At 38.0% G+C, this 144,179-nt stretch overlaps 3 protein-coding genes across 10 annotated transcripts; all 3 read right to left on the bottom strand.

Moving 5' to 3' along the window:
* Positions 1-28,685: 28,685 nt before the first annotated feature.
* Positions 28,686-79,944, bottom strand: SLC26A7 (solute carrier family 26 member 7). Of its 2 annotated transcripts, XM_039353955.1 has the most exons (18): positions 79,459-79,944; positions 73,425-73,535; positions 69,752-69,924; positions 66,244-66,408; positions 60,030-60,182; positions 58,664-58,746; positions 55,630-55,777; positions 55,364-55,477; positions 53,356-53,433; positions 51,549-51,644; positions 49,716-49,822; positions 47,890-47,956; positions 47,126-47,266; positions 43,889-43,937; positions 42,582-42,718; positions 39,649-39,703; positions 39,448-39,551; positions 34,761-35,242 (listed from the first exon to the last, which is right to left on the bottom strand). In XM_039353955.1, the coding sequence occupies exons 1-18, from the start codon at positions 79,649-79,651 to the stop codon at positions 35,207-35,209; spliced, it is 2,010 nt and encodes a 669-aa protein (XP_039209889.1). In that variant the 5' UTR covers positions 79,652-79,944; the 3' UTR covers positions 34,761-35,206. The 2 variants fall into 2 exon arrangements, with proteins under 2 accessions (XP_039209890.1, XP_039209889.1); XM_039353956.1 differs by lacking the exons at positions 34,761-35,242; positions 39,448-39,551; positions 39,649-39,703 and adding an exon at positions 28,686-29,668.
* Positions 79,945-95,873: 15,929 nt separating this feature from the next.
* Positions 95,874-112,856, bottom strand: LRRC69 (leucine rich repeat containing 69). 5 transcript variants are annotated; one of them, XM_039353968.1, is made up of 9 exons: positions 112,341-112,856; positions 110,056-110,182; positions 109,103-109,175; positions 105,716-105,911; positions 103,349-103,420; positions 102,260-102,361; positions 100,894-101,073; positions 98,108-98,230; positions 95,874-97,161 (listed from the first exon to the last, which is right to left on the bottom strand). In XM_039353968.1, the coding sequence occupies exons 2-9, from the start codon at positions 110,096-110,098 to the stop codon at positions 97,048-97,050; spliced, it is 903 nt and encodes a 300-aa protein (XP_039209902.1). In that variant the 5' UTR covers positions 110,099-110,182; positions 112,341-112,856; the 3' UTR covers positions 95,874-97,047. The 5 variants fall into 5 exon arrangements, with proteins under 5 accessions (XP_039209902.1, XP_039209897.1, XP_039209898.1 ...); XM_039353963.1 differs by having other exon boundaries at positions 112,411-112,856; XM_039353964.1 differs by lacking the exon at positions 98,108-98,230 and having other exon boundaries at positions 112,411-112,856.
* Positions 112,857-121,069: 8,213 nt separating this feature from the next.
* OTUD6B (OTU deubiquitinase 6B) lies at positions 121,070-133,747 on the bottom strand. 3 transcript variants are annotated; one of them, XR_005557966.1, is made up of 7 exons: positions 133,576-133,747; positions 130,240-130,394; positions 128,845-128,937; positions 126,203-126,515; positions 124,185-124,246; positions 122,519-122,638; positions 121,070-121,394 (listed from the first exon to the last, which is right to left on the bottom strand). XR_005557966.1 is itself a non-coding variant. In XM_039353953.1 (7 exons), exons 1-7 carry the CDS (start codon positions 133,709-133,711, stop codon positions 121,310-121,312), a joined length of 951 nt encoding a protein of 316 aa, XP_039209887.1. In that variant the 5' UTR covers positions 133,712-133,747; the 3' UTR covers positions 121,070-121,309. The 3 variants fall into 3 exon arrangements, 2 of the variants coding, with proteins under 2 accessions (XP_039209887.1, XP_039209888.1); XM_039353953.1 differs by having other exon boundaries at positions 122,519-122,625; XM_039353954.1 differs by lacking the exon at positions 133,576-133,747 and adding an exon at positions 133,324-133,541 and having other exon boundaries at positions 122,519-122,625.
* Positions 133,748-144,179: the final 10,432 nt, after the last annotated feature.

Below are 144,179 nucleotides of genomic sequence, written 5' to 3'. Positions count from 1 at the left end.
TGAGTTCTAGTCCCACCTTTGACTTGAATGCTAGCTGAGTAATTTTGGGCCATTCACCAGGAGATTCTGAGTTCAAGTCCCTCCTTAGGTATGAACATCTACTGGGTGATTTGGGGCCAGTCACACTCACTTTAGTCCAACTCATCTCATGGGGTTGTTATTTTGAGGAAAATAGGAGAAGGAAGGAGTATTAGGTATGTTCATCACCTTGAAGTATTTATTAAAGTAATAAAGACAGGATTTTTTAAAAAAAAAAACCTGAAATATACTACCCCTATTTACCATCAGAAAATCACAGTTTTCTCTGCTTGTGTGATGAAGTCCTGCCAGTTCTGAATAATCAACCACACACTGTGGCACTTAGACCCAAAACTTGAGCAGCAAAAGGTAGCTCTCTTGCCTTGCTTTTAGTGTTGTTGGGCTGGGTTGGGTTGGCCATATGACAAGATGAACCTCTGATTTTTACTGCTGACAACTAAGAACTACTAAGCAAAATTATCAGTTACTCTTTCCCTGATTCTACCTGTTTTCTTTATTTGTAATGAATCTCATAACTATATCAACTGAGATACAAGGCATGGGTTTACTTTGACATGAGTTCATATAACTTGTTAAAGTACAACAATTAGTTATAACCTGGCTCATAGAACACTCTAAATCACAATCAAGGACACCACATTAGAGTTTAATGAATTATGTGAATCCAATTGTTCTGATGGAACTTAAGTGATAAACTCTTCCGAGAAAGCACCTGGCCTCTCTTATTTTTAAATTTTTAATTGACAAGATTGATATTGTTAGTCCTTCAAGTCTGTCCAGATCATGAAACAGATTCCACAAGTTGGGGACTAAACTTTATTGTAATGGACTATATCAGCAGAATTTTGAAAGTCATATGGAAAGTTATGGGGAAGATGCAGCTGATTTCTTAATTATTGGACTGATGTGACTAAATTCAACACAGAGGCATTGTGGGAAGAGCATAAAAAATGTCACAAAGGTCCCACACAGATGAAATCAAAGGCCTGCCTCCTTTTCCACATGTGCCACAAAGGAGTGGAATTTTGATCACATGGTCCAAGTTCTGTTAAGATTTTTTTCAATTTTACTTTTACTGTCTCAACTTTTTTATGCATCATGATAGTGTACAGTACTGCTATTTTTATCTTGACCCAAGCAGTAATATATCTTAGGTTTGACCTATGTTTATTATGGGCCAAGACTGAAAGATTTCCTGGCTGCTTTTTTTTTTGTACTAGGGCACAGCATAATTCTTAGCAAAAATAATAGGCTGAGATTTAATTGATTGGGAGTATCTAGTGGCATCTTCTTAATACAACTAACATTTTACAGTATGAGCACTATAAATACATATGCAGATTTGGAACTCAGTAGCTTAAAGGAAGGGTTTGATTTATTCTCTCCTCTCCACCACTATCACATAAGAAATAATTTTTGATACTATCATTTCTGCCTTATATTTAGAGTCAAAACTGATTCTTGATATGATTCATATGTAAGAATGAAAACACTCCAAAAAAATTCCTGGCAACCTCACCATCCTAGACTCACCAAATTTCTGTACTGCAGGTCCTCATTAACTGATTTACTACATATGTTACACACTTGCAAGATGGTAATGCTTAGATACAACATTTTTTATATTGGGAATTATGTACACACTTTCATTTATGCTCCATTTCCCCACCCTTGGGCATGACCCAAACATCTGGTGGCCTAGATCAGAAGATCTCTCCTCCTGGAGACCAGTTTCAGGATTTGGAAAGCCAAAAGCTTCTCCAAAAACAAAGGCATGGCTTGAGAAAACAAGAGATTTGGCAACAGAGTGAGTGAGAATATTATAAAAAAAGAAAGTCCAGTTTTTATTCCATTTGTGCTACAGAAAATGACGCTTTCCCCCAAAACACCAGGTAATTGTAACTTCTCTCAGCAAGACAGACAACCTGTTCCTTTGTTCTTTCAGATTTAGGCTTTCTTTGTCTCACAGTGAAGCAAATATCAAACACCTTCACAAAAGTGTATATTGTCTAGTTAAAGATGCTCTGGATAAGAAGAAGCTCCAGCAAATATCCTTTGTGAATGGAATATTTTTGAAGCACTTACACAAACCTAGGTTTAAAGAAACCAGCATCTACATTTCCTGCATTGGATGAGGAAACCACATCTTTCTCCTTCTGTCCTCGCCACTTTTTACAGTGGCACGATTGAGGGCATTTTAACAAACTGCATCACTGTTTGCTTTGGTGGTAGCAGAGCCTCAGATAAAAGGTCCATACAGTGAGTGGTAAGGACAGCTGAGAAGATTATAGGAAACTCACTTCACGTTATGCAGGTTGCTGCTTACAAGAGCTATATGCTTAGAGCTCGAAGCATTGTTAGAGACCCCCCACACCCACTTCATGGTCTGTTTCTGCTGCTCCCTTCTGGGAGGAGGTTTCGAAGTATTTCTAGCAGGACTACTATTTTCCAAAGCGCCTGAAGGCAGGACAAGAAGCAATGGATGGAAACTAATCAAAGAGAGAAGCAACCTAGAACTAAGGAGAAACCTCCTGACAGTTAGAACAATTAACCAGTGGAACAACCTGCCTCCAGAAGCGGTAAATGCTCCAACACTGGAAGTTTTTAAGAAGAGACTGAACAACCATTTGTCTGAAATGGTATAGGGTTTCCTGCCTGAGCAAGGGGTTGGACTAGATGACCTCCAAGGTCATTTCCAACTTTATTATTATTATTATCATTATTATTAATAATAATAATAATAATTTTAATGTATGCTGATTAGCTACATTAAATCATTGGCTAGGCTACATTAAATCATTGGCTAGGATTGACATGTGTAGGATGCAAATTAAATCTAGTCTCTGCAGATCAACATCCTCATCTTCCTAGGGTTATTCCCGTAGACACAGAGTCCGCTTTTCAGATCGTCAAAAACCATCTTGCACAATCAAACAAAGCATCTGGGTCATGTCTGCATTTTAATGGAGTTGGTTGTAGAGCCTTTGGTTGTAACAAAAAAAAAAAAAAAACCCTGACCAACCGGCTTGTTGCCTGGGCCTGTCATCAATTTGGTCTGTCTCAGCTCAGCTTCACCCTGACAGGTGGGCACTATCCAGGCTGCACCACTAGGAGGAGCAGGTCTTACTGCCAAAACTATTATCAACATTTAAAGTTTCAGCATTTAAGGGACAATGGATAAACAGCAAGGAGATAATGATAATATCAAACGTGTAATTTTAGCACTCCTAATATTTATGAACTTGAAGATCATTCATCTGAATTTAGGGGTTCAATACACTTTTTTTTTCTTCATGTCAGTTTTTGACTTCTGGCAACTACGTGGACCACAAGTCTTAAAGTTGTATTAAAATATACCCAAAGAAGTGCTTTTCAATATTAGGATTCTTTGCTAGATTTAACTTATTCTGGGTGTTCTTTTTCCTAATAGCAGCTTTATGCTTCCAGATTAATTTTCTCTACTCTTCCATTGTGACCTAGTTCTCCCCCCATTTCCTTTTTTTCTTTACAAAACTCCACTAAATGTTTCTGTATAACCACATTAGTTTGTGTGTGTCTGTCTGTCTCTCTCTCTCTCTCTCTCTCTCTCTGTGTCTCTCTGTCTCTCTCTCTTCACTGAAATGGTTTACTATTATGTTTTTAATCTCTCTTTTTGGAACTTCCACCCATTTAGGAACTCCTATTTACCATTAGCATCTCCTGCCATTAGAACCTATCTATAACTGCTCAGAGATTATTAAAATACACTACAATGCTTCAATTTCCACAATATATGTTTAACTACACTCAGTCACTTTCTTGTAACATCAATATTTCTAATATTATGTGGGCACTTTTCCCCAGTGCTGCCACTTCCTTATTCTCAGTTGAAGTTTCAGAGATGGGAACAGCAGTAGGTTTTGGTTTATAATTTGGTAGTGGTAGAAGAGAATAGTAGTTGCAGTATTCCTTCTAGAACCCTGTTGTTCCAGAACATTCTGATTAATTCCAGTACAATTGTCATGTGGTAGTCAAACTGTAAATGCATCTATAATAAAAGTGAAAGAAAAGTGCCAGGTCTCTCATTTGCCCATCTTACCCTATCTGAACATTAAGATTGATGGTGATTTTTTTTTTCATCCAACAAATCAGAGTAGGCATGCAGCCACCAATCAATGCCCTTAATGTTCAATCATGTCTGATTATCAGAAACTGCATGAACAAGTCCCTGAATTTTTCTTGGGAAGGTTTTCAGAAGTGGTTTGCCATTGCCTGCTTCCTAGGGCTGAGAGAAAGTGACAGGCCCAAGCACCCCCCCCCAGCTGTCTTTTTGGCTTAGGCAGGACTAGAACTCTAGATTTCCTGATTTCCAGCCTGATGCCTTAACCACTATGCCAGACTGACTGTATGCCCTCAGTTTGCCCCAGATTAACAGTGTAAGGACAGCACCATCCACTAGCTTTGTTACCAAGACAGAATAGAGCTTTTATTCAGCAAATGATGTTGGCATACTTCTATTCTGCTGCACGCCTGGTGGAAAGCTCTTTAAAGCAGCTTTCTGAATGTGCCAAGCTGTTGTGAGCTGTGGAATGTACTGAAAACATCAGAATCAGGGTACAACTGGGACTGCCTTCAATGGCAGATTGTTGTTTGCCACTGACAATATATTCCATGGCTTGACTCACAAATATAAAAAGACAATGATTTTACTTTATGTCTGTGCTTTTAGGTCATCTTAAATGGCACCCCCTCTGCTTCCTTACTAAGAATCCATTTTTGTTTATGAAAGAGAAACAGTGACACCATGTGGGAGACCTGGGTTTTATTTCTTTTTTGGTTTCTTCTATGTGAATACAGTATATTGTATTTGATCCGCAAGAATGATCAGTTTGTGATTATTTAGGAATAGCATCTTGATGAACTTAACAGGTAAATCTAGATGTTTGTTTTCAGTCTTATTATTCCTGATGACTTCCCATCCAATTACTAACCTGCTTAACCATGTAGCATATTTAAACTAAAACTAAAAACCTTAATTTGGCATTTCAGGTATGGTTTATTAGATATGTGCCCATATCATAAGGTGACCAACTTTTTTACAAGGAAAAGGAGGACACAAATAAATTGAAGAAAAAATATCGTAAATAAAAGAAACATTTTATTCATTGCAACAATAATACAGACAACTTGCATGTGCAAAGTTTGCTAGCCGGGTGTTTTGGCGCGCTCAGCAGCAATTCCTATTGGCTTTCGAAAGCTAATAGCAGGAGTAGCACAATTCATGCAAAAGTTGAAAAAAAACCCATCCAAAAAAGGTGCCAGAACGCCGTTCTGAGTGTTCTATGAGGGGGAAAAAAGCCCTGCAGATTAGTTTTCAAATATCAAAAAGGAGGACATGTAGGAGGACACTTTTCGAGGGAGCACAGAACTTACAAAAGGAGGACTGTCCTCCCTAAAGGAGGACAGTTGGTCACCTTACATATCAATCTGAAGAAATTGTTATGAATACAGTTTTAGGCAATCCTGTGAGCTTTAGCTGTGGAAAAAAAAATTATTTTCCCCCACACAAACAGCAGCCTATATAGATAATCCTCAATTTACCACTATAATACATGAATCACTGCAATTGCTAAGTGAATCACACAGTTGTTAAGTGAATCTGGATCCTCCCCTCCCCCCCCCATTGACTTTGCTTGTCAGAAACCATCTGAGAAGGTCACAAATGATGGTCACATGATCCAGGATGGTGCAACTATGATAAATACATGCCGGTTGCCGAGCACCTGAATTTTGGTCACATGATTGTGGAGATGCTGTGATGGCTATAAGTGCAAGAATCAATTGTAAGCCATTTTTTTCAGTGTTGTAATTTTGAACAGTCGATAAAGAAATAGATGTAAGTCGAGCACTACCTGCCATCCCTGTGAATGAATCATGGGTTTTTGTGTTCTTGCTCATTTCTCACATATCCTTCTGGGGGCCTTTGAGTCAGCCCTGTATCTATTCTAATTTAGTCCTTCTCACCACCCTTTTAGTCATTAATGTCCTCTACAAATAATAATTTTACTTCGCATCAGGTCATTTGGGAAGAAACAACAACAAAAAAGGTGATAATTTGAAACAGTGAAAAGAAGCCCAAACACTATGTAACCTGGAGAGAAACTGAACCTGGACCTACAGGGGGGGGGAGACCTCATCCAATGGGAAGACTCATGTGAAAATTACGCAGCCCCTTCCAAGCCATTCTTCATCTTAAAAGGCTCTGAATAAAGGGATAGCAGGGCTCAGTTGCCAACAGTTAAGAAGAATCCACATTTCCCAAGCAATATACACACATTTAATTGTTCATACATAGCTACTGCTTTGAAAGAAAAATCATATGGATGTGGGACATAGCAATTTGTTCTTTCTTGCAACACTTTTAATGTATTCTGCCTTCATTCACTCAAAAAGCCATCATGCTATCTAGCAAGGTCTGCATTATCCCGAAAGAGTATATACAGGAAAATATTCAACAAAGTTATTTGAAGAATTACAAGAGCTTTCTTCTGTAATTCCCACTCCGAGGTGTAATGATTTGCAATACATTCAATGTGCTAGAAGAGGGGTCCCCAACCCCTGGTCCATGGACTGGCACCGGTCTGCGGCATGCCAGCAACCAGGCTGTGCAAATAAGCAAAGACCCATTCGCAGGATGCAGGCAGCACACGAAACCACAGCCCTCCAGTTCATGAAAAATCTCTCTCCACGGAACCAGTCCCTAGTGCCCAAAAGGTTGGGGGCTGCTGTGCTAGAAGAATGCAAACAGTGCTGAAGTTATGCATCTGATAGAATTTTTATCTTTGCTGCTAAAAGTATGGACCTGGGACTCAATTAGGCATAAAGTGTAAACATGAGAGTTGCCCATAGAAGCAGAAACAGCTTTTGGATGCAAAAAAATAGGAAAAACTCTTTCCGTACTTGCAAAATCGCCTCCCAAATTATGAAATTAATACTGCTTTTCTTAAAATGCAAATAGCAGCTCTGAAAAGGCAGCCTTAATAAGAAGCAAAACATGTGTTTCCTCTTCCCCTTGCAGCTACTTATTGTATGTAGCAAGAAGTCGACAAGATATGAATTCTAAATACATTTATGCATTTAAGATCAATTTGCATTTGGTCCTTAAGACCAGATTGTTGTATCGTTGTAAGAGAAGCAAAGTTGGAAAAGCCACATTTAAAAGTAAAATAGATTACTTCCATACTTCAGACAAAGACTCACTGTTTAACTTCTGGTATTTTCAGGAGAAAAAAAATTGCTCTAAGATTTTCTTGTCTTTCTTCCTTTATATATGATAGTGGTGGCGAACCTATGGCACGGATGCCAGAGGTAGCACTCGGAGAGCGTCTTTGTGAGCACACATGCCATTGCCCCAGCCTTGCCTCCCCCGTGACCCCCTCCTCACCAGCAGCCTCCCTGGAGGAGAGTTGCTCCCGAGCGTGGCACACGCGGAGCAGTGCAGCCAAGGACATGGCAGCCAGAAAGAGTAGACAAGACTCTGCCCTCATGCCCCATCTTGCACAGTTGATGCTGCGGGGCGTGGGCAGAGGGCGTGGCCACCATGGCACTGCTGGGCGATCTGCAGCGGGCTCTGGAGGCAGTGAGTGGTCCTGCGGGCAGGCGGAGCAGGGGCGGGGCAGGGGGTGGAGCTGGGGCAGGGCCAGTTTTTGGGCACTCGGTCTCTAAAAGGTTTGCCATCACTGATATATGACTAGCAAGCAGAACTGTAGTATCAAACTACTAATGGACAAGTGGCAGATTTTATTAGCATTAATAATAATGCTTAGATTTGTTAAACAATGCACAAACTACTAAACTAGGAATAGATGACCTTACTCCATAATTACTGCCAGGAAATCCAAAATATTACATGTATTAAAATCTTCCCATTTTAATGCAGCCCAAAGGTGAACTAAGATTATTTTTTTAAAAAGGTAGTGATAAGAAATCTAAAAGCAGGGATTCCCTATAGGAAATTGATGTGGAAATGGTGCACTGTAAAACCCTAAACCAAGTTGTTGCCAATTAGTTTTGGCCTAGAGGGAACCTGAAAATTCAAATTTTTTATCTCTATTTGCCCCGCTACTTAATCTGTCAGATTTTGAGCTGAGAAACTGAGAGTGAGAAAAAAAAAATCAAGACTGTTAAACAACAGCTTTAAAAGAAATTCCCCAAGGTCACCATGCATACTATAAAAGAGAACAAATGTTGGTTCCTGGGCAACAGAACAAACATCTGCATCCCACATCGGGCCAGGTGTTTTAAATCAGGACAAACCAAAGCCAGGCCAAGCATTAATAAAAGAATGAAAGCAGCAGTAGCCAAGCTTGTTTTCCCAGCCGCCCTTTACTATAGCTACAGTAAGGATTTTCCAGGCATCTTTTGGCTGACAGAATCACACCTGGAGTTGCTGATGAGCTGCACTGGCTGCCCAACACCCAAAGATAAATGCCTAGGAAGTATCCAGTGTTTGCATGATTCTCCTTCTGGAGAAGAGGGATCTTGTTCACTGTGTAAGCATCTCAAATGTCACAGAAAATTTGTCTTTTGATGGATGTTATGCTAAAACATCCAATGGAAGGAAATGATCAGATGCCAAAATAAAGGCTTTTGTTTTCTTCACAAGTCCTGTTGAAGACAATGATGTGATAACACTATTTTTTCTAGTGGTACTTGATCTTAAGGAGAGAAAATTGGTACCTGCTTTCTCAAGACTAAAAAAATTAATGCAAACTTCCACAAGAATTCTCAGCCATTCGTTCATGCATCTGGAAGGTATCTAGCTTGGAGAACTTTGATATAAACACATATTATTTCTCTAATTAGAGAAAGGGTCAGCTATACTCTGAAATCACCTCTGCTTTATCTGGGGTTAATTGTTCAGATTAAAAATGCATTCATTTCCTAGCCTATTTTATATCAGATGAGGTTACCATGTCTGAGTTACAAAAATCCAGATAATGACATGAATGGCAGCAAAGCTAATCAGAAAATTAGTTCACTTCTGCCATCTACTGGTTATCAAAAATTTTGCAGCCCAGATTGATTGGTTCAAAATTGGGAAAGGAGTCCGGCAAGGCTGTATACTGTCGCCCTGCCTATTTAACTTATATGCAGAGCACATCATGAGAAAGGCAGGGCTAGATGAATCAAAAGTTGGAATTAAGATTTCTGGGAGAAATATCAACAACCTAAGATATGCAGATGATACCACTCTAAACCCCTTTATGGATTACTGCCTTGTCGTGGCGAAGGGGCTTGCGTAACTCAATGAAGCTATAAGCTATGCCGTGCAGGGCCACCCAAAACGGACAGGTTATAGCAGAGAGTTCTGACAAAATGTGATCCACTGGAGAAGGAAATGGCAAACCACTCCAGTATCTTTGCCATGAAAACCCCATGGACAGTACTAAAAGGCAAAAAGATATGACGCTGGAAGATGAGCCCCTCAGGTCAGAAGGTGTCCAATATGCTACTGGGGAAGAGCAGAGGGCTAGTACTAGTAGCGCCAGAAAGAATGAAGCGACTGGGCCAAAGCCGAAAGGACACTCAGCTGTGGATATATCTGGTGGTGAAAGGAAAGTCCGATGCTGTAAAGATTTTTTCTCCATAGGAACCTGGAATGTAAGATCCATGAATCAAGGCAAGCTAGACGTAGTCAAAAAAGAGATGACAAGACTGAACATCGACATCTTAGGAATCAGCGAACTAAAATGGACAGGAATGGGTGAATTTAACTCAGATGACCATCAGGTATACTACTGTGGGCAAGAATCCCTCAGAAGAAATGGAGTAGCCTTCATAGTCAATAAAAGAATAGGAAAAGCAATACTGGGATACAATCCTCAAAATGACAGAATGATCTCAATTCGAATCCAAGGCAAACCATTCAATATCACAGTAGTCCAAATCTATGCCCCAACCACTGGTGCTGAAGAGGATGAAATTGACCGGTTCTATGAAGCCCTACAGCACCTTATAGAATTAACACCAAAAAATGATGTCCTTATCATCATGGGGGATTGGAATGCTAAGGTAGGAAGCCAAAAGATAACCGGAATAACAGGCAAGTTTGGCCTTGGAGTACAAAATGAAGCAGGGCACAGGCTAATAGAATTTTGTCAAGAGAATACGATGGTCATAACAAACACTCTTTTCCAACAACCCAAGAGACGGCTCTACACATGGACATCACCAGACGGTCAACATAGAAATCAGATTGACTATGTGCTCTGCAGCCAAAGATGGAGAAGCTCTATACAGTCAGTAAAAACAAGACCAGGAGCTGACTGTGGCTCAGATCATGAGCTTCTCGTTGCAAAATTTAGGCTTAAATTGAAAAAAGTAGGGAAAAGCACTAGGCCACTCAGGTATGAACTAAATCATATTCCTGATGAATATACAGTAGAGGTGACAAATAGATTTAAGGAACTGGATCTGATAGACAGAGTGCCTGAAGAACTATGGATGGAAGTTCGCAACATTGTACAAGAGGTAGCAACTAAAACCATCCCAAAGAAAAAGAAATGCAAGAAAGCAAAATGGCTGTCTGAGGAAGCTTTGCAAATAGCTGAGGAAAGAAGGGAAGCGAAAGGCAAAGGAGAAAAGAAAGATACACCCAACTGAATACAGAATTCCAGAGAGTAGGTAGAAGAGATAAGAATGCCTTCTTAAATGAACAGTGCAAAGAAATAGAAGAAAACAACAGAATAGGGAGGACCAGAGATCTCTTCAAGAAAATTGGAGATATGAAGGGAACGTTTCATGCAAAGATGGGCATGATAAAGGACCAAAATGGCAGAGACCTAACAGAGGCAGAAGAGATTAAGAAGAGATGGCAAAACTACACAGAAGAACTATACAAGAATGAGCTTAACATCCCAGATAACCACAATGAGATGGTCACTGACCTCGAACCAGACATCCTAGAATGTGAAGTGAAATGGGCCTTAGAAAATCTGAGCAACAACAAAGCTAGTGGAGGTGACAGTATTCCAGCTGAGCTATTCAAAATCTTAAAAGACGATGCAGTAAAAGTGCTACACTCAATTTGCCAGCAAATTTGGAAAACTCAACAGTGGCCACAGGATTGGAAAAGGTCAGTTTACATTCCAATTCCAAAGAAAGGCAATGCCAAAGAATGTTCAAACTATCGCACCATTGCACTCATTTCACATGCTAGTAAAGTTATGCTTAAAATCCTACAAGCTAGACTCCAGCAGTATGTGGATCGAGAACTACCAGAAGTACAGGCAGGATTTCGAAGAGGCAGAGGAACTAGAGATCAAATTGCCAACATACGCTGGATCATGGAGAAAGCTAGGGAGTTCCAGAAAAACATCTACTTCTGCTTCATTGACTATGCAAAAGCCTTTGATTGTGTGGATCACAACAAATTGTGGCAAGTTCTTAAAGAGATGGGAGTACCAGACCATCTCATTTGTCTCTTGAGAAACCTATATGCGGGTCAAGAAGCAACAGTGAGAACGAACACGGAACCACTGATTGGTTCAAAATTGGAAAAGGAGTCCGGCAAGGCTGTATACTGTCGCCCTGCCTATTTAACTTATATGCAGAGCACATCATGAGAAAGGCAGGGCTAGATGAATCAAAAGTTGGAATTAAAATTGCCGGGAGAAATATCAACAACCTAAGATATGCAGATGATACCACTCTAATGGCAGAAAGTGAAGAGGAACTAAAGAGCCTCTTGATGCGGGTGAAGAAGGAGAGTGCAAAAGTTGGCTTGAAACTCAACATTAAGAAAACCAAAATCATGGCATCCGGCCCTCTCAATTCCTGGCAAATAGATGGGGAAGAAATGGAGGTAGTGACAGATTTTATTTTTCTGGGCTCAAGATCACCTCAGATGGGGACTGCAGCCAAGAAATTAAAAGACGCTTGCTCCTGGGGAGGAAAGCTATGGCAAATCTAGACAGCATACTAAAAAGCAGAGACATCACCCTGCCAACAAAAGTGCGTATAGTCCAGGCCATGGTTTTCCCAGTTGCAATGTATGGCTGTGAAAGTTGGACCATAAGAAAGGCTGAGCGCAAAAGAATTGAGGCCTTTGAACTATGGTGCTGGAGAAGACTCCTGCGAGTCCCTTGGACTGCAAGGCGTTCAAACCGGTCAGTCCTAGAAGAGATCAACCCCGACTGCTCTTTAGAAGGCCAGATCCTGAAGTTGAAACTCAAGTACTTTGGCCACCTAATGAGAAGGAAGGACTCACTGGAGAAGAGCCTAATGCTGGGAAAGATTGAGGGCAATAGAAGAAGGGGACGACAGAGAATGAGATGGCTGGATGGAGTCACTGAAGCAGTAGGTGTGAACTTAAATGGACTCCAGAAGATGGTAGAGGACAGGAAGACCTGGAGGAACGTTGTCCATGGGGTCGCGATGGGTCGGACACGACTTCGCAATTAACAACAACAACAACCACTCTAATGGCAGAAAGTGAAGAGGAACTAAAGAGCCTCTTGATGCGGGTGAAGAAGGAGAGTGCAAAAGTTGGCTTGAAACTCAACATTAAGAAAACCAAAATCATGGCATCCGGCCCTCTCAATTCCTGGCAAATAGATGGGGAAGAAATGGAGGTAGTGACAGATTTTATTTTTCTGGGCTCCAAGATCACCTCAGATGGGGACTGCAGCCAAGAAATTAAAAGACGCTTGCTCCTGGGGAGAAAAGCTATGGCAAATCTAGACAGCATACTAAAAAGCAGAGACATCACCCAGCCAACAAAAGTGCGTATAGTTACAGCCATGGTTTTTCCAGTTGCAATGTATCGATGTAAAAATTAGACCATAAGAAAGGCTGAGCGACAAAGAATTGAGGCCTTTGAACTATGGTGCTGGACAAGACTCCTGCGAGTCCCTTGGACGGCAAGGTGTTCAGTCCTGCTCTTTAGAAGGCCAAATCTTGCAGTTGAAACTCAAATACTTTGGCCACCTAATGAGAAGGAAGGACTCATTGGAGAAGGGCCTAATGCTGGGAAAGATTGAGGGCAACAGAAGAAGGGGACGACAGAGAATGAGGTGGCTGGATGGAGTCACTGAAGCAGTAGGCATGAGCTTAAATTGGACTCCAGAAGATGGTAGAGGACAGGAAGGCCTGGAGGAACGTTGTCCATGGGGTCGCAATGGATCGGATATGATTTTGCAATTAACAACAACAACAAATCTCAATTTGTCAAAATCTATGCAAAAGTTGAACAGCCCTCTCTCAACAGAGGGGGAGGAATACATCATCTATCTCCAATCTACAACGCAATCCTTTCAACAGTTCCAAGAAGACTCCACGCCCATTTGTAGTACTCAAGTGACCCTGACAACCCAGATAAATCTCCAGTGCTTCAACGACTCACTAAAAAAATGCAAATGACCAGCTGTCTGCAAGGAATATAAATCCTGCTTTTCCACACCATCCAGTCAGAGCTGAAGAAGCTTCTTGGATGAGAAATGAAATGCCTTCAAAGAAAAAACAAGAAAGTCCAGTTGCTTTGTGAACAAAGCACCTTTGGGATAATCTCAATTGGATGTTTTTTTATGCTCTCAGAGCTGGACTTTACTATGCTATCTTTACTATATTATCTCAAAGACAGCAAAAATGGAGACACATGGACCAAAGTCTATGCTGGAATTATTAACTCAAGGAGAAAATCAACCTAGAAATAAAGATAAATTTTATGATAGTGAGAACAATCAACCAATGGAACAGATTGCATTCAGAAGTTGTGGAGCTTCATCATTGGAAGCTTTCAAGAAGAGACTGAACTGCCATCTGTCAAAAATGGTGTAGGGTCTCCTGCTTGGGTAGGGGTTGGACTAGATCAGGGCTTTTCAATCCATGGTATGTGTACCACTTATGGTACATTAATGAGTGGCAGGTGGTACGCAGTCCTGCCTAGCCAAGTGTAGTGGGGGAGGGAAAGAGCCAGCGTAGGCAAGGACTTACTGTGAGACAGTCCTCTGGAGCTGCAGAGTGGCTGGGGCGAGGCAAAGGCCCCAGGCTCATTCTGGCTCACCCTGCCCCATGAGAAAGGAGGAGGAGGGGGCGGAGACAGGAGAGGCTATAAAAGGAGACAGTTTGGGCGGGAGAGGGAAAGAGAAAAAAAGAAGCAGCCTTGGGAGGAGGTGGAGTCAGCTCTAGCTGCACCAAAGGAGAAGGAGAAGGAGAAGGAGAAGGAGGAGGGTGGGGGGAGAGGAGAGGAGATCAAGCAGGCCAAGCAGGCCGGCCATGAGCTGATCTACAACTTCTGTGGCAGCAACAAACAGGCAAGAAATGCAGCAGGGGAAGGGTTGCCCTCCACGAGGAATGAAGAAAGGTAGCAGCTGGAGGTGAAACACGGAGGGAGGGAGATGGAGAGTAGAAGGATTCTTATGTGCTTTTGTGACTTTGAAGTTCTGGGATTTGTGCAATGAGGGCTTTGTGTTCCTAAGGAGTATTTGGCAATTTCTAGATGGCTGATGTCTATGGCTGTGTTAGGTTCTATTGCTCTGCTATTGTTAGCTATAAGTTTTGCTGCAAGGAATTTTGAAGTATTTTTCTCCTAAATGGATTTTGCCTGTAGCATTCCTTTACTTATGAATGGAGCCATTTGGGGAGGCTGCCTTAGCCAGCAGCCAGTACTTACTACATTTTTTTTCTTTCTTAAGTACTGGCTGCGCTCTTTAACTTTCCTTTCTAGCCAGTAGCTAACTCTTAAAGGGGAATGTGCCTTTTTAAGCTAGTTCACTCAGCAGCTTGTCTTTTCTGTCTCTGAAGCCTTTTCCTAGTTTGATGAATATATGGAAGAGAGAAAATATGGGAGGTCAAATTCTTCATTCAGAAGGAGGTGGGCATGAGAAAGAGGGAGGCAGGGAAGGAGGGAGGGAGGGAAGTCCTGCCTTAGCACTTGGCCACCAGCAGTCCTGCCATTGACTTTGCTTGTCAAAAGGTTGCAAAAGGGGATCACATGACCCTGGACCACTGTGACTATCATAAATACGAATCAGTTGCCAAGCATCCAAATATAAATCACATGACCTTGGGCATGCTGCAATGGTCATAAGTGTGGAAAATGGTCATAAGTTATTTCAGTGGTACAGTCGGTGAAAAGATTGAAAAGCCCTGCATTAGATGAGCTACAAGATCTCTTCCAACCTTGTTATTCTATTCTAACTGTTTTTGTAGAGCAGATATACTTTCCATCCACCATTCCTAACATGATACCTCCGGATGGATTAGGACTGACAGTCCCAGAATTCCTAGCCAATACTGTGCCCATTAATAGGATTGTCCATGGCTGCCAAAAAGTGCAGCATTCTCTACTTTTAAAGCAGCCCAAACTGCAGTGTCCACAGGAGGCTCTGAACGGAAAGATGTTGGGCACAAATCAACTGAAGCCAAACTATTTATATATGTGCATCATTTGCAGAAATCATCATGCCTTTATTTTTACACACACACACACACACACACACAAGTTGAATCCAACTTAAGTTATTAAGACATTAAAGTTACAGGTAGAGTTTGACTTACAACCATATTTGAGCCAGGAATTAGGGTTGTAAATCATTCCCATAAGCTGAGGCATCATGTGACTGGATTTGAAGTTACAACCAATTTTTACAATGGTTGGTTAGGAGAACCCATTTTCCCCAATGGGTGGAAGGTGTTTTTTACCAACTTTGGAAGTAAACACTGGAAACAAGCAAAAAAAATCATATATCATGGAATACTGCAAACAGCTGTAAAGGTGAGTTGGTTGCCAAGGGTCCAAAATGCAATTACGTGACCATGAGGGGGTGGCTACCATAACCCTGGAAATAGTTTATAAGCAGATCTGGGAAGGTCAATTGTACTTTCAAAAGGTTGTTACTCAATCAGTTGTAAATCAAGAACTACCTGTAATTCAACTCTTAAAGCAGCTGCATCTTTTTTTGTCAGAGCCATATGGAAGGTTGAAAAAAATAAGGCTGCTTTAATGAGTAACAGAGACACCCAAAGCACTTCCAGCTCATTTCTGAAGTGTGCACATCATATTAATTAGAGTATTTGGAAAGACGCATTCCAAACCATCTGGAGTGTTTGCATTTGGTGAAGAATACAGCCACAATAAAAAAGGAACACAGATGGACTACCTAAAGTCTATGGATGTATGAGGCTATGAATTGCTTTTGCAGTACCAGATTTCCTTCCAAATGCATAATTACATTTTGAGGGCACAATTGCCAAAAATGCAAACTGAACAAGTCCTAAAATAGAATGAGCAGCACAGTTAAGTATGCAAAGATTTTTTCTCTCTGCTGAGTAGACAACTCTGCCTTAAAACTACTCATTTCTTTGTCCAGTACATAAACTTGCACCAAGATCCCTCAATGGGTCAGGCTGACTACACACCTTTTTTCTCACTCAACAGTGAATCACAGAAAGATGTTGAATCCTCAGAGGAACATTTTCTCAAGGTACAAAATGATACCCCAATTATACATCTCAAACCAGACCACCCAAGTGATGTTGATGTCTTGTTCCAGTGCCTGGATACTGGGAGGATCTTAATGGGGAGAAACACATTCAAGCTCATTCTTGACAAGGCAAAGGGGCTGAAGCTCTTTGGACCTCCTGACTCTGGAAACTTTCCATCTTGAGCCCTGGGTAGATAGCATTTCTCTACTTGAGACACATGCATAATGTGGGGTTTTTTTTTTCTTGGATTCCCAGATCCTGATAGTTATGGTTAAGAAGGCCTTCATTCTGTATAATGGTTGTGCCTGTTCCTAGTCTTCAAGATCTCTAGATGATCATTTGTGCTCATTACCTCAGAAGTGACTATTACAGTGTGTTTTACATGGGGCTGCCCCTTGAAAGTTACTCAGAAGCTACAGATGGTCCAAATGTGTTGGCATGGGCAGTAATGAGTGTCTGAGCCTGTCCATATCACACTGCAGCTCTGCAAGCTGCAATGATTGCCAGTCAGCTTTTAAGACCAATTTGTGCTGCTAGTTACCAATTATAAAGCCCTTTATGGCATAAAGCCTGAGAAGGGGCCACCTATCTCCAATACTTTTTGCCCAACATTGGTTTTATAGGATTAGAAAGTGTGGGTGTTATCCAGGTCATTTTCATTAAATATTCCTTTAAATATTGTTTTTCTTTGTTTAAAATACATAATTCTTAGGACAAGAGAGACAGTTTGATATAGTGGTTAAGGCATCAGATATAAACTGGGAAACCACAAGTTTTCATGCTGCCCAAGGTGCAAAGCCAGTTAGAGCAGCAGCCCCCAATCTTTTGGGCACCAGAGACCAGTTCCATGGAGAAAGTTTTTTCCACAGACGGAAGGGGCGTGGTTTTGCATGCTGCCTGCATCCCAAGATAGGGCTTCACTTGTTTTCGCAGTCTGGATGCTGGCATGCTGAGGCCTGGTGCCAGTTCACAGACCGGGGGTTGGGAACCCCTGAGTTAGAGGACCTAGGCCCAGTCATCTTCTCTCAGCTCTGGGAAGGAGGCAATGGCAAAATACTTGTGAAATTTTGCCAAGAAAACTGCAGGATTTTTTTCAGGCAGTCCCAGAACTCAAAACTGACCTGAAGGCACCCAAAAAAGAGAAAAGAAATTTCTATGACACATTATAAGAGAGAGAGAATTGTATCTGTAACTTTTCGTTATGGAGTTAGTTAGAATTAAAAATGTCCAGGCATAATTATAAATTGTGCCATATCTTGGACAAAAACATGAATCTATAGCAGTGGTTCTCAACCTTTTTAATGCCGCGACACCCAACCGGTCGTAAGTCAAGGACTGCACTCCCCATAGAACACTGACATCTTTTAATATAAAACATCTTTGGATGTTGACTTACTTCCCCTGTCATAAGTCAAGGATTACTCAACTGGTGCAGCACCGCAGAATGGGACTTTTGGCAGGCTCAGCAGGGCAAAGACAGCCTGGACAATTCCTATTGGCTTTTGAAAGCCAATAGAATTAGACTCTATTCAAGAGAGTCTATTCTATTGGCTTTCAAAAGCCAATAGAATAAAAGGGAGTAGCACAGCTAAGGAAAAGAGGAAAAAAATGGCGGACTGCGTTGTTTTGACGACCCCCGTGAAATGGTCGTTCGACCCCAAATAGGGTCCCGACCTACAGGTTGAGAACCCCTGATCTATAGTTTAAAATCGATTTTACCCTAGAAATATTCAGTGTCCATGAAGTCAGCAGAAGTGCAACTCAATGTAAAGAACATTTTTAATTACTGTCCTCCCATCTTAATTGTATGTCTATCAAGCTTGAAACTCAAGTACTTTGGCCACCTAATGAGAAGGAACGATTCACTGGAGAAGAGCCTAATGTTGGGAAAGATTGAGGGCAATAGAAGAAAGGGACGACAGAGAATGAGATGGCTGGATGGAGTCACTGAAGCAGTAGCTGTGAATTTAAATGGACTCCAGAAGATGGTAGAGGACAGGAAGACCTGGAGGAACATTGTCCATGGGGTCGCGACGGGTCGGACACGACTTCGCAATTAACAACAACAACATCAAGCTATATCATGTCTGCATTAAGTCACATATTCTCTCTTTCTGATGAAAAGCTTGTGTAGTTTTATTACTTTAAATGGCCTGATATTATTTACACTTCCTTTTTCATTTACTTTAAAGTATGTTGGGGAAATCCCAATGTAAATTCAGAATAGCTTAAACATTACAAAATAAAGCTATCAATTTAAAGACAAGCATCAGGGGAAGTAAGTCAACATCAAAAGATGTTTTATATTAAAAGATGTCAGTGTTCTATCACTGAATATTGTGTATTAACATGGGGAGTACAGTACAGACAAAGTAACATCTGAAAATTCTGGCAAAGTATTCTAGTTTCTGGAATTAATTTCAGGAATTTTCTTGATGAAAAGGGAGTTCAGGAAAAATAGCAACAATTTAATGATCGCTCAAGAAGCAGAACCAGGGAATGCTTCACAGGCCCTGTTTGTAGCAAGCACAAGATTAGAGTCTTATCCAAGTTTTAATTTCCTTTTCTTTTGTATGTGTTAAAGCACGAAATCTGAGTGGAAGATCTGCAGTTGGCGTCCCTTTCATTCTATTGGCACAAATTTTATCTTGGAATCCTTGGTGCTCTCTGTGGCTGTTTTCGTGCAGATGTTTCATACCAGACTAGGTAACCACTTCAAAGAACAGTTCTACCCGGAGCTACATGTTTTCTCTCCTATTGGTATAAATTTTTATCTCCCTATTTCTGTGCCACTACCAAGTCCCAGATGCGTCTCCGGGTTGAGGAAGAAATCCACAAGTGAATCAGACAAGCTTCCTGCCAAGGACCAAGCACTCATACCACGCGGGCAAGATCCGCCAGCCTACTCCCATGATCTCTTTTCAGTGCCAGAGATGCAGAGGGGCGGGGAGCCATGGCCACGCCTGGGGAGCGGGGGCGGGTAGAAAGGTGAAGACCATCAGGACCCGTAGGTGGATAAAAGGGCCTTTCAAGCCATATGCTGCCTTGCTAGGAGATCCGTGGCGAGGGACTGCGAGTCTGGAAGAAATACGAGCCTGCTGATCAGGTCGCGGTAACAATCGTGGCAGGAGCGGCGCTGCCAACCATCTGCAGACAGTTTAGCAAAACCGTCTGGAACAAATTAAAGCGGTCGATCTGGGAAGCGACCTGGGGGGAAGCACGCGGCTAAATGGAATGGCGTCCGGCGACTTTCTGGCTTTTCGCAACTTCGCTCTCCTCCCGACTCTCCGGAACTTTGGTTTGAAGTCGCAGCGCAAGGCCGAAGGGGAGGGCTGCGGCGAGGCGCTGTGCCCGCTTGCCTGCTCCTGAGAAGCGGTCAGCTGCTCGCCGCCGCGCTCGTTGGCAAGCTCAGAATGCTGGACGCGCGTGTTATTTCTTCCATACACCTCCAGTCAAGAGCCCAGAGACAGAAAAGAGAAAGAGGTGGAGGTATAAATGCACCTTTGAAATGGGGTGTATGCCTGGTGTGTTTGTCTGCAGCGCAAAAAAGCAATCGCTTGCCTCTTTTTAAGAATCTCATGTTAGTCCTGGGAACCAGGACATGGCATGAGCGTGACCACGCCTGTTTACGCAGCTCGTACAGATGTTGAACTTCCATCAGAAGTGGCAAATGTAGTAACTGCACTGCAAGGTTTCTCAACTTCAGGAGCTTTAAGAGGTGTGAACTTCCACTCCTGACTCACACAGCAGCTCTGGGAGTCGAAGTCCACCCTCTTAAAGTTTCATGCTGAAAATGGATTACATTTTCACAAAAGGGATTTTTTTTAAAAAAAAAAAAAAAATGATGGATGCCCATGATGGTGGAAAACCAAGCCACATATGTTGCTGAATAGAGAAGCAAGGCAGGTCAAGCATTCTCCCAAAGTGGTTATTAAAAACACTTTGTGTATCACAATATCAAATTGCTATTATTTCCACAGCAACATTTACACTGTATGTCAATAGGAATTCCCTTTTTGAAGACCAGCTCAAGAGAGAAAAAAAAAAAGCAGTGCAATGATAAGCAATAGGATGTTTACCATTATATGGTCATATAAGAATGAACTCCACAATAATCTGCAATCCCATCACCAACACAGCACACAGTTACATTTTTTTCCATTAACCTTTCTCTTAACTATATCAAGATTTGATGGAAGATCATTGATATTAAACTGATTGGTCTGTAGTTTCCTGGGTCTGTGTTTTTTTTTTTTCCTTGAAGATGGGAACCACATCAGCTCTTTTTCAATCCTCAGGTACTGTACTTCCCCGGTGCTGCAAATTTTTTGAAAGATGTGCAGTGGTTCTGAGATAACACCTGCCAACTCCTTCAGAACTCTGGGATGTAGTCTGTGGGTCCAGTGATTTATATTCGTCAAGATCAAATAGTTGTTCTCTTACTATTTTCTTGCTTATTTTAATTTTTGTTTCTAGTTTGTCTTTTGCAGTGTTTTTTTTTGGTATGTTGGGCTGTAGTTTCTTTTTGTGTGATGACTGATGCAAAGAATGAGTTAAGCAGCTCTGCTTTCTCCCTGTTGCCTGTTATTTCCTTGCCATCTTCTCTCTTTAGTGGACCTACAGTTTCCTTGACTTTTTTCTTGTTATTATGTTGGAAGAAACTTTTTTATTATCCTTAATTTCTGTTGTAATTCTTTGTTCGTTCTGAGCTTTTGGTTTCCTGACTTCACCTTTGCATGTTCTGGCTGTCTACTGGTAATCGGCCTTAGTTATGTGCCCCTCTTTCCATTTTTTGTATTTGTCCTTTTTGTCTTTCAGTTTGTTAGAAAGATCTTTGTGCAGCCATGCTGGTTTCTTCTTGAATTTCTTGTTTTTCTTTTTCAGTGGTGGTTTGGGCGTTTATGATCACATTTTTCAGAGTTTCCCACACTTCTTGGATAGTTTTCCCCTTTAGGATTTTCATACATGGAATCTTTCCTAGGTTCTCTCTGAGTTTGTTAAAGTCAGCTCTTTTGAAGTTTAAGACACTGGTTAGATTGTTTTCTGTTCCTAGCTGTGAATTAATTGATAATAAAAAAAGAGCAAGCCTCTATTAAATGAAGCCTCTGAATACAGCGCAAAATTTAAGTATGTTAATAGTTGACTTGAATGCTTTGGATGTCCCTTTCATTCAAATTAAGGACAAAACTGCTCTATTGAAGGTATCTGACCGAATGTTTGAAGACTTTGATGAAGAAGAAAATAACTACAAAATGTCCTTTTGTAAATGTGTTTGGGAAAATAAGATATTTTGAGGCACATGAGGCCCACATGGAGCCTGTCGGGATCCTTTCCGGAGAACTGTAGAATGAAGAACGGGGAGAATCTGTAGCCCACTAACGATAACAGAGCTGCCAGACACCAAAGCTAGAAATCCATGTGCCATTGATTATGACTCTTCCCAGCGCGAACAAGAAACATCTGGGACTAAAGTCAGGCCTTACAAAAAGGAAACACAGTAGAAAGATAGGATATAGGGTGGACTTTGCTAAGGATGGGATTTCACTTTCCTTTAAGGGCAATGAGACTTTTCTTTTGTCTCATTACAGAATTGCATTTTATGTTAAAGCTTTTTCTGGCTTTGAAACTTTCAAATATATTGGGGTAAGAACTTTCCAGTTGTTTGTTTTGATATTATTCTAATTCAAAGAATCCAAAAAATGGAAAGAGGACATTCAGGCCATCAAATCATACATGAATTACAGCACCCTGTCAGGTAGTTGTTCTACTTGAATATACAATGTATTCATTATAAACATTCTCCTATGAAATCTGATAAACAGATCATAATATTCTGCCAAGCATGGTCTCCACTGTTAAGTACATGATATATAGTTTCAATAGATATGCTTGTATTATGAAAAAGTGTCATATGAGGTATCAAATATGTAATTGAAGAGTTTCTATTCATATTCATTGGACTCATTAATTATATATGGACAAAGCTGTAGTTTAAGAAAATTCATTGTCACCTTGTTCTAATGCCCCTGCAAAATCATGGATAAATTTATACAGTGCCTCATATTTTTTTTCAACTTCACAAAGATATTTTTGAAAACTAATTTAAAGGATTCATGATGCAATAAGATTTTCAAAAACAAAAACACAAAATATCAGGCCCACAATTCCCTTTTTCTTATCCAGAAATCTGACTCATGATTAGAAGAAGCAAGAGGGATTGTACTAAAATGTTTGAGGAACAGTTTGAAATGAAAAATAGTCCTCAGGTATGATTCATGACATCAGAATAACTAAACTGATTTCATTGGGAATTATGTACAAATACCCAAAGAAAATATTCAGCATTTTGTGATTTAACATACAATAGTAATACATTTTATGGTTTTTTAAAAAAATAAAAAACTACTATGACCAGACAAATCAATTATGTACTGTTGTTGCTAGAGATTTTGGCAAGATATCTAGCTTGCATAATATTTTGGATTTATAAACTACCTAAGTGGGAATATGACTGCTCAAAGCAAACAAAGGTAGGAGGTTGATAAATGGGTTGTACTCCTGTTAAGTCGTTCACGCAAATACAGCATGAACTAGATCAGCGGTTCTCAACCTGTAGGTCGCGACCCTTTTGGGGGTCGAACGACGCTTTCCCAGGGGTCGCCTAAGACCATCGGAAAACACATATATCCGATGGTCTTAGGAACCGAGACACCGCTTTTCTATCCGGCCGCCGCCCTTCTCCTCCACCGGCTCCTCCACCTCCAGGGAGCCCTTCTCCTCCAATAGCGCCTGCTCCTGCTACCATCCCCAGTAGCCCTAAAAAGCACTGTAGAAGAGTGGGGAATGCTGGGAGTTGCACTTCATCACCATCTGGGAAAACATGACTCTCCAAAGATCAATCCTTCCTTCCTTCCTTCCTTCCTTCCTTCCTTCCTTCCTTCCTTCCTTCCTTCCTTCCTTCCATCTCCATCCCTTCCCCTTCAATCTCTCTCTCCTTCCTTCCTTCTTTCCCCTTCAATCTCCTTCCTTCTCCATCTCCTTCCTTTCCCCTTCAATCTTCCTTCCTTCCTTCCTTCCTTCCTTCCTTCCTTCCTTCCTTCCTTCCATCTCCATCTCCATCCTTCCCCTTCAATCTCTCTCTCTCCTTCCTTCCTTCCTTCCTTCCCCCTTCAATCCTTCCTTTCCCCTTCAATCATCCTTCCTTCCTTCCTTCCTTCCTTCCTTCCATCTCCATCCCTTCCCCTTCAATCTCTCTCTCCTTCCTTCCTTCCTTCCTTCCCCCTTCAATCTCCTTCCTTCTCCATTTCCTTCCTTTTCCCTTCAATCTTCCTTCCTTCCATCTCCATCTCCATCCTTTTCCCTTCAATCTCTCTCTCCTTCCTTCCTTCCTTCCCCCTTCAATCTCCTTCCTTCTCCATCTCCTTCATTTTCCCTTCAACCTTCCTTCCTTCCTTCCATCTCCAGCTCCATCCCTTCCCCTTCAATCTCTCTTTCCTTCCTTTCTTCCCCCTTCAATCTCCTTCCTTTCCCCTTCAATCTTCCTTCCTTCCTTCCATTTCCATTTCCATCCCTTCCCCTTTAATCTCTTTCTCCTTCCTTCCTTCCTTTCCCCTTCAATCTCCTTCCTTCTCATCTCCTTCCTTTCCCCTTCAATCTTCTTTCCTTCCATCTCCATCCCTTTCCCTTCCCCTTCAATCTCGTTCTCCTTCCTTCCTTCCTTTCCCCTTCAATCTCCTTCCTTCTCCATCTCCTTCCTTTTCCCTTCAATCTTCCTTCCTTCCATGTCCATCCCTTTCCCTTCAATCTCTCTCCTTCCTTCCTTTCCCCTTCAATCTCCTTCCTTCTCCATCTCCTTCCTTTCCCCTTCAATCTTCCTTCCTTCCTTCCTTCCTTCCTTCCTTCCTTCCATCTCCATCCCTTCCCCTTCAATCTCTCTCTCCTTCCTTCCTTCTTTCCCCCTTCAATCTCCTTCCTTCTCCATCTCCTTCCTTTCCCCTTCAATCTTCCTTCCTTCCATCTCCATCTCCATCCCTTCCCCTTCAATCTCTCTCTCCTTCCTTCCTTCTTTCCCCCTTCAATCTCCTTCCTTCTCCATCTCCATCCCTTCCCCTTCAATCTCTCTCCTTCCTTCCTTCCTTCCTTCCTTCCTTCCTTCCCCCTTCAATCTCCTTCCTTTCCCCTTCAATCTTCCTTCCTTCCTTCCATCTCCATCTCCATTCCTTCCCCTTCAATCTCTCTCTCCTTCCTTCCTTCCCCCTTCAATCCCCTCCATCTCCTTCCTTTCCCCTTCAATCTTCCTTCCTTGCTTGCTTCAATCTCCATCTCCATCCCTTCCCCTTCAATCTCTCTCTCTCCTTCCTTCCTTCCTTCCTTCCTTCCCCCTTCAATCTCCTTCCTTCTTCATCTCCTTTCTTTCCCCTTCAATCTTCCTTCCTTCCATCCATCTCCATCTCCATCCCTTCCCCTTCAATCTCTCTCTCCTTCCTTCCTTCTTTCCCCCTTCAATCTCCTTCCTTCTCCATCTCCTTCCTTTCCCCTTCAATCTCTCTCTCTCTCCTTCCTTCCTTCTTTCCCCCTTCAATCTCCTTCCTTCTCCATCTCCTTCCTTTCCCCTTCAATCTTCCTTCCTTCCATCTCCATCTCCATCCCTTCCCCTTCAATCTCTCTCTCCTTCCTTCCTTCTTTCCCCCTTCAATCTCCTTCCTTCTCCATCTCCATCCCTTCCCCTTCAATCTCTCTCCTTCCTTCCTTCCTTCCTTCCTTCCTTCCCCCTTCAATCTCCTTCCTTTCCCCTTCAATCTTCCTTCCTTCCTTCCATCTCCATCTCCATTCCTTCCCCTTCAATCTCTCTCTCCTTCCTTCCTTCCCCCTTCAATCCCCTCCATCTCCTTCCTTTCCCCTTCAATCTTCCTTCCTTGCTTGCTTCAATCTCCATCTCCATCCCTTCCCCTTCAATCTCTCTCTCTCCTTCCTTCCTTCCTTCCTTCCTTCCTTCCTTCCTTCCTTCCTTCCTTCCTTCCCCCTTCAATCTCCTTCCTTCTTCATCTCCTTTCTTTCCCCTTCAATCTTCCTTCCTTCCATCCATCTCCATCTCCATCCCTTCCCCTTCAATCTCTCTCTCCTTCCTTCCTTCTTTCCCCCTTCAATCTCCTTCCTTCTCCATCTCCTTCCTTTCCCCTTCAATCTTCCTTCCTCCCTTCCTTCCTTCCATCTCCATCCCTTCCCCTTCAATCTCTTTCTCTCCTTCCTTCCCCCTTCAATCTCCTTCCTTTCCCCTTCAATCTTCCTTCCTTGCTTGCTTCAATCTCCATCTCCATCCCTTCCCCTTCAATCTCTCTCTCCTTCCTTCCTTCCTTCCCCCTTCAATCTCCTTCCTTCTCCATCTTCTTCCTTTCCCCTTCAATCTTCCTTCCTTCCTTCCTTCCTTCCTTCCTTCCTTCCTTCCTTCCTTCCTTCCTTCCTTCTACATCTCCATCTCCATCTCTTCCCCTTCAATCTCTCCTTCCTTCCTTCTTTCCCCCTTCAATCTCCTTCCTTCTCCATCTCCTTCCTTTCCCCTTCAATCTTCCTTCCTCCCTTTCTTCCTTCCATCTCCATCCCTTCCCCTTCAATCTCTTTCTCTCCTTCCTTCCCCCTTCAATCTCCTTCCTTTCCCCTTCAATCTTCCTTCCTTCCTTCCATCTCCATCTCCATCCCTTCCCCTTCAATCTCTCTCCTTCCTTCCTTCCCCCTTCAATCTCCTTCCTTCTCCATCTCCTTCCTTTCCCCTTCAATCTTCCTTCCTTCCTTCCTTCCTTCCATCTACATCTCCATCTCCACCCCTTCCCCTTCAATCTCTCTCTCCTTCCTTCCTTCCCCCTTCAATCTCCTTCCTTTTCTATCTCCTTTCTTTCCCCTTCAATCTTCCTTCCTTCCATTTCCATCTCCATCTCCTCCCTTCCCCTTCAATCTCTTTCTCCTTCCTTCCTTCCTTCCTTCCTTTCCCCTTCAATCTCCTTCCTTCTCGATCTCCTTCCTTTCCCCTTCAATCTTCCTTCCTTCCTTCCTCTTCCCTCCCTCCCTCCCATTTTTGAGCAAGGAAGAGTAAGCTTCTCCAGCGAGCATTGCTATATTGTTTTTGTGATTAATCACTATGCTTTAATTATGTTCAATTCGTAACAATGAAAATACACCCTGCATATCAGATATTTACATTACGATTCAAAACAGTAGCAAAATTAAGTTATGAAGTAGCAACGAAAATAATTTTATGGTTGGGAGTCACCACAACATGAGGGACTATATTAAAGGGTCACGGCATTAGGAAGGTTGAGAACCACTGAACTAGATGGATAAAGGCCCTGAAAGGATTGATCATTGATGTCCATCTCAGCTTCAGGTGTGGACATGAAGCTGTTCATCACTGGAAAAATACTCTACCATATTCTGAAATATTCTTTCTCTCTGTGTGTGTTTTATTCTTTAGAATCTTCCTTGATCATCATTCATAATGTTTTGGACATGTTTGTGTTAGCCAGGCATTTCCTTGGCTGCAAGCAACATGGCCCACAGAGACATGAATGGTTATTAGATCCTGATGGTGGGAATTTGTTTTACTTTCAAAGGTTAGACAATATGCACATATCTGGTTGTGTTTATTTTCTTTGATTAAGATCAGATGCCAAGTTAATAGGTACCAAATGCAACAAGAAGTCATATTTACTTCCTGTTTACATGTTTCTTTTTAATATAAATTGCAGACAATAACTTTGAAACATGTTAATGACAGCTATGAGTTTGGCCTCTACAATGTCGGATGCTTTCCCATCTGGTTTTGACATGTCTGTTATATATTAACTGAATCATTGCTACATTTCTTTCAGAACCTGTCCCAAAACTACCCTGATTTTTATATTTGTTTTTCTCAAAACTCCTTCACTGAAAAAGCATTTGAGAATATGTGTTTGGGGCTTTTTGCGTATTATTATTTTATAATTCCTCACACAGTCAGATGCTTAGACTGGAATTGGCATTTTTATCCACATATCAAGTCCCAAAGGCCTGTTGTTGTTTGATGGTATTAAAGGTATCATCCCAAGTAAAACTGCCTTTTGCAATTGGCTGGTGGGGATTTTGTCAATGGCGATGATGTTCAGGTAGTACTCCAGTTGTTTTAGGTTTGCATCCAAAGCACCTATTACTATTGCTTTGCTTTATTTTGCTACAGTCATTCTATTTCTATTTGAGGTCTTTATATTTTCTTATCATCTCCAATTCTTTCTTTCTTTCTGTCCTGCTGCTCCAGATACTGCCAGCTTCATCTAGACGTTTGTGTCTTTCTTATTGACAATTGTTAAATTTGGGGTGTTATGTGGCAGGTGCTTGTCTGTTTGAATTCTAAAGTCCCGGAGCACTTTAGCTTCTTCATTTTCTTTTTACATATATATATGTCTTTGGTTATTCGGGTTTTCTCCCGCATAAAATTGGAAGTGTCTTGGCGACGTTTCGACGAAGTCCCATTCGTCATCTTCAGGCTGGTGGTTTCAGCTTCGTGCTTCGAGGAGCACGAAGTTCGAAGCACAAAGCTGAAAACACCAGCTTGAAGATGACGAACGGGACTTCGTCGAAACGTCGCCAAGACACTTCCAATTTTATGCGGGAGAAAACCCGAATAACCAAAGACCTACATATAAACACCCGCAAAAACCTCAGAAAACAAATATATATATATTTGTATATATATATAATATTTTCCTTCACACTATATTATATAAAAATGGGACACTCATGATTAAGCCTCAAATATACTTATTTATTAAAGTAAGTATAGCTATAGACCAGGCATGTCAAACTCGCAACGTCATGTGACGTCGCACAATGTATTGCAACTTTTTCCCCATTGCCAGCAATGGAGTGGGTACAGTTTTGGCGTGACATATCTGGCCCGTGGACCAACAGTATGACATGTCTGCTATAGGCCCAAAAAAGAAAAACAAAAGGAAAGAAACAAAAACAATGTTAAGTTACAACATATTGAGGGTAAAAAGCCTATTCATAGCAGGAATTAAGCATATCTGTCCAGTATTCAGAGCCAACAGTTTCTGTCTGCCATTATTGTACTAACAAATTCTGTTGGTACAGAATTCTGATGTTACTGTAAACAAATTCTTACCATCTTCTTAGAAAGCCCTAAAAGTGATTTTCCAAAAGGTAATTGGACTTTCTTGGGTTTTTTTTCTTGAAAATGTTTCACTTCTCATTCAAGAAGCTTCTTCAGAGAACTAGAGTCTATCAGAAGGTTATAAAAAAAATCAGCATTCTGCCAGCCAGTTAGCTTTTAAAGATAAAAAGCAAAGAAAAGCAGAAACTTAAAAAAACTGAAGCTAAAATCCAGGCATGCTTAAGAAAATGAATTGCTGAGAAGAAAGATAGATGATGGTGATTTTTTGACCACTCCCACAGGGAACTGCAGTCTTCAAGATTCCTCCTCCCAGATGGGTTCACTGTCATCTGGAAGCCATCTTGGATCATCCAAAAGCTGTCTTGGGCCAAATCAGCTTTGGCAGAAAAATCAGCAGTTCATCAGCTAGACAGAAAAATTCCCTTACCATTCAGCAGCCATCATGGGGAGGAGTCATGTAACCACAGTTTATGACTACTTTGCTAAAACCTGGCAGTAACTGGACAGGCTCCACTAGTTATATGCTAAGGACTATCTGCAACTCTGATGGAATTGAGTGATTATTTGATCTTATGTTTTTATGTATTTGATTGCTGTAAGTTGTTGGGAGTCTTTGCAATTGAGCAGTATATGCATTTACACAAGAACAATTTTCATCAGCTTCCCGCTTAATGTTCTGCACAACCAAATATAAACTTCTGTAAAGAATCATTAACATGTAAACACTATCCTGAATAATCCTTGAAGCAAAGGCAGAAAGCAAGCCTCTGTGATAACCCTCCCCCCAGATGTGTCTCCAGATACCTCTCCAGATATCAGTTCAGAGGAGGATGAACCAGTCCCAGGCACATCAAGATGGGAGTAGATCAGTGACTCCAAGCAGTCAGCTGACAGTCATTTAGCTGAAGCGCAACTGCAGCAGAACAGTCCTCAGGCTTCAGGTGGAGAAAGCACACAGCTACAACTGGTTAGTGATGAGGAGGAACTGCTTCTGCACCTGATCTGAGAACACAAGGCAGAGAAAAGGCAGGAACAATAAAGGTCAGCCAAATAGCTTGCATTTCTCTTGATGGGCTGCACCAAAAACTGGCTATTTAGCATAGCAAACAGATGGAGACAATCTGGAACAATGCATTCATTTCCTAGGTGCGCAGTCCCTGGTCATTGTGATTCCTGCCTTGCTTTGGATTGAAACCATGCCTTGCCTTTGGATCATGCCTTGGGAACTCTGGAGTTTTCTGGCCCTGTGAATCCACTTGTGTTATGGATTTAATTTTGCTTGGTAGATTTGTCTTGATTGGGAAACTTTCAAGTGGACTCACTTGCCATTGCTCTGTGGACTAATGTTGATCTGCTTTGGGTTGGATTTAATTGGGACAGTTCTGGGTTTTTAGTGAAGGGAATTGCTGGGGAACATTAATAAGCCTACCAATTATATGTGTGCATGAGTGAGAGGGATAGCACAGTCTCAAGTTATGGAGAAAAGTTGCTGCTGTTTCCATTTTTTCCTTCTTTTCCTTGAGAAGGAAAGCGTAATTGTAAGGTTTAGACTAATGGAACTTTCAGCCTATGGATCCTGGTGCTGCGGACAATCAGTCACAAGCAATAGCAACATATGCTGCTCTCTGAAATGCCAGAGGAAGAATCTCCAATTAGAATGGCGACCATTTGCACATCAGCTAAACTGCTAACTGGAACACATAAAATAACTAAGCTCATTGTGTAGGCAGAAATCAGTACAATGCAAATATGGGAAGGGATCTTTCTGAGTCTCAGGGAAAGAAGAAATAAAAATATTTATATTTCCTCCTTTTAATGAGCAAATAGTCTTTTCTTCTCATGTTAATATGGTATTTCTGTCATCTGCCTCAAACTTACTTTGCTTAGAGAACTGACAAAGACATTTGGCCTCTGGAAGGCTGTCTGAAAATCTCTGTGTCCTGAGGAGAAAAGTAGCTCTTTTGAGAAACTATAAAGTAACATCGTGGAGACAAATTGTTGGAATGGCTGAGTTAAATTTTATGGAGCAGATGTTGTGTCCTAGGGATTCATAGCAACATTTAGTTTATTCAGTATCAGCCCCTTTGTTAAGTCGGTATTCTTAATAAATGTAACTGATCATTTGCACTTAAAAATCTACATTAGAATAATGTTAAAGTATTGTTTGTTTCAGTGTGCCAAAGCAACATTCTTCTGACACTTGTTTGCAAAAGCATTAAAATTCAAGGCTGTTATTTATTTTGGGGTAAGGGATTGATAAATCGTATCAGTTTAGTTATTCAATTATTCAATATTATAACAATAAAAGTAAGCTGCAGATAGACAACATTCTCTCGATTTGCAGGCAGTGAAGCTGGCTAGACAAGTGTTCTGAATTACTATAGGAGAAGGAAAAATTCATCAGTAATTTTCTCAAGGGGATAATTTTTTCTTTGTAATGATACCAGGACTGCTAGTGGGTCTTCTTTCATAAACTCTTTCCTTAGGATGGGCCTAGAAGTGTGGAAAACATAAAACTGCCAACCTGAAAAAATGAAATGCAAGACAAGCTTCTTATATCACTTAATTGTTTCATAACTAAAAAGTACAATAACACAATATTCCATCCATAATAAATGCAATAAGCAAATCCACTTCTCCAATTCTCAAGTCTTTCACACATTACTTAATAATCCTTTGGGTTCAACTGCACTGTAGAACAAGTATCCTTCACTAGAAAGTTATCTGTATTGAATGTCTATCTGTTTCATTTCCCTGTTGGCTTTGATAATCAATAATTCCACTTAACAAATGGAAGAGATATTATCAATTATTTAAACCAGTCTTTTAGTATAGAATGCCAGACCAGACTGGGGAGACCTTGATTCACATCAGTTTAGTGGGTAATCTAGGACCCATTCTGTATCTAATTTACTTCCCAAGGTTTTTTTGTGAGGATAAAGGAGTTGCAACTATATATTTTGCCTTTAATGTTTCATAAAATGAATGAGATGGGACTTAAATACATGTTTCATCTTTTAAAACTTAGAGATAAGGAAAGAAATTGCCCATAATTTTTGTTTATCTCCCTGGCATTTTTTACAGTGCAAAAAACAGTGCAAAAATATTTGGCAGGTTATGGCTGAGCATACTCTGTCAACAGAAGTGTCAGCAAGAAGCTGCTACTTTTGTCAAAATGAAATTGTGCCACACTTTGGCTATGTGTGCTACATTACAGCATACCTAGAAAAGGAGCAGGCCTACTCTCACAATGCTATAGTGCTCCTTAGTCAAGTTAACCTTCTCCTTCCTCAATCTAACTCTCTTGCTTCCTCCAGAAGATATATATTTACACACACACACATACATATACATACACGCACACCATATATATGTATACATAAACAAACCCCATGATTTTATGTCCATTGTCACTTTTTGTGAAATATTGATTGTATCTGTGGGCTTAGTCCATAAATAGCATTCCAGCTAAAACTCAGTAACATAATGTCCTAAGACAAGCTATAGATTGTTTTTCAGTTTCTAGTTTGTCCATATGTTACCATTGTGGTTTATTAGGATAATTGTTGTGTAATCTCTCCAACTCTGGTTTACTCAATGACCCATGTTAAAATGAAGAATGGCAGAATACACACTACAAATCAGCCAGTAATCTGTTACTGCATGTCCAAATAACATTTAATATATTTTAGGTACAAAAGACTATCATTATGTCAGAGATGATAGCTAAATATTACTTTGCTCTCTTTAAAAATGATCTCTCCTCATTTCTATTCTAATTAGACTTGTTCTACCTCTATGAATTAAAACAAAAGAAGCAGTTAAAAGACTTAGATCCTATGGGAGGGGAGGGGAAGGTTTCTGGTTGTTATTGTTTGAATTTATACCCACCTGTAATTTAACTGACCCTTCAAGAATGCCAGTTTAGAAAATGAACCCTATTTTCTGCAGACATCATCAATGTAAACAACTGACATAATCAAACACAATATGAGGCAATTTAAGTGTGACTGCCTGGAGCTCTCTACATTCTTGGCACATTGACTGATCATAACCATAATAAGGGCTAGCAGAGGGAAAATGTTGAACTGCCCATAGTTGAATTTTCAGTTAACTTGCCTATATATTGAACAAATGTTTGTGGGGTTCTAGCTATAATTTCTTCAGCAAGTTGGCATTTTTGTTTTTGCTAACCCTTCCCATTATGCCTGCAGAACTCTGGATGGTTTTCAAAAATATGGGATACTGTTGGAAGAATTACAATTGGAGAATTGGCAGAAATTGGACACATCACCTTATGCACTTTTTATTAGTAACATCTGTTACTGATTATAGCTCCATAATGAAAAATGATGTGAAAACCTCCCAATTCTTGAATCAGCTTCAGAAGAATAACAAAGTGTCTGATATGGACAATAGTTCAGATTATTCCGTGTCCAGTTTGGATTATGTTACAGCTCTAATTATATCTAATTATATCTGTACTGGAGTTTAATTCTTTCCTTGAAAGATGCCTTCCTCTGCTATGGGAAATGTAACAAGACAAACTGAAGGTTTAGAAAGAAGAAGCATAGTGGGTAGTGTGGCTTTAGTTTCTGAACCCTTCCTTATCTACATACCTTAGTGCAGTGTTTCTCACCATCAGCAATTTTAAAATGTGTGGACTTCAACTTCCGGAATACTGGATGGGCAATTTTGGGAGTTGGAATCCACATATCTTAAAGCTGATGAGGTTGAGAAACACTGCCTTAATGGAACCCAGATTGGATTATGACATAAAAATAACAATGCACAATGCCTTGTCCTCTTACCCTTCTCTTTTGTATTTTGCTGGTCTTTTTCAGAATGCAGAAGAGCAGAAAAGCCACGGCCTGGGGATAATGTGGACTTTCGAGACAGGAAGAAAATTGAATGGGCTAGTCCTCCACACCCAATATAGAAATATATTTTCCATTGACTGGATTTTAATCAACATTATACCACTAGTTTTACAAGTCACACAAACTATTTTCAAAACAACAAACAGAAATCTTTGAGTTCATTGCTGCTGGACCCTTTGTTATGGACTGTCTTTAACTGAACTTCATCTTTGTTAGCTTCAGCCTAAAAAAATCCAGTCTAAAAGATTTAATTGTTGAACACCTGCAGGCTCTTTGGAACCACTGCCCCCCCCCCTTGCTGATGAGAAGTAATACAGCCCAATGGGAGATCAGACAATAACATTTAACTAAATGAAGACATACTAAATGAGGCATCTCAAGCAAATGCTTTTGTGAAGGTATTTTTCAGGTTTACCCAAGGGTTGAGAAAAAAATACTTTTGTCTTGACTGCACACAGAAAATGTTGATGTATACATGTATTTAGTTTTATATTTTCTGCATACCACATCTGATCATAAGGATAGATCAAAAGCATCTCCTGTTTCAAACAAATCATGGTTTCATTCAAACTTAAAGCTAACTACAAGGTTTTGATTACTTTTTCACAGTTTTTGTACTAAAGGGAAGGTCTTACGGTTATAATAGTTCTTCCTGTGTGTATGCAGATCACTTTAGCTCTTCTCATGCAAATATATTGATATGAAAATACAGATTCTTTCCTTTACAATGTAGTTTAAAAATAAGTCTTGTTTAGATCCTCCCAAACATTTTATATTAGTATATTCTGATGAACTTAATGGTGCTACTTTAACTTACATTCCCAACAGTCCAAAATTAAAAAGCAATACATAATTATGGGGAAGAAAGTAAATTAAATGAAGATAAATAAGACATGGCTCTGTGCACACCAAAATGTGCTGTTTTTATTGCTTGCCTTGATAAGGACATTTACTGATTCAGCAGTTGTTGATGAGGGAATTTTTTAAATTAAAAGATACCTTCATATGAATGATAGAAGCTTCATCCCATGCTAGGTGGATGATAGGAAATAGGTCTGGCTTTGCTATAGTTACATTTGGCCTTTCAAAGTTGCAACAATCCCTTGGCTACTCTCATTTAAAACAACGCAACAAAGAGGCAAAATTCAAAATAATAACTTCAATGTATTTAGCAGAATGTGAAAGTGGCAAGATATGATTGTTAATTTCAGATATTTAATAAAAATGGCTTTTTATTTCAGTTTGCAATTGCACGTAAAAAATGACAGATTTTGGCTTAGATACATTGCACTACAAAATTCAATGATGTTGCATTCTTTTCTGCACAAACCTATACTTTTAAATTGTAATAAGACAGCTAAAATAGCATACATCACAGTAGTATCTTAAATTGCTTTCTATTCTTAACTCTTCATGCATAGAAAAATATGTGATCATTGAAGAAGAATCTAAGTTTATAAAAATAAACCCTGCCACTGAACTTAATTCAGAGAAAAATCTTCAGGAAATATAGGCAGAAAACATGGCTGCTGTTGGTTTGTTAAATATACTTAGCAATTATCACCAACAAAATCCCATGTTTAAACATCTGAAGAAATTCTTTGGCACCATTCCTTCTGTAAGTGGGCAATTTGATAGACAGACTGGAATCAGATTGGCATCAAATCTCAGTACGTTCATTAAACTTGCAAAAGTTCTGAAATGTAAAAAATAAAGTCATTTTACTGTGTGCACATTTATTTATATTTTGTATTTCTTAACCGCAGATCTCCCTCACATGTACATGCATATTTCTATCTATCACCTCTCCCTCCCCCCACCTCTCATTATCTCTTTGAAAAATGAAACAGTGCTAAAATCAAGCTTCCTATTTACAATGAAAGAGAGGTGTATTCTCCATTGCAAGAAAAAAGTGTAATATAAACCAAGCTTCTCCAACCTGCTGTCCTCCATATGTAGTGGATTACAGCTCCTATAATTTCCAGCCAGCAAATGTTCAGAAGACTTCCAGTTTGTTTGTTTGGTTGTTTATAAATAAAATGTATTGGCTGCCCATCTTACCATAAGGTAACCCTGGGTGGCTTACAGACATAAAAAATACATGTACATTAAAAACTGTATAGATTAAAACCAGAGATTAAAATCAAGGACACATGGGGAGGGCGGGGGAAGAATGGGGGAGGCGAGATCTGTTGTTACTCGATCAACCACCTCCACTATGCTGTTCCCCCACTGGGCCTCCAGGCCAACTGGCAGAGCCAGGTCTTTAGGCTCTTAAGAAAGGATAGGATGGTTAGGTCAACCTCACATCAGGGGGCAATATGTTCCAGGGGGACAGGAGCAACAGCAAAGAAGGCCCTCCTCCTGGACCCCACCAGTCAGAATAATTGGGCTGACCTGACCTGCAGCATGCCTTCTCTGTCAGCACAAGTGGGATGGACCAATCCCAGTGGGGTGAGACAGTCCCTCACATAACCTGGATCCGTGCCATGAAGGGTTTTAAAAGTGATCACCAACACCTTGAATTGCACCCGGAAGCAAACAGACAACCAATGCAGCTCGCGGAGCAGTGGTGCAACTGGGGCCGTTCTTGGGGGGGGGGCAAAACTGCCTGCGCCAGCTGTAGCCTCCAAATGCTCCATGTAGAGTGCATTACAATAGCCCAAATATGAGCTGACTAGAGACTGAACGACTAAGTGCAAGGGAGTCCTTTAACTCAGTTCTTGAGATAAAGAAGTCACTGGCTCTGCTGACTGCTGATTGCTGAGATTTGACACCTACAATCTGAGGAAAAGACAGTAAGATCCTTTATTTAGTGAACAGCTATCAGAATCAGGCATGCATCATGGATAACTAAATCCAAATCAAGACTATCTTATTTTATTGATTTATTAAATAAATTTATTTGCCACCCATCTTGCAGTTCAATGTCATGAATGAAGGCAGTTCCTGCACTTCAAGTCTTCAAGCTGCTAAACCCTGAAATTTACTGATGTTCTTATCTTCTAAGAAATCTATCATTAGTAAGTTTTACCTTTCCTTCCCATCATCTCATTACCTACCAGCTGGTAGGTAGGCAGATCATGTAGCCAACTGTGCTACTGAGTTAATTCATTCACACTTTGCAAACCTATTCCAGTGCTGTTATGTGTTGACAACAACCCTTTCTCAAATTTTACACTTCATTTGCTAACGATACACAGAAAAAGGCATAATAAAATTCTTTGCACAAATAAGTGTACGAGGAAATGTGTCTAAAATATATATAATCAGGAAATGAGCACATAACTGAATAAACATTTTCATGTTTGTTTATTTTTTTCACTGAAATTGATGGAGAAACAAGATGGACTAAATATAGAACTAGAAAAATGAGAAACTGAGTGAAATCCAACTTGGCAGATGTAGATTATTCACATCAATTGCAGTGGGCCCTAGCATTTGATTGGCACTGGGCCTGTTCATTAAATTACATATCTACCGTATCTCTGGAGTCTCTAACAATAATTTGCAATAATCATGATTGTGATTGTTTGATTTAGGAAGTAGGGGATAAACCGTAGAGTTAATTCCAAGATTATTGCATGGCTATAAATAACAGCTGCAGTATTATCTGTCCTTATTTTTTGCTACTAAGGGAATCTTCAGGAAAATGTTTATTATTTTTTTTTCTTGATTCTTTACTTTATATAAGGAAAAGCAAGGGCGGAGGTTTGAATGGTTAAGTATGATGTGCCCTCTATTCTGTAATACATCTAAACAAATGTCACTAAATTTCTTAACTTTGGTTGATCAAAGTTAAGTAACTTCAATGGGAAAGGCAGAATAGTTAGGTTTGTTTAACTTACAGGAATGTTTATGGCAGTGTTTTTTTTCTAAAAAAAAAAAAAAAAAAAGGTGCCAGAACTCACACACGTCATATAACCCTCCTTGCCTAGCCTACAAGGTTCCATCCAAAACAGGTGCCGGAACTCCGTTCTAGGCATTCTATGAGAAAAAAAGCCCTGGTTTATGGTAATAAGATAGAGAAAAAGAAGGTAACAACTCATTAATTAGTTTTGCATTTTTCTTTTGAAGGGGACTGATTCTTAAGCTCAGACCCACTCATATATCTAAAACAATAAAAACGGAAATGCTCTACATAGCCTGAAGATGTAGTTTAGTTACAGAAAAGAAGCTTATAGGAGGTTGCATTACAAAATAAATTTACGCCTCATAAAACTGCACACACAAAATCATAGTTTATGTTCAATTATATAGATTCCAACAGAAATATGCATAATGCTTTTTTCCTCACAGAAGTTGTAAACTACTTTTATCATTTGGTGGATGGGTTGGAAACATTAATGAATGAAAGGGCAAAACAAATGAGATGATGGGACCAAGCATCCAAATTGTGATCATGTGACTGTGGGGATGGTGTAACGGTCATAACTTTGAGGAGGAGTCATAGGTCACTATTTCAAAGGCCGTCAACTTCAAACAACCGTTACACAAACAGCTGTAAGTCAAGGACATACCTGTATCCTTCTGGTCAGTTCTATCAGTTCCCCACAGCTAGTCAGTGGTGCTGGCTGTGGGGAACTGTGTACTTCCCTACTAGATGTCTAATTGCAGGTTCATCCCTATGCAATCAGAGAGACTGGCACAAAACCGTCAGCTCCTCAAGAATAGTTCCAGTGTTGGGTGAGATGCCAAAACTGGATGGAATTGGAAAATACCTACCAGCTCTCCAATCCCACAGTGTAGCTCCTAGTAACTGAAGAATTGGTGAAAAAAGATAAACTTACTTCCAGCTCTTAGAGGAGTGGAGGTAAGGTGGAGAGAGGTGCCTATTTTGAAAATCCTAGTTGTAAAAAACTTAGCTGCTGGTACCAAAAGCAAACAGATCTGGAAAACAGTGTCAAGAAACCAGATGAAGGGATGCATACCCACAGCCACCTATAATGGCCAATAAGAAGTGAGTACATCTCAGCCACTGAGTGTCATTGAACCTATCATTGGTTAGATGTAGATCATTTATACAAAAAGGTGAGTGCTAGGAGAAGAGGGAAAACTTCACTTTAACATCAGAAAAACAAATCTAAGCTGCTTCTCTGGGAGACTGGGAATGAGACAAAGGTGATGTCATATTCTTCAATACTCTTCAAAGGTGATGTCATATTCTTCAATACTTTATGATAAGTGGAATATGAGGATGAGTCCATAGATTCATAAGATGGTACAGCAAGAAGAGTGGATTGGAAAGCCATAACTCACCCTTCTCAACTCATAAAATCTCAAGCCACCCAATGAAATTAGCAGGGAAAGGGGGATTTCAAAGTTCACATAATCTTTAATTCATGTATGAACTTCACTATTGTAGGTAACAACAGTCCCAATGGCAACACTCAGAGATTAAAAGATGCTATCAGTGGTAATAAACTATGCAAGCTAGAAATAGACCTGCTTTCTTAGAGTTCTTGAATATTAGATTAATGATGATGATGATGATGATGATCTTGGAGGTCTTCTAGTTCAAACCCCTGCTTAGGCAGGAAACCCTACACTATTTCAGACAAATTGTTGCCCAGTGTCTTCTTAAAAACTTCCAGTGTTGGAGCATTCACAACTTCTGGAGGCAGGTTGTTCCACTGGTTAATTGTTCTGTCGGGAAATTTCTCCTTAGTTCTAGGTTGCTTCTCTCTTTTATTAATTTCATCCAGTAAACACATACACACACACACACACATAAGTAAACACATAAGTAAACACATAAACACACATACACACAAACCATAAGGACTGAGCATTTCCCTTTCTCCTATTTGTTTGTAAATTGGGTTTCCAATTTAGAAAGAGGACTTGAGGTAACCTCTATTAGCCTTATAGCATCTGTTTTTCTCATAGTCTGAGACTCACCCTGCTAAACTGGATGGCAGAAACAGCCGAAGAAACTGAATCATAGAAGACAGCATTTTCTAATTCTAGCTTTCCATTGAGATTCAATGCCTTTTTCAAAGAAGCTGTAATAAGAGAATGTGGCTTTGTAAAAGAGGAGTAGGAACACCACAAATTAAACATAATTCATAAAAATTATCTTCACTGAAAATTGATACCTGCCTTTGCAATTTGCCAGAAAAACATTTACATTATTTTTTTGAGCATCCATATAAATCTAAAAGAGAGGAAATATTAACATATATTATTGAGGAATATAAGCATTATTTTTAAACTGTTATGTAAATAAAAAGTACAAAAGAATACAATGTTAATAAATAACATTAATACAATTAATTCTTATGTCAAGCAGACAAAGAATGAGAACATAATCCAAAACACCGATCTATTTTTCTAAATTATTATTTACCCTACATTTTTCAGTGTCATTATTAGCAATCTTTTTTTTCAAGATTTGTAATATTCTTACTATAGATAAAAAGCTCTTTAGATTTTATTAATTTCTAAAACACTCAGCTCTTTTTTTGTTTATGCATACTTCAGGAGTCTGTCTTATTTTATTTTGCCAATAACTCTTTAATTTCTAAATCTAATTTTCTTACTAATTGTGAGGATTTATTTTTAATTAAACTTAATTGGTTTATGCATTCTCCTTATAGTACTTGCTTTCATAGCCTCCTATCTCATTTGCTTTGCATCATTTTCTTTCAGAACATTTGTTAAGACTTAAGATAAATTTTGTTCTGCTGCTTAAGGATTAATACAGGATTTTTATTTTTATTTTCCTTTCATACCAATTGCCTGGATAAGTCCACACATTTTCTTGACACTTTCAGAAGTGCTTTGTCATGGCTTTCTTCCTAGGCCTGAGAGAGAAAGACTGCCCCAAAGTACAATACAATGAATAGTTGTGCTTGACAGGGAAAATGAAATGAACATTTGCAAGTTATACTTATGTGCTAAAAATCAGAGTATTTTACTTTAGTAGAATGTAGACTAATTTTAATATATGGAAATTCTTATAGAAAGGTAGGAGGTAGGAAGTGGCCTGTTGTAAAGAAAGAATGTTTTTTCAACAGCAAGGAAAAATGGCTATGCATAAAGTAAGATTGTGGTTCGGGCCCCTTGTATTATGAAATGACAGTTGGTATAACAGAAGAAGCACAGAGGTTGATGCTGTTGGAATCGGTTGCTTAACAACTGTAAATGGGGAACAAGAATGAAGAGGCTCAAGAAGGAAAGGATGCTGAATGTATGTGAATTAAATGCAAAACTAAGTGATCAGTACAAAAAAAAAATCATTGAATGGTCTGGTCACATGGAGAGAATCAGTGAGGAGTGAATGACAGTCAATTATATGAGATGGATGGGGTGCATAAAGCAATATAATTCTTTTTAATGCCTGCCTCTAAAAATTAAATTTTGGCAAATTAGTACGAAATTTATGCCATAGTGAGACTCTGAAGAAATGCTTCAGCAGTGTCTCATATATCTAACATAATCTCTTTTTTCTAACAGAATAATGACAACTCTACTATTCCCTATTGTATTTGCTTTACAAAATCTTTTTTTTTTTTTTTAGCAATGATTTATTCAACAAATGTCCATGCATTTCAAAGCAATGAGCTGAACAGGAACATGGTCTAAAATAAAGTGATAATAGCATCTACAGTATATTATATCTCGTGCTTTAACTTGAGAAATCAAAGAACAAAAAAAACAAGAAATAATTTATCTGAAATCAATTCTTACATGCAGAAGAAAGAAAGGCATATCAGCATTGGGAAGGATTAATAGAATGCCAAATACATAGCTACTAAATGAAATCCAGAGACAAAATCTAGCAAAATATTAAGGACCTGAAAGAGTAATTTGAATGGTAGAGGGTTACAAACTAAAAAAGGATGCAGTGTTTGATTCAACTGTTACATGGTCCACTAATATATAAAAGTTGAAAACAATTAAACATTTGTCTGGACTTATTTGAAGGCCTTACATTGCATGTTTGGGGGGGGGGATCACAAGTTGTATTCCAAATAGCCGCTAGGGGGAGGTGTTCTATAATATAAACATTCCCTAAAATAACATGGTTTTATAACAAACGCAACTTTGTAAAGTGCAATACAGTAAATGGTTTGAGGAAAGTCTGCCCTGCATTTTGTTTCTCAAAAGCCAAAAAGAATATGACATTAATAATTATCCTGTAGTTGTTCCCTACCTAATTGCAATTAATACAGTATTCAAAGTGTGTCTTCTCCATTGAGCAACTTTAAATGCGAAATAGGCTGTAGGTAGCTGTGCTGATACACAAGAATACAATTGAAAAAAGTTTGAAAACAGATTACACCTATTACACCTATACCACGAATTCCCTCTACTTTTCTTTCCCAAGTTTTATTTAAAATCAACCCTAAAGGTAATTTTAGAGAGCTTCTTCTGCTGGGACAATATATTCTTGAATGTCTCAAATGGATGGGAACTGACAGATATAAAAATTATCATTTTGAAGGCTCATTGTAAAGGAGATGTACATGGCCATTATTATTACCATTGCTGATACTTTCAGGGACAGTAAAACTGCTCAGGTGAAGGCTGGTTAAGGGGAAACTTTATCATCTTTAACCTGGCAAAGATTTTCAGAAACACCCAATAACATTCTCCACAAAAACCAAAAACAAATAAAATAAAATACAAACAAGACATGTCATATGGCTTGAATCTTCGACTGTTTCTCTCTCACTCAATTACAAAGCAATAATAAGGAGCAAAAAATGGCATGTTTCACTCTTCAGATTTTATTAGGTAAACTTCTCAGCAGCTATAAATCTAAGCCAAGCGGAACAAAGATGCCAAAGATTTTTGATAAGTCATATTTATAGGAAAGGGAAGAAGCTCTGGAACAGAAACTGGAAAAAAAGAACAAAATCATATTTTATCAAAAAGCAGGAGCCATCATCATCCTGAAACAATGAAGAGATTACTTGATAACCTATTTCTGTGAACAGTTTCTTGTTCATCCATTTCAACCAACTAAATGTAGAATGAGTTTTATTTAAAAAGTAGATGAAGGTGAAGATATAGAAGATCATAAATACCTGAATAAGTACAGAGATACCAGTGTAGTCAAAGAAAGTCAAGCCACTGCAATCAAATATTAGATTGTGCCTTTCAGTGAGATGTTGCTGAAAGGATGAACTTCTTAGATCAGCAAATGCAGGATCCATATTCCCTTCTGAAAGAGGTAGAAATTTCCATATGAATAAATCTTTTCTACAAATTGACAAATATGAATGGCAACCTATATTATTTTGGGTTTTCTTCCAGATCGTGGACTCTGCACATTTGTCAAGCTGCTGAGGCTGCAGATATAAGCCATTTTTCTAATTCCCTACAAGGTCAGTGACATTAGAAGAACTGAAGGATGAACAAGGAACCCATTGCTCCTAGAAGTATAATCCATGAAAATAAGCAAGATCCAGGGCAAATATCTGCTTTAAATGTGGAGATATAGTATATAGCAAAAGCACTTAGACTTATATACTGCCCCATAGTGCTTTATTGTCTCTAAATGGTTTACAGAGTCAGAATATTGCCCCCCAACAATTTGGGTTCTCATTTTACCCACTCTGGAAGGCTGAATCAATCTTGAGTTGATAAGAATAGAACTGCTGGCAGTAGACAGAATTAGCTGCAATACTGCATTCCAACCACTGTGCCACCATGGCAATAATCCAAGGAAGTCAGATAACAATAGGTTGTTCTAAGCAGTAGGGTTGTTCCACTAAAAAAGGAAATACTACTGAAATTACTCTGGAGGACATGCTAGTCTGTGGGTTATATCCCCACTTCAGAACTGAAGAAGGTTCTTGGATGAGAAGCAAAAGATTTTCAGGGGAAAAAACAAGAAAGTTCAGTTGTCTTTTAAAAAGCACTTTTGGGATTTCTGATACATGCTTGTTGCTGTTTCACTCAAACATTCACAGGATTCTCTAGTTTTCATCATTTAAGAAAAACTTTAAGAAAATCCAAGCTCTTCTTCCCTCACAACCTTTTCCTCAGATACAATAGGGATATCAGCTATACTGTATAGGTCTACAGTACTAAGGGGGGAAAAGTGTCATTGAGAACACAGTGTGACAATATGTCTAAGTAAACCAATTCTAGGAAGATAGCATACTTTACTTATACTTTACCATATAAAATCCAATGAATTACAAAGTGAGGCATTTTTGAAAATCTTGTACATTTATACTTAGAAAATTCCCTATGTTGCACTTTGAGCCAACCTTGTAGAGAAGCTCACAAAGGTATTTTCCTGGAATAATGCTGATTGACCTCCTGGGAGTTGGCATGAGTGGGGCAGCAAGCTTTAAACTGATTATTTCTTAAATTATTCACTCACCATGGCAGTTTCCATTGGATAATGAAGTGAGTAGTATGTTTTGTTCATGCTGAAACAAAAAGCAAAACAGCATGATTGTCTGCAATGTTAAATCTTATTTTCTGCTTCAAAAAATAGTTATTCTGACTGTTATGAATACAGTGTATTTGCCTTGCCTTGATAGTTATTTTTACACTATTTCTGAAATTGTAGAGTTTCTTCACGATAGACCTTCAAGAAAATGGCCACCAGAGCAACAACATTATCATTTAAGAAGTCATATTATATACAGATCAAACAAAAACTAAAAGGCAATTTTAACACAGTTTCCCCAGAAGCATGTTTACAGAATCACATTTTCAAGAATTGATAAGACTATGAGGAAAATTTACAGCATTGTTATTACCTGGGATGCAAAACTAACCCATAATGAATAATAACAATGGGAAAGCTGCATACTTCCCAGGTTTTTTTTATTATTTACTGGAACAGCGTTGAAACAGAGGCAAAACCCAATCATTTTATTTATTTATTTCATTCACTGTAGTAACATGGATGGAAAGTGTAGATTAATTTTAAAGTTAACTAAGAGACTGTGCATGAAATAAGCCAACATGCTTCCCTCCAGGTGTAAAACTATCAGCATTCAGGCATAGGCACACATACCTGATTCATAGGTAAAATCAAGCCACTGTTTCTAGATAGATTTCAAAACCCTCATGTTTATGTATCCCACTTTCCCCCAACACTGATTTCCTAGCTCCATTCTTGCTTTGAGAAACAATGCTTGATGCATTTCCTTTGCAAAGGAATTATGTTTTTATTCTGGTGTTCAATCATTGTTTTCAGGTAAATTCAAACCATAGATTATCAGATTAGGACAAACAGAAAAGTATTATTTGCTTTAAACCAGGAAGGGAGAGATTGGTAGTATTTGAGAAGAAAAATGAAAGGCAGAAGGGGTGCTCAGAAGGCATCTACAGGCATTCCTCACTTAACAATGACAACTGGAACATAGTTGCTAAGAGAGAGACACATGACTGTGATAGACTCACAATCTGCTGCTGTTAAGTGAGACATCACATGATCAAAACCTGTGATGTTACTGCCAGCTTCTCTACTGACTTTGCTTGTCAGAGGCCTAGAAAGCATGCAAATGATAATTATGTGGCTGTGAGGATGCTGCAATAATTATAAGTGTGAGACCAATTGTAAAAATAATTTTTAGCCTGGCCATAACTTTAGTCATTAAACAGGACAGTTAGTAAGCAAGGACTAGTTGTATGTGTAGAAAAAGGAGTAGCAGAATCTGGGGACAGAGTTAAAAGAGGGATCAGCCTAGAATCCTTACATAGCAACAAGCGAACTAAGCCCAAGTCCAACTCCTCTTAAATTCCATTGACCCTTGTCTAACTGGAAGTAAGTGCTGATCTTTAGTTGAGAAGATTCCTGTGCATAGGTTTTTAGCAATAAATATGTTTAATTGAACTGCCATGTGTAGATCTGGTCTTTCAAGCCTGACAGTATGCCTTGTTTGACAAGATGTGTATCTTGCATCAATGCTAACTGCATTTCAAGGCGTCTCTTTTCTAGACAGAAATGAACAATGAAGTCGTGCAGGCAGATTTCTCTATTTGTATTGATGGATTCATATTTTGCCCTCAGTCTCTTATTTGAGTGCAATATACTTTCTCTGGTAATAATTGGACAATTGAAGAGCCACATCTATAACTGCTATAGCAAAATACATTTAAATTCTCAAGCTTTAAATAGAAAGGAACTTGCTTCCATTTGATTCCCTCACTTCTATTTCTATAGCTATCTACTACATTAAACCCCAAATCCATTAAGTTTTAGAAAACAGCTAAATCATTTATGGCAGCTTTGAAAGGTTATAAAATACTTATTGTTGTCTCTTTAGTAGATAACATCCACTGGTATTATGCCTGAGGACTACTTAAAATGACACTGAAAGCTACTCATTCTATGAATTTGCCTAATCATCTTCAAAGGACTAATTCTGTCCATCAACCCATCCACTCCCAGCATACCTCCTGTTTAATATCATTCTTTTTGCAAGCTCTACAACTCATCACAATTTGTACAATTTCAACAGAGGCCTTATTAATCTACATGTGTGTATGTATGGGTGTTCCTGCTGAGCATCAGAATTATCCGGCTTAATTTCTTGCCCTATTGGATCCTAGCTGCTAATTCTAATCAGATTACTGTTTTTAGGGCCATTTCAAATCTTAATTGATTGAATGCCATACCCTCAAAAAAAAATTTATGGTTAGAAAGCATTGGCATAATCAAAGTATCTGCTTACAGTGATGGATCATCTGCTGGTTTGAAAAAAATCAATCTTATTTTTTCTTAACCACATTTAAGTGAAATCAGCAGAAATATTTCTATGGCAATAGAATTAAATGTGTTGTGCTAGCAGATCCAGAACTGTTTTTCAAGAGTAGGATTCATTGGGGGGAGGCAATGTTTTTCTCTATTAAACAGCATTGTTCCGTGGATAACTACCTACTTATACCTCCTCCCATATTTACATGTCCTTTAAAGATAAAGGTAAAGGTTTCTCCTGTCCAATCATGCCCAACACTAGAGGCTGGTGCTCATCTTCATTTCTTAGTCGACGGTGCCAGCATTGTCTGTAGATGTTTCTGTGGCCATGTGGCCAGCATGGCTATATGCCAAAAGCGCATGGAATGCTGTTACCTTCCCACTGAAGTCGTACCTAATTAGCTACTTGCATTTGCATGCTTTCAAAGTGCTAAGAGGGCAGGAGCTGGGCAAGTAACGGGAGCTCGTCACACGGCACTCAGGTCTCAAACCTGTGCTGTCAGTTTTGCAGCCGACAAGCCCACTGTCTTAACTGCTGAGCCATTGCACCCCTCACACCTCCTTTAGTTAGATATTTCAGAAATAAAATTTGAGAGTTTTTATTGGAGTAGGATAGGGTGAATGGGAGGAGAGAAAATGCCTGGCAACGAAAGAGTCTAGGTTCAATCCCAGAGAGATTCATATAGGACTCTTCTCAGAAATTTGGAAGATGCTATAGATCACTGTAAGCAAAAGTGAGCTGGGGAGAACAGAAGTCCAACTCAGCATGGTAGGTCCCCTTTTGATATGGTGTGAAATTCTTAGTCACGATCTCTTCCCAACAATACAAAACGCAATCACTTTACTGCAAATCTGGAGCCCAAGTTAATTTTCACTTTTCCCTTCTCTTTAATAAATGGATCTTACCTTGGTCATATCTTCCGACAGCTGCTGTGGACATGTCCACTCCTTATGGATTATTTCTAATATATTGGCGTAAAACTTCTTAGCATTCAGAAAGACTAATGGGTTATTGACTGACACTATTTTTACTGGTTGTGAAGATTCCTTTAGAATAAAAAAAACCCCAAACTTTAGAAAACAAAATATTTTAAATGCTTTATAACATAGAACACTTACATTATCCACATGGATACTGGGAGCACAATCAAATGCATTTTCAAATAGACCAATCACAACATAATTTAGGTTAAATTATAATACTAGTTGACCTAACAGATCTGAGCTACAATAATGGGAAAGTACTAATCTGCAATGAAGAGTTGTTTTTTTTCTTGGAAGTCTGGATTTTTGCAGCCCTGCAAAATCTGATATCACTACAATTATTGACTCTGAGCAATTGCTCTTGATGCATAAATTCCTCAATAGTACTGTTATTCTCTCCAATAATTTTGTCATACTTTAAGTTAAGGGAATGCCATGGGTATGCCTTGAATTGCCATGAAATAGGATTGTCACTAAATTGTGAGTGAACAGGTGAGATGAATAAAGTCATATTTCTCTCATCCCTTTGGAGTACATGTGACCAAAGTCTGCACACACACAGCCCTCACACATTTGGCCATCTGGAAAAAACTGAAACCTTTACATTTCTATATAGAACAACTTTAGAGGAGAAGAGCAAAGATTTTTTTTCCAAAGATAAAGAAGAACAAGAAAATTAAGCTTACAAAGTCTACTTCTGTTTTGAATCTGCATTCTGTTTCATTCACGTGCTTCAAGCTGAGTGTTGTTGCTCTGTGACAAATATATAGAAGAATGTGTAACAAATACATGAAACAGAAAATCTTGTTAAAAATCAAGTGTTTTTTGTGTGGTCCCATTCCAAGTGTTCCATATGCTGTAAATTATTTCCTAGTGTAACATGCTTGCATGTTTAATCCATAGCATTAATATTATATTCTAAGAATGATCAATATTTAAACTAATTATAGTATACTTATCTAAGTTGTCTTGCTGATCATGAAAGCATTCTCCGAATAGATTTTACATAACTTTTTTTAATTTCCATAACAATTGCTAGGGTACTAGCAATAGCAATAGAAAAAGTACTTAGACTTGTGTACAGCTCCATAGTGCTATACAGCACTCTCTAAGCAGTTTACATAGTCAGCATATTGCCCCCAACAATCTGGGTCTTCATTTTATCGATCTTGTAAGGATGGAAGGTCTGAGTCAGCCTTGAGCCAGTCAAGATCGAACTCCAGGCTGTGGGCAGAGTTAGTCTGTAATACTACATTCTAACCACTTCACCACCATGTCTTCTTGGAGTAAAAAAATTTAAAATGTTAAAGAGCTATTTAGAATCACTATTTACTTTAGCATTATAGTACATTATGACTGCACAGAGGTCTCCATTGACCATCCTGAGATCATGAAGTTGGGGAGATAGCCTAATACAGAAGGAGGACACTGGATTATAATAACACATTCAAAAGAGAAGAAATGTAAATATGAACTGGTGAGGGGAGATTAGATGAGCAACAGGCAGATGTTTAACCTTTCTCTTGATTGCCATTTTTTCCCCTGCAAATGATCATCTTCGAGTTTGTATTTGCTTGGGAATCTCACATTTCTCTTGTAATGCTTACTTTGATCCTTGATCTTAGTCTAATTCTTAGTCATTATAGTTAAAGTCACACATATAAATGTGGGAATTAGTTCTCATGTCTAATCAAAAGTAAAAAGATGTGGTATCGGGTCTGTCTATTACCAAAGCAAGGAAGGACGGATATGGTTTTGCTCACCCCAAAACAAGTATAATAGTCCTTGACTTACGATCACAATTGGAATCAGAATTTGGATGCTAATTGGTGCAGTCATTAAGTGAACCATCATGTGACCAGACTCAAGTTTACAACCATTTTTAAGAAAATTATGTGGCTGTTAAGCCAACCACATGGTCATTAACTGAATCTGGCTTACCCAATTGACTTTGCTTGTTGGAAGACAGCTGGAAAGGTTGCCAACTGTGATCACATGACTGCAAGACACGGCAACTGTCATAAATGCAAGCTGATTATCAAGCACTTAAACAGCAATTGCATGAGGCAAGTCACCTTTTCCGAGGCCATTATAACTTTGAGGCCATTATTCTGCTTGAATAGTCATAAGTTAAGGACTATCTATAATTTCTAATCTATTTTACAGAGCAGGTAATTTGAACATTTATTGCAATGTACATAGAACTTGCATTTGATATATAGCAGCCACTAGAATTCTTTTGTAATACCCTCTTGACTTTTGTACTATAAATCAGAAGTTCTTGAGTCCTTATGTGCCTATTTAGCTGTTCTAATCAAACTTGTCAAAAATAAACATGATTGAAACAGAAGAATAATTATACTTCCAACTCATTAAAACTTCCAAGATTATTTGTAGGAGATAAAAAAAGCTGAACAGTTATACATAACAAAAACAATTTGTAGTATACATTTGTCATGAAGAAGAGAATCATTCAGCATATCCAGAAATTATTTGCTTCTAAAAACTTCACCTTGAAAAACGGAAAACCACCATAAGTATTGTGCAGACGACACCATACAATAACCCTACATTAGCAGCAAAGCAAACTGTAAACACATACGTGCTGACCCATATAGTCTGAAAGATACAAAAGATGAAAACATATTTCATAATTAGATATGCACAATTCTTTATTCTAGTGATTTTATTATATAATTAACATTTTATTACTTTAATTAGAAACAAACAAATGTAAAATCTGACAAGCTATTTCACAAGATATATATTTTAAATTTAAATAATTTAACAACCGAATACCTCAGAAGACATATTGACCTTCTAAATTGGTAAATGAAGAATATTTCATTCTCTAGAACACTGAGCATCTGCTAAAGCATATATGAACTTAAAGCTGTGCAAAGCATTCATAAGGGGTGCTTTGCAAACCAAGTTAATAGAATGAAGCCTCCAGGCCTCCTTCTCAAGGCACTAAAGCAATTGCATCCTTTGGAATTAGAAAAGCAGATGTGGATCCACTTACATGTGGAAACAACCAGGGAAATAATATTTTTATATATTTCATAATATATTGCTATGTGTGCCTCTTTTGCTTTCTTAGATCATGTCCTTATAAGGTTGCCTGCTCATACTCAAGGACTATAGCATTCTGACATCCTTTTGATTTCTTATGAAACAAAAATATCATAGCATGGAAAAGAAGGAAAAATCACGAACACAAAATTAAAAGTGACTTTTAACAAATCTGGAGTTAATCCATATTTATTTTGTATTTGTTTGGAAATTTTCATATATTCCTTATTTTAATGCTACCGTATTTCAAAATCCTTGCTTTTTATTTCAAAGCATAATTGTAATGTAGAAATTTTGCTGTAAAGTAAGAGGGAGCACTGAGTAAAACATTATATACTAATCAGAAAAAGCAGCTATTTGTGTTTAGAAACAAAACAGAAGCTGGAATACTCAGGAATTATGACAAAGTTCCACTAGCATATGGAATTTTAAGGAAATCAAAATGATGGGAAATTATCCTCTGGTGACTAATTGACATTTGAATGAGGCAGTCTGATTAGTTTCAATCTCTTCTATTGTGGACAAATTCCTATATAAATCATATTACAATGCATAGTCCTTAGAGCAAATTTGCCAAATTGAAATTATAATCACATCTGGAATGAAGTCATTACTTTACAAAAGCACTGAGGCATAGAACCTAGGAAAATGACTGGCTCAGCGCTTACATATTAAAATGATGACTATGAATTTCAAGTAGAAGACAAAGAGACAACAAAGACTCAGGAAAACATTATACAAATTGTGAACAGCAAAAAATAAAAACCACAGTTTGAAACAAAAATGCTGGCTAAACACTTTCATTATCAACCAAAGCAGAAAGCTAATTTTGCAGCAATACTCTAAGTGCTACATACAGTATGGGACCTATAGTAGCTATTGCCTGATGTTGAAAAAGACATCAAAAAAGCAATATTCAGGCCTCTCAGTAATGTCCCAAAGATGCTTTTTCAAAAGGCAACTGGACTTTGTTTTTCTTGAGTATCCTTGAAGACGTTTCGCTTCTTATCCAAAAAGCTTCTTCAGTTCTGACTGTCAGAACTGAAGAAGCTTCTTGGATGAAAAGCAAAATGTCTTCAAGCATAAAAACAAAGAAAAGTCTAGTTGCCTTTTGCAAAAACACCTTTGGGACACAAAAGGGAGGATTTATTTATTAAATTTATATGCCTTCCATCTCACTGTCAAGCAACTCAGGGCCACTACAAGGATAAAGGGGTCAACTTTTAAGATTACTCCATATCCTGTAAAGATCATGCAGTAAAGTTCAACTTACCCATTCAATTTTATCCACACTCCAGTATTTTTTTAAATCTCGGAACTGCATCAGCATTCCCTTCAGCCCCACCACAATGATACTTGCTAGCACACCCTGGGATGGAAGAGACATTCATTACAAGGTGCTCGTTATACTGGAGGGGAAATTATTTTGGCAAAAGGACTGGCAAATCACAAGGCAGGAGCAGATATTGTTCATACATATATCATTCCCTTTCCCAAATATACATAATACAAACTTTAAAATTAACCAAATAACTAAATATGTTTATCTGAATGCAATTGTTACACTTGTATCTACCATATGTCGCTATTTCTGTCCTGCCCCAGAATTCTTACTGATTGAAGTTTTTTCTTTTAAGGCTTTCTTCAGAAAGAGATTGCTCTGATATTCAGATTCACCTATTTTCCATATTTCTTTAGGATTCTTCTTCGTTTTTTACTACTATAGGCATACAGTATCTGAACTACAGCTTTCTTTTTCTGGACTTTCAGGTCTAAGGTAGAAATACAAAAGGCTTAATACTTCTAATACATAGAAAAAACAGGTGAGATGGACATTCCCTGGATACCTGCATGCCAATTTCCAACAAGCAACCATTTCCACAGTGTAGTGTGGAATGTCTGGACTCCATCACTTTAACAAAATTGAGATTATGGTTCAACGTGATAGGTGAACCCAGTCTAGCTCCATTGAGCTGGTTAATCTCCATTCTCCTAATGAAGAACTGGATAATTACAACTAAAATTGGATCGATGTTTGTTTTTATCCGATTGTTGTGTGCTGTGTAGAGCTGCTTTTGGTGAGATCAGCTGCTAAATAAATGTGATTAATTAATCAAGTAATTTTTATAAGCTCCAGCTATTTCCTTTCTTCAGTGGTGGCCAACCAAAAACAATTCATGATTAAGATAATGACCTGCTGGCAATCATATCTTCCACCTGAACATGACAACCTTCTTGGATTTTATGATTTTTCTTGAATGAATCTGCAATTTGAGTGCACTTACATATGTAAAAATAAGCTCCACCGAATGCAGAGGAATTTCCTTCTGCATATTATAAAAAGTAAAAATTCCTTTGAATCAAAGTTGGCTCTTGGAGATTACATTCAGTGCATCCTGATTTCTAGCCATAATATATATATTGTCCCTTCTTTGCAGCAGAAACTTAAAACAACATATGACAAATGGCTATATGGATGTGGTGAACCACTGCTTTCTTTTGGGATTTTTTTTAAAAAAACTTCCCAATGTAGCCTATAGCTCAACGATTTTTAATGGTCTCCCATCAAAGTTCTAAGCAGATCCAACCTAAACCAGCCAAATAGCAGAAGCAAATTACCCTACAGTTGTTTTCCTTTCTCCTTTTCACCTAACTCCCTTGCAAGCACTTTTGTTACACAAAAAGTGTTTTCTTTCTTAAGCAAAAAAATAAGTGCTTCACGGTTTATACACTGGAAAAATAAATTATGTTCTTGTGCTAGGGCCCAAAACCCCAGCTCAGTCTTACAGCCTATTTTAATCTTATGTAGTAGGTGCACAATATCTAAGCTCCTGCAATAGGTTCCACTGTTCTTATCTAAGCAAAATGAAGAGTACTTTTTCACATATTTGTTCTTGGCATGCAGCAATATCCTTTTTTTAATGGAATCCTAAAGAAAAATGGAATGAACATTTTCAGAAATAATAATTTAAGCTGAATAGTTATACAATCCAAATAATGATGATGATGATGTAATTAAATAATAAGCACACAATAATGGTTAAAAGAAAAAAGAAAAATATTAAAAAAAAGAAATGTACCATGGGTAGCCAGTATAACATTGGTCCTATTGTATAGATAACCACAAGCACCAAGATACAAGAGATCAGACAAGCCACCTAAAAAGAGTTGGAAAGAAAATATATATATAAATAATCATATTATTCAGATTCTAAAATACCTACAAATAAAAGTTTTTGGTTTTCTCAAAGTTGCTGAGCATAGCAAACCACTGCAGACATACAAAATTAACAGTGCTGAGAAAGAGACTTCTGGCTCTCTCATGTAGTTGGAAACATTTGTGAATAAATTAATATTTTTTCTTATTATAGGGCAGTGGTGGTGAATCTATGGCACGGGTGCCAGAAGCGGCACTCAGAGCCCTCTCTGTGGGAACGCGCACTGTCGCCCCAGTCCTAGGCCTTCAGCTGGGTTTTATAAAACCTTTTCGCTTTAGGCCTCCGCTGCTGTGTGCAAAAAAAACAAAGTTCAAATCAATCAGTCAATTTCAACTTCTTGCGGGAAAAAAAAAAGAACTTGCAAAGTTGGAATTGATTAATTGAACTTTTTAGTCCCACCCAGTCTGCTGTTACCACAGCAGCCACGCCCACCCAATTGGCCACACCCAACCAATAGGCCACACCCACCCAGCATCCAATGATGCATAAGTGGGTTTTGGGTTGCAGTTTGGGCACTCAGTCTCTAAAAGGTTCACCATCACTGTTATAGGGTATCCCTACATTACTCAAGAAGAAAATATATCTATCAAATAACAATATATACAACATAAACACAAAAGTGGCGCATATTATTTCAGACACTACTAAAGAACAGCTTTAAGGAGGAAAACTCAAAGATGTAAAGTTGTATTTTTTTTAAATAACAATGTGTTCACTGTCTACTTCTATCTGTATAAATGTTGAAATCCACAGATATTGGTGAATGCCCTCATTTCATTTAAATCATGCAGGGTGGATTTACATTTGTACAGATGTATACGTAACAAAACCATCTCTTGGAAGCTACCATGACTTTTGACTGTGGTGGAAAATCTAATATATCTGGAAATCTTCAGATGGAGAACCCTGCTTTAGTTACTCCAGCATACTAATACCAGAGCTATGCAATGTTTCTATATGTTAGCGAATTAAGTCTTTACTTTAAAAAAAATGCTTCAGATTTGATTTGCATGAGCATAATTTACATTTTCTTAAAGAAGTTACCCTTTTCCTTTCTTTTACTCTATCTAAGAATAGAATAGAATTCTTCATTGGCCAAGTGTGATTGGACACACAAGGAATTTGTATCCAGTGCATAAGCTTTCAGTGTACATACAAGCAACAACTAATAAATCATGATCAAGCTGTATATCAAGGTTCTTCAAACTTGGCCCTTTTATGACTTGTGGACTTCAACTCCCAGAATTTCTCAGCCAGACACGCTGGCTGAGGAATTCTGGGAGTTGAAGTCCACACATTATAAAAGGGTCAAGTTTGAAGACCCCTGCTGCAGAGTATGGCGTTACCTAGTTTGGTAGAGCACCAGGGACCCTGCAGACAGTAGAGTATTTGATGTGGCCAATTCACTCTTCATTTTAAGTAAACTTTGTTTTTCCTTCAAGAATTTTACACTGGATGATACATTATGGAAGATACATAACTGTCATCAAAAACAAATAGCCCTTGTCATTTTTTTCTCTTTCTCTCTCTTCTTTTGCATATTGAAAAAGAATTATGTGATGAGAAATTTTTGTGTCAAAAGTTTCTCCAACATATGGAGCATCATGTTGGCGAAGAAGTAAGAAAAGGAAAGGAATTGCTATTTTCTAGAGCAACACATCCCTTTTATAAGTATGACTCTGCTCTAAACGCCAAATGAATAAGTACCATAAATTTTAAAGTTTCTCTATCATGATGATCTGGTTCTTAATCGTACTAAGACTTGCAGGATTTTTAAAGATGATGTATTAACATCTAATATTTCTCTGACTTGAATAGTCATTCTATATAGGCCACTGTCTTGACCCACCCATTATGGCAGTAGGAATACCTGTGTTTTTGCTCCAGTGTTGTATAGAAGTACAGTTCGTCCCATGGCTGCTGCACTTGGTATGCAAAAGAAAAATGAAGGGATCACATTGCTGAGGCCATGAGCCAAGAACTCCTGAAAAAGTTTTTTAAAAAATAAGGAAAAGGCTAGACCAAAATCCCATAGAATCAAATACCCTCAACTGAAGTCTACTTTCCTTTTCATTTCTTATACCATCGTCCCCAAATAAATGCATCCTGAAGGTAAATTTTAAGGCTATTTTTTACCTGGTTATCATCCACAGAGTAATTAAATCTTTTAGCAGAGTCATGGGCCAGAGCTAGAGATGCCACATAACCAACTAATGCAACTCCAAAAGCCTCTGTCACTACTTCAGGGAGGATATTCAAAGGTGGAGAACTTGGTGCTGGTATACTGTAAAAGTAAGGATACTTTTAGATTGCAGAAAATATCACACTGAAGAATGTGGTAAAGCTGCTGTGAATATTAAGTGAATATTTCAGAGAAATCAGCTGAACTGTACATTATTCTACTATTATGAGTATCATTAGAACCTGCAAAGGCCCATGCATTATAGATACTGCATTTTTGTTACTGTTCTGTTCCATCGTGTCCAATTCACAAAGACTGACTGAATCTATTTATCAATTATGTGGTCAGTTCTGTGCTCTTAAAAACTGTTAAATTGTTCCTATATTAGCATAAGGTTAAGAGCATGATCTGGATTATGCAGTTTAAATTTTAGCTCAGTCATCAGTTTAATTTCTTGATAACTGTATGCAAGTCTCAATCTCAAATGCCACTTTTTTTGTAATTTCAGAATAATTTAACTGGCCTACTTTGCAGCTTGCTTGTTTGTTGATTGATTAGTTTTGCTCTGGTTCACTGGCATCTCCATAGTGATTCTTTGTGAAAGAATTATTCCATTAGTACAGATAATCCTCAATTTACAATGGTTTGTTTAGTGACCATTCGAAGTTACAACAGCACTGAAAAAATGATCATTTTTCACACTTACGACTGTTACGTCATTCCCCATGGTCATGTGACCAAAATTCAAACACTCAGTAACTGACTCACATTTATGTGATCTTCTTTTGCGGCCTTCTGACAAGCAAAGTCAGTGAGGAAACCAGATTCACTCAACAACCACATTACTAATCTAACAACTGCAGTGATTCACTTAACAACTGTGGCAAGAAAGATCGTAAAATGGGGCAAAACTCACTTAACAAATGTCTCACTTCGCAACATAAATTTTGGGCTCAATTATGCTTGTAAATCAAGGACTACCTGTATGCGTTATTACAGTAAGGAATCCAGGAATAAAGTTTATTAATAGTTTTATTGTTATGTATCACTTTCCTCTTGATAATTTCAGTGCTTACTTAACTTGGGACCTGAAATTCCAACCCATTTTCTATTCTGAAATCCTAATTCAAACATTTTAGATATATAACAGGTCTAAGAACCGATGAAGATTTGCCACTGCCTAGGATCCAAAGAGAAATAAATATTTATACTTATGCTCCTCAAAACAGAAGTCCACATGACACATAACCATTATTTTAAGAATCTATATTTGGTGGAGGAAAGGGGCTTATTGATCTTATTTAATCTGCCTTCCAAACTTGTTGGAATTATTGATTTTATATAATCTCCCTATTATCCTTCTAAATTTTCAAGCTATTTGCAGCACTTCAAAAATATATAACCATTTATATGTTTGCACAGAAAAATATCTCATTTAACCTCCAGTACTCTTGAAAACTATTTTCTTTCAGGTTTGGATTGAACTAAATGGGCAGAGGAATTAGGTCAGGTTCTTTTCCGAAACATTAAATTCTAAAGTTATGAGGGTTCTCCCATTAGTTTGAAGTTAGATTTTACCATTTAAAAAAAATGTGTTGTTGATATCATGTTTGTATGCCTTCTTTCTCAAAGCTATCATATTAACTAATGGGTCCATGTAGAGCCTTTGAAAGAGATATATAAAAAAGTGAACTAATATATGAGCATAGCACTCCTCTTCAAAATAATTGGAAGACCCACAACTGCTCCAAACTGGTTGCAAGGGAGTACACGTATATGCAACAGGGCACATCTGCTGGGACTGCTAGTAAATAAAGTGGCTGGGAGGACACATATAGGCAGTCTTCGGCTTACAACCACAATTCAGCCCCAAATTTCTGTTGCTAAGCAAAACAGTTGTTACGTGAGTTTTGCCCCATTTTGCAACCTTTATTGACACAGTTGTTAAGTGAATCTGGCTTCCCCATTGACTTTCCTAGTGTCTTGGCCACAAAAGGTGATCACAGGGTTGTACATGTGAAAAACGGTCATAAATCACTTTTTTCGGTGCCGTTGTAACTGCGAACAGTCACTAAATGAATGATTGTAACTTCAGGACTACCTGTACCTACACAGACACAGAAATAAAGTGGGCAAGCAAGCCATGCAAAGGACACAATGTTTTTAAGAAGCCAAAGCTTTAACTCTTGCCTCTTTCAAATGCTGTGCACAACTTTTAATAAAAAATGTATTCTTACCTTATTCACTGTCAATTATTCTCAAATTTAAAGTGTCTTTTTACAAAACCTAAATGTGGGTGCTGGGAAAACAAAATGTTGTGATAAATCCAATCCCTTGTCCAGTTACGTTTTTTTCCTTTCAAAAAAAAAAACATTCCTGCCCCCATAAGGTTCAATGAAAGGAAATTATTTATAGCAATTCCTGATTATTTCAATGCATTTCAGGTCCTGGGGATGTGTGGGGGCAAAGAACACTGCACAGCCTTCAAATTTCCCCAACACTGAAATAAATTACTGTGAAAGTAGCAGGGAGGCACAAGAGGTAGATCTAAATGTCAAATTTCTCCATTCAAGATTAAGCCCTATCTGTAACCCAAGAGAGAATAGTCCATAAGTGAAAAACAAAGGGTAGATTATTGTATTATTGAATGTATAAATTTAAAAGCATTTGATTTATCCCTTTGAAAACTCTCTGTACTGACTACAGAAAGTGCACTCAAAGAGATGCAGAAAACATTTACCAATAGTGATATGTTATTTAAAAACAGAATTATTAGGTACCAGATTCTGATTTAATTCCTTCTTCTGAGATATTGTTATCATTTGTATTAATGCAAACTGTGCACTTTTTATTTTCATTCTTCAACTGTTTCGTTGCTTAGACCACATTAACAACTAAAGACTATAAAATCTGGGCAAGAAATAACTACATTCTATATGTAGACACATATACATAAACACAAAAGCTTATTTATAGAAGACACATTACCCTTTTGGAATATGTCCCACAACTTCTAGGCCAAAACTATGCTCCATGTCAGCAGAATAGCAGATGAAAGATGTAGCAATTACCTATTATCAAGCAACAATAAAAATTGATTTGAAACAAGATTATAAGAAGTAGTGTAACTGTTTTTCTACTTTCTTAGAAATATGGATTAAGACCAATTATACAGCCATCTATGAGATGGATCACTTGTTGAGTACCATAATTATCAACTCAGGTTATGATGCCCTCATCTGTTGGGTTTAGGGGAGACATAAAGGGATCTTTTTTGATCCAAAGACCACATAGCTTCTTGGAAAATACATTGGGAGAGTTGTGGCCAATGCTTCCTTCTGTGACATGTCTTAATATATTTTAGAATTCCAGAGGTGTTCCCTCCACACTCATCAGGATTTTATATCCTAATTCATATTATTGAACAGAGTCCACAGTCTTCCCGAGATGCTTTCTGGAGTCCCAGTAGCTGTGGGACCAGAAAAAAAAGGTACGAGTCATATAGTCATAGTGTATTTGTCCTTTCTAAATATGTAAAAATCCCACGGAAGGATATGGTAAAAATTTCTGCATAGGCAGTCCTAGACTAGCCTGTCTAAAAATGGTGATTTGGCATTAAATTTATACATCTTTACATCAGAGCCACAGTATATATTGATTTAAATAAAAAGTATCGACGTAGCTAGCTCATCTGACATTTTTATGAGAAACAAATTGGGGCAGTCCTCAAATTAATTACCCTACCTTATATATCACAACATTGCCTGATGGTCACTAATGGGCACAAACAATATTGATTAAATCTTTATTATCATTTTCTTTCATAAGAATATAATGTCTTTCTCAGAAGTTTTATGAGAAGCACTGTACAAATCTTGTGGCAGTGGACTTTAAGGTATGCTGCTTATCAACATCATTTTGTTTATTTGATTATTACAGGGAGAAGGAAAAGATTTTTTTTAAAAAAATGTCAAGCTTTCTAAAATTATTTATTTATGGTGCTTCCTGGGAATTTTAATCTTTAATTATCCTATATCGTGATATATTATATTATAAAATAAAATTGTAGCTTGCTTGTGAATTTGTTAAATTTTTGTCATGCCTTTCTTTTTAGAAAGGATACATAGCATAGCACTCCTTCCTTTCTTCCTGTAACAGTACCCTGTGGAGTACCTGGCTGAGGAATTCTGGAAGTTGAAGTCCACAAGTCATAAAAGGGCCAAGTTTGAAGACCCCTATTCTAACTGCTTCACAGCAGATTTATTATAACATCATTACAATGCTAAATATTTATTTCATGAAATAAGCAGAAGGTGCCAACAACTGTAGCAAATTATTAAAAAGTTATACTTACCAGAACCAAATCAATAGGAAGCACTATTTTAATTTTCTTCTTAAATTTTTCATTTAACTCTTTAACAAGAACTAGTATGGCAATACTAGATAGAGACAATAGTACAGTTTCCAGCTGAATGGATCTGAAGTTTTCAAAAATGTAGGCATAAATCTATATGGAAGGAAAGATCATACCCTATAAATAAGCAATAGTTACATTCAGATATGGAGAAGTTACTGACACCGACACCTAATCCTGAATATTATAAATTAGATCCAGTTATGCCCTTCACAAATAATAGTTTCTTTTGTTTTCTGAAGAGATGCATGCCCAGTTCAAATCTTTATTAGAGAAAAGAAAAGGGCTTAATTTCTGCTAAATATTTCATCTTTCCTGTAATTTCCAAGGGGTTTCTTAATCTTCTGGAATACAGTATGAATCTGTAATATTGGCTTTATATACTGTACCTACAGAAGTCTACATTAGAGGTCCCCAACCTTTTGGGGACCAGGGACCTGTGGATAGGGCTTTCCTTGTTTGTGCGGCCCAGTTGGTGGCATGTTGCGGCCCGGTACTAGTCCACGGACCAGAGGTTGGGTACCCCTGGTTTAGTTAAACACAAATGTTGTTGACATTTAATTAAATCATAATCAACTCAACAGATTATCACAGCAATACAAAAAGAATCACCTGTTGCATAGATAATATTTTCAAAAGTAATGTAGACATTCATCCAATCATCAAAGAAAAGCAAATTCATCTCAGGACCTCAAATCAAATTTTATTTTCAGAATGGAAAGCCCAAACACATTTTCTGATGAGGCTAAGGATAAAACAGTGGCTCATGAACATGGTAAGACTGAGCTGGCAGAGTACACCCCCAACAGAGATGCACATTAGAGCTTCAACAACTGTATAATTCAGCCATTTATTGAATAGTGCATGCTAAGACATATAAGTGACTCCATAGAGTTAGCATGCCAGAAGTATAATTGCAAAGAAAAGCAATTAAGGTTGAAGTTCTAAATGGGTGCAGCTATCAAAGCAAACAGGTTTATTCAAAAGATTGAAATCTCTGCTAACAAATCCAATTTTACAGGCAAAAAGTCCCTATTAAATCGCCAAAAAGTGCTTTTCTCCAATGTTTGGCAGCCAAACACAACACTGATTCAGAATGAAATTGCTTTACAACATAATTTAAATCTAAGCCTTGAATCATCTAATTCAGAAATTTGTTCATAAGAAAAATAAGAGACGGGTCCTAAATATGAACATTCACTGTTAAAAAATTATTTATATATGTTTAGCTTGTTCTTATTTTCATAAAATGTTCTATACAGCATTTCAGCTGTCAAGTGGAATCCTACCATGCCTTGTCTTGAAAAAGCTGGCTTGGAAGCTGTATACTTTCTTTTTAATATTGCATATCTCCACATTCTACATAGCCAACTACAGCTGGAAACAGGTACTTTGAAAAATGGAAGTGACATGATTCTTTCCCATGTAAGTGTGATACCTGTCTAGAATGAGCTCATATTTTTCCATATATATATATGTATACATACATACATACACGCACACACATACATATATGTATATATATATGTACATATATGTATGTGTATGTGTGTATGTATGTATATACATACACATACATACATACACATACATACATTTATTTATTTATTTATTTATGAGACTTATATACCGCTTTAAGTGCAAGCACTCTCTAAGCGGTGTACACCAGTAAGCAATGTACATATATATTTACATTGCCCCCAACAATCTGGGTCCTCATTTTACCTACCTCGGAAGGATGGAAGGCTGAGTCAACCTTGAGCTGGTGAGATTTGAACCGCTGACCTGCTGAACACAGTCAGCTAAAGTGGCCTGCAGTACTGCACCCTAACTGCTGCGCCACCTCGGCTCAGTTATTTTATACACACACATACATATACATATATATACATACATGTACATATATATAATTTTTATTAAGTCTTTAAGACAAAGATAAAAACTAACAAAAACTAATATAAAGAAAAAAAAGAAAAAGCCAAAAGTATAAAATATAAGAATGCTATTTATTTATATTTCTTATTTCTTAACCACCTATGTCCCTTAGAGAATGAAATAGAAATATGTTGCTTTCAATTTCCTTTACAACAATTATATCTAAAATTATCTCCTAACCCAGGGGTTCCCAACCAGGGGTGTGAGATGATAGTCCAGGGGGTGCAAAAACTTGGATTTAGAAGTTTTAAAATTGTAGCATATATGCATAATTTGTTGCCGTTATTTCAAACTTTTGTAAGAGGTGCAAGAATATATCAGAAGCGTTCTAGGGGTGCAGGGTATAGAAAAGGTTGGAAACCACTGTCCTAATCTATTATTACAACAATAAAAAACAATCTTTTCTATTATCTCTTTTTCCTAATCATCCACAACATTTCATGTTTTTTCTGTTTCATGCAAAAAGTCTATAAGGACTCAATTTATTTATTTATTTATTTATTTACAAATATTTATATGCCGCCCAATCCCAAAGGACTCAATAAGTCTATAAAGGCAACAGTGACCATAGATATTGTCTTTTCTCTAAATAAGAAGTCAATTTAGCCATCTTGTCAAGTTCTATCATCATCACCAACCATTCCTCCATTGTGGGTACTACCAAATGTTTCCTTCTTTGTGCATACAATAATCTTGGTGCAGTTATTGTGTACAAAAATAAATTTCCATGACATTTTTTCAATTGTTTGTCTATCAATTTTAAAAGAAAAACCTCTGATCTCAATTGTGTATTAATATTTATACATCAGTAATTTCCCAAGTTTATTTTTAATTTCAACAGGGTCGGTTTTTTTTGCTTTACATAGTTACATTTTATTTCCATTTCTCTTATTGTTAACATAGACAACTGTTACTATTAAAGCTTAAGATGTTCTCTCCAGTTATCAAATCAGCAAAAACCAATTTTCATAAGAAAAAATATTTTAAATATTAATATTTCTATATGTTTTTATAAGACAATGATTTGTCCTCATTTGGAGAATAAATTCCCAGTATGAAAGTCTTAGTCTGATGTACATTGATTTCCACCCCAAAAAATCTGCTATGCTCATCAATCAATACAAGTTCTGGTTTAATAAACTGTGAGCACCATCACAAAATAACATCCACAATTACTATAATGGACGTCCATTGTCCCCATTGTGCTAAACTCTGTGCTTTCAGAAGGGGACTGCAAAGTCAGCTCTGTGATGAACTGACAATTACACTGTGGTTGTGGGCATAGATGGAATCCGACAATTCCCAGTTGCTCAACTTGCAAAGTGACTGCTAAAACTTCTATTTCTACAGTTTATTCATAACGAGCAGCTGTCCAGAATACAAAGGGCTATCTCACAATCTCTCCTTGACTAGTTTTCACAGCCAATGTTTGCGCTCTAGATAGCATTCTCAGCCATAATGTTGTCTCCACATCTAGTCTTCCATAATCCATACAAGAAGCTCCAATGACTCCTATTTTTCCTCAATATATGTACAATAATACTTTCAGTACATGAGCCAAAATTGAGAATGTCACCTCTGTAGATACCTCTTTGTCTCTTTCTAGCTTTTCACTTTCCACAGTTGCTATATACTTAATGGAGGGCCACAGCTAGAGAATAACTTTTTCTGCAGAAATTTCTAGATCCAATCCCAACATGCATAGGTATTTCCAGTCTCAGATCTTAGAAAGTTAATAATATACTCAATATCAGCTATACTAATGAACTAACAGTCTCAGTACATAACAATTTACTTGGTGCATGCAACAAAAAAGCTACATAGAGTCAGAGGATACTTCTGAATCTGTAGCACACAGAAAGAACCATAGTAGAAGCACCAATCTCATCAGACAAAATACATATTAAAGAAATGTTTTATTTAGGGTTGTTGCAACCCTAAACCACTTTGCAATTTTATATAAATCTGTGATGTTTAATCACAAGGGGTCTCCGGAATAGGTTGGTTCTCTCCATATACATTTCATGGTTCATGTTGAATTATGATCTTATTATATATAAAACAAAATGTTTATTGGCTTGTTTTCTTTATGGTTCTTTATCTCCATTTTATTCACAATAATAATTCTTTCTTTGAAATCCAAGAAAATTTAAGCCAAAAGAAAAAAAGTGAAGATTGTAGAAGAAAATAAAGAAAAGCAACATGCTGTAATTATGTTGGATTAAAAGAAATGTGGATTAAAAGAAAAGAAAAACTGAGCAGAATAAGGAAGTATTTGTCAAATTTGTCTTTAGTAACTCGGTTGTTAAGTGACTCTGGTTTCCCCATTGACTTTGTTTATCAAAAGGTCATTAAAGGGTATCACATGATCTTGGCACACAGCAAAAGTCATAAATATGAACCAGTTGCCAAACATCTGAATATTGATCACGTGACGATGGGGATGCTGCAAAGGTTGTAACTGTGAAAAATGGTCATAAGTTACTTTTTTCAGTGCCTTTGTAACTTGGAACAGTCAATAAATTAACTGTTGTAAATCAAGGACTACTTATACTGGTCCCCCTCCCATGAAGCACATGAAATTTTCCCCTGATTTTGAACAGCCTCTTTAAAAAGGAAATAATTTTTCTAATAAAAATAAAGACTCTTACTTTTGGCCAATATATTAAATATTAAATGCCACATTAAAAAACTGACATTTTAAAAGCATGATTTTTGTGCCATTAAAAAGACAAAAAATGGAACACATTTTTTTAATCCTTTGCTACTATTTTTTTTTTAAATGACTTAAGATGCAGTTAGGCAGAACAATCATTGTCCAACAAATTTAACTTCTATAAACTCTGGATTCTTCTAGTATTGGGGGGGGGGAGTGTCAGTGACAAGATCAGTTATGCAAAAAAGCTTCATAAAATATACTTTATCCATTGTGAGTATTTTTCTTTCCTCTATAGAGAAGCAATCAAATTATATTGGATGTTTGACAGGTCCGGCCTATAATTCAAATATACCAGCTTCCAACAGTTCTGAGGCCTCATGAACTGTATATGCACCTGAGAATACATCCTAAATATTCATTGTTTGTGGAAGATGGAGTATGGAAACAATTTTTGAATGTAGAAAATCTGTAAACTACTAAAAAGATATTTACTAGTAAACCAAAATACACTTTGCTTGTCTGCTCAGATAAGACTTCAGTAATATCCACACTGCTTCTTCCTGTCTCTGTAAACTGAATAAAAAGAGTAAAAATGGAATCTATGTGACCCTGCTTGATTTGATCAAATTCTGGAACCCATACACATATCTACAGCATGATTTTCTTTATAGTAGTACAGTATTTCTACTAATAAATATGAATACAGTAGAAAACATAAACAGGCATAATCATTTTGTGAGATAAAATGACAAGAAATATTCAAAATACAGCCAAACTTCTATTATGGAGATGAAGCATATAGATAAGGATCTTTCTGAGTTGGGGAGATATTTGGAATTTTGAGTGAATGTTATTGTTACTCTTATAAAAAGTTGGCAAAGTATACATGACTAGTCACAAATGTACCAGCTCAAAAGGCAAACAAGACACTGGGCCATTATTTTATTTTCAAAGAATTCATTGGGATCTACAGTATGTGGGACCCAGAAACATTGTAAAATTGAAATCATAATTGAGGCTGATTCTTTACTTTTGTAGCATGCTGGTTTTCTATTAATTTAATTTTAAAAAAATTAAAAGGTTATGAAGGACACTAAGAAATAACTGATGGACATATTATTACCCCAGGGCATTTCACTGGGGTTATTTCCTGCATTTATTTCTTATTTGTTATTATACTGTATACTTTTGTGTGCTGAGCAAGAATAAAAATAACATTTTCAATATAAATGTAAATCAGTACTACCAGATGGCATTATCAATTTCCTTGTAGTTTTTATGATAGGTTGTTTACAAATATTAATGTTTTCTACTTCATACATCTACATAGCATCTTGAAGACTAGTCAGTAGAATGTGGCTGGGCTTTAGAACTCATGTCACGTTCCAGATAGCATCAGGTAGCAAATCTAGAATTGCATCCAGAATTGACTCCAATTAGAGGTAACCAAATAAGGCCTGACCCAAGAGGTCACGATAATATTTAGAGCTCTTCTTGCAATTTTAATAAGTATGAAAATATGTGCAAAACAGCACAACAAACATTTATCAATATACTCACATAAAAGAATCCCAGAGGTCCTGAGATATAAGGCATTTTCATTCCCAGGAGATACTTCACTTGAGAAGTTACAACGTGTGTAGCTGCCCCAGTTGTCATTGCACTTATCACTGGCTCTGTTAGCAAGAAGGTCGCACTGCCCAAGTGTAGCATAAACATTGCTACCTGAGAAACCAGAAATATAATAGAGATTATAACCAAAGGCAGTTATTGATTCTAATGTAGGAAAGAAAAACGCTATCTTGTATTTTTTAAAAAAATAGTGGATGAGAAAGTTACATGAGCTAATCAAGTAGAAGTTATTTCATTACTCATTGTACCCATGAATAACCTTTCAACACATATTAACTTTCATACATTTATTACAATGCTATCTCTCTTGTATTGCTAGTTTACCACCAGGCTCTGTGCTGAGATTAATTATAATAACTGGCTCTAGCCATTTGTATTCATTGGCTTTAGGTTATTCCAATGTACAAAGCTCTGCGGATAGGACAAATATTAAGCCACAGACATCACACTGGATACATTTAAAAGTTACTATACAGGTAATCCTCAACTTACAACCAAAATGGAGCCCAAAATTTCTGTTGCTAAGCAAGATTATTGTTAAGTGAGTTGTGCCCCATTTTATGACCTTTTTTGCCACAGTTGTTAAATGAATCATTGCAGTTGTTAAGTGAATCATGCAGTTATTAATTGAATCTGGCATCCCCATTGATATTGCTTGTCAGAAGCCGGCTGGAAAGGTTACAGATGGTGATCACATGACCCCAGGATGCTGCAACTGTCATAAATACATTTTGTCAAGCTCCCAAATTTTGATAATGTGACCATGGGGATGCTGCAAAGGTCCTAAGTGTAAAAACTTGCCATTAGTCACTTTTTTGTTACTTGGAAAGGTCACTAAACGAATGATTGTAAATTGAGGACTAACTGTATTCAGTTTATAAAATTCAGACTAACAAATTTGAAATGTAAAAAGTTAAGATTTCTAGACATCACAAACTGAAGAGTTAGAAGAGCCACAGCTTGTGTATGTCTGTGTCTATGTTTCTCTCTGTGTGTGTCCACATCTCTGTGTCTGTATGTTTCTTTGTTAGATGCATACCCCACCTTTTCTTCAAGAATGAAAAAAGAGGTACACATGGACACCTTCCTCTCATTTTTCTCCAGAACAGCTTTGTGATGTAGATAGTTTTGTCAAGCCCTGCACCAAGGGCACAGTCAAGGAAAGAAGAATCACACAGATTTCAATAAGGCAATAGTTAGAGGCAAAGTGCAGAATCCTGGAATGTGTGTTGATAACCTCCAATCCTAATTTAATAGTGAGTTTATTAAAGCAGAGGGTTTTTTTGACATTTTCAATCTATTCTTCAGTTTGGATTAGGAAGCCATTTTTGAGATGGCCCCTTACACCCAAAATCTGCTAAATCAAGGAACATTAAATAAAACTCAAGTGCTGATGGAAAGCTTATCTGAATTTTATTAAACATCCTCCAAGAGATAGTATTTATGTATTTATTTATTTACATGCAATACACATTTACACATACCCAAACATACATACATACACACATCTACCTGTCCATAGTTAAAATAGGAAGATCATATTCAGGGAAATAAAAGTCAAGAGCTTTAGCAGCTAGATTTGTTCCTGATCTTTGCTTGAATTATTTGATACATTTTAAAAACAAAAAGAAAACTCTCAGCAGAGCATGAACGCAGCTATTCAGAACATCCTGACAAGTTTTGTAATTGACCTTCCTTTAGAACAAAAACTTTATTTACAGTTTGTGCACTGAGCTATCTAGGCTATGATCAGCTAAAACATGATTTGTGATGCAAGCCGCAGTTGATCGGGTTCACATAACAAAGTTAGCCATGAAAATGGTGTCCAAAGCAAATATCAGCAGGGATTGGTGAATATGATCCCTCTCCAATCACATGTGTTTAACAATTGTCTTTTGCTGTGTTAAAAACTATGATGTGCTATCAACCTCTGGAGATCTCTGGAAGTTGTGCTGTAGCTGATGAAAAAAGAGAGAGTAAGATGAAAAGAAAAAGGCCCAAACTACTGAGAGATGAAAGACTGAATAAAACTCTGAAAAAAAAATAAAGATTTCCCAGAATTCTGTACCCACTGTAGGTCAATTCAAAAGCATGCCTTATCTCTCCATTGGATAAACAAAGATTAGAACAAAAAAGACCAATTAGTTTTTGTGTTCATGCTCAGTGAGAATAAAATATGTTTTCCTTCTGATAGTATTTATCAGCAAGCAATGATAAGTCTTTTAAACACACCAGGAGCTAGTGTAGAAAACAAACAGACAGCCAGTTCTACTGCTAATATATGTTCAACTTTATTACAATAACATTTCATTCAGATATTACATTCAAAGGTGATTCAGTTGAAATATTGAAAAACTGAGTTCCTCTAAAACCAATGAAGATGAGTCTACACAAATACATTTTTCCCAAATCAGTTCTAAATGTTTCATAATTCAATAAATGATTTGAGCTGGATGTTGTCTAATTTGCAAAGCCTATAACTGACCAGAAAGAAAGCATATGAGCAGAAATGTCTGAGACTCATTTAATATGTTATGCAATTTCTATAAAAATTGTTTTCATTACAAAACTGGAATACTCTAATAGTTCACTATGGATATGATCCATGCAGACATTGTCATTTTGCCATAGACTCTTAAAGATAAACATGCAACATTCAGCAACACAAATTATTCTTCATCTTTCACATATTCACATTTTTTTAAAGACCGAACCTGTACCAGGAAAATGGAAGAAGCATAATTATCATTTCCAGATATAAGAGCATATGTGCAACTGATTATTTGAGCTTATTTATAAATGATATAAGCAAAGTCACTAGAGTTATTGAGATGATTGACTTTTTATGAAACTGTGCATGGTAATTGTGGAACATGCAGCTATACCCTACGCTAACATTTGCTATGCACGGTGAAGAAGATGGCTTTTCCATTCATTTCATGTACAAAAGTAATCCAAATTAACACTGCTGATACAGCACTTCTTCTGAAACACAGTCACCCCATTGGTGGGTTATAAATCATGCTAAGCCAGAGGATTGTCTTAAAAATATGCAGAGCAGAGACATTTGGGATATTGAGAATTACAGCTTCCATCATACCTCATCATTGGCTATCCTTCCTAAGAATGGCAGAGTTATAATTTATTAACCTCTGGAATGCAGCCATTATCTACTCTCACCAAACAGACTTTGTTCAGTTTTGAATCAGTGTGTTGTGAAACCCTAGACATTGTGATTTGTGTGCCATGTTTATATTTATTGTATTAAGTGAAACGAATACATTTCAACCTACACTACAAACCATGATTACATGTGAAATATAATCCCAAATCATGTGGAAATACATCCTTCTCCATTGGCTTGCTTCGCCTGGAAACTATTTTGGTGAAAGAACTGGTTTTCTAGTTATAAAATTAGCAATTCTGAAAAACCTACTTGAATCAGCCCTCCTAGCAGTGAAACTGCTGCAGCAACTCCAATCCTTCGCATCTCAAACTCAGATAAGCCCAATACTTCAGATGTATTGTCTGAAGTGAAATTGGTGTTTATGGGAGGAACAAGACGCTCAACAGCATTTGCAGAAATCAAGGAGGTCAGAGCAAAGGTTCCTGCGAAAGAAGAAAGAGGACTTGGTTTTCATTTGTTTAATCCCTATCACATGACTTTAAATTGCTTAGGAGGAAAGTCATACTTTACAGCTAAACCATGATTCAGTTTGCTTGCTTTGGACATGACATGTTGTGTGAGCCCAATCTCTGCATTTAAATATGGCTTATCATGATGTTTGATCTTTCTCACTTATAGCACATTCAACAAAATCATGGTTAAATAAACCATAGCTGTATGATTTCAGTCTATGTCCAACTAATTCTAATTTTAACATGAATTCTTTGAACATGTTATGTTTTATAAACATTTTGAACTTTCAAAAGTTGTGAGATATCGTGATATTGATTAACCAATTGATTGAATTCTAATTGTCAGTATGCCATAGCTATACCAGATACTTTAAGCACTAAGCCTTCCTGCGTATTTTCTTTCCAGCATCAGAACTGACACCAGCCAGAGTGTAGAACAACTCAAAGAAGTAGGGCAAGATTAGAAGATGTGGAGAGACCAGGTCCAGAGAATCGCCAAGAGTCAACATGACTGAATGGATATCATCATTCATCATCATCATCATCATCATCATCTTGGAAGGGACCTTTGGAGGTCATCTAGTTTAACCATCTTCTCAGGTAGGAAACCCTATACCATTTCAGGCAAATGGCTATCCAGTCTCTTCTTAAAAACTTCCAGTGTTGGAGCATTAATTGTTCTGTCAGGGAATTTCTCCTTAGTTCTAGGTTGCTTCTCTCTTTGGTTAGTTTCCATCTATTGCTTCTTGTCCTGCCTTCAGATGTTTTGGAGAATAGCTTGATCATAATTTTGCTTTCTGCAAACAATATGGTTTCTCTTGCCATGAGCATTCATTTCCATATTGATAATTCCATTGTACATTATACAAATTCTAGGCAACAAGCTGTTCACTGTTTTTTGTATATACATAAGTCATATGACTGCATATACATGCAATCTTTGTGCTGGAGTTTGTCTAATATTTTTTTACTATTTCCAGGGATAGTTTAATGTCCAGCAGTGCTCTAGACTGCATAAATGTTAGCATAAAATAAGGGGGAAAGAAATAGTTTAGAATAGGTAGAAATTGGTTTTTTGCAGAAGAAATCAATTGCTGATTGTAAGTGTAAAAGAAACAACAGAAAAGACTTCTGTCTCAGTTTTAGAGACTTCAGGCACACAATACAAACCAAGGTGGACAAATAATTTAGCCTGCAAAACACACCTTTCCCTTTTCTATGGACTGAATTTGCATCCATCAGTCAGAGATGCAATAATGTCTTCCTATATAACCCCTTCCTAATAGATGGGCCTATTAACTGCACAATTTTTTTATAGCATAACCAACCAGTATGAAAATTATGAAAGCTGGTACCCCTAGAAAAAAAGTCATAGAAGGATTTAATTTAATTTGCATTTGCTATATTTAAAATCAAATATATTGTACTTAATATGGTCATTCTTTAATTCCTTTCCTTTCCTTCCTTTCCTTCTGTCAAACAGTTACAATTTGGTAATTCTTAAAGATCTTGAGGAGTAAAGTCAAGGATTTTGAAGCCCCTGTATAGCCCTGAGGCCTTGGGTTATTCATCTTTGATATATCTGAGACTTTTACAACAAACACATTCTTAAGGAACAAATAGATCACTTAAGAAAATATAACAATTAAAATGTATTTTAATATTTGTTTTCACTACTGTATTCAGAATGTGCCTTTAAACAGAATTTCTTCATCCTGGTGATTCTTATTTCATTTAAAGATAAACTAAATACTGTAACAGCAGAATCTGTAAACATCTGCTCAGATATTTACCACTTGAAAAAAATATCAAAGTGCATCCAACATTTTTCCAAAGTATAAGATAGTATAAATGCCTTTTTTTAATGAAACTAATAGTGCATTGTGTCCCACTTGGGCAATTTTTACACTTAAAATGAAATAACTACATAACGTCTACTCTGCTGACTCAACATTATCATCACTTCTAAGGAACTCACCACAAAATCCAAATCCAGCTTGCCAGTAAGTGGCAAGAGAGCTTTAACAAAATGCTTTGGATACATTCCGATGCAAATTCTATGTACTTTGGATGGGATGTTGCTATCCTAGTAGACCACATGGCTCCCACAGAGTTGTTAAATGTAAATGCTGAATGCACTTCTGGCACATAGGCTATTTGCAAAGACCCACACAATTACTCAAAGGAAAACAACTGCTTCTCAGAAAACATAATAATAACCAAGCAGAATGTGCATATAGTTGAACTTTTCAGTCCCAAAGGGTTTAGCTTTGTGTGTGGTTCCATACAGTTCTGAATTTTAAGTGGAGAGACACCATCCCTAATATCAGAAACACACAACTCTTTACCTTCCTACATCAAGTTCAACCCATACTGAATTATGGGAGACATGGCCCCATATCCAGCTTCATTGTTTTTTGCAACTAAGACCAGATGGTTTCTTCTAGGAAATAAACCTGCTTCACATTTTAAAAAGTCAATGTCTTTAATTATTAAGTTGAAGACTGTCATTGTTTCAAAATAAATGAAATACAGAATAATGCAACAAACCTGAATGATCCAGGCTTGTTGAACTTCATTACATGCTAAGATATCAAAAAGGAAGAAAGAAGTAGGAATGATGTATGCATTGTAAGCAAGAGAGTCTCTCTATAAGTAGGACTGAGAAAGAGTGCAGCCTAAAACTTTGGCATCTACTGCTAATATGTTGAAAGACACTTTTGAGTTATAGGAAAGAAAAGAAAAAGAGAGAGAGCTAAATAAGGGATGTCATGAACCTACTATAGACTTAATCATATAAAGTGCATAACAATCCTATCCCTTAACTACAGGAATTTTAAGAAGGAAATATAATGTTGGATATTTTAAATTTGTTTCACATACTCCCCCAAAATTTCATAAATAAAGAAAAGGGAAAAAAGGGAAAGGGGGAAGGAAAGAATGTTGATGTAAAGGAAGTACAGAGAGGCACACAAAACAATCCTTGTTTCTGGGATGTATTCTTTATCTTCTCTAAACTACAGTCCATGACTGAAATCATAATCACTTAGAACAGTAATGTTAATACAAGTATCACTAACTCAATCACTTGAACAACATAGTTATGAAGAATCCAACTCATTATGCATAGCTGAAATACAGGCTCCATTTGCAGTCAATGAATTTGCAAGGGGTTCTTACTAAAGAATAGAAGCTGAATAGTACTGGGCAGCTTTCAGAGAAGGCAACCAGATATTATTCTCCCATGGAAAGAGCAAAAATGTATTTTTATTCTCTGTGTGTAGCACTATGATACAATTTGTTCTGCTTGATTTTGGCTTAGTGTGTATATCTGTTGTGTGCATGCACATGGTTCAACTCATACTGTAAGAAATACCGCAGAATATAAATAGAAAATAACATTAATAGAGTGAACAAAGACATAGGCTAAGTTTTTCAGACTGAATCACTAGGACTTAGAAATAACTTACCTGGGGCAACATGACGACCCATCCCAAATATGGCATAAATAATAGCAGGAAAGAGTGATCCATATAAACCAAACACTGGATGCACTGATGATAGAATAGCAAAAGCCAGCCCTGTAGAAAAGGTAAATTGGGAGAACAAGATATAATATAAACCACGATGATGATGATGATGATGATGATAATAATAACAATAATAGTAATAAAGTTGGAAGGGACCTTGGAGGTCATCTGGTCCAACTCCCTGCTCAGGCAGGAAACCCTATACCGTTTCAGATAAATGGCTTTGATGGGAAGAAATCCCTTCTAGGGCTATTTTAAGAGGCCATGTGGTATAATAGTTATATTATAACTCTGAGAATTCACATTTCCTGCAATCTGCCCTTTCTACTAAAAGATTTTTTTCCCTGTTCTTTAAAGCTTTTGTCATTTGGAAGCAGTAATGGCATTGCATGACATTGCAAACAGACATTGCATGACTTACGCCAGATTCCAATATTTTTATGTATAAGGCTGTGTCATGTCTTAAACTAGTCCTATGTTTTTTTACCATATTTTTGCAATCCAGATCCCTAAAGCCAATGTTAAAAAATAAACGGAGAAGTAGTTGCAGCAGAGTTGTGTGAAAAAGCAAAACAAATTATAGTTACACCTTGTTCTGTCCAAAGAAAGAAACACGCAAAGTTACTTATTCTTTCAGGATCTAAATGAGTGAATGAATATTCTAAATTACATAATGGAAAAGTGTATAAATTATTTATATAAATTATATAAAAGAAAAGCAAAGAGAGAAAGTAATGCACAAATAAAAAAAAATCCATTAGTGTACACCAGAATATCATGCTAATGTTAAGTCAGTACACAATATGTTCGTTCCTTTGTTATCTTGGAATACTTAGAATGCTATTACTTATTGCTGTACTACATGATAGATTACTAACCACTAACCATAGTAAACCTGTTGTATTATTGCTAGTGGCAGAAAATGCCAAATAATAAACTTTAATGAAGTTAGGACACAAGCAACAGAAAAAAGGGCTGTGGTAATCAGGACAGTTGCCAAATCAAACTCCAATGCAATTTGCTGAGAAATACTTTCATGTTGCCCATATTCATGGTTAAACTACAAAGGCAAAAAATCTACTTAAAACAACATCATGGATTAAGGATCCATTAGTCATCCTTATAATCTGGAATTTGGCTTTGTATTCTATATTTTAAAAAAAGTTTAAATAGGTATAACTTAGGAGCAAGGGGAATCTTCTAAATTTGTTTTAAATATATATTCAATCTCTTAATTGGTACATACTCCAGGTCACTTCCTGAAATATCCCCATCTAGTAGGACCTAAGAAGCATACTTTTTCTGTTGTCGCCTCATCCTATGGAACACCTTCCCCCAATTGATCCAGCAGGCCCCCACCTTTTAGACTTCCAAAAGGCCATAAAGATCTATTTGTTACCACTGGAACTAGGGTAGAGTATGATGGGAGTCGGTGGATGGTTTGGGGGCATCCCAGGAGGATGATTGTGATAGTCATGAAAAATAATAAAGGTGGGATATGCATAAATAAATAAGGGGCTTATTTAATCTTAGGCTCTTTGATTTTGGCCCTGACCACTTTAACCCTCTAAACATCATGTGGGAGCACCACAGTTCTGAACAACTTAGTGCACATTTAGGACATCGATTAAAAAAATTCAGTTAAAACCCTCACTCAGGTGAGGACACTTGATAGACAGGAAAGATGTGAAAAGTTGAAGCACTGAGATTTGACTACAAGGGGCAAAATGAATAAGTTGTTTTTCTACATGTTTTTTTGTCCTGCTCCAATTGACATTACTATTTTTTTTTGGGGGGGAGAGACTCTTAAAGGGGAATGTCCTTGCAACCCATTTATGTAACCCGCAGATTTGAGAATTAACATCTGAGTTGTTTTAATTCCATCGTCTCACATTAACTTTTCTTTGTACTTCATTAGCTTTTAAATATTATACATTCTGTGCCAAAACCATAAAGATGTGGTCTCCTTGCTACCCTATACAAATTGTTGTTGTTGTTAGTTGCGAAGTCGTGTCCGACCCATTGTGACCCCATGGACATTCCTCCAGGCAGGCAAATTACATTCCAGCCATTGGGAAAACTGGCAGATCTAATAATCACAGACTGGTATTCTCTAGAGAACAAGTGAGATGTCAGAAAACTGGAGAACAAACATAAACTTAATATTCAAAAAAGGAGAAGAGGGGAAACCTGAAAACTACAAACCAGTTACCTTAACATCTGTACAGAACAATTTACTAGGACAGATTGTCAAGCAGCACAACCATGAACATTTTAGGAAAGGATAAAATTATTAGGTACTATCAGAAGTTAGCATGAGATGATTAATAGTAAATCATATCAGACCTACTTATTTTTACAAGAGACTGGTTAATTTATTAGATCAAGATAATGTATGGACATAATGTACCTTGATGTCAAAACAAATTTGAAAAGATTCATATGGTATCCTGATGGGCAAGATACATAAAGGAGTTATTACAGACCAGCATACAGTATTGTAGGTGAGCAGATTTACAATTGGTTAATGGTTCTGCATTAACCTAGAAGGAAATAGCCGCTTGAACAGTGGACTAAATTCAACAGGAGGATAGTCGATGGTTTTGTATCCAAATAAGAAAAATCATATGTATTATCACCATGTTGGGGAGACCTGGCAGCAGTACATGTGAAGATTCAAGAGTACCAGCTAAATATAAGTAACTTGTGTGATTCATCAGTTAAAAAAACCAATGGGGGGGTAATGTAAATGTTCATGAAATTTCCCAGGTTTAACACCTGACATTTTCAGATTTAATGAAAAAGGTACTGTAGACTGCAGCTGAGGAAACTAAATTTTTGCTATGAAGTGTATTGCCAGTCAGAGGGCACAGCCAGAGAACTTTACTCTTCAATTCACTAGTTTTCGATTTGGCAGATAAATACGTTAGCATAAATTATGCAGTCCCAATGGATGAGCCCTAGAGTGCCTCATTAATGAGGCCAGTGAGTGATGCTATCCTTAAAACGTTTAATGTGGGACAAGTTGAGGAAAGCAACTAGCAGATTCTACCAAGCATCAACTGCAGGTAGGAAAAACAAACACCAATCTCTCTCCTTAACAGGGCTTATCTGTGTAAAGCACAGATAGGCAAGTATAGGTGAATGTTTTGAATAGCAAGTTAGTCACCTGTCAGATCTTGAGAGTCTGGCCATTTCGGAAACACTTATCTCACAGATCACAGGGGCAGAGAAGGGATTGCAAGGCACACTGGAGGTTCTCTCTCTCCTATAGAGTTCCCTCCTGCTTTATCCCATGCCCATCTCTATGCCTGCAACCTGTCAAGAAGCATAGAGAGAAATGGAAAGAAACAACTGATAACTAATGAGTCCTGTTCTGAACAATTGCTGCTGTCAGCAACAGTACATGGCAGAAGCAAAGGACATGCCATTCTGCTCATCTCCCCAAAGTAATAAAAACAGTACAAGCTACAAACATAACATCTCTTTTTTGGGGTAAAAACCCAGTTATGTACTTATTGGTATCAGTAACACATAGATGGCAGGTTCAGATCATACAGCATGGGCTAGCTCATTCATAAAAGCAGCAGGTTTAGTGCTCATTTTAAAAAGCTGCTAATTCATATATACAGGTAATTCTCAACATATGATCGTAATGGAGTCTGCCCAATAAGGTCATAAGTCGTAACATTTGTAAAATAAGTTGGTCATATGACCATCCTAATTTTACAACTTTTTTTGCAGGACTCATTAAGCAAACACCATGGTTTGCTATGGGCATAGTTTTGCCAAAAATTGGAAGTAAGTGCCAATTTTCAGTACAACCATCATAAAATGTGGTCACTGGATTGCTGTAAACAACTGCAAATACATCTGTACTGCTGAGTACTCAAGGTGCAGTCATATAACCATGGAGGAGTCTCGACTTTTGGAATTTTGGAACTGGATTTTAATAGCCCTAAGATAGGTCCATAACTTTGAACAATCATTAAGCAACCAGTCATAGGTTAAGGACTACCTGTATAAGAAACCTGTGTGTTTTGGTACCTACAATAGCACAAAGTAGCAACTCAGTTGTCAAAAGGTAGGTAAATGCCAATCCATGGCCATATTATTAATCAATTTTAATTATTCTAAATTGGGTTCACAGCAAACCTTATGTTGGGGATAAAAGGGAACATGCTGCTTCTTAGCTGGACAGCTCAGTATAATTTTCAGTTGCATTAGCTTTGGGCTGAGTATATAACAAAAAGCAATGCCATAGGACATATTATATAAAACACTTTCTGGGGAATGTTTATGACATGGTTAGGAAACAAACTCTGAGTATACAGTACATAAATCTAAGTACATAAATCAGTTTCTATATTTTTAAGGAAATCACTTTTTTCCCAGTTTCATTTATGTTGTTTTTTTTAAATTTAACTCTTCCATTCCTACGGTGCCTTTCTCATTGACTGAGAATTCTGGGGGTTGTAGTCCCAGCACATCTGGAAATAATTAAATTGTGGAAAACTGCCATAACTAGTAAAAATCCTGTTCTGTGGAAGTTCACCAAAAGGACAGAAATAAGTACCCATGTTGCCTTTTTTAAAAGCTCATTATTTTAGTTGGCTTCTAAAATATTATTACTAGCACCATTTAATGTGATATTTTTTGTATCAATATATCAAGGAACAAGATTCTTTATAGTATTACAGTATTAAGGCCTTCAACTTAAAACATGCCAATGCAGATGTTACTAATTACTCCAAAAGCACAAGTAGATACACAAACCAGATGATTCCAGCTGCAGAATAATTCAGTTAAAGAAGTGCTTATAATTTTCAAGGCATGAATGAAAACTAGAGCAAGCTGTTAGGGAATCTGAGAAAAGCAGCCATCAGAAAGCTTTTGCTTCTGAATGATTTATATTCCATTTTAATACATGATCCCATGCAGAAATTCCCCCAAATGCCATGTGAGAAATCTTTAGCTATTGTAGCATTTTTTGAACTATCACCTGCAAAAAAAATGGCCTTATATATAAGCCAGGATTATTCTTATCAATGGTGATTAACTGAATTGATGTGCTATCTTTGTTTAGTTTTCCAAGAAAAGATGGAGATGATGTTATAGGGTAGTTCAGGATAATATTAAAAATAAGACATCACAGTCTTGGCCTTTTATACCCAGAACATTTATGCCTTGTAGGTTACCATTTTCAAAGGAATACCAGATAATGTTTGAAGTAATTCTTTAGTATTTTATTGTTTTCATACTTCGAGGAAGAGAGGGAAAATTACTGAATATTCATAAAACAGTGTTTTACAACAATCACACACACACACACACACACTATTTCAGTATAATTTCAACCTAAAGCAGAAGTATTTTCACTAAAGGTTTACATCAAAAGGCATAATGATAAATATCTACAGTTCTCTTTTTAATGTTGCACAATGCAGTTTTTTAACCATAGTTAAATAAAATTAAAATTACAAGATTATTTAACTGGATACCTAATAATCTATTATTAAAGTGGGGCTTTTATAAAAAAACCAAAGGTAAACCTCTTTACACAGATATAAAGAAAAGAAATGGAAAGACAAGTTACATCTATCATGTAAACCACCACAATGAGTATATATGTGTACCTGTGTAAATGTATGAACAATGTTGTGTGCAAGTTAGAGAGGTACACTGTTGTTCAGTTGCCAGTCTATAATACGGTTTTAAGTTAACTCAATCAGAAGAAATTATTCCCATTTAAAACTAACATCATCTAAAATACGCCCCATTAAATATAATGGGAGATGTTCAAGGCAAACATAAAGGTTTGTAAGGTGATAGATCCAGGTTTGAAAAAGCAAAGATGCTCATCTCCTTCATTAAAAATAAAAAAAAATAAGTAGGTAAACAGAACTTCTACTTTCAAGGCTAGAGCAGTTCAATTTAAGCAATAAAGTCACTGACACAGTTTTTAACACAGTACCTTGCGTCACCTGTTGAACTGCCAACATCATCCCAGAAACTATATCAGGGAGCAGGTCCATTTTCCAACAATAGTGTGGTGCCCACTCCAAAAGAGGCAGCCTGCTCACACACCAGAGTTTGAAGTCTTCATAGCGAAAGGCATGGATCTTCTTCCATATGGCAGGTTCCTCTTTTTTCTTTGATCCTGTCATGCTTTATTTCTACTTTCCTCTTTCCCTTTGTATATTCCTTTTTCTGTGAAGAAGAGGAAAAAAACCCACCTCTATGGAATTGCAATCAGATTTGTGTGAATCTTCTAACAGATTATAGTTTCAGACCAGAAGAGAAAAACAGCCCATTTGTTTGCTTGCTTGCTAAGTATATTTTCAATTGCATAAATATCTAAAGTTTTATAGTCAGCATAGTACAGAAATATATCCCAGTCCTATTACAGTTTATGGTTCTCTTTGCAATCATTCTCCTCCTTATATCCATTGTGCTTATGCTTTTGGCCTAGATCCAGCATTAAAATGAGGTCGTGCTGGGCGTTCGTTCGATGTGGGATGGGCTATGCTAATGTAATCAGGAAGTGCCCAGCTAGACATGAGTTTCCTTGCCAACCATTACTTAAAAAAAACCTGTTACTGTGAGAAAAAACAAAACTGCCTGTCTCTACTCATAGCAAAGATTCATCAGTGCATTAAATTCCACTGCTACTAAACATTCTGTAACTTTAACTGGATCCATTTTTCTTAGTTTTTTTTTCTTCCTGCAACACGATAAGCTTATTTAAAGTATTCTCTTTTGAAAAAAGAGATGAGATTACTTTGTTCTTGGCACAGTTGGTACCTGTTGAAAAGGAATAGCAGTTTCTCCGGTAAATTAGCAGAGAAAGCAAAATGAAGACAAGGTAGTTGTTGTTATTTGGCCAGAAAAGATGAACTCTCACCTGGCCTGTTCCTGCTGCTTTAAAAAGAGCTTGTTATGAAGAAATTGTCAGGTGCTCTGATCTTGACCAGTTCAATATTAATATGGTCTGCATATATATACCTTCCACTGATTAAAGTATCAATAAGGGAACAGCTTGAAAAGCTGCTTCAGCAGCTGCCAAGCCAAGAAGTTACCTCATGTCAGAATCGGACTCCTACTCCAGAGTTCCCCAACCTGTGGGTCGTGGGCCACTATTGGCTGTGGGCTGTTGGCCACTGGGCTGTGTGAGTGGCTGGCCAGTGCATGTGCACAGTCGCACTCCCCACTTGTACTAGCATTGCAGTGTCATGCCAGTGCTAGTGATGCCATGAACGTTATGTGGGTGCTAGCATTGCTGCGAATCCACACTCCCTCTACTTGCACTAGCATAGCAGCATCGCACAGGCTCTATCATCTCTGTGAGCCCACACTCCCCCCACTTGCACTAGCATCATGGCATTGCCTGGGCATTAGCATCACCCAGGCACTTGTGGGTCCGTTTGCATTGTGCACGTGTAAAGGCGCCTTTACCCCTCCCCCAGGCCACCAACCCAGAAAGGTTGGGGACCCTGTCCTAGTCCATATTGTCTGTTGTGATGACCCAAATTCTGATAGCCCTAATCATGGATAAAGCCCTTAGTAAAATTTCAAAGCTGGTGTACAAAAATAAAAAAAAATCAGTCATGCTGAACTCTGACTCAGAACAAAAACAACCTTAAGAACAACCTGTCATTTCCAGAGATAAATCAGAAAATAAAAAATAATTGAGCATGGAAGAAACACGGTCTGTTTCTTGCCAATTCTGGAGGTATTTCTAACCTGAAGCTCTCCGTCATAGGAAATATCTGTTCTGTTTTAAATCAGGAGAAATACATCATGACAAGGTATAAATGCCTGGTGTCATCTTAACCTGATACCTGCATCATATCCTTTCATTGGTGATTTGTGCTCAAGATCACCATACTTTTTATTACTCTTCCATTTATTGTATTGCCAAGACTGCAACTCTTCTTATCCAGCAGTGATATAGCCTGACAAAATTCTATACCAGCATCATGCCATGAACAGAAGAAAAAGGTGGCCCTGACTAAATCTCCTTCCCCACATCTGAAGTATTTAAGGAAAAAGAGATCATCATAGGTTTAATGATTTATAATTTTCTGGATAAATAATCCTAAATGCAACATAACCTGCCTGGCCCACAAAAAATTACATTTATTTATTTATTTAGTATATGGCATACAAGGCCAGGGAGACTGCAATGTTATGAGCACAGTAGAAGTCCTGGGAGCCGACAGTCACTAGTCTGTTTGTTGCACCAGCCCATCACAAAAGGACCTACTAGCTTCACACCGACTGTCCTACAGCATTCTCAGGGAAAATCAGCTCATCCGCGACTTTCCTCCATCACTCCTCCACCAATCGCGTCCAGGCAGATCCAGCACTGATTCCAGCTCATGCAGAATGCAGCCAGCAGTTTCCTACCAACAAAATGGTAGCACCTATCTATTTACTCCCAAACAATGCTTTCAAACTGTAAGGTGGGCAGAAAGTAGGGGCAAGAGATGGGAGCTCACCCTGTCCTGAAGAGCTGGACTCGAACCATCGGAGTGCTGGCAATTGTTCTGCACATCCAGCATAATTAAGTCTCTGCCCCACCACATCCCCCAAAACTTTACAAGTAGGTGTACAGTGCCAATCTCTATGTCAGCAGCCATAAGCCAGTGTACATGGCTTACATCCTTCAAACCCCAGTTTTCATAGATTTGAAATCTGTATAAAATAAGAATGCTAGCATGTGATAAACTGTAAAGTATGCCGTAAAGCAATTACAACACATTTAAAACTTTTCTTCATTACTACAGTACATATTTAAAGCATGCATGAGTTTTTTTACTCTTATTTATTTTATTTACTTATTTACTGACATTTATATGTTGCTTCAATCAAACTGACTATAAGCAGCTTACAAGCTGTTGATAACATGAGTTAAATTCAGATAAACATGGCAAAGTTACAATCTGAAGACAAAGAACATAGCAACTTTGTAAGCTTCCCAGAGTCTTTGTGGAATCAGTCCGTCTTAACAAATATTAAATACATTTTTCTAAAGCAAAGCAAGATGACGTTAGATGACTACCTGGATGAAGTGTTACTGAAATACATGCATAAGAAGGCACACAGAATGTAAGCAATGTGTAAATGATACCAGTCACCTTCACCTTGCATACCTATTTAACAACTAGAGTTTGTTAGCATTTTAAATTTTGGAGAATATCTGTAGCCATAGAACCTAACATTTTTAAAGTGATAAGCTAGTAAAAGTAAATATCAGAAAATGCTGACATATTAGTTTCTCCACTTGAAGAGATGGCTATTATATCCATACCTTGAAATAAATTTAAGAATTACCAGAAGTTTTAAAGACATCCAGTGGAGAGAGCAATAGAGACAGACTGCATTTGTTACGATGGAAAAATTGGGATTTACATAATATAATAATATAAATAACCGAAGATACAGTGTGCCTGCAGGGTAACTAATCTAGCCTTGATAAGTACAGCTACCTAGCTACACAATTCTAACATGCAATTTGCACCCAGCATGTCTTATTTTATAGCTATTTAATCTCCTCTCTCCTACTGGAAGTTTATACAGCTAATAGCTTTCTATGGAGACCATTCTCTAAATATCTTTGATGCCTAGTGATTTCTTATTGTCCCCAACTCAAATACTTTCTTTCAGATGTTATTCTATTGAATATATGATTCTACTATAAAAGCCTAGGCATTTAACTTCATACATTGTATACCAGCATCAAAGAAAGAAGGAAATAAAGGCATTCTGTTAAAAGTATATACTATCCTTTTGTGTTTACATGTAATGGAAATCATTAGGTAATTTTATGAATGTCAAATAATCCAATATATAGAACTCATTAAGGATTTTCCCCAGTATCCTGGTGTGTAATGAACAACATTCAAAATAATGTGCTTTGCATAAAAGTCATTCATTTTTTTCTAAATTGTGGTTTTTAATTTTGAGAAACTTCTAATCTTAGATTATAGGAAACACAAGGCATCACTAACAAATACATACAAGCAACATTGCAAAAGACAAAAGAGACAAATTATGGAATATAAATGAAAAAAAGAATCTGGAGTTTTTTCAGTCCAAGGATGTCAGAAAGATTTACTTCAGTTTCTTATGCAAAATGTAATTTTATGTGTGGAAGAAGCTGAAGGAGATGGACATCCTAGATTCCTGGATCCTGAGTAGAAGCAACACTAATTGTACTTACATGTGACTTCCAAAAGAACCAGGCTCAGGAGAGGGTTGAGTCTCCTAGTTCTTTTAAATTTCTTAGCAGCATGCAGTATAATTGACTGCACCACTGTTTCTTAATTTTGAGATGTGTGGACTTCAACTCCAGGAAGCTGGCGGTGGAATTCTGGCCACTAAAGTCTACATCAGTGGTTCTCAACCTGTGGGTCGGGACCCCATTTGGGGTCGAATGACCATTTCACGGGGGTCGCCAAACAACGCAGTCTGCCATTTTTCCCCCCTTTTCCTTAGCTGTGCTACTCCCTTTTATTCTATTGGCTTTTGAAAGCCAATAGAATAGACTCTCTTGAATAGAGTCTAATTCTATTGGCTTTCAAAAGCCAACAGGGATTGTCCAGGCTGTCTCTGCCCTGCTGAGCCCGCCAAAAGTCCCATTCTGCAAACGGTGCTGCACCAGTTGAGTAGTCCTCGACTTACGACTGGTTGAGTAGTCCTCAACTTACGACCGATTGGGGGTCAAGGCATTAAAAAGGTTGAGAATCACTGGTCTACACAAAGTTCCCATGGTTAAGAAACACTGGATTAAAAGCATTCTTCTGGATTGCCTTAGGAATTTGTTCCACTTCTTCCTAAACTGGTGTAGTTCTATTGGTTTTAATGGAAGAAGAGAGCTCAAAACTATGATCTAGTAAGGATTCTAGAATAAGGCTAAAATTTACTTAATTAAAAGAAAAGCTTTCATATTGAAGACAAAAATTCTCCTTTTAAAAATGAAACACTACAAAAGCTTTGTTATACAATATTTATTTGTTTGTTTGTTTAAATACATAAATAATTTGAAACTTAATATAAGTGATGTTAGGTAAGGATTTCTTAATATGAATTATATGAGGAATATGTTCTATTGTTGTATTATAGTTCTTGAATCCTGAAAGGCTCCACAATCATTTTAAGTTTTTGTTTCTTCTGTGTAGTGATGTGGTTGCATAAGAGCACATATTTCATTTAACCAGAAATTGTACGCTATATGTGGTGATCTATTCACCCTTAATCAAATGTCACCAAAGCAGGCAAATATGTCCCAGTCTCAATCAGAAATTATTTTTGAACATTTCCATTAAAGCACATTCACATATTGCTGTCATGTGCTCTTTTCATAGGTGACTTAGCCATAAAACACCTAAGCACTAATTATTTACACTAGTTATGTAAGTATCAAAATGTAAATAGCTCAGCAGCTTGTTCCATTAATAACTTAAATTATATCACAAGGGAACATAATCTATGTAAATACATCTCCCAAAATCATTTGTTCATTGTGCCATTGAAGGAAGTCCTTTTATGATAATGAAAGCATTTTTACATACAATTACACAAATGCTTGATAACTACAACATTTGTTCAGAATATTGAATCTCATGCAAGACTACATGACTTCCAGTTCTGGTTATAAAAATGGAACCAAATTAGACATGTTTTCCTATCAATTTAAGGCAAAAATATGAAAATATGTCCTAGATATTAAATATCTAACACTAAAGGTTTCTGTCTCTCTACACCAAAATTTGTAAGCTTTCATTAGAGATGAGCAACAGTGACATCCAGTGGCATTTACAGATAAATTGATCATTCTTCTCTAAATCAGTGTGATTTCTGCTTTCCTGAACCTTGAATAAGATTCTCCAAGTTTGACATCATTCCCCAGCTATCCAATGTACTACTATCAGTTGATACTGGAGTGTGAGGGCTATAAAAGAGAGAAGTACTTGCTTTTTTGTTGAAGAGACAGTCAAGTAAAATTAGTTGGCATCCTGTTCCCCACCTCCAGGGAATAAATGACTCTGAGTCTTAGCAGGACAAAGAAAGAACCTCTGGTATATATTTTTAATGCCAGACAAATAACATGTTAATGATAAACAGTGATCTAAATAATAGGATGGATCAAGAAATTTCACTTAGCAAATTCTCATGGGCAGAAGATTGCAGGAAGACAATTAACACACTTTCTTTTAATTAAGGTAAATTTTAGAACAGAAATACAAGGAGTGCAGAAGAAAAGGGGCATTAATGAATTGTTTTCCTATTTATTTCTTCTAAAGAGGAGTTTCATCTGGGCGCCAGAGTTCTCCCCCTCATTTAATGGCTACTTTTTGGTTCCAATCAAAGGCTCCAGCCTTTTTTTTATACTGTATTCATGGCCAAACAAATGTTCAAATTCCTCTTATTAAACCAGTGTGCATGTTTCAAAAATATCTCTTGGAGTCACCCCCAGGGTCTGAAATGCTTTTGAAATATTTTAGCAGAATTCTGCATGTCTCTTTTTCCCTGAGATCTTGGGTTCAGGTGCTCTTCTTCATGATTACCTCGTACAATAATTCACAATGTCAATTAAGCAACAGAAACAGAAATCCACAAGTGATTATTAGCCATGAGAGTTAAATGGAACCTTATGATCTAATGGGATTAAGCAGTACTGTTACACATCATTGTGAATAGCCACACTCCTGTCTTGCAATGATCAATTATGTTGGTCAACATTTAATAGTACTTTAAAATTCAAAATATTCCATATAATTATTTAGGTAATGCTTTTCTACAGTTTTGGATGTCAGATTAGTCATGCAAACATCTTCTTGGAAACAGCAGACTGAGGCTGAAAACAATAACTGAGGCTGATTTAATGTCTAGCATACAGAACTAGAATCCTCTGGGCTTACAGATCTTCCTATTCTGTTGATAAAGTAAAAGAAGACCAACTAATATGGAGTGTATTAAAACATTTGGCCATAGTCTGCTCATCTATGCACATTTGCAGTTAATCTTGCCCATCTAGGAGAACGTGTATTTTCTTTCTGTAACCAGAGCATGATATTATAGTATATGGGAATGTCCATGAGATATGGTTAAAAAGGTAAAAATGATGGCCACAACAGTGTGATACTTGTAAAAAAACAAGAAGAAACTTTTAATTGGATCATCATGGTCACTATTTTTTTAAACCACATTGTGCAAGCCCCACTGATAGGTATGAGGCACCTGAAATTATATGGCCTTATAAATCAAACAATGATGTTAATAATAACTTATTCTAAAACCTCTTTAATATAATAACTCAGGCAGACAGTGGTTTAAAACAATAATTCTTTCCATTTGTCCTTTTAATGTCCTTTAAATTTCCCTCTACAGAGAAAATGACTGTTTAATTGTCCACCACAGAGAAAATATATCACCTATCTCAAATAACTTATATTAATGTGAATATGGCAAATCCAGTCCCCTTCCAGCTTCACCAAACATAAGTGGAGAATATGAACTCTTATCAGCAAAATTCCCCGCATATGGAAAACTAGTTCTTCAAGCAATCGGACACGGAGAACCAGTGTCCTCACATTTTCTCCCAAATCAATTTTGTAATTCAGGCCTCCCTATCTCTCTGTTACACTCTCTCTCTCTTCACTCCATTTTGTCTTGCACAATCATAGTTTGGAAAATTAAACCCGAGTTATCCAGGAAAATGAAGGGAGGAGACTCCGCCATATTCAACTCTGATGGCAGCCTGTTACCTTTGTTCACATGGATCGTCAGTGGCAACTTCTAGCCTTCTGTCCTGGGCTTAATATTGGCCATGATTTGATACATACAGTCAGATGACCTCAACAAGCCAAAGTTCATTAGGCCTTATGAGCATGGGGAATTCTGGGAGTTGAAGTCCACACATCTTAAAGCTGCCAAGTGTATTTATCTAAACTTGTATACAACCTGAGTCTCAACAACTCTGGGTGGCTCATAACAATTAAAACAAGGACATTACAATAAGCCAATAAAAGAGAGGGAGGAAAAAAAGACAAAAGAAAGTAAGAATGAATAGGGTTATATTTGCATACATTTTAGCATAAGAATTTAGGCTTTGTGTTAGATATCCTTCACTCAACCTGTTTACTAGTGAGGCATCACATTTGATCAAATGTTTTTTTGCAATTCCAAAAACACTGGTTGTTTTCCTATTGTTCTACTGTTGCTTAATGAATTGTGACTGGCGTGCTTCTGGGTCATAGGAAATTATATTGTTTAATCCAATGTTTCTTAAAGGACTCTGGGGACTCCACCAAGAGCCCATGTTGAAAAATAATGCATTATTAAAATCTCATCAAACAGTTGTGAGAAGCAGTAGTAGCAGCAAGTGCGTCAATTTTAATTTAAACAGTAAATACTGATAAATATAACCTTTACAAACAAAAGCTTTTGGGGGACCCTCCATAATTTTTAAAAGTAGAAAATGGTCCAGAGAAAAAAAAAGTTTAAGAAAAGATTTAATCAAAGAGAATCGAAGCACGGCGACCCTGCAGGATCTAATCACCTGGATAGATACTATGGGAGACAGGTAATCAGGTCTTGTGCCATGTAGGCCTTTATAGGTAACAACCAGCATCTTGAATTGTACCTGGAAGCAAACTGGCAAACTATGCAACTCGTAAAGCAAAGGTACTATTACATGAGCATACCAAGGCATGCCTGTTATGTCCCGAGCCTTTGCAAACGGCTCGGGCGTTTGCAGGCAGTCCCGGGCAGGTGCAAAGCTGCCCGGGACCAGACAGGCTGTCGCCAGCGCCGTGCGCATGCGCAGGTGCTGGCGCGGGAAAAGTAACCCATTTACCCGGGAGTTGCCTATATAAGAGGCTGCGAGGCGTTTGGGCGAGGCTGAAGCCATCTTCATGTAAGCTGAACGCTGAATAAATGAAACTGAGAACTCCAGCTGCTTCTCGTGTCTGTTTCCCCGCCACGGACTCAACACTGGCGACGAGGATGGGATGCCTTGCACTACCTGGAAAGGAAGAAGTGTAAGCTTACCCAAGGAGTCCTGAGCGGCGGAAGAGGAACGGCGTCGACTCGTCAGCTGCCCGCCAATCCGGTGCGCATTCGGGGGTAGGCTGGCTGATAGACCCGTCTCCTGAAGATCCGAAGATGGCGAAAATCGGAAGGCTTTCGGAATTCGACGTCTCACATCCAGAGCGGTGGGAGTCCTACGTATCCAGAATGGAGAACTACGTCAAGGCAAACCAAGTGAGGGAAGATAGCTTGAAGGCGGCCACCCTGCTTTGCGTTTGCGGCCAAGACGCCTTCGAAATCGCAGAAAACCTTGCAGCACCTGTCCCAGTAGAGTCTGTAAGCTACGCAGACCTGAAGAAGCTGCTGAAGGAGCACTTCAACCCCAGGGTGTCCGTTATCTCCTGGCGCCACACCTTCGAACAAAGAGATCAACGGTCCGGTGAGTCAGCCAAGGAATACATCGCCGCGTTACGGAAGGCCGCCAAGCCCTGCGAGTTCAAGGACCTCGAGGAACGACTGAGGGACCGATTCGTGTGTGGGTTAAGGCATCGCGAGCTACAACAGAGACTTTTCGCAAAGGAAGAATTATCCTTCCAAGACGCCTTAAGGGAAGTCACCGCAGAAGAAGCAGCAGGCGGCGCCGTCAAAAACATGCGGCCGATCAGAAACAGTGCAGAGGGTGCGTCCGTGCACCAGGAAGACGTCCGACGAAACTCCGAGGAGGATCCGGACGAGGAAGTCGACCGTCTACACCCCGCGAAGGAAGAGAACCAGAAGGGAAGCTCTTCGGCTCCGCTCAAGTGCATCGGCTGTGGAGGTCGCCACAGGAGAACCGACTGCAAGTTCCGCTCCGCTACCTGCCGGGCATGCGGTAAACAAGGGCACATTGCAGCTGTGTGCCTGGGCCGACGAAAGGCACAACCCCAAGAAGAACGCCTGAAGGGTACCAGATTCCCCAGCCAGAATAGGGTAGGTTTTTGCGCTTCGCGAAGAAGCATCTGTAGAACAGGCACACACAAGCCCATGAAGAAAAAGCTGTCACTCAACGTGAAGCTACAAGGGGTTCCATTATCTATGGAACTAGACACAGGGTCTGCCCTGTCCATCATTTCATTGCATACATTTAGGAAGATTTGTTCCAGAAGTGGGTCTAAGGCCAAGTTAAGGCCTTCTGATATTGTATTAACAGATTTTCAGAACTCAAGAGTGTGTGTTAAGGGGGAGGCCACCCTTAACGTGCAATACAAGAGTTTTGAAGGTCCACTAGACTTATTAGTAGTAGGGGGTGAACGAACGAGTCTCATAGGACTCGATTGGTTTGAGGCCCTGGGGATACACGTCACAGGACTCAACAGCTTACAAACACTCGACCTACAGGAAGTCTGCAAAGAATTTGCAGATGTTTTCAGCCCCCAGCTGGGCACATTCAAAGGACCACCTGTGTCCTTAAAGCTAGACCCCACTGTCACTCCCATTAGGATTAAAGCAAGAAGGGTCCCTTTTGCTTTAAAAAGTAAGATTGACACTGAATTAGACAAACTAATCCAACAGGGAATCCTAGAACCTGTTGATTCCAGCCCGTGGGAGACCCCCATTGTCACGCCTCTAAAGGCAAATGGGGACATTCGCATTTGTGCTGATTACAAATGCACACTCAATAAGGCATTGCAGCAACATGCCTATCCTGTTCCTGTGGTCAGTCACATTCTGGCCTCTCTCAAGGGGGGGCGTGTTTTTGCAAAGCTTGACCTAGCTCAAGCATATCAACAGCTGCCTGTTGATGATGATGCTGCAATAGCTCAGACCATTGTGACCCACAGGGGAGCCTTTAAGGTAAAAAGGCTACAGTTTGGAGTGAATGTCGCTCCTGGGATTTTCCAAAGCGTTATGGAAAACACACTACGAGGTATACCAGGGGTCTGCCCCTACTTTGACGATGTCTTGATTGCAGGAGACTCCACACACATTCTAGCTGAAAGGCTTAGGGCTGTCCTGTTAAGATTCAGGAAATCAGGCCTCAAGCTCAGAAAAGACAAATGCCAGATTGGGGTGCCTTCTACTGAATTTCTGGGATTCAAAATTGATGCTGCTGGGATTCATCCTGCTGAATCCAAACTAACTGCTATTTTAGATGCACCCAGGCCAAAGTCTAAGGCCGAACTTCAGGCCTTTCTAGGCCTCCTGAATTTCTACAATTCTTTTCTTCCACATAAAGCTAGTGTAGCTGAGCCTCTTCACAGGCTACTAGACAAACAGGCTGTGTGGCTGTGGTCACAAGCGCATGAGGCTTGCTTTAAAGAAGTCAAGGCCTTGCTCACTTCTAACAGTGTTCTTGCACATTTCAACGAGTCTCTCCCTGTGTGCATCGCTTGTGATGCGTCCCCCTACGGGGTTGGAGCTGTCCTGAGTCACCTCAGGTCTGATGGAACTCAGGTTCCTATTGCATACTACTCCAGAACACTGTCTTCTGCCGAGCGCAACTACGCTCAGATAGACAGGGAGGCTCTGGCTGTTGTTGCTGGAATTAAAAAATTCCACGATTTTCTATATGGCAGGCATTTCACGGTCTTCACTGACCATAAGCCTCTGCTGGGACTGTTTACCACACGTAAGCAGACTCCCCACATCATTTCCCCTAGAATGCTTAGGTGGTCTATTTTTTTGTCTGCATATGATTTTTCATTACTCCACAAGCCTGGGAAAGAAATGGGCCATGCTGATGGCCTCAGTAGATTGCCTCTGCCAGTAGTAGAAGCTGACCCCGCGCCAGCTGTCAACATTCTATCAATCCAAGCCTTGCCCGAGCTCCCTCTTAGTGCCAGGGATGTTACCGCTGAAACAGGTACAGATCACACACTTTCACGTGTCCGCTCCTGGGTCCTGTCCGGGTGGCCTGAGCACTGCCCTAGTCCTGAGTTTCAGAGTTTCTGGTCCAAAAGAAACGAACTGTCCCTTTCTCAGGGTTGTCTGCTTTGGGGAAACAGAGTTGTCATTCCCACCTCAATGAGGACTAGGGTCTTAGAATCCCTCCACGAGGGTCATCCTGGCATTGTTCGTATGAAGGCTCTTGCACGCAGCCACTTGTGGTGGCCTGTTTAGATAAAGATATTGAGGCTAAGGTACACGCATGCCACCTGTGCCAACGATCTCGCCCAGAGATGCCCCAAGCTCCTGTGCATAGATGGGAGGAAACACAGTCCCCATGGTCTAGGGTGCACATTGACTACGCTGGGCCCTTTCAGGGCCAGTTCTTCTTGGTCCTTGTTGACAGCCATTCAAAATGGCTTGAGGTTGTGCCTGTCTCATCCACCACCACTGCAAAGACTATTCAGGTACTGAGGGGGATTTTTGCTGCACACGGGCTGCCAGATGTCATTGTGTCCGACAACGGCCCTCAATTCACCTCCTCCGAATTCCAAGCTTTCTTACAGGCAAACCTGATTCGTCATGCCACATCTGCGCCTTTTCACCCGTCCACCAACGGTATGGCTGAACGCATGGTGCGCATCGCAAAGGACGCCTTGAAGAGACTCACCTACGGGGACTGGCATCACAGGTTGGCTGACTTTCTCCTTTCTTATCGCACCACACCGTCCACTTCTACAGGGAGAAGTCCAGCTGAACTTCGTTGGGGGCGCCAACTTACTACTAGACTTGACCGGTTGCATCCAGACAGACTGCCTTCATCTACCTCACATCCTAGGGCACCTAGACAACTACTTGTGGGTGCCCCGGTTTGGGCTCGCAATTACGGGCCTGGTCATACATGGGTCCCCGCTTCTGTGTCCAGGATCACAGGTCCTCTCTCCTACGAGGTTGCCCTGGACAACGGTCGTGTCCTGCGTCGGCACATCGACCAACTTCGCTCTAGGCGAGACTTTTCTGCTGAGACTCCTGGGTCTTTTCCAGGGGGGGAGGGGGACCCTTTGGAGCAAAGGGAAGGGCAAGAGCTACTGCCCATCTCCACTGAGGGAGCCACAAACGGCTCGTCCCAAGGTTCTGCAATTGCTCCGAAAAGAAAGTCATGGAGCTTACCCACACAACAGGCACTCACGCCTACTCCAGCCAGGGAGTCACCCCGGGGGCATACTCACTTTCCACACACATCACACAGCACTCCAGCAACGGAGGATACCCGGGGGCATCCCAACAAATCATTCCCCGCAAGAGAACTGGCACACAATTCCCAAGGTTGGCCTGACCTTACCCCAAATCCTACAGGGGGTCAAACATACACAGAGTTAGTCGAGGAACCAAGTCCCGACTACAACAACCCTAGCACAAATCAGGGAACACCTGAGTTTTGGGAAAGTACAGAAACCCACACGAGCCCGAACACAGAATGGGGTTCAGGGAATGGACAGCCTCCTGACAGGTCTTGGACTGACCTAGGAGGTTCTACAGAGACGCCCAGCAGCGGCTATCACTTCAAGGGGCCTGAGGGTCTACAGCTAGGTAGGTCAACCAGGTCACAAAGTAACAGAAGCCCTGGCCTGACGAGCCCGGTGGGCAAGCAAGCAGGCCAGGCATCGGGGCACAGTCCTTGGAAGACACCAGGGCACAATAGAGAGAACAGGCTCACGCCTCCCTCCAGTCAGGGGACTTATGCCAGTAACCCAGAGCTAAGAAGGTCACAGAGAGCAAAGAAATCTCCTAAGTATCTAGAAGATTACATAACATTGCTGGCAAGGCAAAAGCCAGTAATCAGTGGGAGCCCTGGGGAGCAAAATGTCATATAAAATAAATGTTGTATGTTGGTAGTAGTTTTAGCCCGGGGGAAAGGGGTGTTATGTCCCGAGCCTTTGCAAACGGCTCGGGCGTTTGCAGGCAGTCCCGGGCAGGTGCAAAGCTGCCCGGGACCAGACAGGCTGTCGCCAGCGCCGTGCGCATGCGCGGGTGCTGGCGCGGGAAAAGTAACCCATTTACCCGGGAGTTGCCTATATAAGAGGCTGCGAGGCGTTTGGGCGAGGCTGAAGCCATCTTCATGTAAGCTGAACGCTGAATAAATGAAACTGAGAACTCCAGCTGCTTCTCGTGTCTGTTTTCCCACCACGGACTCAACAATGCCCATCCCTGCCTCTCTACCAGCTGGAGTAGCCAAACACTACTGTTTGTAGCAAAGCTTAATATTATTTTATCTGGATTATTCACAATTCTCTATGGTTCCATGTTCTGTTATTATGACAAGGGGAAAAGGTTTATCTTTCTTTGCTATATATCAATTATATCACCTCTTACTCTCTTTTTTTTCTCAGCTATTAAAAATCAGACATCTTTCCTCATAAAGATGTGTATAGTGACCGCACATGCTTTATTAAAAAAAAGAACAGTGCCTTATTTCAGGACGCCATTCTTTAGATTTATTTTTCAAAAACTCACTTTTGTCCTTTATTTTGCTCATTTAACTTTTACCATACAAATGGTACCACTTCATGCAATCTATCATATTCAGATGAAAAATACAGAAAGTCAATTTATTTATTTATTTATTTATGAGACTTATATACTGCTTTAAGTGCAAGCACTCTCTAAGCGGTGTACACCAGTAAGCAATGTATATATATATTTACATTGCTCCCAACAATCTGGGTCCTCATTTTACCTACCCCGGAAGGATGGAAGGCTGAGTCAACCTTGAGATTTGAACCGCTGACCTGCTGAACACAGTCAGCTAAAGTGGCCTGCAGTACAGTACTACAATTGTCTTTTTAAAATAAATTTGCATATAGTCTTTGATTTTAATAGAATATGCATTTCTTGGTTTGGTCCTCTGATTTGTTGAAAAGCAAAGTTATAACCAAGTAAACTTTTTTATCCTTCTGAACCTCGTTCAGATTTGCCTCCTTTTCAAGTTTGGGTTTGCCCTTTATTTTTTCTAAGAAAAGATTTGCTTCAGTCCTCTTGATCAATTCTGTTGCTTCTCAGCACATTCTCCAGTTCATTAACTCTGTTCCATCAGGTCAATGATCCTCAAAAAAGATGCCATTCCACCAGAGTGTATTAGACCAATACAGGTTGGAAAGCTAGAACATCTCATGAGCCCAGCTGAGAGAGCAGAAACGAACATGCTTTCCTCCCTTTTTTCTCTTTTCCATTAGATTATATGTTTGATATTACAAGCAACTTTGATTTCATCAACACCACTTTGGAAATAACTGTGGAAGCAGAGATTTTCTGTGGAAAATTTTTCCACAGGTAAATTTACCATTTTCAATATTATATATTTTAGTGCGTCATGCTTATTGTACATATTCACCTATTTCTTATTAAACATGGTTTTTGTTTTGTTTTTATGTGAAAAGGAAAAAGGTAGGAAGCAATGAAAAAAATCTCAGAATAACAGCAGAATAGGCAGCTAAGTTTATGTAATTATTTATATATTGGGTTTATTTCACACCTTTCCTATGAGAGTTCAAACCAGCATAGGGAAGTCTTTTATAACTTTATCACTGTAACACTATTCTTATCTGTAAAACAGATAAGGCTGAGAGTAACTAACCCCAAATCATCCAACAAGCTCTGTGATTGACTGGGAATTTGAAATTTGGACTTGCTGGTCTAAGTCCAAACCCTGTTTTGCAATGAGGCTTGAAACATTGAGCTCCCAATAGGGGTCCCATATTATGGAATGTCTCAAAAGTGTTGGCTCTAAGCACAATAATGGTGAACGTGCACTTATTTGATCTTGCTGAGAAACCATGATGATTTATGGCACCATTTTCAGTTACAGACTAGAACATCAGCCCTGTGATTTTAATCCATGCCTGTGCAGTAGACTGAAAACAACTTGGGAGAAACTTTTGCATTGATTTATGGTTGCTTGAGTTTTGCAGTGGTTCTTTTGCGTAATTTGCTGCTCTGAAGGTATAGTTTAAAATATAACAAATAAACTAACCAAATGTTTTAAAATAAAACAGTATTTACAGTATCAGTTTTCACTAGGAATTCTTTTATATTTATTTGTTTGTTTGTTTATTATAGAAAAATAAAACTTTTGCAGAAATTGTCACTAACATTTAAACCTTTGTGTTTAAAGGTACAGCAGCTATTAGATTGTTTTCATTCCTAATGCCACAAAACAGTTTGTACAAATGCGGTTTTCAAAGTTCTAAGCAAGGAGTGTGCAAGTATAGATGTCTATTCTTATAGAAGAGAAAGAATCCAAAGTATTCAGAAGCAGTTTTGGAATTATTTCCAAATTATTACATTGGAATTATCTGTTAGTTGAATTCTCTGAATGGTAACTTTAAATTTGCTTGAGAGGTGTTTCTGGCATTTTTTTTTCTGAATTCCAGTCAAAAATGCCCATTCAGAAGAATGGATTTGTTTAACAACCATGTGATTTGCTTAACGACCACAATGATTCACTTTATAATTGTTCTAAAAATGGTCATAAAACTGAGTCTGGTCACATGACCACAACAATTTACAATTGAAATTCCAGGCTCCATTGTGGTTGTAAGTCGAAGATTACCTGTACAGAAAACTGTACCTACAGTAGGCAGGGACAGCTTAATCAGCCTATTTTTTTTTGTAAATTTGGGGAAGTGGAAAAATCATTCAGTGCATTCTACAGATATCTATAATTTTGTATGGTCATCTCTTTCCTAATATAAATGCTGAATTCAATTTTCTGTTTAAAAAAAACAGTCTGAATTGCTGCATAGTTTTTCAATAACGTTATTGTGCTGAATGGAAAATTTTACTTAAAGCAATCACATGGTTCTACTTATTATCCTTTCTGCCTGATTTCTATGTGTAAACTGTAAATGTTCATATTTAAGATAAATTTGGTATTTTGCTACACTATAATTAGTGACATGAGATGAGCATGCTAATTAAAAATTTGGAAGACCTATAGTATAGAAACATCCATAAGAATTAAAAAAAAAACCCTTCCATATAATGATTGGAAAAGCAAGCAAACAGGCACATATCTTTAATTTCCTGCTTCCTTACAGAACTTTGTTCTTTCAAAATTTGTCATGATACACATAGATTTTCTGTAATTAATGCACCTAAAAATGAATAAATCCCTTATACATGCCATCTTTCTTTCAAATCCTCCAACCCGGTTTCTCCAATGTTGAAAGTTCTGCATGCCAGATTTTATAGCCAAGTTATAAACATCTAGAAAACAGGATTTTAAAGTAAAAGTCAATCACCCCACATATGTTAAAAGAGTCTTTTGCATCATTAAATTCTGATCCTAAAAAAATACAGAATTTCACATTAGTTTTTGTGGATAAAATCCCAAAGAAATAATATAATTTAGATAGTTTTCGTTATAAAACTTTACCTGAAAGTTATATAATGCTGCTTGCCCAAGTAAATCTACTGTCAGATATGGAATCTAGTTTGCCAAAAGATATTACCAACCATCACTTCTCTGAAATTACACTTCCATAAAAGGTATTAATTTTTAATTAAATATTGATGTAGCAATTAATACTGGCTTCAGGTTTTAAAGATCTTGAGAAAACTATGATAGCTGCAAGCTGGTTGAAGCACCATTTCACTGTTTGCTTTACAATACAGAGATTCCAAAGAGTTCATGATCGCGGTGGTAAAAACATTTGTATGAACATAGTAGTGACCTAACAGGTAAAAGCTGCAAGTTTTTGCTTGTCTTCATTCGCTTCTAAAAAGAAAGAGAAAAAAAATGTGAATCTAGGTTACAGAATTTTATATTTCTTTTTTTTTTGTACATTATAGTTTACTATGAAAAAAGTCTCTTTTTAATCCTTCTCATAAATATAAACACTTCCAATCTTCACATTTTCTGATAAATGATATAAATCATGTTTGCAGTCAAGGCGTTTTCTGAAGTTGCCAGGGATTCTGAATATGTAAAGAACAATCTAGCCCAATTATAATAATTAGGTGAGAAAAATGGGTCCACAAGAGTCGGAGAAAACAAATTTATTGTAGCAATTAGACAAGCGGAACCTGAACCTAGAAATCAAGATTTCATATTCTGTTGAAGTGGTATCAAGAAATAAAGTCAGATTTGTTCAGGGTAAGCCTCCAGAATCTTCTTCCTTTTATAGAGTTCCTTCAAAGGGATGTCAGATTCTATTATGAAGTACTATAGCACATGTGTATGAGTATGGTACTGTCTGTGTTAGTTCCATTCATTCATCCATTCATGTTTCAGGTTTCACTATCTTTTGTCCCAATTAGAGACTAAACCTCCATTTGAACTGGATTCAGCGGTTCGCACTAATTCAGTAGAACCGGTAGCTAATTTTTTGTTGCCCAGGCCCAGAATGGACTTCCAGAAGCAGCATCCACACAGAGAACTGGCTGTTCACATATTTGAATCCCACCACTGACTATACAACAGGACTACGTGGTCTGATATGTTTGCCAATGGCTACATTCCTTGACCAACACAGGGAACTGGGCATGGAGAAGTACTGGGTGGTTTTTATGAAGCTCACATAGACACGAGAATCAAAAGATACAACACCAAAACATGTTTCTGTCATTCTGAATCAACACAGTTTAAAAAAAGCAGGGATTAAGAGAACAGCTCTTGAGTCTGAAATTCAAAGAACAAAGTTTGAAGCTGATTTTCAACCTACCATTTGGGTTATGTTTGAATAAACTGTTATTTGAAAAGGGCTGCTGTCTGGGATATTACTTGGAGACCAATTATTGTTGCTGCCATTGTTGAAGGCATTGAGGAATCTGATAAGGAAATATCTCTGAAATGATAACCCAAGACATCATGAGTTATCTAGCATCTATTAAAACTCATGTGACCTCAGATTAGGAATCTGATAGACAAAGAGAAGGCAGAGTGATATACACAGAGACATAATCCTTAACCCTCTGTCTATACCCTACTGCCTTCCTGGAGTCAGTAGATCATGAGCTGCTGAAAATTCAGTTCCATTGGACTTAAACCTGTATAAGCTTTGTTGCTTGGGGAAAGGAGCAAATAAATATTGTTCTTTTTTTAGCATCCATTTAAATGCATGAGGATTGTCAATAAATACCATGAAGATAGCATGGACATTTTTGAGAATGTTCTAAATGATAGGACAGGAAGCTTATAGTCCATAACTGGTTTCATTCAGGTAATCAATAGGATAAAATGGAGGACTGGTTTGGGGTAGGGAGGTGAAATGATGTACAAGAACAAGAACAATATTTAGCTCAATTTATATAAATGGAAAAGTACATTTCTTTTTCTACATTAAAAGTAGATATACTGAACAATCCAATCAAAAATATATTTATTATTATAATAACATGCAGGAATGCTGCATGTTATTATAATAATAGCTTTCCATGGTCAGTACAATTACATACATACTAAAACTAGTATCCATTTGGATTGACTGTATTTTTCCTCAGCTTCCCCACAATAACCCAAAGAAGTATTTTGTCCTTTTGGCAACCATAGATGACCAATGCAGTTGACTTTTCCAAAGATAAAAGCAGGGCTTTTTTTCTCATAGAACGCCCAGAACGGAGTTCCAGCACCTTTTTGGGATGGAACCTTGTAGGGTAGGCAAGGCATGTTGTATGACATGTGTGAGTTCTGGCATCTTTTTTTTTTTTTTTTAGAAAAAAAGCACTGGGTAAAAGTCAATAAGCTTTGTAGTCTAATGGAGATTAAATCTGTTTTCTCACATCTATGTCCAAACTTTTAGTTATCATTCTATTCTACAAGTCATTTATATGAAAAATAATACCATTGTTCTCCTCCTCCATTAACTTGAAACTAGTAAGATTCAAAATTCAGGATTTTATATTTATGATGTCAAATATGAAAATGTGTTATATTTTTAGAAATTAAAACTCCTTCAGAATGCTATTGTGTGCTTTCCACTTTATTCATACAAAATGCCAATTATGCAGGATGAGAACTGAGATATTAAATAAATATTGGTTGGGTCAAAAGAAATTAAGTGCTTGCCTGAGGGAGGGGGGTTGTATATTGTGTTTCATAAGCAACTCTCCCATGTGGAAAAGATCCTCAAATATAGCTTTCAAAATGGCATGGAAGGTTTTTAAAGAATCCCATGTGTTCTTGGGAACTTAGTCAGAGTAATTGGGCTGCTTCTCATAAGAAATGTGCATTGGGTAGATGGATACTTAGTATCTGTAACTGAGAAAAAATAGATAATTTACAAAACAAAAAATATTTTGTTTATATAACGTCTGTTTTCAACTTAGTCCAAGAGCTTGTTTATAGAAGTTGTTGTATAAAACTTTAAACCCCTACTAAAATGTATACATTATATGGGTGGTACTGCTCCTATTCATTATTTCTTATGCAAGAATGTAATCTCTGAAATTAAACAGTAATGTTCTGCTTATTCTTGTACAAACTTTCGCAAAAGCACTGATGTATTTTCACTTTGGGTTGCTGAATTCTGCATTCAAACCTCCATTTTGTAATACCCATTATTTAAATTACATTGGGATATCTCCAAAAATATAAATATAAGTTTTATATTTATAAAACATATTTTTACTGTAAAACTTATTTCTTGTTATAATTGTGTATACAGTTCAGTGTCCCAGTCAAAGAAAGTTTTGGTGTTCCCTGATTTTCTCCCAGAATTTTCTTTTCTATCCATTCCCAGTGTTTCAGACATGGTCCAGCCATGAAATTGGTCATATAATCAATTACAATATAAATTTATGCTTGTTAAACTACTTTCATCTGAATATATGAATGAAACTCGTGCTATTACTATATACAATTACATTAATTTTCCAAGATAGATTTCTTCAGGTCCAAAACTTTAAACAATGTTGTCTTTCAAAAGCAGTTTTTGATTATATTACAGATTTTCTGTGGAGATGAAAGCCCTCAGGCAAGCATGTATAGTTTATTCCGTATAAGTTACCAATTTAAAAGAAACTAAGGAAGTTTTTACAACTGCAAAGCTAAACAGGATAACCATGAGTAAAGAAAGTGAATTAATGATAAAATTAAGGCAACTCCTCACATTAATAAATAAAATAAAAGTAACATTATTTCCCAGTTTTGGATTCTGGTCAATCAGATTTTGAAACACACATTAATATTAAGCCCAGTTTTTCCTTTATTTTCCAAACACAGTTTTTCTATTTCTAGGTTCCCTGAATCCTATAAGCAAAATTTATAGGAATATAAATAAGATACGCTTAGCCATTGATAGAAAATTAGTTCTCAGCCATATGGAGTCTTCCCTTAATTTGTCAGGATTCCGCTTATGTTTGGAAGCCAATAATCATTACCTTGATGAATGCAGAAGAGAAACAAAGTATTTAGAACTGCATAAGAAAAGCATGCAGCAATAAAAACTAGTTAAAGTCTGGAATTGCAGCGAATACATCTTTTAAAATGTACAGTATCAAAGTAACTTACCTGTTTTATATCTATGAAGCGCACGCATTCTAGCCACATACTCAGAAAGCTGTGACCACACTGTGCACATTCTTGCCTCTGGGAAAGCAAATTCTGTGCTTGTGGGTTTTGTTTTACGGCTCTGCATAAAAGAGGGTTTTCATTTTCCAGCTGAGTAAAAATAAATCTTGCTGTTATTTCCTGTGGATTTAAAAGACAAAATAATAAATATTATTGACAAGAAATTATAATAGAAATTTAAATATGTAACCTGAAGTTTTAATTTAGAAAAATTATATGCCTCTGTCTTTTTAACTGCACGGTGCAACTCAGAAAAATACAATAAAAACCATCATTAGAACTTAATTACGAAGGAAGACAAAAAATGAAAAACAGTAATGCTTTACACACCAGTGGAAATACTTTGAATTGAGGGTGGAAGACAACCCATAACCAATAAAGCTGTTTCAGTACATGATTGTGTGGGACCTTTACGAGACACCATTCAGTACTCACGTTGCTGCATTTTCAACAATTTCCAGGCTTTTTTCAAGAAATGCACACTTGATTTAATAGGAGGAACCAGAGCTTTTTTTTTTCTCATAGAACGTCCAGAACGGAGTTCCGGCACCTTTTTTGGATGGAACCTTGTAGGGTAGGCAAGGCGGGTTGTATGACATGTATGAGTTCTGGTACCTTTTTTTTTTTTTTAGAAAAAAAGCACTGGGAGGAACCCATTCAAGCAGTTTCCAGGAATCAAAACTGACCCAAAGATATCCTCCCCCCCAAAAAAACCGACCCAATTTATCAGCTGAACATGATAAAAGGTCCTCTATCACCTATGTTCCTTAAATGTTTTCTTCCTCTTGTTACACATAAGAGGATAGCATTTACATTTCATGCATAGCGTACATAAAAAATGCTCCTTTCTTCTGAGTTATTGGCTGATTCACATATTTTACTAAATGATAAGATGGCTTACTTTAGTTTAGTTTAGCGATATATGTAAACCCATCTAGTGTGTTTCATAAATCATTACTTATATGGTTTGGTATTACATGAAACCAATTTTTCACTGGCCCATGTTTAAAACAAAGGATAATTTAGGACGACACTTGAACCCAACCACTGTTTTTATTGATGTTTTAATCATCCCAAATTCATACAATTAAGGTTCTTAGTACTATACTAAATCATTTCAGTCCATTTCATTTGAAAACTAATATACAGTATTTATATAATTTAAATAACTTTCAAGAAATATCCCAGGTTACAAAATAGTTATTTGAAATGGTTTGAATAGCAAAAATATAAATTAGTTTGAAATCTAGAGAAAGCATCATGTTAAAGCAATAGTTTATTGAACGTGTACTTCTGTATTAATAACCTTAAGAGTGAGAATATCCTCTTCTTGTATGGCACTAACTGGGTTTTTCTGAAGCAATGGATTATCTTCACAGAAAAGTTCCTCAAGCTGAAGATATCCCATCTATTTAAATAACAAAGTAACATTTTAAATATAAAACAATATAGTTAGTATTTTTCCCATTAACATCATTTATCTGTCATACATCTTAGGCCTATAATTTGGTTTTGCATTTGTGGAGCCACCTGACAATTTTGAGAGTAGTTATTTATATTCTTTCTAATTACCGTATAAGCTGTTCAGTGTCTTTTTGGGAGTCAAATGCCTTCAAAATTAGATAGATAGATAGATAGATAGATAGATAGATAGATAGATAGATAGATAGATAGATAGATAGATAGAAAGAAGCAGGACTTTTTTTCTCATAGAACGCCCAGAACTGAGTTCCAGCACCTTTTTTGGATGGAACCTTGTAGGGTAGGCAAGGCGGGTTGTATAACGTGTGTGAGTTCCGGCACCTTTTTTTTTTTTTTTTTTACAAAAAAAAGCACTGGATAGAAGACATAAGTAATCATATTTGAACAGATAAAGAACAAAGCTACAAATACAACTGGGAGGGGAGGATGTTTTTTCTGCCCAGATTGAAAAGGCCTCATCTCTCTTGTATTTCAGTCTAAAACTGCACAAAAAAACATTTTCTATATCTGCACTAAAATGGTGGGACTCTGCTTAGAGATCCATTCCAATGGCTTTTGTGGCTGACTGTACACAATTTGTTTTAGCAAGCCTTTGATCTGGCTGATTTTACCTGCAATTCTTTATCATCTGTGATTTTGAGTAAACGTTATTTACTAAGCAACAGTGTGTTTCCAGAACAACATAATGGTGAAATACAAAAACAAAGTGGTGTGAACTAAAATACAATAACAGCATAAACACAATTACAAAAAAAGTATAATATCAAAAGTCAAGTAAGGATCCTTGATATATTTATATGGCACTCTTGGAAATGCATTATTTTTTAGTACTTTCTGGGCCAACCATTAGATTTCAATAGAAGATTGGTTAGGGTGTTTTCCACTGAAGAGATTGATTAATGGTCATACTTACTGCTTTGGGAAAAATCTGAATATTATTTCCTGCAACATCAAGAGTCTTAAGTCTCTTCAGTTTGCAGATTCCCTAATTAAAAATGATAAATGTGAATTAATAATATTAAAATAAGTGCCCTTCAGCACAAACCAAAGTATACCTACTTTGAAGTTCCGCAGAGTGTTCCCAAGTGAACGTGCATAAAGTTACTGAATTCCTGAAATGTATTTCCAGAGTATCCCCAGAAATAACCATCAAATTTCAATTTTAACGTGAAAGAAGAAATAATTATTAAATACATGGAGAATAATTTACCCATTTTAATTATGTTTAAATGTAACCTAAATTATATTAATTTTTTTTTGCTATGCAGTATCATTATTTTGTTCCAGTCTTAGTCTTTTTATAAAAAAGGTATCCCAAGAAATCACTTGAATGCAAAATGTAGCACTCTTCCTTAAATAGGGAAAGGTAGAATGACAGCAGTCATGAAAAAAAAAGCTGAATACAGAGAATAGAGAGAAAGGAGAGTTAGTAGTAATTCTTTTTATATATTAAATAAAATAAACTGAAGATAATGTCTTATTTATTTGCTCCTGGGATTAGACTATATTATTCTTGACATTTTTTTCCTGCATTGTCAACTGAAACATAAAACAATGCTTTATGTTGTGATCTCAAGATAATACTAGAAGTATATTAGAGTGGCAGTGGATTCATACACTATGCTAAACTACATGTAGCTGTTTTCAGCTAGGTATCTTGTGTGAATCTGAACCCCTTGTTTCAAAATCATGGTATATAAATAATATTTATATCTATATATCTACTTCTAATTCAGCCAATTATGGTTGGCTATTTAGGATTCACCTTTATAACCTCAAAAGTAAAACTGATGTCATAAAAGGGTTTCTTTTTTTAAAAAAAAAAGTGAGATGCTAACTAAAATAGGTAGCATAAACTCACCTTAGAAAAACAACATTGTTGCATAGGACTCCATGGCTAAAATATTGTAACTCATTCCATGCTAAAGGACAATTTTGCTATGAAAAGTTCCACTTTTCTCCATAACAAGCTGATCACAATTTCCAAGAGGTGTTCCAGATATATGAGAAAGCAGTTTGTACAGAAACTGAAGCCATTTGTGCTATTCTAGACACATTTTATATAATCTGTAGCATCTTCACCAAATGCAAACATTTTTAAATTTCAAATATACATTTGGGTTATGGATTAGGAGTGACTGCTTAATTTTTACTTCTTTCTACATTTTCAGCATTTTTATACATATGGACAATCCAAATAATTTATAATATTTGTAAATAATTTTTCTTTAACTCCTCTGCAATATTCCAAAGGTATTTAACTCTTTCAACCACTGTTCCATGAAAAGCAAAACAAAAATAAAAAGCAGGGAGAAACTGTTACACTTAAAATTGATTCAGGCAAAAGTTTGAGAGTCAACTAGTACAGACAAAAAATCCTTCGCACTGTGATGTTTGTTATGTTACACCAGGGGTCTGCAACCTTGACAACTTTAAGACTTGTTGATTTCAGCTCCCAGAAGTCTAACCTTGACAACTTTAAGACTTGTGGAATTCTGGGAACTGAAGTCCACAAGTCTTAAAGTTGTCAAGTTTGCAGACCCCTGTATTACATCATTGAAGCACATTTACTACAGGTAGTCCTCAACTTACAACCATTCAAATTAGCGACCATTCAAATGGCATTGAAAAAAGTGACTTACAACCAATACATTTACAAAATCAGAACATCCTCACAGTCTCATGATCAAAATTCAGGTGCTTGGGAATTGGAACGTATTTACAACTGTTGGAGTCATGTGTGATTGCCATTCAACACCTTCCCAATCAGGCTCCAACAAACAAAGTCAATGGGAGAAGCTGGATTTGCTAAACCACCACATCATTCACTTAACTGCGATGATTTGCTTAACAAACAGGACAAAAAAAAGCTGCAAAGTTGGGCACCACTCAAGTTAACAACCACTTGGCTTAACAATGGAAGTTCTGGTCCTAATTGTGGACATAAGGCAAGGACTACCTGTACTTTACATAAATAAAACCTTTGACTATTGTTTGGGGTATATCTACTGCATATTTAATTACAAAATAATGGAACTGATCATTGCAGCTTTTAAGATGAGTTAACTACAACTATACACAAAAGATCACCATGCAGCAGAGTGAAAAACTTCACCCATCAAATTTTCCTGAAGAAGAATCTCCAAGCTCCATCTTCATTGGCTTTTCCTATTGAGCGTCTGAAGGCCTGTTTCATTTCCCTATCCAATTCCTAAAGGCATGGTTTTTTTAATGGTCACAATATAATACCTTTTTCCCCCAAAAAAGCATAGCTACTCACATCAGGGAGGGTTTCTATTTTATTTCTTGACAAAATCAAGATCTTGAGTTTTTTCAGATGTTTGATGTCTTCAGGTAATGTGGTGATAAAATTGTGGGATAAGTGAAGTACACGCAAATTCTGAAGGCAACAAAATTCCTTGGGAATCTTTTCCAGTTTGTTATTCTCTAAACTCACACATTCAAGATTTTCAAGCCTATTGGAAGACAGTAGTTGAGGATACTTGCTTTTAAATATTTAACAACTGTTTGTAGATGATAGCCTCTATTGTTTGCATATAAATCAATTTTAATAAAATATAGCATATTCTCAAATTAGCCTTTCTAGCCTTATCAACTCCAATAATTCAACTGCACCATGTTGGCCAAATATTATGGGAACAGATGTTCAATTTATACTATTGAACAACCTATCCATATACTAATAAAGGAGAATATTTGTAGCTCAGGGTTGACATAAGGGGCCCTTGGTGCTCACTGAACTTGCTTGTTTTCTTGCAGACGTTTCATTATCCAAACTAGGTAACATCATCAGTGATAGTGATGTTACCTAGTTTGGGTAATGAAATGTCTGCAAGAAAACGAAGAAGCTCAGAGAGGAGCAAGGATCCCTCATATCTATGTTGTTTTGTTTCTGTAATCTTTAACTAGATAAAATGTTGCATTATAGAGCCACAATTTTTGAACCAAAATATCTCAAATAGACTCACTTACAGAATGGGTCCAAAATCTGAGATTCACAACTCCTGTGGAATTAAAATTTGGCAAATTTTATAAAATATTTAATGATATAAAGTGATCATAAAACACTTTAGGGCAGTCAAAATGTCATAAAAGTTTTCCTATATCTATGCTTGACTATTCTATGCAGAACAACATGGGCTATTTTCAAGGCAGATACATATTTGAATGTTTCCCTATTTTCACAGTGAAGGCAGGTCATCAGAAATTCTGCCATTGTTGAAAGTATTGGGGAATCTGGTAACGAAGTATCTCTGAAATGATACCCAAATGTTATGGGTTGTCTTGTATTTACTAAAACTCTTATGCCTGTAACATTTAACGGAATAAAACCGTGCATCATAGGGCAATCTTTTTTCAGCCAAAGTACATTGTGTAGGCTAACTTACAGAATGTGTCTTCAATGTGCAATAAATGGCTCCCATGGAATTGAAATTTGGCAAATTTTATAAAACAGTATATAAAATGATCATAAAGCATTTTATGACAATACAAAATGTCATAAAATATTTACACAAAAAAGGAAATATTGCCACAAAGAAGAGGGAGTCAACTTATTCTCCAAAACATCTGAAAGCAGGACAAGAAGCAATAGATGGAAAGGAAACAAGGAAAAAAGCAACCTAGAACTAAGTAGAAACTTTCTGGCAGTTAGAACAATTAATCAGTGGAACAACTTGCTTCCAGGTGTTGTGGCTGCTCCAAAACTGAAAAGTTTTTAAGAAGAGATTTGGATAACCATTTGTCTGAAATGATATAGGGCTTCCTGCCTGAGCAGGGGCTTGGACTAGAAGACCTCCAACTCTGTTATTTTGTTATTCTTCAATTTCTGATGTCTGACAATGCTACACAGTTCAACATGGCAGATACATCTTCTAAGGCAGATATATCTCTGAATATCTCCCTGAACTTTTAAGAACTTTTCAAATATTTTAAATTGTTGAAGTATTCCCATTGTTAAAAGGCATTGAGGAATTTTATGAGGAAATATTTCTAAAACTATGGGCCAGTGGGTCACGAGTTGTCTAGCAAATTTTATTTTTAGAAAGCTGAAAGTTGATTAAAAAATAATTCAGTAGCTTCAGTTGTCTGAAGTTGTGCTACAACGTATTATTTGCTGATATATTTGAATGTTATTCATTCATGAAAGGCTGACAATCAGTGCTGAATCCCTTGAAGGAAAATAAACCCACCCAAAAATAATAATTCCAACAGCTACATAAAGGATATACAAAGTCATGTGTACATTAATGCACCCCCAACGTATGCAACATGCTTTCCTTCTGGACCAAATAGAAAACCCAAGTATTAATTGCTTTTCTAAAGCACAGAGGCAATAATAAAGCCAAAGCACGGGGGCATGATAAAAATTGCTTAATTTTTAGTTCCTACCAAACAGCAGTCTAAAATAATTAAGATGTGGAAGGAATTGATGCACTTTGATCTGATAAAATGGACAAATTGGAAGAGGTAGTTCTACAATATCCAGGTCCGGATCCACATGGAGTAGTGGTGGCGAACCTATGGCACGCGTGCCAGAGGCGGCACTCAGAGCCCTCTCTGTGGGCATGAGCATCATGCCCCGGAAATGGCAACCGTCCCTCTTCAACCAGCTGCCTGCTAACTTGCCAAGGTCCCACATGGCCAGATACATCCCAGCACCCATGTGCTTGCTGGCCTCTGTGTGCAAGGGCTGATGGTATCAGGCAGCAGCTGCCCCAGCCCCTGCCTCACCTTGCCCTATGACAATGGCACCGCCCGCCTTGTCTTGCCTCACCTTACCCTGCAGAATGAGCCTCCTGCCCACCACCCCACCTGCCAGACTCCCTGGATCTCCCCCAACCCTGCCCGGGCCCCACAGGTGTCCCTCCCACAAACAACATCGAGGTGATCACGCCCACCTTGGCCACACCCACCCAATCTGCCATGACCACCACAGCCACGCCCACCTGGCACCTGATAAATAAGTGGGTTTGGGGTTGCAGTTTGGGCACTCAGTCTCTAAAAAGTTCGCCATCACTGACATAGAGTCTTACAAATGACAACCAGCACCTGAGATGATGGCCCATAAGAAAACTGGCAACCAATGCAGTTCTAAAAGCAGTGGGTTTACCTTGGTATATAGTATTTAAGCAATAGAAAAGTGATCTGGATCAGTGTTTTTCAATCTTGGCAACTTTGAGATATGTTGACTTCAACTCCTAGAATTCCCCAGTCAGCATGGAGTCTTAAAGTTGCAAGGTTGAGAAGCACTAATCTATTGTAGATAAATGGAATGAGGTATAAATGTTTTTTTCAGCTACCATCTGAAAATGTGGGTGAAGTCAAACCTGGATCTTCCTATTCTAAATCCAACACTTTAGCCACTATATTGCAATGATTCTCCTTTAATGCTAATCTAGGAATTTTGTCCTTTCTATTGACTTAGGAAAAGTATTTATATTCTTTGTTAAGTAGCTGTAAGATAAGCATATATCCACCTCAACCACACATACACAGTCCAATCTTTAAAACGTTAAAAGGAATTTACTTTCATCATTCAAATGCTGCTGCTGCTGTTCACAAAAACAGTGATGGGTTATTAAAACCAATTTATACATTGTAGCCAATTCAGGCAAAATCTTATCCTGATATTTATCAAATTTACCTGCAAATCTCTGGAGGAAGGTAACTTAGTTGGTTCTTGTTCAGATTGAGAAGTTCTAAATTCTTCAAATCATCTATAAACAAACATAGCCTTCAAATAAATTTTTTAGAGATATGAAGTCTTATATTATGCCTATTCTGTTAATGCTCCATTTTATTTATATGTCATGGTACTATTTTTAAATAACCAAGAAGTACATTTAATTAAATAATTTGATGTAAATAGCATCCCGCTATGCATTTTTTTTAATCTTCATTTCTACTAAAAAAATCTATTTTGTAAGAGCATTTGCAGAATTCTGAGGGCTGTACTTGAGGGTCATATGGAACCTCAGTTTCTGCATCTCTGCATTAGCTTTGTTAGGACCAGTTTCAGTTGAAGATGAACTACTAGCAACAAAAAATACTTAGAAGATAATGTCCCCAGTGACAGAAAACAGATAAAGCAGCTTACACGTAACAACTGTTTTTGAGAACATAATAAACAATTTTTTAAAAAAGGAACAGGATCCTTTTCAAGGAGCATAGAGTTGAATAGGGGAAGAATGAATTTGGAATAGATTTTTGAGGTGATGATTTTTTTTTCTTCTCTCATAAAAGCTTCTTTAAAATCCCCCAAAGCAGGTATTATTTTAGGAAAGGCATTCCTCTTTTCTCATGACAGATTTTTTTTGCTGAGAGTACATCAGCTAAAACATGTTCATCATTGACAATAAAATATCTTTCTTTTAAAACTATTCATTTTATTCATATGTTAACTTATACAACGGAAGTTATTATGATACACTTGAATGAACATGTAAATTAAAAGTAATTTCACTACATGGGATGTGGGGAGTAATTTCATTATATTGCATAGATTTGTTGCCAAGTATATAGTATAGCACCTATGTAGTTATATATCTACTATATAGCAGAGTACCTGACTTTGAACACAACATGATATGCCCTTACCAAATATTAAAGGTGATATTTTGGTGATCTTGTTTCCAAACATATAAAGCTTTTGTAGAGATATGAGATATTTCAATTGTTCTGGAACTTCCTCAAAATTATTATTTCCCAAATTTAGTACCTTCAACTACAATCAGATATTTGATTAAACAGTGTTGATCAGTACTCCTCTAAGGTTGAAAAAAGAAACTCATGTGCATTAGTATTATCTAATTTTGAACTATCATATTAAGAGCTGAAACTATCCTGTGATACAAGCTTGCAACAGAAATTCTATCTCTTAAAAACAAAATTGGGCATTATTGTTATTTAGCTTGAAATTAAGAAATGGGCTACAAGCAAAATCCTACATTATAGCAGGATACACAAATGGCATGGAATTATCAGAAATGTTTTTTGTATAGAATGGAATGGCATGCAAATTCTGCGGAAATAGTCCTTATGATTTTATTAAATAACCTGCCTTTCATTCAGGAGCTCAAACTAAGGATGAATACAGAATTTATTTGAATCCCACCTTTATTATTTTTACAAATAACTCTGGCAAACATTTTTCTTGTTCTATTTTACTCACAACAAGAACCCTGTGAGGTGGGTTAGGCTGAAAGAGAGTGACTAGCCAAAAGTTACCCAGCTGGTTTTCATGGCTAAAGCTAAGTATAGTTAAGTATTATGTTTGTTACAATAAAATTTTGTATCAAGTAAAACTGCAGTATTGGCACATTGCCCTAAGTCCAAGTGATCTATAAACTATGAATTGCATTAATATGACTCCTTTGCTATCATGGTTTGCAATGAGTTGCAATCAATGCAATCTGTCTTATGCTGCAGTAATACAACTTTGCTTAGTGTCTATGGAGATTCTCGATCATCCAGGTTGTCGCAAAAGTGCTTTTCCAAAAGACAACTGGGCTTTTTTTTTCTTTGAAAACATTTCACTTCTCATCCAAGAAACTTGTTTAGTTTGGATGATATTGCGAGTTTTGCAATCCCAGTAAGTAGCTTTTAGAGCAGTGGTTCTCTCTTTCAAAAGCCAATTGTCCAGGCTGTCTCTGCCCTGCTGAGCCCGCCAAAAGTCTCATTCTGCAAACGGTGCTGCACCAGTTTTGAGCTCTCTTCTTCCATTAAAACCAATAGAACTACACCAGTTTAGGAAGAAGTGGAACAATTTCCTAAGGCAATCCAGAAGAATGCTTTTAATCCAGTGTTTCTTAACCATGGGAACTTTGTGTAGACCAGTGATTCTCAACCTTTTTAATGCCTTGACCCCCAATCGGTCGTAAGTTGAGGACTACTCAACCAGTCGTAAGTCGAGGACTACTCAACTGGTGCAGCACCGTTTGCAGAATGAGACTTTTGGCGGGCTCAGCAGGGCAGAGACAGCCTGGACAATCCCTGTTGGCTTTTGAAAGCCAATAGAATTAGACTCTATTCAACAGAGTCTATTCTATTGGCTTTCAAAAGCCAATAGAATAAAAGGGAGTAGCACAGCTAAGGAAAAGGGGGGGAAAATGGCGGACTGTGTTGTTTGGCAACCCCTGTGAAATGGTCGTTCGACCCCAAATGGGGTCCCGACCCACAGGTTGAGAACCACTGTTTTAGAGGATATGTTTAAACCAGAACTTTAACAAAGATTAATGTTGATTCTGCCATGGGTTTACATTATTACAATTATACGATATTTATTCTTTCACAAGGTAACATATATTTTATCACAAAGAAAAATTGCCATGCAACAAAACTCTGTAGTTTTCAACTGTTCCAAAGATGATGTTAAAAAAACCTAAAACCAGTATCTATTTTTTTCCAAAAGAAAAAAAACACTAATTTTAAAATGCTTCTTCATTCCATGTCATATCCTCCCACTTTAAGAAACCACTACACAAGGAAACTAATATTCTTGTTGAAAAAAAAATACAAACTATACTAATTCTTTTTCAGTATAGATTTTCAACAGTGTGGTTTACAAAACTGTTCTGGATTGAAAAAAATATTTATCCAAAATTCTGCAGCATCTTGATTACAGCTGAGATTGCAATTATTGAACACATTGGTTATAACAGCAGTTTAAAAAACAACTTCAGTGTAATAATTAATACAGATTTTTTAAAAACATTCTAAGAACGGCACGAATGCCCCCCCCCCTTTTCCCATGAAATATCAGAGATTCTCTAGTAAGGAAGAATGGTGATTGCTGCAGGCGATCAGTCCGTAACAGTGCAAGAAGAGCCTAGCTGGATCAGTCAGAGACTTCTTAGACCAGCATTCCGGGTAACAAAGCTTACAATCAGGGTAAGCGAGTGACAACCATGCCCACAAATGCGCCTCCAAGCCAGGGTCTTGGGGCCGGCTCACCCGGCTCAGAGCCTCCATTTCGTGAGAGAGACTGAAGAGTTGATTATCTCGGAGGTTCAGGCGCTCCAAGTTGCTTAAGCTGGCCAAGCCCCGCGGCGGGTGCTGCAACCCCCGTCGTGCCAGAGAGAGAGAGCGAGTCCCGGAGCCGCCCCGCAGCACGCGAAGCAGTTGCCCTTCCGCCATCTGCAGACTGTCCTCCAGCCCGATCGCGTCGCTGTGGAAATGGCAGAACTAAAGTCCTTTTCTCCCGTTGTCGTGGAAACGCCGAAACCTGGCGATTGTTACAGCTCGGCGTTCATCAGTCATAAACATTCATCAGTGTTCATTTATGACGAGTAACATCATTGAAAAATGCGCACTACGAACTGTCTGTGTGTGTAGGGGGAAGAAAATACACACCTTAGGAATAGAACCGTGGGATTTATGAATTTAGTTGCCGTCGCTTGATAACATTGACAGGTCTTATCAGAATCCGAAGAGATAAATAAATCTATGATAAATAATGATGTTAAAGCTTATACGATTATTTTCTAAACCATAGCTATGGAGAATAACAGAGTTGATTTACGTTAGCATCCAGGTGCAAATAAATTCAAGAGTGACCTTGGCTAATTAAGAAAGCCAAATAGAGTTTTGCTTGTTATATCTTGGATGAACTGTTCTTAAAGGAGACATTGCTGCAGAAATAACAGCGTCATTTCAGCATCCCAGTTTGGTGCAGTGTTTAAAGAACTATTACTTTTAGGTCTCTCTTAGACATGATGGCTGGCTAGGTGACTTTGGGCAGTCACATTCCTTCTGTCTGACCCACCTGACAAGGTGATTGTTGTAGGAAAATAGGAAGTCCAGAGGTATTAGGTTCTTTGCCACCTTGATTTGATCAAATATAAAGATTGAATAAAAATCTAATCATCCCTTGCTTTCTGTAATTTCTACTTTATGGTGCTAAAGTTAATTAACTTTGGGCCTTTACAAAATACTTCACTGCAGCATTACACATTCACACAAACACTAACCACAGCATATTGTAAGCTGAGAAAATAGCTTCAAGGGGACCATTCCCAAATGGACAGTACAGCGTTCATGTGAAAAGGATATATAACATTTAAGAAATGAAATAATTACCATAAATATACTCATAGCAAAAAAATATATGCCTGTTTCTAAATATGGATCAGTTCTGAAGAACACTTGAACTTTTTTTTTTAATCATCTAACTGTCAGAATCCAATCATATTTCATCTTTAATTATCAAATATAGAAACTCCCAATTCTGCCTTCTTTGGATTCTGCCATAAGAGGGAGAGAAGGGGGAGAACAAAGGGGCTTTATGGCCCTCACTTCCTTCAGTAGACTTCAAAGAGCTGAATGCTGAATGTGTGTTTATTGTAACCTATTGTAACCTCAAAGCGTTAGCATCCAGAGAACATTAGCATTAACAAAGAAGAGTATTTGCCTTTCATGTAGTTATCTGAAGTCTCCATCCAGACGGAAGAAAGAAGAAACGGGGTGGAATTGTGATACTTGAAACTATCACTGGAAGGGGGGTTGATTGGGTGGGACTACTGGGGAACCCCTTAAAACCTTGAATGGGAGAGCTTGGACCCCAAGTCCTGTCTAGCATGCCTGCAACCATTTTCTCTTAATAAAGGATTCCTGTTGGAAGAATTATTCCAAGAGTTCTGTCTTCTTAAGATGCAAAGTGGGGTGGGTCCTTACATTAGACAGGACTTGCAAAATTAATCCACCTGGAAGGAAGACCCTTGCCGGGGGATTTTGCAAAAATTTACCATGTCAGACAATGGAGCAAGAGAGGGGGAAAACTCCCTGGAAAGAGAGCCGCTGACCCAGTTGGAACCTTGCCAGATGTTGGGATCCGAGAGGCCAGATTCCTCAGGAGAAGAAGTGGTGGAGACACAGGACCACAAGCCTCGCTGGTCGATGGGCGTTGGAAAGAAAAGTGAGTGGGGAAAGGAATCAAGAAAGGTGACCCTGAGACGGGGGACCAAGCAACCAGAATGGAAGCAGGAGATGGAGAAATCCCTGCACGCAAGTGAAGAGGGAGGAAGCTGGGCACCGTACTCAGACTGGATCCTAGAGAAAGCTATTGACCTGATGAAGAGAACTCTCAGCTCCCTAGGAGAGGAGAATACTGAACCCTACGGCCGCCCCAGTTCCTGGAGCCGCAAAGGGAGAGACACCGAGGGGGACGTGGAACCTGCAACCCCAGGGACATCTACTGATCCAGGAGCTCCCACCCCCTACCGGACCACAGATGGCAATCTGGACGGAAGGCACTACCACCCACAACAGAGGCACCGATCCATTCCAAGACGTCCACCGTTGGAAGTGAAATTCAAAGGGGAGCCAACACGCTTGGGGTTTTTTCTAACCCAAGTCCTCAGCTACATGGAGGAATATGGGCAGGATATTCCCAGCGACAAAGCCCGCATCCGGATCGTGCAATCTGCCCTGGATGGACCAGCTGCGGATTGGGTAGTGAACTTGCATGACTCCAATGCCCCAGAACTCAGTAACTTCAACCGTTTCATGTCCTCTTTGAGAAGACGATTTGAAGACCCCCTGGCTGATCGCAAAGCCCGTGAAAGAATAACAACGATGAGGCAGGGCAAACGCCCAGTGGCTGAGTATACACAAGAATTCCGGGCCATTGCCAGCAAACTGAATTGGCCAGAAGACATCCTCCTTGGCCATTTCAAAGACGGACTAAACTATGATCTATATGATGCTTGCCTGCCCCGAGGGGACCCACATCGACTTGAGGAATGGTACGTCTTGGCAGAGGAAGCAGAGATCGACATATTGAAGAGGCACCGCCGAGGAAAACAATGGAGCCGCCCCCCGCCTGAGCTGACACACCAACCGGTGAAATCATCGGATACAGCCAAGAAGCAAATGAGATGTTTCAAGTGCGGAAGAGAAGGGCATCGAGCTGTAGAATGCCGCTCAAAGGCCCCCCAGCACAACCCAGACAGATCCCAAATCAACAAACCCGGAAAGTATTCAGCTAAGCCAAAAGAAACGGCCATGAGAATGATGGAAATTGCAGAAACCCCCACCTCTGCTCACCAAGGGGAAAGGACTCCAGCCTACACCACAGGGCCGGTGGATGCCTCAGATGACAGCTCGGAGGGCGAACCCCTGGTAAGTGGATGCATCACACCCATCTTCAAAACAGTGACTATATTAATCCCCCCCATGCCCGAAGCTGTGAAGGTGAAAGCCTTAATAGACTCTGGCTGTACCCGCTGCCTCATTAGCCCAACACTAGTGGGGAATCTGGGCATCCCATCCAGGAGACTGGAACAACCAATCTCATTTGGCCAGCTAGATGGATCCATAGCAGGGGGGGTGCCAGCTACCCTAGCCACTTTGCCAATACATCTCTCCCTGGGCAACCATGAAGAGGACTTAACGTTTGTGGTGACCCCAGGTATGGAATGCCCAATGATTCTAGGGATGGAATGGTTGAAAAAATGGAACCCCTGGGTAAATTGGAGGACGACAGAAATCAAATTCCCGAAGGGGGACCCTATGGACTTAAAACCCCAAGGGAGGCTACCAGAATCAAGAATAGAAAAAGCATCCATAGGAGAGGAAAGAAGATTAACAGAAATACCAGAGGAATATAGGGACCTTGCTGAAGTCTTCAGTGAGGAGAGGGCGAATGAGCTTCCCCCCCACCGACCCACAGACTGTACCATTGAATTCAAGCCTGGGGCAAAACTCCCGAAGCCCAGATTATACTCCATGAGCCCAAAGGAGAAGGAGGAAATGGAAAGATTTATAAAAAAAAACCTGGAGAGAGGTTTCATTGAGCCAGCCAAGCCTAAAGTGGCTGCCCCGGTCCTTTTTAGAGAGAAGAAGGACGGCTCTTTACGTTTATGCGTGGATTATAGGGCCCTGAATACAATCAGTGAAAGCAACCTATACCCGCTGCCCCTCATGAAAGACATGCTGTCACACCTATCGAAAGGGAAAATTTTTTCTAAACTAGACTTAAGGGAAGCTTACTATCGAGTGAGAATCAAGGAAGGGGACGAATGGAAGACTGCATTTAACTGCCCCATGGGGTGCTATCAATTCAAAGTCTTGCCATTTGGATTACAAGGGGGCCCTGCAGTCTTTATGCAACTAATCAATGACGTTCTAAGGGAACACCTGTTTAAGGGGGTCCTTGTTTACTTGGACGACATTCTTATCTTTACCGAAACAAAAGAAGAACACGTCAAACTTGTCAGAGCGGTTTTAAAGAAGCTGCGAGCCGCTCACCTATATGCCAAACTCTCAAAATGCGAATTCCACCAGGAAAGGATAGACTACCTAGGCTATCGCATATCCCCACAGGGCATTGAAATGGACCCAGAGAAGGTCAGAGCAGTATTAGAATGGGCACCACCCCGCACAAGAAAGCAACTACAAAGTTTCCTGGGCTTTGCAAATTTTTACCGCCAATTCATCCCCTCATTTGCACAGATAGCCTTGCCCCTCGCTAACTTACTAAAAACGAAGGGAACACCCTCAGTAAAACCTAGCCAGCCACTAACATGGACAATGGAGTGCCAAGCAGCGTTTGAGAGACTAAAGAGACTTTTTTCTGCCGAACCAGTACTAAGGCACCCAGACATGGACAAACCCTTCATAATACAGGCAGATGCAAGTGATGTGGCAGTGGGGGCTGTGCTATTACAAGAAAATGATGATGCAGTATTGCAACCCTGTGCATATACATCTAAGAAACTCACGGAAACAGAACAGCGCTGGCCCGTATGGGAGAAGGAGGCTTATGGGATACGTTGGGCATTACTCACGTGGCGACAGTTCCTGGAAGGCAACAAAATCCCCTTCCAGGTATGGACTGATCACAAAAATTTAGAAGCCCTGAAAACTTCCAGGAAACTCAATCCCAAACAAGCCCGCTGGTCCCAGCATTTTCACCAATTCCAATTTAAGCTCAAACATTTACCAGGAAGAAAGAACTTCCTGGCAGATGCACTATCTCGCATGCCCCAATATAACAGCGCACGAACCACAGACTCTAGACCAATAATGGCAGAGTCACAACTGGCAGCGCCAGTAACCACAAGAACCCAAGCCAAAATAAAACCACAACTGGACAGCCAAACTGGGATTGAATTCAGAAAAAGTTTGGAAACAGATGATTGGTTCCAGAAAAACAAACATGTGTGCACAATGAGAGACGGATTGCCTTGGGTAGGGGAAAAGTTATATATACCAACAACTCAAAGACTAACTTTCATGCAACTTTGCCATGACACAAAATCAGCAGGGCATTTTGGATTTGTAAAAACTTTACACTTAATTAAACGGCAATTTTGGTGGCCATCAATAAAAAAGGACATAGAAAGTTATGTTGCCAGCTGCCCAACCTGTGCATCAGCAAAGAGGTTGCAAGGGAAATCGCCAGGGCTGTTACAACCAGTGGCAAGTCCCTCAGCCCCCTGGAGGGAAATAGCCATGGATTTTATAGTGGAATTGCCTGAAAGCAATGGGAATACTGTTATCTGGACAGTCACGGACCTATTTTCCAAACAGGTGCACTTTATCCCTTGCCAAAAAATTCCCACTGCAAAGGCCTTAGCAAAACTTTTCATCCAGCACATTTACAGATTGCACGGGGCACCCCAACGCATCATCTCTGATAGGGGAGTGCAATTTACGTCTGCATTTTGGAAGGAATTTTTATCCCTTTTAGGGACCACTCAGGGATTGACATCTAGCCACCACCCTCAAGGAGATGGTCAAGCGGAACGGTGCCAGTCGGTACTTGAGCAATATTTGAGATGTTTTTTAAATTTCCAACAGAGTGATTGGACGGACTTACTTCCTTTTGCAGAAGTTGCCTACAATAATGCAGTCCACTCCAGCACAGGCTACACTCCTTTTCAAATAGCCAACGGCCAAAGTTTCAACCCTATGCCAGAGTTAACCCCAAAAGAACCAACGATCCCTTCACTGAAAGAATGGATGGAAAACCTACAAAACACCTGGCCAATAGTCAGAAAATCACTAGATGAAGCTAGGCGGGCATACAAAGCACAAGCCGATAAAAAAAGGGTTGAGCCTACACCATTCATTATAGGAGAAATGGTGTACTTATCTACAAAATACCTAAAGTCCCTACAGCCCTGTAAAAAACTTGGACCAAAATATATAGGACCTTTTCCAATTAAAAGGATCATAAATCCAGTAACAGTAGAATTAGAATTACCCAAAAACCTCAGGCAAATACACCCAATTTTTCATTGCAGCTTGCTGAAAAGAGAGCATCAGTCACCTCTACGGCCAAAAATCCCCCCCCCCACCACCTCCAATCATGGTGGAGGGGGAACAACACTTCGAAATAAAAGAGATCCTTGACTCTAGGAGATATCATGGAACAACTCAGTACCTAGTTGCCTGGAAACACCTCCCTGCCTCACAAAATGAGTGGGTCCATAAACGTCACGTCAGAGCCCCGAAGCTATTGAAGAAGTTTCACACAGAGTATCCTAACAAGCCTAACTAAATTTTTTACTTGTGTTTTCTTTCAGGTGGATCTCTCTTATTGTTAAGAGGGGCCGGATGTCAGAATCCAATCATATTTCATCTTTAATTATCAAATATAGAAACTCCCAATTCTGCCTTCTTTGGATTCTGCCATAAGAGGGAGAGAAGGGGGAGAACAAAGGGGCTTTATGGCCCTCACTTCCTTCAGTAGACTTCAAAGAGCTGAATGCTGAATGTGTGTTTATTGTAACCTATTGTAACCTCAAAGCGTTAACACCAGAGAACATTAGCATTAACAAAGAAGAGTATTTGCCTTTCATGTAGTTATCTGAAGTCTCCATCCAGACGGAAGAAAGAAGAAACGGGGTGGAATTGTGATACTTGAAACTATCACTGGAAGGGGGGTTGATTGGGTGGGACTACTGGGGAACCCCTTAAAACCTTGAATGGGAGAGCTTGGACCCCAAGTCCTGTCTAGCATGCCTGCAACCATTTTCTCTTAATAAAGGATTCCTGTTGGAAGAATTATTCCAAGAGTTCTGTCTTCTTAAGATGCAAAGTGGGGTGGGTCCTTACACTAACAGTGTATCTGTATAAACTCTCACAAATAAAATTCTATCTACTCGGGTATTAGCACATACTAGATACAATATGAGTGAACAAAAGAGTGTTCATTCTGAAAGTCAGACTTACTATGAACAAATTTAATTATAAGAATATTTTAAATTGGGTGTTAAACTGCCAACCCGCAAGCCAGATGTGTCATGCCGAAACTGGGCCCACTCCATTGCCAGCAATGAAAAAAAAGTCGCAATACATCGCGACATGTCATGTGACGTTCCAAGTTTGACACCCTTGTTTTAAAAGATGTATAAAGCACCACATCCCAATGAAAGATTAAAATAATTTAACTGAAGTTTTATTGTTGTTCTTAGTTGCAAAGTCGTATCCAAACCATTGCGACCCATGGACGTTCCTCCAGGCCTTCCTGTCCTCTACCACCTTCTCAGGTCCATTTAAGCTCACGCCTACTGCTTCAGTGACTCCAGCCAGCCATCTCTTTCTGTCGCCCCCTTCTTCTCTTGCCCTCAATCTTTCCCAGCATTATGCTCTTCTCCAGTGAGTCCTTCCTTCTCATTAGGTGGCCAAAGTACTTGAGTTTCAACTTCAGGATCTGGCCTTCTAAAGAGCAGTCAGTTTTATATATTCTCATTATTACCTCATATATGAAATGGCCTGCAGGATCATAGTATATTCATAGTATATATGAATATTTTTACAAGGGAAATATATTCTTGAAATATATCATTGTGGGCGATATATATGCTGCAGCAAAATTACAATCTACCTTTCCTGTTTTCAAAACAATGGGATAATTAAAATATCCACATGGAGGCACTACTTCATTTTAATCTGGATAGTTTTCCGGACCAAAAGTTTTTAATAGCTATCTAAAATAGATATTAACACAATGAGTTTTCTACAGCTATTCTATAAGCATGTTACATAAGAAAGGATTATCTGCTTTGAAAAGGAATACTCTAATTTATTGGAAAAGCATGTGCTTTGCCTGTGAAAGATTCCTGGCAATTCCAAGGTGAGTTGGCAAAGTATCTCTTTACAATGATTACTATTACTGTAAACTGAGCTAGGGGAATCAATAAGGTAAGACTGCTTCCTATACTTTAATGATCAAAGATGAAGGTTCCTGCATTTCAGAATCAGGTACTCTTCTGCCACAACCCAAAATAAAATCAATACGAGTATTTCAGTAAAGGGGATTCAATACGCAGAACAAATTACCTTGGAAAATATTATAACAGCTCAGCAATTTCAGACGGTCCATGTCAGTTGCTTTTATAATTATTTCATGATTGGTATCCACAGGGCTTTTTTTGTCATAGGACACCCAGAACGGAGTTCTGGCACTTTTTTGGGATGGAACCTTGTAGGGTAGGCAAGGCGGGTTTTATGACGTGTGAGTTCCAGCACCTTTTGTTTTTACAAAAAAAGCACTGGGTATACATAACAACTGAACTACAATGCAATATTGCATGTCTGTGCATGTATGTATTCTGTACACTGGCTTTCCTGTTAAAATGAAAGAAGTAAAGCAAACAAAAGGAAATATAATCCACAATTTATTATTAGAGACATTAGAAACACGTCAGAATTTTTTTTAAAAAACATGATTTAAACTGAATAGTGCTGATAACAGATCTCATATATACAGACACACATACCATATATGTGTGTGTTTGTATAACCCTGTATGCCTTATTAAAGAATTGAGAATTCATTTTAAGACCTATATAGAGACACTTAGTAAAATTGTAGCCATCATTCATGTCTTCTGATGACCTGTGTATTAGCTTTCATTTTCTGCAGTGTTCTCCAAAAGAGTTTTTACAGAATTATAATGTTCTCCTAATCCATACGCATGTCTCATATACCTAGAAGAAAAACATATGTGAAAAATACAAGGACTTCCACCAAATTAAAATAGCACATTCACACTTGATATAAGTTATAACACTGTTATTTATTTAAAAGATTGCATGGCTGCTCAAAGCTATGTTCTAAGATAAATTCATGAATTTATTTTAAATTTAAAAAGTTCACTTTAAGAGTAAGTTAATAAATAGAATGTGAAAATTCAGGTTTTGTTATTGAAAGTTATTTATTAGTACACAAACTGAAAGACATTACTTAAATCAGGGGTATCAAACTCAATTTCATTGAGGGCTGCATCAGCATTGCAGTTGCCCTCGGGGGCCGGGTGGGTGTGGCCATGGTGAGTGCAGCCTACTGGATGGGTATGGCCTACTGGGTAGGCATGGCCACCTCTACATCATTCGCATCAAGGGTGCCTGTGGGGGCCTGGGCAGGAGTGGGACAGATCTGAGGGTCTCTGGCAGAAGGGGCAAGCGCCAAGTCATGGTCCATTTTTTTTTCATTCCTCACAAAGGGTGACACCTCCCCAGCATGCACCCAGGGGGCGAGGCCAACACAGCAGGGGCTAGTTCCTCACTGTTTCCAGACGGCCTTGTGGAGCTAAGACTGAATGCATTTCAGCACAGATTGCCACCACAAAATTGTACATTGGCTCCCGGCCAGCTTGTGCCAGGGCCAAGGCAGCAGGGGCCGTTCCCTCACTTTTTCCAGGATGCTTCACGGGCCACATGAAACCACTTTGCGGGCCGCATCCGACCCCCAGGCCTTGTGTTTGACATGTCTGACTTAAATCATTATTCTCTTTTCTTAAACTTCATTTTTTGTAAGAAAGTAGACATTTTATTCTTGGGTTGTTTTCTTTTTAAGAAAACAGGTAGCAACCTACTGATTTCTGTTACTTTATATTATCAAAAACATGTTATTGGTGATCACAGTGATCGCAAGCAACCTACAAGTTTGAAGGCCAATATTAAATCTCTGCATGTGTTTCTAAACTCTGAAAAAGGTGCCAAATTAGAGCTATGTGGTTTTATAATTTACAGTTCATTTCTTAATTGTAACTCAAGTGTAAAGCAACCAAACAAAAATTGTTTTGAAGTTCAAGTTTAAAGTATTTACTCACACAAGTATTAGTGGTTTCCTATTGTATTCTTCACCAACAATAATAGGAGGGGAATCCATCTGAATTACTTCAATTGGTGTTTGCAAGATATGTGATAAAGCTCTTAGCTGTAAAGCAAAACTACATCATAATTTACATTTTAATCTTATCTTTTTCACTTTAGTATTCTTTACAAAAGATTTTTCTACAAAAGCATACACAATGCATAATTCTACTAGTTCCAGATATTTAAACATTCCTAATTAAAATAAAAGACTTATCTTTGGATTAAGCTGTTTCTGGTGGCATTTATTCTATGGCATTTATGCATCTACTAGGCAACCCCATTGAATTTCCCAGTTTGTTCAACTGCAATTTCCTATATCTTTATCACACTGTTTGAGGAGATCTCCTTAACTCCTCAGTATCAACTTCTGGGTGGTGAAAGGGATCACAAAGATCTGCAATTGAGGTTGCATATTTATAATAGATAGTTGCATGCTGGCCCGAGAATTCTGGAAGTTGATGTCCACATATCTTAAAATTGCCCAGTTTGAAGGCTCTTTGCTTTCCCAGAGCAGCAGATCTGTACATAGTACTTTAGTGTGACACTTACCTTCCCCCAAAACAGGCTATTGTTCTGGGTCAACTCCACCCTCCTAGACCTTCCAAACTGATGTTGCCACATAAGTACAACTTTAATACTCAGTCCTTTAATATTCAGTCTAAACAAAGTATGTAAAATGGTATACAACTTTTGCCTTCTTCCAAATGTTCTTGCACTGATTGGGATGCAGTGCTGCCACAGGGTGGATGCTCCTTTTCTGGTTGCTGGTGAGTTCCAGGCCAAACTCCCAGCTCTGCTCATAAGCAGTATTGCTTTTAAACACTCTAGCTGAGCTCCTAAGACGAACTCCAGGCAGGAATCCCACCAGATATGCTGCTTAGCCTACCTTGTGGTCCAGACAGTTGGCTGTTAGCCTTCTTGCCTGCCTGTAACATTTGTTAGTCTCAAACTGTGGTGTCTCCTCCATCTGCTTGCTTTTTCTAATCTCCCTTTTTCCTATGCACCCCACATACTTTCCTACACACCCCACATACAAAAGCAACAAGTGGCTGCTTTTGTAATCTAATGGCCTAGATAGCAGGAGGCTGTCTCTGAATGTCAGCATGTTCCTGAAAATGCCGGAATGTAGTTTAATTAGCCAGAGAGCTAGAACACTGGCATGGACACACTTGTATGTAAACTGAGAGAGAATGAATGAGTAAGCCCATCTCTTAAATTTTGGGGGCTGTGAGCTTTTTACAGTCCTTTGGGAAAAAGCATGTTCTTCTTGGTTATTGGCGCTATCCAACCATGGCAATAGGAAGTGCTGGGATTGTCATTGCTAAGCAATGCAGTCATTCTATAACTGAATTGATTAATGACGTAAATTCTGATCCAAATTACATCTTTAACTGAAGACTACCTGTATTATTTCTATAGGCCAAGTAAGAATCTCGGCAAACAAGCGAAAAATAAGTATCTAAACATGACATATCATTTTAGCAGCCTGCTTATCTAATAGATCTTAATCTCCAAGTTTCCTGGAGAAGAAATATAAATTCAACTCATTAGTGCTTTCTATAATATCTCTCCTATAATACCATAAACATTTTATAAGAAATTACAGCATGTCATACTTACTTCTAACTGTCCACCCCATGAAGCAGTGTTTGCTATATCAGAACAGTATTTTTCAAATTCGTCTGCATGAAAAAAAGCATCACACTTTTAAAAACATAGAAATTGGGAAAAGAAGGAATAATTAAAGATAAAAAAGAATGGCTAAAGGAAGCTTGCATTTATATATATATATATATATATATATATATATATATATATATATATATATATATATATATATATATATATATATATATATATATATATATATATCCAAATTTCTTTTTCTGACAAAGAATTAAAGAATTAAATTGGGAGACTAAGATGGCCATTTCGAGCTCATTCTGCTCTCTTTAGTTAGCCACACCCTTTATGGGATTCGAACCTGGGCAGTTTACATACTAGGCAGTGATTTAACCACCAAGCCACAGGCTCTCCTCCCTCTTTGCCAGCTGAGTCAAGGGAGTATATGCAGGAAGTTTTTCAGACAAATGTCTAATTGATTACACCTTGACATTTTTTTTTAACTGCTATACTGCAGTTTTTACAATCTCTTTTGCCTTGCAGCCCCCCAACTAGGGGCATTATGCAGGCTCAAGTCGCAACTGCGAAACATTACAAATCCAAATTTCTTTTTCTGACAAAAAATTAAAGAATTAAATTCAGCTGGCAAAGAGGGAGGAGAGCCTATGGCTTGGTGGTTAAATCACTGCCTAGTATGTAAACTGCCCAGGTTCAAATCCCATAAAGGGTGTGGCTAACTGAAGAGAGCAGAATGAGCTTGAAATGGCCATCTTAGTCTCCCAATTTAATTCTTTAATTCTTTGTCAGAAAAAGAAATTTGGATTTGTAATGTTTCGCAGTTGTGACTTGAGCCTGCTTAACGCCCCTAGTTGGGGGGCTGCAAGGCAAAAGAGATTGTAAAAAGTAAAACTGCAGTATAGCAGTTAAAAAAAAAATGTCAAGGTGTAATCAATTAGACATTTGTCTGAAAAACTTCCTGCATATATATATATTTGGGCTGACAGGGTGTTCATTCAAGGTAAAAATCTCCTCCCCCTGTCTCTCTCCTGATACAGCTGACAAAGTGAGGAGAGCCTGTGGCTTAGAGGTTATAACATCTGCCTAACATGCAGATAGCCCAGGTTCGAATCTCAGAAGAGTAAGTTTGGCTGAAGAGAGTTAAAGGAACTCGAAATAGCTATACCGTTCTCTCTTTATTCTTTGTTAGCAACCTAAAAATGCAAAATGATGTCGCAGTTGGCGACTGCTGCTTGTGGATGGCTCTAGATTGAGCTGATACAGGCAAAAGAAAAGAAAAGAAAGAAGATTTCTTTCTCCCATATTTGGGCTGACAGGGTGTTCATTCAAGGTAAAAATCTCCTCCCCCTGTCTCTCTCCTGATACAGCTGACAAAGTGAGGAGAGCCTGTGGCTTAGAGGTTATAACATCTGCCTAACATGCAGATAGCCCAGGTTCGAATCTCAGAAGAGTAAGTTTGGCTGAAGAGAGTTAAAGGAACTCGAAATAGCTATACCATTCTCTCTTTATTCTTTGTTAGCAACCTATATATATATATATATATATATATATATATATATATATATATACCGTAAATGCCGGCGTACAAGGCGACCCGGCGTATAAGATGACCCCCGTCTTTATAGCCGGGCCGCATTCCTAGAATGTCGTCTTATACGCCGGAAACTACCAGTATTTCCGGCGTATAAGACGACTCGGCGTATAAGACGACCCCCGTCTTTGGCGCCGTTTTCAGCGCTCGCGGAAGTCGTCTTATACGCCGGCATTTACGGTATATATATCAATAAACGTATTAAGACAGAATATTAAGCTGGATATTTATAATAGGTTGTACCCTGGCTCGGGAATTCTGGAAGTTGATGTCCACACATCTTAAAATTGCCAAGTTTGAAAAACACTGTTGTGCAGCTTATATAATACAGCTCAGGGTCTGAAGCATACTTAATGTTCTCTATAATTACTTTTTAAAAAAAAAAAGTTAGGAGACTTTTACTTACCTTGGCTGTACAAATCTCCTGTATTTGGGTTTGTCAGAAATGGTAGAAAGTCATCCATGTGACTTCTCATATAGTCTGCAGTCTGACTTCTAAGTGTTGAAACTGTCCATAAGTTCTGTAGCTCTTTGAGCTGATCTTCAATAGCTCTATACAAGCAATGACCATCAGATGGGATTTGCTTAATTTCCAATTGCCTTAAGGCTAAAATATTTGCAAGTTTCTGACTTTCAAGGTGCCTAGCACCTGTTAAATTTTCTATCTCAGCTTCTGCTATTCTTTCTTCTCTTTCCTTTTCCAGAACTGCTTTTTTATCCTGTGATTAAACACAACAAAACAGTGCAATTTTACATTAGCCCAAATCATATTTTAATACAGCCTATAGGGTTTAACCTTCTCATATATTTATGATATTATACTAGAAAATTCATACCCTGTTGGGTCATCATTTCAGAGATATTTCCTTACCTAAACAGAGGAACAAAATAACTAAGTGAAGGCCAAAAAGCAGAAGCAACTTCTGACTGCCTGCTGGCTTCCCCATTGAATTTTCTTATGGGAATATGACAGGGAGCGAGGAAAACCCTTCCTTCCTTCCTTCCTTCCTTCCTTCCTTCCTTCCTTCCTTCCTTCCTTCCTTCCTTCACAAAAAGAAAAGTGAGTACTGCTGGGTGGGAAGAAAGTGAGGGACTGCGAGACTAGCTTGGAAACTGACATGGAATGTTGAGAATGAAGATTACATGATTGTAGTAGTAGCCCAGCAATGCAACAGCAGGCAGCAACACTAAAACAGCCATAGGTTTTTCAAATTTCATTCCCTCAGGAGTCTTGGGTTCCAGATTTTGAACATATTCTGAAAGTTAGTCGATCTAAGGTACCTTGGTTCAAAAATGTTGCCCTATGATGCACTGTTCTGCCCCAGTTAAAGGTCATGACAACAAGAATTTTAGTGGTATATGGATTCAGTTTGGCTAACAGAGTTGTATAAAATGAGCAAAATACTAAGTTACAACATTGTATGCTCAATATTGTACAGACCTTTTATCAGGGTATTTAGTTGCACAAAATCTGCTTTTCAAAAGAAACCTTCAAATGAAAAGACAGATTCATATGCTTTCAAGTCCAGCTTGCTGAACTGAAGAACAAAATAGCTTGCCTGAAGATTTATCCTTTGTGATTTTCTGTCCTTTACTATTCATCTCAGAATAATATTTCACAGCATTTAAAATACAATATCCACTGAGATTTTAATGATATAATTTGTTATGTTAAACATGTTTCATAATAAATGTTCTCTTTTGTTATTAATCAGTGGCATTTATTTGCAAGCTAGAATATTTTCACTAGTAAAGTACAAGCAGAATGTGTAGAAGTTAAACTATCAGATTTTGGCAGTCCGCTTGTAAAGAGTTCTCTTATTGTTACTTCATGAAAAAAAAAATCAGAAACATTTGATAGGATCCAGAATCACGTTTAGTAGAAATATGCTTTTGGAATCAAAGTAATCTCTCTTTCATCCTACAGTCCCTAGACAGCTACAGTCCCTAGAGAGCTTCTGGAGGCATGGGAAATCATCTGGAACAAAACAAGGGATAGCATAATGGGAAGAAGTAACAGGAAAAAGTAGATCCTTGCCACATACCACTAACCCTTAAATATGGCAGTCGTAGATTGGAAAGTATCTATTTTATAAATAGTCCTCAACTTATGACTATAACTGGGACCAGAATTTCCACTCCTGAACAAAATGGCTGTTACATGAGTTGCATTTCATTTTATGAGTTTGGGCCATAATTATTAAGTGAATCACTGCAGTTAAATGAATCATGTGGTCATTAAACAAATCTATCTTGCCCCATTGACTTTGCTTGACTGGGAAGGTTGCAAATGGCATTCACATGACCCCAGAACACTGTAATTGTCATAAATGCATGCCAGTTGCCCAGCACTCAGATTTTGTTCATGTAACTATAGGGATGCTGCAATAGTCATTAAGCGGGAGGACTGGTTGTACATCAGTGCCACTGTAACTTTTGAACAATTGCTAAACAAATGGCTGTAAGTCAAGGACTATCTGAATTTCAGATGGACAAATCCAGGCAAACCCACACATAATTTTACCTAATTATTTCTGTGAATACTATTTTTCTCTTTAATTGTGAAACCATTGGTTTCTGGGGAAACCATTGCATATTTGTCTCTACAGTATCTTGTAGAATAATCTGCATGGAATTATATGAAAGGAGGCAGCCCTTATTCCCAAAAGAGAAATAATTTGGCTTGCAAACTGAAAAAAAGTATTTTTGAAAATCCTCACATAACATAACACTTGATGGATGGATATGCGTAGGTGCATGTTTGATCTTTTTCTGCCTAAAATATTCTGATTAAGACTTCTATTGACCTGGAATCATGTTCTAGAATCTTCCAGCAGTACCACATTGATGATCACACCATGCACTTGATTGTAAAATCTACTCACAGTCTAATGCAGACATGTCAAACTTGCAACGTCATGCGATGTATCGGAACTTTTTCCTCACTGTCGGCAATAGGGTGGACGCGGTTTCATCGTGACACATCTGGCCCACGGGCTGGCAGTTTGACATCCCTGGTCTAATGAACTAATTTTGAAATAATCTTACCCGCCTTTTCTGTGCTTTTGATATTCTAGCAGGCTGGCTCTGTTCTCTGCTCTCAAGCTCCAGTTTTGCAATATTTAGACTTGCCAAATATTCCTAAATAATAAATAAAAATTACTTAAAATATTTAAAAAAGAATATCTTACAGCCCTTCAGTTTTAACAGAAGCTATGTTTAAAGTTTCATAACCTTCATTGCCTCGTGATATTTTATACAGTTTCTACTGCAGCCATCATTCTCTGTAATCATTCATTTACATGATATAATGCTAATTCCACTTATCAGTTAGCTTAAGAGACCTTTTCTCTACTGGCAAGTAGTCAACCAGAGAATTCTATCTATCAGAAATTCTATGCACCTGATTAACATGTAGCATCAAGTTCCTACTATAATCAGAAGAAAAACTATAGTCACAAGGCTAATAAATATAGGTTACAACAGTAATTGGGATTTCAATTTTGGCTGTTAAACAATGCAATCATAAAATATGTTACATGATTGCTTCACTTAGCAACAGAAATCTCAGCAGTCCCTGTTACCATCATTAACTGAATCCCACTGATTGTTAGTAAAAGACCTACCCTGATCCAAACCATTCCTACCTTGAGACCCAACCAGCCCTGAGGCTCAATAAGGTAAGGGACTGCCTCCTCTTCAACTCTCCCACTGCCTATCTCCCACCCAGCTGAGGCGGTGCTAAAGCTGAAATAGAGGTCCATGTCCTTCAATAGTCTAAGCCGGATGTCACTGCTCTCATACTTCAGTCTCCGCACCACCAGCACTGCCACCCTTGTTGAGTGCCACCTCAAACCCCATGCCATAGCAAGCCACCCCAGTGCCACAGGACAAAGGCTCCATTGCTCTGGACTCAACAAGCTCTGCCATCTAAGCTGTCCTTCACAGTTTCCTTCCTCCCAATACTGACAAAGTGCACCCAGCCTGGCCTTATGTGAGGCAGTGGCTGGTTGTGCCAGATCTTCTTCCTGAGACTATGTGCACCTTTCTCCATATCTCATGCTGCCTTCTTGCGATGGACAATTCTCTCATTCTCTTTCAGTTAGAGACACAGAATTTTTTTACTAACAATAACTGCTTCCATCTAACCTTGAGGTTCCGTCTAGGAACTCTAGAACTGTATGATAATTATTCCACAAAAAATACCTTATTCCCCCAAACTCATATGAATTTTATACAAATCATTGCAAGGTCTCCAATTGTATTTCTCAACGATTACTCATTGGTTTTATTTATAAGAAAAAAGAGTGCTTGCAAATAAGTTCAAAAGACAACAATCTTCAGAATGAAAAAAAGTCTTTAGCAATGTTTACTTTAAAAAGACTTTTTTAGTAACTAAAAATATAACAAACTCATAGTATCTCAAAAATAAATGCTACATACTTTATTCTGTTCAGGTAATGTTTCCTTTAACTTCTTTAGTTCCTCTTTGTGCTTCTCTTCCAACTCAGATTCTAGCTTGGCAACATCATCCAGAAGCTGTTTTCTTCTCTTTTTATCATTCTTTGGAACAGTATTTTTCATTCCTTGGATTTTGGCTATAGATGCAAAAACAGGTGAGACAAATGAAAAACATCTTATGTTATTCGTGTTATTATTCATGATCTGAGTTTAACAAAAAAAAATATCTTACATATGAATATTAAATCAAATAAAATTGCGGTAATTGAATTTCAGAAAATATCCTTCCCAAACAATGAAAAATTATCTGTGTCTTACTACTACATTACTTCCTACTAACACAATTCAAAACATAAAATGGAATTTAATCCATGCTGACCCAAAACTCTTAATTTTCAAAAATCAAATGAAATTGACATGCATGATTAAAAGTAGACTGTATTATATAGCTTTGCAGTTATGTAGCCAGAATACAATTCAGCTCATTAGTTTGAGGTGCCTGTGTTTTGATGGAAAATAGGGGTTTTTTTTAGTGAATATGTGACATGTGGGACTATAAGTCCATGTAGTTGTGCATCATATAAGATCTGATTTGGATTCTTTCCACCTACCCTGTGAAGACAAAAATGTAATTTTGGCTACAACAGTTGCTTTGGCTACTAAACTTGCTATTAAAGTTGAAAGAAAGAAAAGAGATACCAGCAACACTGGAAGTCATGAAGGATCAGGCTGCTATCTGTCAGTTCGATAATGAAATCTGTCTATGTGGTTGCTGTGACTTAATGTGACTTAATGGTGCATAATCAACAGAAAATTGAAGGGGCTGCTATTAGAAGTAACATCTTGTTATAAATAAAATATTACATTTTTCAGTAATTTGTATTATTGCTAGTTTTTGTAATTCCTGATTTTAAAAATTGAGATGATAAGATATATGTGTAAACAGAAATGGTTATTTATTTATTGAGCAATGCAGGCCTCCCAATTCATAGATTCTAAGTGGCATACATCCACAGAATAAAATACAAATTATATATTATTGAATATTGCAGAATACTGGGCTCATGGTAACTGCAAAAAGTGGTATGCATATAAACATAAGGATTTCCAAAACCATGTTGTGCAAAAAACTTTTTTAAAAAATATTATATAGAAGATCTGATTAATCAAAACTAAAATAAAGGTGTCACTTTTACTCCAAGTACTGCAATGTGCAAGGCCTGCAGCTTAGGACAGCTTCTCATGTTATGTGAACAACATGAAATTCATGCAGCAGCAACACTGTCATAATTCTCTCCCCTGCCATGCATGGAAGCAAGCTGTATGGGATAATGCACGATAATTGAGGATGCAATAACGTGAGTTTCTATGATCCCAGTCCTGTCATACTGGTGCAGTAGCTCAAGAAAACGCCTGTAATTGCAGTTCTAACAGCATCAAGTTAATTTAGGATGCTATTTTTAAAAATACACAAAATACATTTAAAGCAATTAGTAATATTTCATCATCTAAATATTTCCTACATTTCACACTGCAATTTTGATTTGGAGTCCTACAGCCAAATGTAGCTACTTTCATCTGTATCCAGAAAATCTGAAAGGCTCCATTGGGTTTTGAATATTGCCCTTCCTTATGTCAGATTTATCAAGACATCTGTTCCTTTTACATTTATCTACTACAGCAGTGGTTCTCAACCTGTGGGTCGGGACCCCATTTGGGGTCGAACAACCATTTCACGGGGGTTGCCAAACAACGCAGTCTGCCATTTTTTTCTCCCTTTTCCTTAGCTGTGCTACTCCCTTTTATTCTATTGGCTTTTGAAAGCCAATAGAATAGACTCTCTTGAATAGAGTCTAATTCTATTGGCTTTCAAAAGCCAATAGGAATTGTCCAGGCTGTCTCTGCCCTGCTGAGCCCGCCAAAAGTCCCATTCTGCAAACGGTGCTGCACCAGTTGAGTAGTCCTCGACTTACGACCAGTTGAGTAGTCCTCGACTTACGACCGGTTGGGGGTCGCAGCATTAAAAAGTTGAGAACCACTGTACTAGAGGTATTACATGTTAGGGTGATGCTAGTATTATAATCAATACACTTCTGTTGTTTTTCACATGGCTTCCCTTGAGACTTTCTATACCATTTCCTTTTCAGCCTGGGTTTTGTGTGGATTTGTGCACATACATGTACAACACATACATTGTACACTCATTGTATGTTCACAAATGCTCTGGGTAAACATTCTCCAAAGAACCTTTTTGCAAAGCAACACATCACTTTTGCTTATAAAAGTGAAGCAGCCATGTCACTTGGCTTTGCCCACACACTACTGGTTTAATTCACAGTTGTAATAGTTGGGAGCTGCTGCTGCTGCTGCTGCTATTGATGTGCTGTACAAGATGTCTATATGCAGAAGCATCCAGAAGTTTCTTCTAGTTTTTGCAAGTACTATGTCAAAAGCTATGAGATGATGTAAAGCTCCTCAGTGAGTCATCTCAAATCCCAATGCAGAGACTTCATATACAGTATACACCTGCACATTCTCACTCATAACAACACTCCACGCATCTCATGAAGAGGCTAAAACCCACAAAAGCTCCTTAGCCTTGGTACACAAAACTCTGTGCCTCTGCTTACATGACAAACGTACCACAAATAAGCCAATTACAACTGAACTGTCCATACTATGCATCCACCCATACAGTTAGTTTATAGCCTACTGCAGTACATTATGATTATAACCAGAGCGGTATTGTGATTAATGTGGTCGAGCAGGTCTGGAGAGACCTCAGGCTGTCTGTCCTTTCAACCCTGGAAGCTCAAAGGATGCCGGGGCTGTTTGTTCTCTCAGACCAACTTACCTACCTGTTCCTACATTGAAGAGGGAATGCTATATGTACCAACTTGAGCTCCTGGACCAAACAAGATAAGGTCTCCTTCAAGCTGAGCTCAGTTTTTGACATGCCCATGTAATCATGTTGGCAACATTGTGTGCTTTGTCCCTGCCTTCTTCCTGGACCTGTTCCCATCTAACCCTGATGTTTTCTTATGGACTCTCATCCCAAATACTAACCTGATTTTACCCTATTAGTTTTTGGAAACCAGCCACGGACATCTATAAGTTGCTACCCTGCCGTGACCTGGCAAAAAGCAGGCTATCAGTGTCATAAAACTGGATGGAGCAAACCCTGGGTCAGCGTGTCTTGCCAACATAGCGCAGTAGTCCGCTTCAGGATACAGGTTTTCCCTGCAAGCTTTAAGACTATTTCTGCGATCATCCTCCCGTTGCCCAGATTTCTGCCGCCGCCGCCACCGCCACCCTCACCCTGCAGCCCCCGCTTCTCCTTCCGCTGCCGTCTGGCCAGCTGCTCCAGCGCGCCGCCCTCCTCCTCCTCCTCTTCCTCCTCTTCCTCCTCCTCTTCAGCCACCGCAGCTGAGCCGCCTCGCCCTCGCCCGTCCATGGCGGATTCAGCACCACCGCCCGGCTGACTCTGCTATCCACGTGCGGGTGAAGGGGCGGGGCCGGGCGAAGACACGCCCCTACGCATCGTCCTAGCCCAGCCGTAGTGCAAAGGGAGGAAACCACAGAGATAAGAAAATGGGAGGAGTTAGACTGAGGCTTTATAGAGCTAGCAGTGTAGAGAATAAACTTCAGCTCAAGTTTGGGATGACGTAATACATTAAAAAAGAAAATTATCTACAAAGAAATCCAAAAGTCCACAAAACTGACTAATGGAGGCTATCGTCTTAAGGTGGCGTATTTTTCTGCAAAAGATTAATCTGGTTGCCTTGCTGAGGAGCTATGGCTAAATAAATTGTGATGGTAACCAACATTTGTCCTCCCTCAAACTTTGTTATTACTTGAAGTGAAACATTAGAGAGGTTATTTTTTAACCTTTGAAGGTCTAAATCAATGTTTTCCAAAATTAGCAACTTAAAACGTGTGGATTTCAACTCCCCAAATTCCTCAGCCGGCATGCTGATAGTTAAGTCCACCCGTCTTAAACTGACAAGTTAAATAAACACTAGTCTAAAGTCTAATATTATAGGAGTTTATATATCTATATGAAGAAAAAGGAAAGAAGAGGGTATGCGGCTAGAAAAAAAAAACCCTCGGACTAAGGCGGCGCGCCACCGTATGGCTATTTAAGATATTGCATCTTCAAGTAGTTTCCCGCAGCTTCTGCTCTCCAGCTTCAAACTGATTCTTGTGGTAGATGTAAACGTGGTAGAGTTACAGTACTGAATGTAAGAAACATACTAAAATCAGTAGAAATAAGAGTTTACCAAGCTTTAATAAGAGGGGTTGGGTTGGGTGACTAGGTTGATTTACATAGGGGTTCACATTCAAGGGGAAGAACATAGAAGCAGCCCCAGAAATATTTTTAGATTATAGTAAGCTTGCAGTGTTAGATCCAGTTCACATTTCTCATGAGAACACATTTAAGCCTCAGGACTGAATGTTCTCACATGAGTCCAAAAATAAATTAGGAAGAATAGCAGAAGGATTAAAAAGCCATGACAGAGATGCCATATGGAATAAATAATAGAAATGCTACCAAAAACTATAACAGGGCCATGTCATAACACCCTGGCTATCCTATGCTTTGTTGTCTGCATGCAATGACATAGTCCTGATATGGGGCACTAACAACCTGGGGCAAAAGTGCTTTAGGCTTTACTCCCTGTCAGCAAATATACTTCAAACACACAAACTTTTATCCTGATTTATACAATTGCATCTTTACAATAACTACCAAAACATTGGCTTATCAAGTGATTGTTATAATGATCAGGTGACTTTTGTTGCCATTGTTGAGAACTGGGACATGAAGCCTAGACTATTGGAGAGAATGAGATTATGAAAAGCAGTCCAGTATAATTGCTGTGCCAGACTTTATTCCTTATTTCATGGTGCCATAGCAGAACAATTCATTTCTCTTGTCCATGAACCCATAGGACATTACCATAAGACCTACATCTCCTATACATCCTCTTATTCTTTAAACTTCCCACTTCTCTCTTTGTGATGATCTCAGTTCCAACCATGACTTTTTCAATTTTTCCCTTCTTTTTTTAACAATGGAACATAATAATATTTTTCACATATTTTAATTAGTCCATCTACTTAAATTCATTTTATAATTTATTGATTTAATTCTCACTATCTAACCTTCTAGTGCTTGTATTTTATTACTCCTTTTTATCAATTCTGTTATATTGGTGTAATTATCTTGGTTAGTAGCTATAATAAAGATTATCTACTTAGCAATAGCAATAGTACTTAGACTTATATACCGCTTCACAGTACTTTACAGCCCTCTTTAAGTAGTTTACAGAGTCGGCATATTGCCCCCCCCCAACAATCTGGGTCCCCATTTTACCGACCTCAGAAGGATAAAAGTTGAATTGAGTCGGTCAGGATTGAACTGCTGGCAGTCAGCAGAATTTAGCCTGCAGTACTGCATTCTAACCACTGCACCACCACGGCTCATGATCATCTATCACAGAGTTCCCCAACCTTTCTGACTTTGCAGCCTGGCGGGGGGGGGGGATCATTCTGTGCAGATGGTTCCTGGTGAGGGGGAGAGGAGATGGTTCTGCCACCACTCAGTAAATGGAGCACATCTGCACACACTCGCCTACTGCTTGCATAAGTGGGGATGTGCAGGCACACGCAAGCGCTTGCCCACCACATCCACAGCCCAGTTCTGAATTGCTTAAGGCCAGTAAGAGGCTGCAGCCTGGGGGTTGTTGATCCCGATCTATCATATCTATCTAGTAGATAAATGATAGATATCATCTGTCTAGTAAATAGTCTATAATCTGTCTGTCTATCTGTCTGTCTGTCTATCTGTCTGTCTTCCTCTTCATTCATTCCTTCTTCTTTCATCTATTTGTTTTGTTCTTTGATTCCATTCTCTATAAACAGTGCTTTTTTTCTTAAAAAAAAAAAAAAAAAAAGTGCCAGAACTCACACATGTCATACAACCCGCCTTGCCTACCCTACAAGGTTCCATCCAAAAAAGGTGTCGGAACTCCGTTCTGGGCAATGAGAAAAAAAAGCCCTGCTTATAAATATAAACAATTCCCCTCCCCCCAATATTCACACATGCTATCTTATTATTTACACAGAAGGACAAAAATAATCTTTCTCTATTTGCCAAGCCCACCTAGATTAAACAAATTGCACTCCATAATAGTTGCATCATCTGCATGTGCAACCTTTCAATTTTTCAACATTCTCACAGAATTTTATGGTTTCCCTTTCCTCATGTATTCCTTTTCATTTGTCTGATATTACTGATTCTCTTTATCAAGCAGTCTCTGCAGTATACAGTTAGCCATATGGAAAGCCTAATATGCACATACTGTGTTAAGTGGCTAAAGATTACAATTACTAATCACTAATTATACAGAATCTTGAGTTTAATTAGATATGTGTTTTGTTGTGACAAGTTCCTTGTAACTTTTCTATTTTTGACATTATATTGTACAGTACCTTGGAAGAAGATTGAGACAAGAAATATATTTAATATAGCTCATTAGTACAGTGAAACTTTGATCTGATATTTTGAAAAACATGTTTGTTCACTGGGCTACATATTGGTGGTGTACATAGGATACTTAGTTAATAAAGAAGAGAGTATGAATTAACTGGGATAGTTGGACAGCAAATCAGAAAACAATACTGCATCAGCAGTGCCAGACATAGTATTGATCATATGAGTAAAAATTACAAGAATATGGGTCTTTCCAGGCAATAGAGCTTGCTTGTTCATTATATTTTCTTTGTACTCCATATATTTCTGTCTATTTCTGTTTCTCTGTAGGTTTTGTGCTTTTTAAAAATTCTGTAAGGATTGTTTTATCTGTTTTCTTCCATACATTAAGGATAGTACATGAAATAAAAAGCCTGTGAGATGTAATTGTGGATGGCACAGGATGGCTTACTGAGGAAAGCTTTTTATAAATGTATCCCTGAAAGTTTTACTGATTTATTTGCTGTACAATTTTTCACAGTCATGATTAAAGATGTTCATCATAGGGGATCATCTAATGGGAGATCTGATTGGCAATGAAGACTGTAAATCAGTTAAAATTCATCAGCAAGGATTCCTGAAAATGTTGCTGTCCAAAAGACATTGAACGTATATGCACAAAACTAATTGAATTTGTAGCTTCTTCATTTTTGGTTTAACATAATATCTGATGCAAGCCATTATGGTGATATGCAATAGTGTTGGAAACCATGATTTATGACTTAACATGTAGGAACATGGCAATTGTGGTTAATTCAACAAACCATCATTTAGTAAATGTCAAGCCAGTTACAACAAAATAATTGTGCTTGCATTGCAAAGGTGGGAAAAACACTAGTTTGTATTTAATACAAACTTAACTGCTTTTGCACTTTCACACAATATGTGCACAATAACCATTACACTGAAATTTGAATGCATTCCAATTTTGTATTACAGTTTCACCAATATAGAATATGGGCAAAATATGGGCAAAATAGAATATGGAAGAAATAGATACAACTGTCATTTGGTTAAAAACAAACTATAGACATGCATTAGTTTGGTAAAATTGTTTGGTAAATATTGCATTAGTTTGATAAAATTAGACAAAGTGGATACAGAATCGTATATATTAGGAGAAAGGTGCATTAAAACCTATATTAGTGCAGAAATAAAGCAGAATCTAACAAACTTGCATTGAAACAATGAGAAATTAGAATCCACTGATGTATCTATCCATATATTACACAAGAAACTAGTACCTCTTTGAGAGAACAGATATTCAAATTTTCTTCTCTGGTCAAATATCTATTTGGTCTATTTATTTTTTAAAAAATATAAGAAGGCCCACAAAGTTATGAAACATCTAATTTCATTGTCTTCCTTTAGTATCAGAAAGAGTTCTCCTTTTACATTAATACATGTTATTGTTTTGAAAACAAAATAATGTTTATCCTTCTCTTCTAGTTTGGGGTGCAGTGATATTGCCAAGATTGGGGAGACTATGGTCAAGCATAGATGTTGTCCGGAAATCTATACCTCTTCTTTCTAGGCAGCATTTTGGCATTTTCCCTCTCTCCCACCCCCTTGCATTTTATTATTAGAAGATTGTTGTGAAGAGAGAAGGAGGGGGCAGGACTGGACATCTAACCAATGTTTTTCAACCTTAGGAACTCCAGCAAGCTGGCTAGAGAATTCTGGGAATTGAAGACTATGTATTTCAAAGTTGTTAAGCTTGAGTATCACTAATAGTACCTTATTTGAAAGCTTTTCCTGGCTTTTCCTGGCTGTGTGGACCTGGACCTACTCCTATTGGTGCAACCATATGATGTTCAGCAGATCAATAAGGGTTTCTAATTACCATAATCTAATAATAGCAGCAACTGTAGCCTTTCCAACCACTCTGAGAAAGCATTCTTGGAAGGAAACTCAGGAGTGGCTGTGTACGGTAAACGACTTCTACCCTTGATTGGAACGTATCAGCTACAAACTCCAGAATTCAGTATGTGTTAAAGCAGGGGTTCTCAACCTTGGCAACTTTAAGACTTGTGGACTTCAACTCCCAGAATTCCTCAGCCAGCTTTGAGAACCCCTGTGTTAAAGGACTCAATATTTCTTAAAGCTTAGAAATAACTGAGTTTGTCCAATGATTAGACCTTATTGGTCTAATAAAAAGCAATACAGATTCTTCCATCTTAATATAACTTGATGGATTAAGTAAAAAAAACTCTAATCAACCCAGGGGTCTTCAAACTTGGCCCTTTTATGACTTGTGGATTCTAACTCCCAGAATTCCTCAGCCAGGCACACTGGCTGAGGAATTCTTGGAGTTGGAAGTCCACAAGTCATAAAAAGGCCAAGTTTGAAGACCCCTGAATCTACCTATCTGTTATGTTTAGTGACTGATATTAAAGCTTTGCTTAATTTTGTTTAAAAATAGAAATTCTATTTAATATATTTGCATGCTGAGAGTTACATATTCTTTAAATAGCCAGCAGCACTCAGTCAATTTTGCTTCAAAGCTGGGTTAATACTTAGGTGGGAGTCTTCCAGGGAATTCTAGAGCAGTAGAGTAGACAATGAAGTGGTCATTTTTCTGTAGTTATCAGGAAAACTGCATGGATGTATCTATATGATCATTAAGTTGATCCAAGGAATTGTTCCATTTAAATTACATTTTTTTATTCTACAAGAATGTGTAGAATACATTTACATTTAACCCTGATAAGACTCTAAAACTCTGAAAGATTTAAAAATAATTATCCCACATAATATAATAACATAACAAAATGTGTCTATTTGAAAACTATATACAAAAATTACCCAGTGATGCAAAACCAGAATGGAATGAAACCGGAGAATCTGAACAAAAGTAGACATGACAGATTTGCCCATTCATGTTAATATAGTAATTTAGTATTTTAAGCTAAATATATATCCCTGAACTGCTCTATCTGAGGCTAGGCAAATCAATAATATTTTTCATTTCATTTTAACTTTTTCAACACTTAAGTGGATTGACCTACTTCTTTTTTAGCCCTTGTATATAAATTGTGATTCATCCATGATTTTTTCCTCACTGCCTACTTGCTGACCATTTTTCAAACTTCTATTGGTTTTCCTTAGAAAAAGAAATAACAATAAACCATTAGTCTGCCAATCATTTTAAGCCTGCTCACAAAGAATTTCCATCATAAATTCTGACCCTTTCCTAATGGTAAGGTTATTACTTACCCATTAATTGCAAAATGCAATCAGCAGTGTATTTCAACAGCCTCTCTCACCCAGGTTTCTTGTAGTTCCTTTGTTGTCTAGGTTATTCATTTACAGACTATTAGAGTGAAATGAATTATTCACACAAACTCTTCTCCACTTTACCTTCATCCTGCTTTTCTATATGTCTACATGTTCCATTCATTTTAGCAGTTCAAGGCCACCTCTTTCCATCTGTATCCTAGACAGATGAACTCTCTTGCCCCTTGCATTTTCAGATCCTTGCCACCATACAGCCTTGGGCTAGTTGCCTACAGAAGAGTTCCAGGAATTCTAATAAAGAAATTTTGCATAAGAAAAATGGTCCAATTATTTTTCAAGATATAGGTGGCCCTGGACTTATAATCATTCATTTAACAACAGTTCAGTGACCTTAGAAAAAGTGAGTTATACTGTGAGTCATCCTTAAAGTTATGATCATCACCCTATATCCATGGTCACATGATCACAATTTAGGCACTTGACAACCAACTCGCATTTATAATGGTTGCATCATCTTATGGTTACATGATCACAATTTGTAACATTCCCAGCTGGCTTCCAACAAGCAAAGTCAATTGGGGAAGCCAGATTCACTTAACTGTGTGAGTCACTTAACAACTGCAGTGATTTGCTCAACAACTTCAGTAAAAATGGTTATAAAATCAGGTCTGGTCATATGACTCTCTTAACATCCTCATCGTTTAGCAACCAAAATTCTGGTTCCAATTGTTGTCATAAGTTGAGGACTACTTGTATACTAATTGATTTGAAGAACTAAACAATTCAGTGAGACGATTTTAAAAGGCTTTCTTTTTTTTTGCTGGCTGATGATCTATCCAGCATAGCCAATAGTGATGGTTAAGGGCAGTTGTACTTCAGTCGTATCCGAAAGAACCTAAACTCCTCATCCCTCATCTAGTCTCTAAGGAGTCCAAGGGAGTTGCTGCACAGATTGGGAGAGGTGGAGAACCAAAGTTGGGAGAATTCTAACATGCTAAGTCTATTCACCTAAGTGCTAGGATTGGGGATGGTCTTCTTGCTGGTGATATTGAAAAGGTGAAATGGTGATACCATCTCCAGGTGCAAGCCAGAGTGAAAGCCATGGGGGAGGCTACTGGGGAGGGGGGTAATAGATGCCTTGGGTGTAATCGCAAAATAACTGGAGCACCACTTGAATACCAGCATTGACAAAAATCATCACCAGTCAATTGCAAAAGGCAGCTTTACTTGGAACAAGCAACAACGAACAGCACCATCTGCCTATCCCAGGTCCTTGGGAAGGACTGAATAGGTGGATAAAAATGCCAAATCCTGTCTCCACTGTGTACACAATTATTAGGCAAGTACTGTATTTTGACCATATCATCATTTTCATGCATATTTTCCACCTCCAAGCTGTATAGACCTGAATGATTAGTGGATATAAGCATATTAGATGATGTGTATTTGTGTAATGAGAGAGGATAACAACAACAACAACAACAATAGTAATAAAAGTTGGAAGGGACCTTGGAGGTCATCTAGTCCAACCTCCTGCTCAGGCAGAAAACCCTATACCATTTCAGACAAATGACTGTCCAATCTCTTCTTAAAAACTTCCATTATTGGAGCATTCACCGCTTCTGGAGGCAGTTTGTTCCACTGGTTAATTATTCTAACTGTCAGGAAGTTTCTCCTTAGTTCTAGGTTGCTTCTCTCCTTAATTAGTTTCCATCCGTTGCTTCTTGTCTTGCCTTCAGGCGCTTTAGAAAATAGCTTGACTCCCTCTTCTTTGTGGCAACCCCTGACTTATTGGAACACTGCTATCATGTCCCCTCTCATCCTTCTCTTCATTAAACTAGACATGCCCAATTCTAGCAGCTGTTCCTTATATGCTTTAGCTTCCAGTCCCCTAATCATCTTTGTTGCTCTTCTCTGTACTCTTTCTAGAGTCTCAACATCTTTTTTTACATCATGGCTACCAAAACTGGATGCAGTATTCCAAGGCATTGTAAAGTGGTATTAACACTTCATGTGATCTTTGCCAAGGATTACCACCCTATATCAAGGTGTGCATAATTATTAGGCAGCTTCTTTTCCTCAGGCAAAATGGGCCAAAAAAAGAATTTAACTGAAACGTCAGAAATGTTTATTTGTACATTTTGAGTTGCAAATAAATGAGATGGGCAAATTTTCTTTTTTCATTTAGTTGCATAATAATTCTGCACGCTAATAGTTGCCCAATAATTGTGCACACATATATATTCTCCTAAGAAAGCCAAAACCTCACTTTTACTTTCTTTTCCTTCTTTAAAAAAGATTTTATTTTATTTTCCCCCCATACATTCAATAGTGTTTATTTAACAAACGTGCTGTCTGAGTTTACATTGGCTAATACATATTTAGTTCCTAATCCTTTGTTCTTTCCTCTAGCCATCGATAAAATAAGTCCCAAGTTTGATAATATTTCATTTCTTCTTTTTCTTTCAGCCTCAGAGTCAATCTATCCATCTCCACGCATTGTAATATTTTTTTAATTATTTCTTCATATGATGGTATTTCTTCATTTTTCCAGTACTGCACAAATATAATTTTTGCCGCTGTTATAACATGCAAAGTCAAATATATGCTTTGTTTATCAGACTTTTCTGGCATTACACCTAATAAAAAAAGTTCAGGTTTAAAATCTACGTATTCTCCCAACATCTTTTCTAGCCAAGCATGTATCTTTTCCAATAACTCTTTGCATTGGCACATGTCCACCAAACATGGTAATATGTTTCCATTTCCAACATCTATCTGACATGTTTTTAAACATTTTTGCTAGTCTTGCTGGTGGCAAGTGCCATTTATAAAACATTTTATATAAATTTTCTTTATAAGAGCTTGACATTTTCAGTTTATAATTTCTTTCTCACAAATTTTGCCATTTTTCTAATTCTATATTATATCCAATTTTTTTGCCCAGCTTATCATTGTTTCTTTAACTTGTTCACTTTCCATTTTCAAAGTTAATAGAAAATTATAAATTTTCTTAATTAATTTCTCATCAGAAGTTAATAATATCTTATCAAACAAAGTTTGCTCCTTATAAAATCCATACGGTTCAACATCTTTATCTTATCTAATTTGTATTTGTAAATGTGCCCACCATGAAAAATTGATACCCTGATTTTCCATTTCTTGTTTAGATTTTAAATTCCCTTCAGAGTTTAGAATATCACTATATGTCCACATTTTTTCAAAGTCAACTAAATTTGGGTGTATAAATACTTCCATTGTTGAAAGCCACCCTGGAATTTTCAGATATATTTTACATTTTTTCCCATGTTGTTAATAATGTATTTCTTATATAGTGATTTTGAAAGTACTTATGAATTTTATTTTTCCTGTACCATAAGAAAGCATGCCATTCCAATTGTAAATCATGCTCCTCCAAATATAACAACCGTTTGTTTCTAAGAATTATCCATTCTTTTACCCATGTTAATACAGATGCTTGATAATATAAAATCCACTCTGGTAAACCAAAACCTCCATTTTCCTTGGCATCTTGTAATATTTTCATCTTAATTTAGCTTTCCTTGACAAATAAATTTCAAAATTAATGAATTTAAACCTTCAAAGAATTTTTTCTTAAGTTTTATAGGTATTGTTTGAAATAGAAATAAAATTTCCGGTAATATATTCATTCTGACTGTGGCAATTCTTCCTAATATTGACAATTACAAGCTTTTCCATTTTTCCAAATCCACTCTTACTTGATTCAATAATTTTGTATAATTATCTTATTTTATAGTTGAACATCTTGCTGTGAAGTATATTCCCAGATATTTAACCTTTTTAACTATTTGTGGTTCTATTTTTTTCTGACTTTTTTTATCTGAAAGATTTTTACCTATTACTTTAATTTTTTTCTCTGTTTATTTTCAGTCCTGCTATTTCTCCATATTGTTCTATCTTTCCCAGTAGTTTAGGAATCATCTCCAAGGTTTCTTCTAAAATAAATACCAAATCATCTGCAAATGCTTGTAATTTGTATCTTTATCTTTTATTTCTAGTCCTTTAATTTCTGTATCTTGTCTAGTATTTCTGTTTAGAACTTCCAATATTAAAATAAATAATAATGGAGATAATGGACATCCTTGCCTTGCACCTTTTCTTATCTCAA

This window comes from Crotalus tigris, unplaced genomic scaffold, assembly GCF_016545835.1.
Source record: "Crotalus tigris isolate CLP2741 ecotype Arizona unplaced genomic scaffold, ASM1654583v1 scf7180000018541.849907, whole genome shotgun sequence".
Taxonomy (NCBI): domain Eukaryota; kingdom Metazoa; phylum Chordata; class Lepidosauria; order Squamata; family Viperidae; genus Crotalus; species Crotalus tigris.
This window is presented reverse-complemented; position numbering and strand designations above follow the sequence as displayed.

Excerpts from the sequence above, each read along its gene's own strand:
- SLC26A7 (XM_039353955.1), bottom strand. The coding sequence starts at position 79,651 with ATGACAGGATCAAAGAAAAAAGAGGAACCTGCCATATGGAAGAAGATC. Across the intron at positions 55,778-58,663 it reads GTGGGACATATTCCAAAAGG|TATACCAGCACCAAGTTCTC; the intron begins GTAATGTGTCTT and ends TTACTTTTACAG. Across the intron at positions 42,719-43,888 it reads ATCCAATGGAAACTGCCATG|AAGGGAATATGGATCCTGCA; the intron begins GTGAGTGAATAA and ends TACCTCTTTCAG.
- LRRC69 (XM_039353963.1), bottom strand. The coding sequence starts at position 112,593 with ATGGCGGAAGGGCAACTGCTTCGCGTGCTGCGGGGCGGCTCCGGGACT. Across the intron at positions 102,362-103,348 it reads TTCAGATTTTTCCCAAAGCA|ATGGGATATCTTCAGCTTGA; the intron begins GTAAGTATGACC and ends TTATTTAAATAG. Across the intron at positions 101,074-102,259 it reads AGGATATTCTCACTCTTAAG|GAAATAACAGCAAGATTTAT; the intron begins GTTATTAATACA and ends TTAAATCCACAG.
- OTUD6B (XM_039353953.1), bottom strand. The coding sequence starts at position 133,711 with ATGGACGGGCGAGGGCGAGGCGGCTCAGCTGCGGTGGCTGAAGAGGAG. Across the intron at positions 130,395-133,575 it reads GGAGAAGCGGGGGCTGCAGG|CCAAAATCCAAGGAATGAAA; the intron begins GTGAGGGTGGCG and ends TTGCATCTATAG. Across the intron at positions 126,516-128,844 it reads CAAAAGCACAGAAAAGGCGG|GATAAAAAAGCAGTTCTGGA; the intron begins GTAAGATTATTT and ends GTTTAATCACAG.